Raw genomic sequence first — 123,020 nt, 5'->3', positions numbered from 1 at the left:
ATCCGATGTTTTCCTACTTTTACAATGGGGCAGAGAAAATAGCTCTTTCTTTTGAAATTCCCCAACCTCGAGCACTGGATGTAACCTACCATAACTGGGTTTTTAAAGAACAAACTGTTCCCACTTAAAGCCAAATTGCCAATGTGCATGCCTACCTTCTTGGCATTCTGTCATGACTTAATTTTGCAGGTGGGAGATCACAGTTCTATCTTCAAAAATAACATATACTGTAATGCAGTGTTCATTTAAAGCCCTTTGAGTCGTGCGTACTGAAATCTGTTGCTTGGATTTAACTGATAAACAGGGAAGACATTTTCTATTCTCTGTGGAATAAAAGAATTCAGAAAGGAAATGAATAGATGAAAATGTCCTAGTGATGACTTCCCTCTCTTAATAATACATATCATGCGGAGGTATTATCTACTGGTAAGTTTACCTAACTCCAGCCAAATAAGGAAGAACTAACCTATCACCTAGGGAGCCCAAGGCCAGTGGAGGCAAGAAGCTGGGTTCACACCCCAGCTCCCATAATTACCCATGTGTCTCTCCTCAAGACTCAGAAACTAGTGATGTGGGGAGATTATTAACCATCTAGTAGGCTGGTTGAAAGGATGATAGACTCCGATAGGTTCCATATGTAAAACTCCTACTGTACGATCTGGGCACAATACGTGATGGCTATTTTATAAGGAAATGATTCGTAGCCCTTGTATCACCTAGCAACATCTTGTAAAATAAATTCAGGAGGAACTGTCATCCTCATGGACTCCCATTGCTCCCACTAGAGGTAGGATGAGTAGCAATGAGCATTCAAGATACTCTAAGGGTTTTCATTTTGTCATCTGATCATCACAAGAACATTTGAGGCGTTTAAAATCTGGAGAAAGGAAGCATGGCCAGTTGACGAGTAACCCCCAATGACACAGGAGTGAGTAGACCACGTGGAGAGATCTAGATCCCAGCAACTTTCTGCTGTAATATTCTGATTCCTACGAGAACAGCAATATAAGGAATAAGCAATAAGATGAGAATATTTTAATGATCTTTTATCACTTTCTATGGAAAATAGTCTGCCTTTCTGTGAATTCTTTGTGATTGTCATTTGGAAAGTAAAGTTTGTGCTAATTACATGCCAAGAAAAATCGTGATGAACCCAATATAGATCAGAGCTTAAATTTTTAAATTCTTGCATCATTTTGGTGAATGGCACAGGGAGGGGCCTTGGCATGGGAAGGTGTGGGAGATGCCACCAGGAGGCGCTAGACTCTCTTTTAACCACCCATTCATGGATTGGCAAGTCACTTAATTTCCAGTTTCCTCTTGTGTAAAATGGGGTGAGTTGTACTTATCTCTCAGATGGTCATAAGAGTCAAAATGAAAATGAGCTGGTAAATATAAAAAAAAAAAATGTTGAGGTACAACGGACGTTCAAAGAGAGAAAGCAACATTTTATCTACTTGTGAACTTTCTCAAAAGCCAAAAGTTTTGGTGTGTGTTTTTGCAGGCCAAGCTCAATCCACACTTTTGCTGTGGTTTCAGCGTATTTTCCGATGTGTTGCTCCTGGGGCGTGAGGCTCTCAGAGACTCTTACCGCCCTTCTAAGCATTTATTCAATTAGCAATAAGTCAAGAATAGCCTTGACTCCACATCAAAGATCCCAAGTGGATTGTGCCCCACCCGTAATTTGTAGACTTTTAGTGTATGTGAAGCTCTTGTAAACATCCCAACACTTCACAGACCCCCCTGGGAATAGCTGTTGGGCTGGTCATCCACAGGGACACATGGACTCCTGGGCAACCAAGGCTCCAGGCTCTGATTCCTGCCAATCAGATTCCTACCCAAATGCCCATCGTTATTTCTCCTATTGTCACAAATAGTCTTCTTTTAAAAAAAAAAAGAAGTATGTTTTTCTTCTTTAATAAAAGCCATGAGAAAAATTTTCCCATAGGAAACTGTAAATAAATAGCGCTCCAGAAAAACCCAAAACGCCCATTTCGCCTGCGCTGTTGCTCTATGGCCACTGCGTGGGCGACAAGGGGAGCCCAGCTCATCCAGAAAAGTCCTGCGCAGCCTAGAGTCTCCACGGTGCCCGGGTGGCTGTGTTCCGGTTCCTTAGGGACCTTTATGTTCTCGTTCTGCAGAACGATGCGTGCGTCCATGCATCCACTGAAAACGCATCGAGCATCTGCATCTGCCAGACACTGGGGGCAAAACGGTGAGCAAAGCAGGCACAGCCCTGCCTTCGTGGGGAGACAGTTTCTCACGGAAGAACTCATTGCCGGAGAAAACAGCAGCCAAGCAGCCTAAACCCAACGGAAATAAGCAAATAAGCGCAGCCGGCAGTGCAATGGGCCTTGGGGCTGCTGCCCCCTAGCGCCCCCTGCCGCCTCCATCCTGCACGGCAGCGCCTCCCGTGCTGCTCCAACAACCAGCCTAACCCATCTTCCGGGCTGCTGGGAGACGCCCTGGCTCCAGGCGCCAGAAAGGACATGGAGCTGGAACGGGGCCACACACCGGAGGGGACAGTGTTTCCTCGGCGGGAAGGCGGTCTCCATGTCCAGGAGAACAGCAGGAGGTGGGGGACTGCGGGCCTGGCCCCAGGGGGCGGGGGAGGCAGGAAGGTGAAGAGGGCAGGCTGAACCGACCAGATGTTCATTGCTGCTCAGGGAGCAGGGAGTTTCCTGTGTCTTGCAGGGAGCCCTTTTCTCTGCTTTGGGGAGAATATGTCATTCTCTCTCATGGAAGGCTGCAGTTTCACAAAATCACTGTAAAACGCCGGGGCGCGCACACGTGTCCCTCCAGGGAAGGCCTCTGCTTAAGGGAGGAGAGGGAGCTAGCTCCTTTCCTAGAGCATCGGTTCCTGGGGGAAAGCGACCGGAATCTTCCGTCTGTTCTGGGCAACCCCTGGGCGTTGGGTGGACCTGGCTTATGCGAGACGGTGGAAAACCTCAGCATCAGGAGATGTCCGTTTTCCCCTGGCTCTGCCACGCGTGGGCTGTGTGACCCGGGCAAGTCCCTCTCCTTCTCTGGGCCTGTTTTCCCATTGGAAGGGCCCCTGTGGCTCCGGCATTCCATGCAGGCTTTGGGGGGTGGTGATGGGGGGCCCGCAGAGGGGGTGGTGAAGGGGGGCCAGCAGAGGGGGTGGTGAAGGGGGGCCAGCAGAGGGGGTGGTGAAGGGGGGCCAGCAGAGGGGGTGGTGATGGGGGGCCAGCAGAGGGGGTGGTGATGGGGGGCCAGCAGAGGGGGTGGTGATGGGGGGCCCGCAGAGGGGGTGGTGAAGGGGGGCCAGCAGAGGGGGTGGTGATGGGGGGCCAGCAGAGGGGGTGGTGAAGGGGGGCCAGCAGAGGGGGTGGTGAAGGGGGGCCAGCAGAGGGGGTGGTGATGGGGGGCCAGCAGAGGGGGTGGTGAAGGGGGGCCAGCACAGGAAGGCGGATGGGGCCTTGAGCAATCCTCATCACGTTGAGCCCCAGGGGAAGAAAGGATGGCGAACCACCACGACGGAGGAAAGCTCAATGAAGCCAACGGCCACATGTTCTTCTCCTAACCATGTATAGTGGCTTTTGCCAGGAACCATAAAGAACACACACACACACACACACACACACACACACACACAGTGGAGACTAATATTGACATTGGTCCCTGTGATGCAAGACTGGCATAAGAAAGTAGAAGAACAAAGAAGAAAGAAGAAGAAAGTTCTTCCAAAGCTCTGGCCGATAGAGTGTTGTCCCAATACACCAAGGTTGTGGGTGAGATCCCCAGTCAGGGCACATACAAGAATCAACCTATGAATGCTAAGTAAGTGGGACAACAAACAGATCTCTCTCTCTCTCTCTCTCTCTCTCTCTCTCTCTCTCTCTCTCCCTTCCCCCCTCTATCTCTAGAATCGATTAATAAAAATTTAAAAAGTTCTCCCAGAGACACCCCCACACTTGTTGTACAGCCAGGGACCAGGGAAGAATTCTGCCCCGCCCTCCCTGAAGCCTGGAGGCCCTCTGCCGTGTGCCTGGCTGGCTGTGGGCTCTGCCCCTGCCACTGGAAGAGGGACTGTGCTTCAGGCAGGTCTGAGTCCCCAGCTCCTAGCACAGTGCCTGACACAGAGCAGGTTCTCGACAAAGTCTGCAGCATAAATGGAAATAGGAGCTGGAAATACACCTTGTTGAAATCCACCCACAGTAGTCATGCTGGATGCAGTGGGCACGTGGGAGGGTGTGTGTGCAAATTGGTGGGGGAGGGGTAGAGGGATATTATGGGGACGTGTGATGCATAAAGTGGGACTTTTTTAAAAAAAGAAATTCAAAACAGACTTCTGGAAAGTCGTTTTCTAAGAGTCTTGCCGGCAGTGTGAAAACAACCCTCTTGTGCGTGGCCCCACCCGGGGCCACGTGGCCACCTCTGCCCCCTGCAGGGCTGGTTCCCGGTATATAGGACCCGGCAGGGCCACCCAGCCGGGCACCTCTCCTGCAGGGGAGCCTTCCAGAGGGAGCCTCGCCCAGCCTCTGCCCCGGGACCCCGTGCACAGCACTGCAGCCACAGGCCCAAGATGCCAGCTGTCCGGCTGCTGCTTCTGGCCTGTCTGCTGTGGGGTGTGGGGGCCAGGTCAGCCCAGCTCCGCAAGGCCAACGACCGGAGTGGCCGATGCCAGTACACCTTCAGCGTGGCCAGCCCCGCTGAGTCCAGCTGCCCCGAGCAGGGCCAGGCCATGTCAGCCATCCAGGACCTGCAGAGAGACAGCAGCAGCCAGCGCGCCGACCTGGAGAGCACCAAGGCCAGGCTCAGCTCCCTGGAGGGCCTCCTCCGCCAGCTGACCGGGGCCCCGGCGGCTGGGCCCTCGGAGGGGCCGCCGAGGGAGCTGGACGCCCTGATGAGGGAGCGAGAACAGCTGGAAAGCCAAGCCCGGGAGCTGGAAACGGCCTACGGCAACCTTCTCCGGGACAAGGAGGTGCTGGAGGAGGAGAAGAGGCGGCTGGGGGCAGAGAACGAGGATCTGGCCAGGCGGCTGGAGAGCAGCAGCCAGGAGATAGAGAGGCTCCGGAGGGGCGAGTGTCCCCAAGCCCGCAGCACCTCTCCGGATGTGCCCCCAGGCTCCAGGGAAGGTAAGAAGGTGGCCGCGTTCAGGGTGACCCGTCACAGGTGGCCCAGGTTCGCCCTTGCTGCCCTCCCCTTCCTCCCCGAAGCCACACATCAGCTCGAGGCAGACGGATGAAGGAGGGCAAAGCTATCGCGTTCACCTGTTCCGAGCAGTTTACCTCCCGATGGTTCCATCTAGGTTAGTGGTGCCCGATTGTGCCTGACCTTGACAAAGTCCTCACGGCCCACAGCAAAGGGAGAGCGGGAAGGACCAGGGGAGAGGCACCCGGGGGCAGGGGCAGGGGGTGATCCTTTTCAGAAAACGCTCCTGCTGTGAATCTTTGTTCAGAGCGGCCAGGTCCTACCTCCTGGGGTTAACGTGGCCTCCGTTGATGAAATGGCAAGAGATTTCTGAAATGATAACAGGTGACCCGTGTCCTTCCTTGGCAGCGTAGACGCAGCAGGAACCCTTTGTCAGTCCCCGGGGTGCTGTTTGGAAAGTTGTCCTCCGCTTGGCCCCATCTGAGACCCTCCGCACCAGGGCACCCGGCCACGCCTCGGGGAGGCTTCTGCTGAGTGAGATGCCCTGTGTCCCTCGCGGCCCTGCGGGTGGCGAGTCTGCGTGTGCACCGGGAGGGCGAGGGGCACGCTCTCCCCGGCAGAGAGGGAGACAGTATTGGCGGCACTTTTTGTGAAATTGTGCCCCCAGATGTTCACTGGTCAGTACATCGTCCCATCAGGAGGACACAAGCAAGCCCACCCAGGTGTGGGACAGTTGGTCAGTCTGGACTCTTCAGAGATGTTACTGTCAAGATTGGAGGGGACGGGAGAGACACGGTCACCAAAGGCAGGTTTGCCCCTGGATTGGCCCCTGCATCCAGGGGGAAGAGCTGCCCGGGGTGGCGGGGGGGGGGGTGGCAGGGGGAGCAGGGGGGACTGGTGAGGAAACGCGCAGGTGGACTGCTGCTGAGTGGGTTGTCCCGGATTCGTGTTAGGTTTCCTGGGTGAGATCTGGTGTCGTGGTCAGGAGGGGTCAGGAGGTCTGCAATGTACTTTCAAGGGATTCAGCCAAACGGTAACCACGGTGACTCGGCAGGGCAGCGGAGGCCGGGTCCCAGCAGCAGACACCTGCTCCAGGCAGGTTGCCACAGCAACGGCTGGGAAAGGTGGGCAGGATTCGCTGCGGGGACACCAGGTCCCCCACAGGCGCTGAGGTTTCGCCCCCTCGCCTACAGGCTGGAGCTAACAGCCCCCCTCGTGGGACGATCACCCAGATTAGAAACCGTGGGGGTGGGTCTCCAGCGTGGAGCAGCCCCCCAGGAAATGGACTGTCGCTACAAAGGGCCTCTTTTGCCTGAGCTCCACCAATGTCTTAAAAGGTCATTTAATGATCAAAATGTCAACATGCTCATAATGGTTCTATAACACACGCTGATTCCAGAGAACAGGCGTGTTGGGATAGCACCCAGCACCCAGCACCCAGCACCCAGCTAGTCTTCCCTTTCCTCGAGTACCTGTGACGACCTGCAATTATGTGGCACCCCAATTTTTCTCCATCCTCTCCATTTATGCAACACTGACCTAACTTTTCAGGCAAGGACAGAAAACAACTGTAAAAATCATTATAATGTCACTTGCCTATATATACTATACTCATGCAAATTAATAAATTCTGTTTCTGGGTTAATCTCCCTACGAGTCTATAAAGCAGAGATAAGGTAGATAGAGAAGAATATGCAGATTTTCAGAGTTTTGTAATCGACATGAACATTGCACCCTAGAAGGACTACATTTTAATAGAAGCCAAGCCCTAACCATGTTGAGGTGTCTGATATAATAAAGTCCTTAATATTTTCATAACCTCTTTTTGTTTTTCCCCATATTCAGAATGAGATATGATTTTGAAACTTCCTGAAAAATTTTTGTTTTGACACATCCTTAGGGAAGACCATGTTATTTATACTTTGAGCTAAGCATACTGAGGCTCAGAGAGGTTGAATAACTTGCCCAAAGTCACACAGCAGGCACCTGGCAATACTGAGCCAGGAAGCTAGGACTTCCAAGCCCAGTCCAGGCCCCTTCACACAACTGCTTCCCTGCCTTTAGGACTTTGGACCTGGAGCCTTGCATCCTCTCCCACAGGCTTCGGTCCTCACGCCAGGCAGCTCTGGTCTGGGAGTCTGCCTGTTGCCAGATGCTCTGGCTGACACAACCAAGAAGAAGCCAGCCAGCGGGCTTCTGTTCCAGCCAGCCCACCGGCCAACTGAGAGCTGGCCTCGCAGTCACCCTGGAAGCCATGCCCTGACATTATGTTTTATGGTGATTCTTGTTTACTTCTAAAGCACTTGAGGTGTGGCTCCCGCAGAGTGTGGCGGAAAAGGGGAGGGAGCGGAGGGAGAAAGGGAGACAGAGAAACATCGCTGAGGCTTTTGTAAACCCTCTGGTAACAAGCTGGTTAAGTCGGGGACATTCATATCAAGAGTCAGTGTTTCCTTAGATGACATTTGTTAAGGCTGGGACTGGAACCGGGAAGGGCGGTGGGTAGAAGAAGCCTGGCCGGGTGGCTTTGCTCTCTAGAGAGGTTACAGGAGAGACACTGACCAAGGCCGGCTGCCTTTGCTCACTGGGAAGTCAGAGAAAAGGGGGCCTTGGGGACAGGGTCAGGGGTACCCAGACGAGCTGCTGCTGCCCATGGCTCCCCTGGTTGCAAATCTCGCGGGGACCATTGAGGTTTAAGAGATGCACCCCTGTGGGGGAAGAAGGGGTAGGAAAGGTGTGGACTTGCTCCCAGGAGGGCGAGCTCTATAAAGAATGACTAACAACGATAAAGGAGTCACCGTGAGCTGTAAGTACACTCTCCATGGCACCCTCGGGCTTGAGGAAGGACACACTTAAAGGAGTTCGGACCTCAGGAGGAAGGTGGGGTTCAGCCCATCAGATGGTGGGGAAGGGGGCCGGAGCTGGTCCAGGGCTGCAAAGGCCACCTCCCGCGTGCAGGTGGAGCAGCCAGCAACCTGTGGCTGCGGGCCCAGGGGGATCAGGCACAGGCTGCAGGAGCCTGGCAGAGCCCGGGGCGGGGCGGGGGGGGCATGCAGGGACTCCGGGCTCCGTGATGCGAGGGCTGTGGAAAGGTCATGGCCAGGCCAAGGCTTCCAGGGCCCCACCCGGCGGGTTCACACTCAGGCTACCAACCAGCCTCCCCTGAGGACTGAAGATCTGCTCCCACCACGCCCCTCCAGCGCCCTCTACTGAGAAAGCTTAACACTTCCAAAGAGAAACGCTGCTTCTTACAGGAACGTTTGCCTATCTGTGGAAAGGGGGGGGAAACACCCAAATCATGCCGGGGGGCTGTTCATCGTCGAATCGCGGGCACCCCAGGAGAAGCTGAGGGCCTCCCCAATACCCCTGAATCCACACCCTGTTCCTATTCAGAAATCAGGCCTTCGAGTGGGAGTTATCTTAACGGAGCACAAGTTGCCGTTAGTTTATTTTAAATGTCCTACTCCTTGCTCGGCACATTGTTATGCAGTTTATTATTTGTGAGCTTTTTATCACGGAATTTTCCCAACATTCTCCAAAGCGGAGAGAACGATAGGAACCCCAGCTCCCAGCTCCGACAGTTGTCAGCAAAGTCCAATCCTATCCCCCGCCCCCCTCCCCCCATTTACTATCTTCAAACGCATCGCATCGTTGGAAGCTATTGAGATGCCATCCTCCGCCCAGTCACCGGGCCACTCTTCCTCACGTGGATATTGTCTCTTTCTTTGAATATAGTTTCTAGGTGGAGTCCGGAGAACGTGGACTTCCAGGAACTGAAGTCAGAGTTAACCGAGGTTCCTGCTTCCCGCATCTTGAAGCAGAGTCCGCCTGGCCACCCTGGGAGCGGCGGCGGGGACACTGGTATGAAGTTAAGTGTGTTCTCCTCCGTCCCCAAGTGGCCTTCATCTACGTCCAGTCCCGTGTGCTCCCTCTCCAGGGCAAATCCGACTTCCCCCGCCAAGGCCTGTGTCCTGTCACCCACACTGGGGATCGCGGGCCGGGCCAGGCTGGGTCAGGCTGGGTCAGGTTGGGCCGGGCCAGGCTGGGTCAGGCTGGGTCAGGTTGGGTTGGGCTGGGTTGGGCTGGGTTGGGCTGGGCTGCACCTGGGAAGATGGGAGATGTGTCTGTTTCACCCACGCGATTGTCACCTTGACTTGATTACTCATGAACAATGAAGTTTGTCAGTGGATTCTTCATATCTTATCTCAGGGCCAGACAGACACCATTGACCACACAGGCTGTCACTGAACTTTGGGTCCTTAGGAAGCGTACAGTGACCCCACTTGAAGGTGTCCCGAGAGCCTGCCGTTAAGACAAAGACTGCAGTTTTCAGAAACGGTGACTCTCCGCGTTCTTGACATTAATTGCTAGCACTGCAGGTCATGCCTGGGGATGGGGCACTTGGAAATATTCAAAATACGATTCCCTGAGATACGAGCACCTTCTCTAAGGAAACTGAAGGTTCCTCGTCAAGTACAGAAACTTAGGATTCTGCTAAATCTAAGTTTCTAACCACCTCTTCATTGCGTGTTTAAAATTATATTCAGATTTTATTGTATTAAAATGATGCCTGAAATATAGGGTCCATCAGTCAGGGCTTGTAAAACTCTAGCGATTGTTCTAATGACCTGATTTCTGTCTTTTTTTTTTTTTTAAATAACGAGATGAATCAGACATGAGAGTCATAAAGAATAATACAGTGCACACACATGCGACCCTGGCCAGGGCGAGTCAGATATGACAAACACAGCCCGGAGCCGCGGGGCAGCCTCTGTCAAGCTTCAGTTCTGACCACGTACAATCACAACCTGTCCTGGCCGTTTCCTCTAACCAAGCGCTGAACGTGCCTAACGACACTGGAGACTTCCAACAGCCCCTCTACCAGTGGTTCTCAACCTTCTGGCCCTTTCAATACCGTTGCTCATGTTGTGACCCAACCGTAAAATTATTTTCGTTGCTACTTCATCACTGTCATGTTGCTACTGTGATGAATCGTCATGTAAATATCTGATATGCAGGATGGTCTTCGGCGACCCCTGTGAAAGGGTCGTTCGACCGCCAAAGGGGTCGCGACCCACAGGTTGAGAACCGCTGCCCTCTACCCAAAGCACTATCGTTATCCCCTTGACCAATGAGAGGACAGAGGCCGAGTTGGCAAAGTAACCGACTGAGAGTCACACAGCCCGCAGGTGGCGGAGCCAGGATTTAAACCCGGGCGGTCAGTCTCTGGGCTCCTTCCTGGCTTGTGCCGGCTCCACAAGGTGGAGAGACGTCGGTGAGTCCATGTGTTTTGTGTTTTGTTTGTTTTTAATTCACCAGGATGCGGGGAGCTGGTTTGGGTGGGAGAGCCCGTGACTCTGAGAACAGCTGAGACCATCACGGGCAAGTACGGGGTGTGGATGAGAGACCCCAAGCCCGTCTACCCCTACACGGAGGAGACCACGTGGAGGATCGACACGGTGGGCACCGGCATCCGCCAGGTGTTTGAGTACAGCCTCCTCAGCCAGTTCTTGGAGGGCTACCCTTCCAAGGTGCACGTGCTGCCCCGGCCGCTGGAAAGCACGGGCGCCGTGGTCTACGGGGGGAGCCTCTACTTCCAGGGGGCCGAGTCCAGGACGGTGGTCAGGTACGAGCTGACCACGGAGACTGTGAAGGCCGAGAAGGACATCCCGGGAGCCGGCTACCACGGCCAGTTCCCGTATTCCTGGGGCGGCTACACGGACATGGACCTGGCCGTGGACGAGTCGGGCCTGTGGGTCATCTACAGCACGGAGGAGGCCAAAGGCGCCATCGTCCTGTCCAGGCTGAACCCCGAGAGTCTGGAGCGTGAGCAGACCTGGGAGACGAACATCCGGAAGCAGTCCGTGGCCAACGCCTTCGTCATCTGCGGCACCTTGTACACCGTCAGCAGCTACTCGTCGCCCGATGCCACTGTCAACTTCGCGTACGACACGGGCACGGGCAGCAGCAAGGCCCTGGCCATCCCGTTCAAGAACCGCTACAAGTACAGCAGCATGATCGACTACAACCCCCTGGGAAAGAAGCTCTTCGCCTGGGACAACTTCAACATGGTCACCTACGACGTCAGGCTCTCCGAGGCGTGAGCGGCAGGCAGGCTGGGTCAGGCAGGGCGGCGGGAGAGGACGTCCGGGGGTCCCCAGGGGCCGGCCAGCCAAAGCCCAGCAGCTGTCCTCTGCGCCCCCCGCTTTCCCGAATCCAGGAGAACGCGCCCCCTCGCCATCACTGCGGCTGACGGCGGGAATAGCCACCCGGGCCCTTACTTTCCTAATAGATACTAGTAGATACGCTTGTCTTTTGTCAGCTCTTAAAGGGGTGTTTAGCCAAAATCTTGGAGTTCCCTGGTGATTTGGGGCAAACGCTGTCACGTGCAGTCGTTTCTTCATGAAAACCACAAGGCTTTTTGTAAGTGGCCTCCCCTGGCTAACGAGGGTGTTTGGAGCAGAGTTTGGGGAAACGGGCTGGGATCCAGGTGGACGCCGGGGCCACCCCCCTGCGCTCACGTGCAGTGTGGTTAACACAGGCCACCATGAGAGCAGCCCTTGGGGGGTGGGGGCGCCAGGAAGCTCTGTGGCCAGCACTGAACTGGTGTAAGATGCACTGACTCTAGCTGCTTCTCATGCTTCAGATAGAGAGCAGGTGGGCATGACATACCCTTTGCCCGTGCAATAAAACGATCACACATACCATCCTCCTCGGATATTGTGGGATATTTTGCATAAGAGACGAGTATACAGATTCCAACCATCAGAGAATTCCTTTGGGTTGGCAGCTGGGATGGCAGGATGCTCAAGGTGTGTGTGTGTGTGTGTGTGTGTGTGTGTGTGTGTGTAACAGAGGTGTCACCCAGGATGACACCTGGCAAACACTGGAATGTACACCTTCCCAGCCCCATCTCCTGGCCCTCTTGGTCCTTCCAGAATCAACTTTTCATCTTTCCTCAGCTCACCCTCTCTTTACCCTAACTCCAATTCGGTTCTTATTTGCTGGCATGAGTTTCATAAACCACCACGTCAGGTAAGCAGACCGTACAGTGTTGTTTTTTAATAACTGAACTTAACGGGCAGAACACCTTCTCTTGGCAGTTCTGCTTGGACTGCGTTCCGTTAGCTTTTTCAGTCAAGTCAGGGGTTTCCTCTTCGCCATTCTCTTCAGGGTGGCCCTTGCGGTTGAGATAAGCGAGGGAGGGGGCCCCCAGCAGGAGGGGAGGCTCCAGGCAGAGTTAGTTACTCATCACACCTGGTCTTCGTCACCAGCACAGATCCCAGTGTTGGCTGCTGACACCGTGTCCATACCCAGTTCCAGCTCTGGCCTCCAGCCCATCGGCTCACTGTGTTTCTCTAGCCCGTCCTGTGTCCCACCGGGGACACCGGCACGTGTCCGAGCTCGCCTGTGTCGTCGGACACTCAGGGTGCTCGGGCCCTTCCCCCAGACAGAGCTCAGGTTCCCCTGGTTGTCCTGCTGGTGAAGAGTCACTTCTCCTGGAACTTTGCCACCAACACATGCTTTACCCAGAACAAGCAGACGTCGCTTCTGCTTTCTCATGCCCCAAACTATCTGGGACCCAAAGGCTTGTCAAGAACGCTCTAGAATTTAAGCTCCTTTTTCCTCTCTGGGGTTCCCTGGCTTCCCCTGCACTCGTCCCCGACACACACACACACACACACACACACACACACAGCCTCTCCTGTCAACGTCACCGTGGCCTTTTTCCTGCATTACTCTGAAGTGTGTGCTCCCGCCCCATGCGACCCAAGCTCCACTCAGCGGCCAGTGAGGCCCACTGAAACGCAAGCCACACTGTGCCTCTCCTTTCCTGAACACCCCCCCACTCCCCACCCCACGGCTTCCCATTTCACACAAAGTCACAAGCAGAGTCCTTGCCAAGCACACACACTCCCCCCGCGTGCCCCCCCCACCCCACCCGCCCCGCACTGGGACTGCATCTTCTAATGTCTCCTGATTCCTTTCACTCCAGCCAAGCCCTAGCACCTACTGTCCTTTGAACAACCAGGCACACGTGGGTCCCCAGGACTATGCGCTGGCCCTTCCCGCTGGCCCTGATGCCCACCCACCGAACTCCATCACTGTCCCCAAGTCCTTACTCATGTCACCTTCCTAGGGTGCCCTCCCCAGACCACCCTATCTAAGCTCGCGACTGCTGCCTCCTCTGCCACCTCTGATTTCCCTTACCGTGTCGTCCTATCTTAGACCGGTTCCCCGCATCATCCCCGACATGATACAGTCCACTGTTTACACTGTATATGCTTTTCCGCACTGAAGTGTGAACTCATGGGTGCAGGCCTGGGTCACTCTGTTCAACGATGTGTCCCTGGGGCCCTGCCCAGCTGGCACAGGACATCCTCAAATGAGCAGAAAGAAACCACCCTGAAACTTTACTCAGAAACAACGGGAAATAAAGCCACCCCAAGAGTTCGTCTGTTAGCCCTTCTCCCCGTCCCCCTCCTTGTGCCGAAGCTGCATTGACTGTGGCCGTGGACAGGCCCCTCGGCCTCTGGCCCAGACACCAGCACCATCCAGTGTGGTAGCCACCAGCCTCGAGTCACTACCGGGCTGTTGAAATATGGTTAGTGTGACTGAGGAAGTAAATTGTCTATTTTATTTAATTTTAATGAATTTAAATTTAAGCGGCCACATGTGGCTAGTGGCTACGCTATTGGACAGCGCAGGTCTGTTTCCTCCTGGGACTGAGATAGCGTCCTGTGTGGGAGACCCAGCAGGCAACGCCAGGTGCCCATGGTGCACCCCCATGCCCACGACGCCCGTTGCTGCAGCAACCACAGGTGAGGAACCTGACTTCACACCAACACCACAGCCACTGGCTATGCGGGTGGGGGAGGGGTGGGGGCGGGACCAGAGCACATGTTAAGGGCCAGCGTGGTGAGAGAACACCTACCAAGACTCTACGAAGAAGGGGATGATATGAAAGATGGCACCTAAGAACGTTTCTCACACGATCACGTTTGTGATGCTCTCGGGCTGTTGAGAGAGCCGTGGGAATCCTTCCTGGTGATTTGGGATCAGTGGGAGCCCCGAGTTTGGAGTCTGAGTAACACACTTCTCCCCAGTGAGGTCCCTGCTCTCAGCTGCTATTCAAGGTACAATCCTTCTGTTACCGAGCTTGAAATTCACTTAAATCTCCTAGGAGCAAACTTTAAAACCATTGCCCATACATGTGAAATGCCACCCGCCTCGCACCAGCGCCCGAGATGCGATGCAGCTCCCTTAGGCCACAGGCCATAAACTTGCCCTGTCTCAGGCTGAGTTTCGAAAATCCAAACACCTCAGGGTTCTCTGGAGCTCGGATCTGGAAAGTCTCAGAGGCCTGGGCTTGTCATCATCCAGATTTAGTAACAAACATTGAGGCCTGATTGCTTTTTTTTTTTATTGTTTTTTTAAATTCAAACAGCATGACTGAAATTAAAGATAAATATATACACATATCAGAGACGTGGCTTGAAGAACCAAAGATGACGCTATAGCATGTGTGAGGATAACAAAGGGCAACAGTGGGCGCGGAGAAGACGACAGGAAAGAGAACAAAGACCTTCCAAGACAGTCTTCCATGACAACCCCAGGCCTCCCCCAAACCGTCCTCTGGGTTTTATGTCCAAGTCCATTTCAAAACAACTGACGTATTGCATGCCTAGGAGACTTCGGGGTCCTCAGCTGGAGAGGGAGGTGGGGCTCGGGGGAATGGGGGGTCGGCCATGTCAGGGAAAGGGACTTGATCCAAACCCTTTGGCTTCCTCATCAGGGCTTCCTCACCTTCCTTGGTAAGCATCTCTTCTCTGGGAGGAAAGGCATCATGAATGGTATTTTAAACAAAGACAGGATTTTTTTAAGAGAAGAAAAAAACAACCCCTCAGTCCCCAGCCCCAAAAGACAGCCACTTCCTGACTCATCCACAGACGCCGATAGAGCTGCCACCTGGTGAAAACAAGCCGCACGCTAGTAGACTTTAACTGCGCGTCAGCTCGTCTCAGAGGGAACTCAGCTGTCTGCACGGGTCCCGTGGAACCCATGGCCCTGGGTCCACCCCTACCAGCCAGCTCTCCAGTTTCAGCCCAGGGCAGGCTCGACCTCAGGGTCTCATTGGCATCCCAGCTTTTCTCCGCCAGCTCAGTTCTAGGCTCACTTCCCTTCTCCTTTCTGCCTAACTTACCTCCACCCCCATCCCACCCAGGGCTGGGCAAACCCTGCCTTCAAGGAACTAGACTAGCCCATCAAGAGCTCAAAGACCCAGACTGAACTGTCCCCTGACCGCCTGCTTTGTTCCGGGGACTAGAAACGAACGAGATACGAAGGACATGCAGATTCTCAGCCCGGGAAGCTGAGACAGGCAGCGATTGACCCCTGTCCTGTGGCCCGTAAAAGGCAGGACCAGAATGCAGACTCAGACCTCCCGACCCCAAGTTCACTGCCGTATCTCTCAGAGCTGAAGCCCACTGCTGCTCAGGGGAGGTGGGGTGATGGAGAGGGTCATGTGTGGGCTAGGAAAGGCCCCAGAATTGAGTGGGGGAGGGGAGTCTATTCCTTCTTGCGTGGATGTCGGAGCACAGTGGCCACAGCCCCCAACCCAAGACGGTCTAAACCAGTGGTTGCCATGTACACCAATCACTAAAGGTTTCCAACACCCCACATCCCTGTGAACTAAGAAATCGCACCTAACTCACTACTACCTTATATTCCAATAAACTCTAAGGTCAACAAGCGTTGTGAACAATATTGGATAGAGGTCCAGATTTTAAATCAATATTTCAAAAACAGTTTTGGCTAACTTATCAGGTTTAATAAAGTCATCATTTTTAAACTGATACCCAACCTGACAACGCAGAAGGGTCCGCCCTGCCAATATTTGTTCTTTATTCCTCTTTCCTGTGTTAGAATTGCTTCAGTGCAGGCTTCTTCGCAGAACCTCGAGGGCCACATTCCTTAAGACTAGACAATATAACTCATCCATCCACATAACCGACACGAGTACCAAACAGGTGGGCATGGGCGGAGTGAAGAGTCCTACCGGCTCCCTCCAGTTCCTGTCCCTCCACCAGGACATTCGGCTTCTCCACCGAACCTCCCCACACACAGCAGGGGAGGCGTCTGGCCGCACCAGGGTTTGCCTAGAGCTCAGCTTTAGTAGAAATGAGAGTCCCCGTGTTCGGCAGGCACTTTTATCCACAGATGTCTTCAGACCCGAGAGAGGAGGGCCTCCCTCCCGCAGCGACCCCTGCAGGCTCGCCAGATTTAGCCCAGGAAAACACAGGGCCCCGTTCATCGGGCAATTCAAATAAACCACTGATTGTTCACTAGAAGCATATCACAAATATTGCACAGGTGTGCTTCGGCCAAAGAAACTTTTTGTTGTTTGTCTAAAATGCAAATGTAATTAGGAACCCAGTGTTTTACCTGCCCACCCTACCTCCAGCGGCAGGCACACGCTCTCCTTCAGGCGAGACAGCTGTGAGGGGTCTCCTTTCTAAGGGCACCATGAGCATGGTACTGGGCACCAGGCCGGTCTCGGGGAAGGAGACCGCGTCCCCACAGGAACTTACAGCCTTCGGAATAACGGCGAGCTTCCGGGGTTTGCTGTGCCCAAACTTTGCAAAGTCACGCATTTGTATACTAAGAGGGGACCTCATAACTTACCAAAGTGACCACCCCAAATTAAGAGCCACGGATCTGAAATTCATCCCAGCCCCCTTACCATCACCTCTGGAGGAGCCACGTGGGAAAGGTCTGTTCCCCCCCAAGTGGGTGACAAAGCAGTTTCTCATTCACAAACTGTCTCCTCCCTGCCATGGACGAACACATTTGAATACATTGACATTCGCCAGCGTCTCCCCTCCCCACCCCACTGCCCCCCAAGCTCTGCGTACCTGGTGGTCATGGTGAACCTGCGTCTGGCCACCTCGGACACCAAGTCCTTGTAGGGGAAGCTCACGCCGTTGCCCAGGAGGCTCTTCTGAGCCATGGCCTTGTGCTCAGAGGATTCGAGGGATTTAGATTCAGTTCACCTGTGAGTCTAAAACACAAGCACCAGCAACACAGGCATCAGGGTGAGAGGAAATCTGCCGGTTCCAGCCTGGCAAGGTTTGCAGAGGGCTTTCCCTGCCTCGGGGGTCCTTCCTGCAGCGGCCCCCAGCCCCAGCCCTGCCCCGAGGCAGGGACTTCCTCAAATACCTGCCCTGGGGGAGCGGGGAGGTCCTCTCGCCCCTGAGGTAGGACAGGCTTTCTTCCCCCATCTTGCAATATGGCAATGGAGGCCCAGAGAGGTGAACCTACGCTCCCCGGGTTGCACAGCTGGGCCCTGAATGGTGCTGCTTCCCCTCAAACGGGGGCCACTGGCACAGAGCCCACCTCTCACAGGCCTGTTGGGCATCGCTGACACCTGCCCAGCTTTCCTCCCGGGGCACTTACCTCCTAAAGAACGGGAAGGCGACACGGACAAAGCTGGGGCTCGGGCCCAGGCTACTCGCTCAGCTGTGCGTCTGTCAGACACCTGAGGCTCGATATTGCTAACAGAAATCATAGCGGCCACCCACTTAGTGCCCGCCCCTGAGGGGTGTCCTCTCACAGGACTTGATTTGATAACCACAGTACCTCTGCCAGGTCGGTGCTAAGGTCCCCATCAAACAAAGGGCGGGGGGGAAGGGGGCCCCGGGGGTGGTGAGGAGCGGAGAACTCCTGCAGCTCCCCCAGGGCCACAGGGCTGGAATCTGAACCTAGGTCCGCCTGGCTTCAGACGATGCTCTCTCCATGACAGGGCTGAGCAAACCTCATGTGGGCTCGGCCTTGGAGGAGCCAGGCCTGGTCTTCTGGCTGAAAAGTTTGTTCTTAAGAGGAAGCCCAGCTGACTTACCTTTGGATGCCAGATCAGCTCAGTCTAGAACCCCTTCCACACCTCAGCTCATGTCTCGTAAAGATATGCCCTTAGGGTAGACTCTTTGCCCACACTCCAGCTACTCCACCTCCAGGGAAGGAAAGACTGACCCGCCACACCCACTGCCTCACCTGTCTTTTATCCTCCTGAGGCCCTCTCTCCCAGGAACTTGAGTTAATGACAGTCATTTGCGCCCTTAGACATTAGGTAGCAGCTGATACAAATGATCCCTGCAGCAGTGGGGAGATCCCCAACCTGTGGCCTTGCGGCCGGAGAAGGTGGGTCTGAAGAGCAGAGCCTGGAAGGGCATTCTGCCACTGGGGCGAGGAGGAAGCACCAACGCAGAGGCTGGCCAACATGACAATAGCTACTGACTACAGTTTGAAGCTGAGTCATGGACACTTCCCCTCCCAGCACCATCAGCACCTTTGAGCCCACCCTTCTGGTGATTGACAGCACTCCTGCTGAGGTGGCAGGTGCTTTGGCTTTGAAAAGAATTGACTGATGGCAGGGCTCCCCACCTTTGAGCTGAGTGATCTTGGGCAAGTCATTTCACTTGGATGAGCCCGTTTTCTTACCTGTAAAGAGGAGTTATACTCTTTCTCCTAGGGCTGTTGTGAGGATTGAGAAAATATTTGCAAAATCCCCTAATTATATGTTTTTTTTTTTTTGCATTTTAAAATGTTTTTATATAAGCGTTTAGCCCAGAGAGGAAGATGAATATATGTGTATGCAAGAGTGTATGCAATTTCCAATTTCCTCACGAATCCCATTCTATACTTTTTGAAAGGAGGCGCCCAATGTTTTCCTCCCTCCTTCCCCAGGGCGCAGCAGTGTTGAGCGCCAGGTGGGAATCCAACAATCACTTAAGCTGAATCAGAACCTGCAGGTGCTGTGTTCCCAGCTGCTTCCTTCCGCCAGAGCATCACCGAAGTCTCCGAATTGTGGAAGGTTGTCAAAGTATAAACAGATTTCTGTGTGGGGCCTGACTGTATCAGAAGCAATTATTGGACGTCAACCTCAGGAGGAACACGGTGACGGTACCGATTTTTAAAAAAAAATAGATTTTATTGATTTTTTACAGAGAGAAAGGGAGAGGGACAGAGAGTCAGAAACATCAATGGATGAGAAACATCGATCAGCTGCTTCCTGCACATTCCCTACTGGGGATGTGCCCGCAACCAAGATACATGCCCTTGACCGGAATCGAACCTGGGACCCTTCAGTCCACAGGCTGACGCTCTATCCACTGAGCCAGACCGGTTAGGGCCATACTGATTTCTTAAAATGGTCTGTTTTATATCTTGTTACTGTGCTGGTGCAATGGTTTTGTGGAGAACTGGGCTTTATCTGGGAGTCTTGGAGAGTCTGTAGTCCAGATGCATCTGAAGTGATTATATGTAAGACTAGTTTAGCAGACATCTCAAAGAAATGCATAGGCTTCATTAAAAGATTGGGTGGGAAATAAATGTATACCTAAAACTTAGCAATTGAGCCCTGGCCAGGGTGTCTCAGCGAGTAGAGCGCCGGTCCTCACACGGAAGGGCCGCAGGCTTGATTCCCACCAAGGGTTAAGGGCACATACCTAGGTCGTAGTTCAATCGATGTGTGTCTCTCCCCTCTCTCCTCCCACTCTAAAAGTCAATGGAAAAAATACCCCAGGTGAGGCTTAACAAAAAATGAAAATAAAACCAAGCAATTGTGGCATCCATGATTTTTGATTCACCCAACGGGCCACTAGTCCAGAAATAGTCGAGGGCTTTTACTTAAGAATCCAAGTGACATTAATATCACATTCATCCCACAATGGAAATGAACTTCTACTTGTCGGATCCCCAGACAGGCTGAAACTCAACAGCACTCTGGGCTTGGATGCCAGTCTTCTGTGTACTTCAGAAAGCCACAGAGCCCCTGCTTTGTTGTTAATCCTCACCAAAGGCTATTTTTCCATCGATCTTTTAGAGTGGAAGTGAGAGGGAAAGACAGAAACATTGATATGAGGGAAACACATCGATTGGTTGCCTTCTGCACGCGTACTGACCAGGGCTTGGGCTGGAGAGGAGCCAGCAACCACGGTATGTGCCCTTGACAGGAATCGAACCCAAGACCCTTTGGTTTGCAGGCAGACGCTCTACCCATTGAGCCAAACCGGCTAAGGCAGAGCCCCTGCTTTGAGTGCCAACAGCAGACTCAGCCCTACACCTGAGGGTGAGTTAAGACCAGCAGATGGAGGAAGGAAAAGGGCCAAGCAATCATTTCTCTGGTGACATGCAAATGCTGAGATGGCTGGTGTAACATTCAGAGTCATCATCCTGTTCTTTTCCATTTCATTTCATGAGCAGAAACTGTGGCATGGACTTAATCAGATGATTGGATGAAAAATAAATGTCTTCCTAAAATGTAATCAAATTAAGGTGATTTTCACAAACAGGTGAGCTGTGGTTAACTGCACACTGCAAGGAAACTGGAAAGCGGATGTGAAAATACCAAAAGTGCTCAGAAGCTATGATACATGCTGCAGCCAAGCATGAAAAGCCTCGGTGACCTGTTACAAGACATGCCTACAATGTAGAAGTCCAGACAGTCTACTCTCCATCTTTTAAAATCCACGATGCATTCTGATTCTACCTCTACATCTTGCCTCTGGCTAAGAGTATGTTGAGCTTTACTTTCTCTAACTTGTATTGTGAAAATGCCAACAGGCCTTTTCAAAATATCCTCCCCATCCTCCAACCCTACACCCCCAATCTTTTCTTCCATCATAAAGCACAATTTGTCATAGCTAAGGACAAAAACATACCCTCCTTTTCAGCAGAAAAGTTCAAGGGGTAAAGAATGTCCAGAAGTTTGTCACCAAACCCACTGTCAACTAATAAATGCAACATCTTTTGAGGTATCATATGGCAGAGAAGCCAGAGATGAGATTTGTATGACCAAACAGAGAAGCCGTTATACAAATATCACTTGGGGTAAAATGTAAAAATATTACATTTTTTCCCATTGGAGACCCTAGCCAGCAAAGGGCCTAAGGCAGCGGTTCTCAACTTGTGGGTCGCAACCCCTTTGGGGGTGGAACAACCCTTTCACAGGGGTCGCCTAAGACCATTGGAAAACACATATATAATTACATATTGTTTTTGTGATTATCACTATGCTTACATTATGTTCAATTTGTAACAATGAAATTGGGGGTCACCACAACATGAGGAATTGTGTTAAAGGGTCATGGCATTAGGAAGGTTGAGAACCACTGGCCTAAGCTATTAGTGGTGTTTCAAGTTAATAATGATTAACTGAGCAAATTAAGATAATTTGGCTTGCAAATGAAGATAATGTAAGCTCTGAAAATTTAGGAGCACTGAACTTAAGGATCAGAATATGGAAACCAGTGGCAATGGGAGAGGGCAAATATGTTAGTGACTGAATTACCAGTTTTCCTAAAGCTGGGGCTGGAAGCCATGCTTTTGGGTATGGAATTTTAGGCAACAAGTTTAACTGACAAATCAATTCCTTGGGTAGGTGCTAATGACTGTGAGTGCAGAGACGTTCCTCCAAGTCAGAAACCAGTCCCTGCATAATGCTGTTCACTGGGCACAACAGACCTTGCTTCAGATTTCAGGAATGGATCAGAAGCTCCAAGACTCATTATTTAGAGAATACTTTATTAGTTTCTGTAATCAAACCCATGTAGATTAAGACCTTACATATTTAATACAGTGCGTTGCCCCTGTACAAATGGAAAAAATTATGTTGAACGTTTCTAGACCAATATGGCTGTTAATTTCTGTACAATGCCAACCCAACACAGTACGACTGGGATAGTTTTTCCAAAGTTGACAGCACAGCTAAAGTTTCCAAAAATTCAAATTATATATATATGTATATATATATATATATATATTTATTTATATAAAAAGACCAATAGCAGTATGTTATGCATCAATAGCAGCAACAGCTTTTCCAGGTTCTGCAGTCATCTGAACAAAATTATAGACATCCAGCACACTCCAATAAAAAAAAAAAAGTAAAAAACAAATCTCCAGAAAACAGCAAAGTTCTGTCACTGTTGTGATACCTGGCACCATTTTTTTTTTAAGCTTCTCCATCATCATCTGGAAAGAAAACAGTCTAGGATAACATCATTAAAAACAGCTCTGATAAAGCACGGTCACTACTACGTATCATAAAGCAGGTACAAGGTATTTTACATTCACAGAGGTATGATACATACTGCCCTACGTCTATAATACTAGAGATACAATTAAAAAGGCATTGTTTGAGACTTGATTCTGTTTTCCCAGCAGAGGCCCCAAGGGTGGGACGGCAGCTCTGGGAAGACGCACCTTCTCAGACAGGTTTTCCTCTCATTAGTGGCACAGTTCTAGGTACTGACTGCCCTTCATGAATATCACCTAAAAACCGTTTCAGAAAGACCAAAATGAACAAACAAAAACAATAATTCCCCCCCCCCCCCCCCAACACACACACCTCATTGGATTCATATAAAGATGACCAAGTGAGGCAGGCAAGACTCGCCCCAACCAGTATTCACCCGCTGTGTGACTATCGTGTGAGTGATCAGCAGGCCACAGGAGAAGCCCAGCAACACTTCACAGCTTGGGCCACGACCAAAGCAAAGCATCATTTCAAAAAGAAGCAGTAGCCGGGCACTGCCCACCCGGGCATGTTCAGGTGCTGACACCACTATTTCACCACCATTGCGTGCTCAGCCAGGAAGAAGGGAGATCAGTTACTATACTTTGTGTTCAACTCAATTACCATGTTATAAAAGCAGCAGGCTGCCCGGGGCAGACATAGGCTCCTCTGTGCAGCCCTAGTTCTTCAGCTCCTCACCACTGTGCCCACCAATGCCACCACCACATCCACAGGCTGGAAGGGAGAGTCACTGCTGTTACCAGCTGGGACCAGGTGCTATTTGGGCTGGGCTACTCCTCTGCAGTGTTACTTTCTTGATTTCTGGTGTCTTATTCTAACCATAAGGACTGAGTTCTAGGTGGTACACACTCTAAGAACATGTGCACATGTTTGTATGTAAATCCAGACTGAGATGCATGGCCATCAACAGGGTGTGTTGGGTAGTGGGTGTGAGCTGGCAAAGCCTCGTTGTACGGGTGCGGCCTGTGTCAGTGTGAATGGCTCCTATGTCCCCCGTGCACCTCCGAGCTCGGGATAGGATAGTGTCACAGACCATTTTACCCCTTCGGCTGCTGGCATGAGCTGTCTGCATCCTTCCTTCTTCCCCTCTCCCCTCCCCAGGCGCCTGCCATAAACCACAGCCTTTTAAGATTTTGTTTCTTCGGTTTTGATGGCCTGAGGTTTGATGGGTCCAGTCCGAACAGGTTTGGTGGCCATGGTGGGTGCAGGAGGAGGCTTTTCTTCTACTTTCTCCTGACAGACACCAGGAGCGTCAGTCAGTGCTTCAGGAGGTTTGCTGGAGTCGCCGTCCACCTTCGGGGCCTTGCCCCCTATCTGTTTGCTCTGTTGTTGTTCAGAGAAGAAGCGCTGCGTGGACTGAAGAACCTCTGCTCTCTGCTTTGCCTTAAAGAATGAGAAACAACAACTGAAGATGCTGCAGCATCACCAAAGCCTGTCAATCACTCTCAGTTTGAATTCTTTCACCAATCACCAATAGCTTTCCCACGCTGGTTTGGCCCAAACCAAAAGTACCTCATTGATTTTTCAGCATTTAATGGATAGAGTTCTTCCTAGCTCTGAAAACATTCAGTGATTTTTTCCTTTAATATTGAAAAAGACAGGACCACCTCCCACCACTTTTTCAGTTTGCCCTCTTATAAAGCAACAAAATAGAAATTGCTGTTACTTTGTATTTTTTCTGGGACAAACCTTACTGATACCATATGTTATCTAGGGAGCCTGCTTGTGAACTTGAAAACATTTATGTTACACTTAAAACTTCTAGTTATCAGCATGTGGTCTACAATAGAATGAAAAGGAAGCACTTATATTGTGGCATTACCAACACCTAGGACCAAATGTCTTGTGGCTGAGTCCTCTTCCCACAGCTCTCTTCTGCAGGGGAAGAGCATCAGAAATTAGTAACTAGGACTTCACTGCATCACTAAGTTCTGATAGCTCCTACCACACTCTGAGCTGGTAAAATAATTGCCTCATTTTAATGACTACATGCCCCAAGTTTATACTTACGTAGACCTATAAATTATACCACTGTAACACAGGTTTCTACACCTCTTGCATATAAAAAACCCCACATGTTCTGTACTATCCAAAAATCTGAAACAATTTTCAGGAAATCTGTGCCCTCCTCCACCCTATTATTAAGCTCCAATGCCATTCCCAATGTGGGAATTTACGAGAAATCAACTGCCGAGGAGCCGGGAACAAAACTGGAAACCAAGGCCAAACAGTGCCCGGAGATTTCTACAGAGACCAGTATCTGTCAGTTACGAGCAGAGGGAGACTCCGGGCGCACAGCCTCAGTAAAGGAGGGGACGTTAACCAGTTTCACTGCAGGGCAGTCTTTAAATGCGCTTACTCAGGATCAGAAACAAGGGCTATCAACGCGGAAAGAAACTCCAGCCAGTCAACCAAATTCTCTAGGATTTTCATAAACATGTTTCTAATCCCGAGTAAAACCCAACCACGGCCATTTCCCTGTTTGGAAGCAGTAAGCTTTTCTTTGTTCTAGTCTGACCGGATACAGATTGGTGACATAATAGGCAAAATTATGAAGATCTCTAAAGTCAAGACTAAGTAAACACAGACATAAACGACTCAGCTGGCTGTACAGGCAGACAGGTAAGGTTTATGCTACAAAACCGTCCCCACACAGGCTCCTCAAGGCACTTCTGCATCAGCACACCTCACGGTCACCAGTGCCTTGTATTGCGAAGGATCCCAAAGTGCTTTTGTGAGCTCTTCATCTACAACTACACGGCTACACAAACTGCTGTGGAACAAGCCACTGCAGGTGGCAGGCAAAGGAGTATGAAAACAGTTCAAGAAGAAAATTGGACTTGGGACTCAGGGAAGAAAAATCAAGCTAGACATCATGTCTTACCCATTCCAGAGTTTTCTCTGAAGCATGATTTATATCTTAACTTTGGGAAGGGGACATAGGGGGAGGAAAACAAAAAAAATAAACGAAAGAAAATGGGGAAGCCTATAATAGTCCATATTATTTTTTTTACTCTTCCAAAAAAATGTAGCAGCTAAACTCAGATCTCCCTCAAATATTTATTTTATAAGCAATTCATTTGGCCACAGAATTTAAAATATAAACTTGTTTGTTGACAATAGTTGCAAAAGAAAAAGAAAAAACAAAACAGGTGGGGGGAATAGGGAGAAAAATAAAATAAGTAATAATAATAATAATAATAATAAAAAAAAGGGAACAAATAAAAGCAATTAGCTTGGTGAAGTCTGCTGAGACAATGAATGCCTGGATATGCAGTTATGGGTCCAGAGCATCATAAGACATGGTTCAGAGACAGACGGTTGCTCTGGCGGCTGCCAACACTGTACTAACCTTCATGTCTTGTTCAGCCTTCAGTGCAGCCTGGGCCTGATTGCCTCTGACTCCAGACAGTGATCCACAAGGACCCCTGGCTACATGTGGCAAACGAGCATGGCTCATGAGGCCTGTGGTCAGCGGAGGAGGCATCTGACTGGCCAGTGCCATTGGCGGCCTCTGAACGGGCGCTGGGAAGGTGTTAGTATGTGGGGCTCTTACCAATGGAGGGACCAGGTTAGGCTGAGAGAGAATCTGAGTGAAAAAACAAAACATACAACATTAAACTGTTAAAAAATTTTATTTTGCCAACTAGACCAGGTTGGCTTATCCCAGAGTCAATGTGCACCAATTCCGCCATGACCGCCATGAAAGGGTGTACGGATCTGTGCGCTCTAGCACCGGGACAAGAACCGCAGGCCATGCTGGGAGAGTCTACGGGAAGACAGTGCAGCATGCCAGTGCCCAGCTACAGATTCTGAACGGGGGACAGGGAGGCTATTACTCGGGATACCTTTTTAAAAAGATATAATTGCAGAAAAGGCATACACCTACTCCACACATAATCTGAAGCTAAATAAAAAATAATGCTATTTGGCAAATATTTCAGGTGCCAATTCTAACTTGTGAGTGTTCTTATCAACTTTAGTCCTTCCATCTGATCAGCAAAGGGAAGAGAAGCCAACATTTTAATACATAGATTAGAATATCTTTTGGAAAATTTACCTTACCTATAGTTATCTTAAAAAAAGAAATGAACAACAACAACAAAACAAACCCCCAAAACAAACAAAAAACCCTAGGAAACTTTAAGCACTGGGACCCTTCTCTGAAAAGTCAACTTCTTCAACAAGATAAAAGGAACAGGACTGAAATAAAAGGATCAGAGCTGTGTGGGGAATCTTTTGACTATTTCTATTGTCTGCTTTCAAACTATATATCTACCTGTGTCTAGCTAAAACTCTTAGAGTCTATAATTGAATGCTATAGATTTACTGTTCAATAAGAAACTGCTTCTAATTAAAAACTGTGCTTCTGAACTGGTTATAATAGGGCAAGACTATAAAATCAGAGAATTCGCCAGGTTAGCAAGCATTTGCAAGTAAATCATACTCATTTCTCACTTGTATCTGCCCACCTGGGGTGCAAACTGTGTAGGAAAAGGCTGTGTCATTCTCACAGTGGCAGGGGCTGACGGGAACTGCTTCTGATAGACAATGCTGCTCATTTTGCTGGACTGGCTGTTCGGACTTGTGGAAGTGGCCCTTGGAAAGAAGTCGTCACTGGTCAGTATGGCAGTGCTGGGTTAATGATGCTATTCGATTTGTAGACAGTGTGCTTGGCAGACTCATCATACTTGGTAGTTGATGAGAATTACCAAGGTGAGTTACCAAACATCAGAGCAGTGGAAAGACATTGGAGGAGCAGAGGTGAGAAAGGATACTGGCTATATTTGCCCTGTATTACAAAGTTCTTCAATTACAGTATAACAAATATATTCTTAATATTTCAATAGCTTAATATTTCACATAAAACTATCAGAATGTCTGTGCTTACCACAGGACTGGCGACACTGTATGCATCTAACAAACAAAAGGTAACCAGTTATTGGGAATTCTATAGCAAATGCAAATGCCCACTTTACCGGAAGGGACTAGAGGTGGGTGTGGTGCTTCTTCCGCTGATTGGAGGTGTGCCTGGTTTTATATCAATGCCGCTTCCAAAGGCTTTTAGTTCCATTTCAGACATCTGAGAAAGAGCATAAAATAAACCTAACATTTCTGCAACCCCATAAGCTAACCTGCTGTGTTTAGTATTCTATATATGAAGACTTAATCTAGCAAAGGGCAAAGAACCTCAGTACCAAAATCCTATAGTTTTCAAGTACCATGGAATTAACAAGGCCAAATTTGTGGCTGAAAAGTCCAAAAGGCAGTATAAATCCAATTCTCCCACAACATTTGTGAATTCTTTGTTATGAGGTAAAACACAGAGGGGGCCAAACACATTAGATTCTCAAAGAAACTGTCCATTTCTCTTCACTTACTTTCCCTGTGGTTGGGATCATGCTGTGCTGGGTTCCAGCAGGGATTAATCCCCTGAAAGGCTGGCTGACTTGTGCAGGGCGACTCAAGCTCTGGGCCTGTGCTTGGGGGGCAGTGTGCTGTAACGGAGGCTGAAGAGTCTGAGGCAGAGCAATTAAAGGCTGCCCCGTGGATCCAAAGTTAGGCAAGGAAAGCTGGGATGCTGGTAAAGGTACTGTAACCTAGGACATAAGCAAACAGAAACTGTAGCAATTTGCTTATACAGAGCCTGTCCGTATATCCCTATAACTATAACACAACTCTTCACATTCTTTTGAGTAAGATTTTAAACAGAAAACATCAATATATTAAGCACATTTCACATATAAATCTTTTGCTTAGTAACTATCTCCATTCTTTTTTTAAAGATGCAACAGTATGCCCTGGCCGGGTGGCTCAGTTGGTTGGAGCATCATCCCATACACCAAAAAGTTGTGCGATCTGGAACATGCCAGATCGGGGCATGGACAAGATCTGCCTTCCTCTCTTTAAAAATCAATAAACACATAGTTGGTGAGGATTAAAAAAAAGAAAAGTGTAACAGTATAACAAATTAGCATCGGAGAAACTAACTGAAATAACTATCTTTTAATTAATCTACAGTACATGTCAAACAAACACAAAATACAATAAAACCACGGGATACAATGTAAGAAAGTAGTTACAACTTCCCAAATAGTAATTTATTTTGAATGTCAATAGGTAATATATAGGAATGAGTTATCACCCCTAAAATAGCCACCAAAAATAGTTATGAGAAGATGACTGAGGCTTGCTTCTCTCACCCAGCCCTCCACCAACTTTTAAAGAGTAAGCTGATTAATGAAATTGCCAGGAGAGTTTTAAAAATTTATACTTTTCACTGAAAATTATAATTACAATCATACATGTAAGGAATATGTTTGTCATGTACCTTCTGCTGCACTACCCTGGGTGTTACAGTGACCACTATGATGGTCTTTAATCTTCCTTCATCTCTAGCACGAAGTAAAGCACCTATCACTTACACGTAATTGCATATCCCTAACAATAGCCTTCAAATGTTTACATTCATGGACTCCTTTGTTAAAATAAACAAGTACATGGAAACCCATTAAAAAAAAACACACACAACGATAAAAAGTGGGTGAAAGACGGGTATTGTGGGACCAACCAGTGGACCCCCTGGAATTCCTAGGACACCAGAAAAAAGTCTGAAGACTATCACACATCTCCCTATCTTGGTTCTGTTGAAATTCCCAAACAACAGAAGCAGCAGCAGCAACAACAACAATAATAATGATAAAGAAAAGTGAGGAAATTTACCATGCCATAGTTTACCTGCTGGAGAGTACTCGGTGACTGGGCAGTGTTATAAAAATTTGTCTGACCAGGCTGTTGTACTTGTCCAGAATAAAGATTTGAAGCCTGGGTAAGATTTGCTCTAGCCTAGAAAAAATTTAATAAGAAAACAACCATAAGATTTTAAACATTTCCAATTCAGACACCAAGGTTGTGGCTTCAAAGAAATCTGGCAGAATTTTAGTCTCAGATCAAAGGGAAGACCTTAGTTTTCCATTGTCTTTTAACATTTTTTCTTTAAAAACTGCCCTTAAATCACCTGCCGCATAAGACAGCACGACAGACAGCGCCTGCTCTCGCTCATGCTGTAATTACCTGGAGAAGATGTGTATCGATCAGCTGGGAGCCTCCCAGTCCTGATGCCTGACCCAGCTGATGTTCATACAGTATAGGAATTGGCTGAGTACTGGAAGTTTGTTGAAACGCAAGACCCGACTGTGCCTTGGCAAGTTCCTGGTGCTGGACAGCTGGGAAATTGTGGATGGCAGTACCAGAAAGGACCACAGATGGCTGGGACAGGCTGCTCTGCATAAAGGCCGGCTGAGATCTACATCAGTATTGAAGAGAAAAGGATGTGCTAAAAGTTAATTCTACCTGGAATCTGGCAACCTTAAGACTCAGTAGCCTAAATGTCCAAGTACTCTACTTAGTGTAAGAAAGGAGGCAGTGACCACAGACCTTATCTAAGGTACCTGTTTCAAGCCTTAGGGCCCACTATATAAAAATTCTGGAAAAAAGCTTCTTCCCAGAAACCAGCAAGATTTTTTCCTTTTGAACAACGAGAATGATTCTCTTTTCATGTGTTTATTAGCAAGCTCAGAACCAAACCTACCTACCGTCTTCTCTTTGGTACTGACATTCCATTTAATTTACAGCACCAATAGCTCTGACTTGCATCATCTGTATTTCATTATTTCCCCTCTTATATTTCTTTTTTTTTTTTTAGATTCTTTTTTTTTTATTTTTTATTTTTTTTTTATTAGTTAAGGTATTACAAATGTGTCCTCATCCCCCCTCTTATATATTTCTTATAAGAGGCCTCAAGATCTCTATGGAATGAAGCAGAGTACTAGTTCACATTAGGATTATTCAGAAGTATTTTCTTTCTTTAAATTGAGGTGTAAGAGACATATATACCTATATAAAGATAATAATTTGGTATTTGCATATATTGCAAAATGATCAACATAGCAAGCCTAGTCAACATAGTTACAAATTTTTTGATGAGAACTTTTAAGATTTACTCTTTTAGCATCTTTAAAATATGCAACACCAATATTATGATCAAAGGGTGCAAATTTCTAGTTATAAAATAAGTTACTAGGCTGAAATGTACTCCATGGAAACTATTTGAAAATTAAAAACAAAACAACCCCCTCCCCGCCCAATGCTGAAATCTGACTCGGGGTGGTGAACACACAATATAGTGTACAGATGTGTTGTGGAAGTGTGCACCTGAAACTTGCATAATTTTGTTAACCAGTATCACCCCAATAAAAACATTAAGAATAAAAAATAAAATACAATGCTGAAATCTAACTTAAGACCTCTGGGATAGAGGCCTCCAATCTATACTTTACATAAGGCTAAGATAAAGAGCAAGTAACTAAAATCAAAGTAGTGGATTAAAGATAATATTATCAATTATTACATATCTATCTATATAAAAGCCTAAGTGACAGTTACAACCAGACGACCAGCCAGTAGCTATGATGTGCACGGACCACCAGGGGGAAGATGCTCAATGCAGGAGCTGTCCCCTGGTGGTTAGTGCTCTCCCACAGCCAACCTCCTGCAGTCCCTTCCCCTGGCCAGCCAACCCTGCCCAGACTGGGACTGGGCGCGAGGGCCCTGATTGGCTCCGATCACTGGCCAGGCTGAGGGACCCCACCAGTGCATGAATTTGTGCACTGGGCCTCTAGTATTATAATTTTGCTCTGTTAAACTGACATGTGGCAGGGACAAAAGCTACCGAGCAGGAGTGCTAGTCTAGAGTCCTAAGTAATCTTAAAGTCTACTGCACTGGCAGATATCAATTCAGGGATTCCTTATGAATAAACACAAGCTGATTAGGTTGAGAGCAAGAAGTAGCAGAATGGCCGAAGTCGGTTTGGCTCAGTGGATAGAGCGTCGGCCTGTGGACTGAAAGGTCCCAGGTTCGATTCCGGTCAGGGGCATGTACCTGGGTTGCGGGCATATCCCCAGTAGGAGATGTGCAGGAGGCAGCTGATCGATGTTTCTCTCTCATCCATGTTTCTGGCTCTCTATCTCTCTCTCTTCCTCTCTGTAAAAAAATCAATAAAATATATTTTGAAAAAAAAAAAAAAAAAAAAGAAGTAGCAGAATGATGTAGTAGAGATACAAACTACTTTCGAAGCCTAAACTTGTGTCTTCCAATACAGTAGCCATATACAGCTTACCCTATAGCCCTAGTAAACAGTCTGGTCTTCCCAGGCATTTGCCACAATGGGAAGTACAGATACAGAATGCCAGTGCACTGCTACTCCATCTCCCAGGCCATGGAAGACATTGTTAAGCAATCACTGAACTCTCTTGTCAGAGCTGAAAAGTAGCTGCAACTTTCTAACAATGTTTCAAGCAGTCAATAACAATTAAAAGGAGATTCGATTATGAGATTATTTGCTAGTTCTGAATTAGAAATTTAAAATTTTTAATCACAGATTCCAAGATAACCACAAATTTAATAGTACAAAAGAGATGGCCTGTAACTTCTACTTGGGGTAAATAGTTTTGCTTCTAATGGGAGAGAATTTCCTGGAATAACCAAACTAAATGATGGAGTAAATACCAGAAAATAAAACATCATATATAATTATACAGATATACTACCAAAGAATTCTACCAAAGAATCTTAAATCAAAAAACAAAAGTGAGCACAGCCAGTGTGGCTCAATCCTTGAGTGTCAACCTAGGAACCAGAAGGTCATGGTTTGATTCACAGTTAGCACATGTGCCTGGGTTGTGGGCTTGATCCCTAGTAGGGAGGCGTGCAGGAGGCAGTCAATGGATGATTCTCATTATGGATGTTTCTATCTCTCTCTCCCTTCCTCTCTGAAATCAATAAAAACATATTTAAGTAAATAAATAGATGGGAGAGCCACATTTTTCAAGTTTATTAATAATTATGCTCTGCTAAGGAAGTTTAATTAGCTGAAACTAGCTTTTTTAGGAATATAATTTATGTAATCTAAAAGAAATAAGCTATTACCAATTGATGTCAAGTCTAATCTATATATAGAGTATAAAAATTCTATCTGGACCACATCAAAACCCAATATATTTCTAAAAACTAATGCTTAATTTTGCAACCATTCTAAGCTGCCCTAAAGAAATATTTTACTTTTCTTTTTGCGGGTTTAGAGCCATCAAAAGAATATCGACCACAGCCATGCCACGATGATGACAGAGCTACGCCATGGGTTTTGCTCATGCCCCCACCCTTCCACTCTTATTAAGTTGGAGATGAGACCACTTGGGGTTGAATCAGGCTCTCACTGATTTGTAATGTAACCTTAAGTTAAACAAACCAACCAACCCCTTTTAAGTCCCAACTCAGCATGTCAAATGGGGATGACAATCCACCTTATATGGTTTTGTGAGGATTAAATTTTCTAAGTTACTGCATGTAAAAGGCTGAATAGTGATCATATATATCACCACTACTTCTCTTCCTTGTCCGACCCTCTACTCGTCTTTTATCACACTCTGCCCTGGCCTCAGCCCTTACACAGCAGACTTGGGTTTCCAATTGTTAGCACCAAGGTGCACTTAAACCTTTAGGGCCCTTAGCAGCTATTTTCTATGATTTCAAATTGTCATGGGACTGCTGTTACCTTCTTCTTCAAGAAATTTTGAGGCTTGACTTTGTTCGGTAAAGTCTGACTAAAATGACCACAGACTGAGGTTCATAATCAACACGATTAATAATTTAATGTAGTTTATAAGAGGGTCATCCTAGCTCATAAAGGGAAGAAGCAGTAGGAATATGGCAAGAAAGCTCAGCAATTACAATGTTTCCAACCCACAAATGTATTTTAAAGCGTTTTACCTATACGGTTGAAGGGAAGAACTGAATAATTCCTGGGCCTGGGAAACAGCGGGTCCAGCACCCAAACTCAACTGGGCTTGGTGCTGCCCCTGCAGTGGTGCGTAAATAGGAATCGGGATCTGCTGAACCGAAGTGGGCTGCCATGCAAGGAGAAAACGGTATGTGAGCACCATGTATACAACTCACGACATGTGGGAAAATAAACTTAGCTATGAAGAATAAATGATTAATACCACATACCAGTTTTCTTTAAAACCAAATGTAAACATTTTCCTTTCAATCCATTACTTGATTCTACATTGTTAACCATCAACAATGGGAAAGTTTTAACATTTTGCTTATACATCCTAGGTAATCATGGTTTGTCCTATATTGTTAAAAGGATTATAACTTCAAAGAGTCTATTATTTGTAGCCCAAGATAACTACTACACCATCAAAATGAAAAAACAGAAAAACAAAAAAACAACTGCACGATGGAAGAAGTATGTGATGTTTACCTGAGAAAGACCTGGTTGGAAGCCTTGCTGCTGAGCCAATGATGGTGGAGCCAATCGTGCATGCTGGGTATTGAATAAATGACTGGTGTCCATATAGAAAGTTGGGATTTGAGCTATAGACCATTAGAAAAAAAAACCAGTCTTAAGTATCTAAATTTCAGAATTTAGACAGGTATATGCAAATTAAAACAAGGAAACTCTAGTACTTGTGAAGGTATAGAAAAATATGACACTCTTATATACTGCCAATGGGGTATAAAATAGAAAAATTTTACATATTCTACTAAAACTGAAAATGAACCCACCTGTTTAATAGCAAGTCCACTCCAATTTTAAATCTACCAACTAGAATTTAGCAAAATATTTAAAAGAACTGACATTTAATAACTGAAAGAATTTGGCACGGATTTTAAAAAAAATATTTAAATTGATTTTTAGAGAAAGAGGGAGGGAGGGAAGGGGGGAGAGAGAGAGAGAGAGAGAGAGAGAGAGAGAGAGAGAGAGAGAGAGAGAGAGAGGTAAACATTGATGTGAGAGTCACACTGGCCAGGGCTGGTATAAATTTTTAACAGATTTCTTTTCTATGTATTATACACACTATTTTGTTATTTGCCATTTTTATGTTTTGAAGAACTTCAATATTATTTTTAATTTGCCATCATTATAAACAATACTATAATGAACACCCTCATACACGTATCTCTGATTAATAAGTTTATGTATATCTTATACAAATAAACTTAACTATAAAACGGTATGTTTTATAGTTACTACAGTATGTACACATAAAATGTCCTGAGATAACTTTCTGAAAGAATTATGTCAATTTATATATTCTCACCAGCAAGGTATTTTAAGAGCCTAATACAATACCCATGATCCTGGGTATTAAAGATGCTAGTTATCAATCTTTCTATTATTCCCATATGGAAAGGTAAGAAATAGCCTATTAATTTTGAATTTAAATCATCAGAGAGTTTGAATATTATCCAAATGTTTATTTACTACGTATTTTATTCAGATTAACATTGTGATATTTAGTAATACAAGTTACTCCCGTTCCCAATATACAAATTTTTCTTCTTTGCTATTCTTACGTTTCTTCTTCCCCATGAACTTTATTATCAATCTGTGAAGTTCCAGATAACAAAACTTTTATAATATGACTGGAATAATATCAAGTGCATAAGTTATTTTCCAAATTATTGGACACTAACTTGTCTAATATATTTGTAAGAAATAAATGCCAAGAGCCCTAGAATGCTTATCAAGGAGAGAGAGCAGTTAATTCTACCTGGAAATAAATTTGCAAAGCAGATAAAAGATATTTAAACTTGAAGTGTAACTAAAAAGAGAAAAAGCATTCAAAAGTCTTCGTTTTCTCAATTCCTTATATTCAAGTCTAAAAGCCTTACCTGCTGCGGACTGAGACACATAGACCTGTGGACTCTGTTGCTGCTGGGCGATGAGGGAAGGCATACAGCTTAACTGTGAAAAATGACTTGCGGAAGGCAGGCTGCTTGTCTGTAATTGTTGGGGCTTCACTTTACAAATATTAGGAGGGTCTGATGTGGTTGTAGATTTTGTACTCAGAGAAGAGGTAGTGTATGTACCAGCTCCTATATTTGGGAGAGAGATAAAATAAGGGAACAATGTAATATATTTTAAAGGGCCGCTGTTCATAGTAAAGGAACTCAAGTGCTAGCCAGAAACTAGAGAACTAATGTTTATGCCCACCATGTACTTAGATACTATATGTCCTCTGGGCCAAAGGGGGATATGAAATATATCACTACCATAATGATCTCTATCTATCTATAGCTCACCCTCTCTCTCCAGCACCGACCCCCTACATACCTTAAAAAAACACATACAACTATTAATAAATGTGGCATTATACAACTTGAAAGGTCAATTATTTCTGTTGATCAATGAGTTCCAATGATTGCAATACTAAAGCAAATGACAACACTGGTATTTGACTAAAGAGAGATATAATCATTTTTAGACATTTAATGATGTTCTATATGAGAGAGCATCAGATTAAACTACCTTAGCTGTTCAACTTGAGTCTCTACCAGTAATATGATAAGATGGCCCTCATGAAAAAATTTATGGAGAAACTATAGACCTGGAAAAAAGGAAGTAGCTGGGTTCCAAAGAAGTAGGAAGCTTTGCAGTCCCTTATTTCCTAAATCTTCCTACAGACTCTTCTCCAGTAGACTGGGGCCTAAGCAAGAGCCAGTAGCAGAATAAAGATGCCTTGCAAATGGGTGGTGAGGAATGTTTGCACAGAGAAAGAGATATAGTTGGAACACTCCCTTTGATTTGAATTTCTGGATTTGTCTTAATAAAGAACAATACATACTTCTGATTCTAGATCAGGGGTGGGGAACTTTTTTTCTCCCAAGGGCCATACAAAATTATCAACTTAAAAATTAGCCTGCTATATTTGATCAAACATTTAACTCACCCCTAATGCTTTGGCAGGGTTAGACCAAATGATTTCTGGGGCCTTATACGGCCCGTGGGCTGACGTCTCCCACCCCTCTAAACTGTAGCATAACCCAATGATCAGTTGTTTTAGTACTTACAACTAGCAGAGAATGTCAGAATATTGAAAAGCAGTACTACCATCAGTAAGTAAGAATGAAAGAAGGTAAATTCTTTGCCAGATATATTTTATAACTATTAGAAAGGAGTTTCTCGCTGCTTTGGAAATATGAGAATATCAGGAAGCTTGAAATAAAATTTGTTTTCAGTAAAAGAAACAGCCTTCTAATGGGGATGCTGCTGGACTCTCCTTAAAAACAAACAAAACCAAAACCAAAATACTAGTGGATATTATCCACTCAAAACACAACCTGGAAATTCTCTATCCCTACCCTTCATCAGAAAATGTCAACCCAATAGATTTAGGCCAATCGCTCCTTCAAATTAGATAGAGACAGCCAAAAATTTAAAAACTGTATGATTCTATGTTATTTCTGAGGTGGTTCAATTAGCTGTATGAGTTAAAAAATAAGTCAAAAGGTAAATTTCGTAGAAAAAAACATAATGCAAATTTTTTCACAAATTACTCATTAATAATTGTAACAAGGGATAGCAGGGGAGAGAGGAGGAAGAGAAGGTTCAGGAAAGTGTTTTAGTAAATGAATAAGCATTTGCTAAACTAAAACTAGGAGAGGGCAAAGAGAGGGGAGGATACGAATGGCATAATTTGATGTCTTTTATAAATAACTAGAGGCCCGATGCACGAAATCTGTGCAAGAGTAGGCCTTCCTTCCCTCGACACCGGCTTCCCTCCAGCCACGGCAGGCACCCGGGACCCGGGCTTCCCTGGCAGCTCCGGAAGGTTGTCCGAAAAGACATCATTATGGTTTTATTATTATAGATACTTTTTGGGGGATAGTTAACAGAAAGTGATCCTCAGAAATTTGAATTGAAGATACTGAAAGGAAAGGTACAAAGACTTCCACCTGACAGTGACGTTGTGGGGGTGACCGAGGCAACAGGGATCTGAGGCATGGACGCACTGGAGAAGGAGTTGTAATTAGCACTGCTCGGGCCACTGGCACTGCTGCTGACACCACTGGCAATTGGAGGAGCTGTGGAAGTTACTGGAGATCCCTTTTCACGCACATTTGGAGAATTCTCCCAAGCCTTCCGTGCAGACTCCATCTGCAATGAAATGGGAAAAAGATCACTATGCGAACATGGACTACACATATATACATAAATATACTCACGTGTGTACATATATAAATTCCAAATATCTTTCAGAAACCCTAAAGTAAAAAATGAAGACCCTAGAGTTTGTTTGTTTTTTTAAAGATAATTTTTAAATTCTCACACCTAATCAATTATTTTCAGGTTGGCCACCCCACTGGGCGATGCTACTATTTTTTTATTTTTATTGATTTCAGAAAGGAACGGAGGGAGGGATAGATAGAAACATCAATGATGAGAATCATTGACTGGCTGCCTCCTGCACGTCCCCTACTGGGGATTGAGCCCGCAACCTGGGCAGGTACCCTTGATCAGAATCGAACCCAGGACCTTCTGTCTGCAGGCCAACACTCTATCCACTGAGCCAAACCGGCTAGGGCGACCCTAGAGTTTTCAAACCTTTCATTTTCCCCTTTATCTTTGCTCTTTTACTTAACCCTTTGAGTGCCAACTAATATCCTAGGAACTATGCTAAAATTGCCAAGGCATTTTTGCTGATTTTACAGCAGTTTAGGAAAAAAATTATGAATCGCAAGTAAATGAAGTTACATATTCAATATCTTCCACAAAATCATCATTTTCACAGCAAGAATTGACATATTTAGCAATATCACCATCACTAATAAAAGCAGAGTTAGAACTAGATACTGCAGGAGGAGCGCGACCACTCTCCCTGGCACTCTATGGGTTAAATTGGGAGGCAGGGTACTTTAATAATGACTCCACAGAGAGCTGTGGATGGCTCTGGCAATCAGGCCAGTGAAATATAAAGTCACAGCTCCTGTATCATCTAGATCCGAGTCCTTACCCTGACCAGCAACTAAGGAAACAGAAATACCAGGCCCCTGCAGGAGTGCTTTAAGGCTCTGACTCTAGTAGGAAAGGCACCAAAACCCCCCATCAATACCCATTCCCTACACTCTGTTTTTAAGCCAACAGTTCTCAAATGGCAGATGACAGGCACTGTTTGTTTGGCTGTTTTATGCTCATAGTGTTTGACAAGTTAATGTAAGTAGACAGGTTTTAGGCTTGAGTGCATCAGAGACACTTGTTTCACATCAAAGCCTCCTTGGGCATTTCAGGTACTGACTGCCCCATTTGGCTTTGGGGCTATTGATTTTAGCAGTCGTCTCCTAGTTTCTTAAAAGGAAGAAACAGGTCTTATTTCAATCTATATTCAATCTCTCTAGAGTACTGCTGTTCAACAGACATATAAATGCAAGTCACATATATAATTTAAAGTTTAGTAGTTGTATTTTAAAAAATAAAGAGGTAATTCTAATTTTTTAAAAAATATATTTTATTGATTTTTTACATAGTGGAAGGGAGAAGGATAGAGAATTAGAAACATCGATGAGAGAGAAACATCGATCAGCTGCCTCCTGCACACCCCCCCCTACTGGGGATGTGCCCGCAACCTAGGTACATGCCCTTGACCGGAATCGAACCTGGGACCCTTCAGTCCACAGGCCGACGCTCTATCCACTGAACCAAACCGGTCAGGGGTGAGGTAATTCTAATTTTGATAACATTTATTCGACACAACATAAAAACGTATAATCACCATAAAAGTTGAGATGTTTTAATGTTTTAAAAAATATTAACCTGTCAGACCCAGTGTCTATTTTATTTTATACTGAAACACACACTGGACTTTAACTCGGATCAGCCACATCCAGTGCCCAGTGATTTTAACCACAGGGGCTGATGGCCACAGAGCTGGAGAGAACAGATGCAGATTCTCACTATCCTAAGGCTATTTGAACAGGGAGGAAACACATAGGTTTTGACATTTTTAGTTTTAGTAGTCGAGATACTGGGTGGGCCAAAAGGAAAACCCAAGATAATACATAAAATTCAGTTGCAATGATTCACATGAGAGGATTTTTTAAATAAGATTTTTATAGTACTGCTAAGAAGTTTGTAGTTCTTCAAGTACCACTTTTAAAACTGTAACCTTATTTTAATTGTGAGAATTTGAGAAGAATTACATGCCTCCCGCTTTTCTGTTAAAACACACACTATATGTAATTTAACCTTTTCTTAATGACTAATGTCATCTCCATAAATTTGAAATATAAGATAATTCATATTTGCTTGAGTTTTTTCACTATTACCTTGATGGTTTCACATGTGTTTTATTTTAAAACAAGAGTTGTTTTTTGTGTGTTTTCTTTTTTTGCGGGGAGGGTGGGTTTAAAAATAACTTATGAAGTTAAACATAATGCAATTTGCAATCTGAGATTTTTATGGTTTAGAGATTTTTTAATACAGAGCAATGTCTTTTATACCAGTTTTGTTGTGGTGAAAACACATTAAGTCATGTCTAATCAAACTTGCATAATATATGTAGGTCACATACATTTGGCTTTATTTAATTTCTTTTCTAAAAAATTGATTTCAGAGAGGAAGGGAGAGGGAGAGATAGAAACACCAATGATGAGAATCATTGATCGGTTGTCCCCCGCACACCCACTAATGGAGATCAAACCTGCAATCTGGGCATGTGCCCTGACCAGGAATCAAACCGTGACCTCCTGGTTCATGGGTCAGCACTCAACCACTGAGCCACACCAGCCAGGCTATTTCATTTCTTAAGCAGCAAGAAAATTCAGATTACAATTTTGGAAATTCAAGGAAATTCACCTTTCCCCTCGATAAATATACTGTGTATAATACCCACATAACAGAATTTTTCTATACCTTATATGTTACCCAGAAGGATGTCAGAAGTACAAATAAAGAGAAAATTTTAAGTTAATGAAATTTAAAGTAATTAAAATTATGCTATTTTTTCTTGGAGTGTTAAAAACATTGAGTGAAAGGCAATGTTGAAGGGTTTTTCTGAAGAATTAACAACGGCCTAAAGAATAATTAATGGTATTATATTTATTTATGTGGCATTAGACTACTTCCTTAAATAATATAAATACATAAGATGAAACAGACTGAAACAGTCATTCAAGTGGAATAGGATTTGGCAGTCATTAGTAAGAACTGGGTGAAGACGAATAGCACAAATTTTATAGTCTCAGCCGACACTCATTAAGCCTCTTACACACAAGTTGGGGGGCAAAGGGTCAAGTGGTCAGGAGGCTGGAGACTCAAACAGAAAGAGTCTAAACGTGAACACTGTCCACATTGTGAAACAATTTCGTTTCCCACTCCTGACGACCATCAGAAAGATTCATTGACAACCAGAGCCACATTAGGAGGTCCAGCTATTACACATAGAATACCTGCGTTTAAAAACCCCTCACTTAATTCTATATCTGCATTTTTTTAACCATTGACTAATCTTGAGGTGAACTCATTGAAAATGCTCTCAAACAACTCAAATATAACAAAGCATTAATAACATAGCTCAACATTATAAAGAGATTAAAAAACAAACAAAAGAAGCCTAAACTTCTTGACATCAAAAAGCACGTGTTGTCCAAAATCTTTTGCCCTCTTATTGAAAAATTATCCAACAATCAATTCTAAATCACTTGCATAATTACTGCTTCATAAAATGTTCTAACTGCTATAATGCTTTCATTCAATTCACATGAGACTTACTCTCCTGTAATTTTAGGACCAAATTCACAAGCATGATAGGCCTTACTTTAGAGAGGATAGCAAGTCGCTGCTAAGGGTATTAGAAGTTAATAAAAGTTTAAGGTGTAATTTGATATCACATCATTTCCTCGGCTTAGCATTGTTGCTTACCACACAAAACTAGTAAAAAACCCAAGAGAATAGTATTAGCGTATGTCCCCCTTGCATGCAACAATCATGGACCTTTAGAGATGGATATGGTACATACCTTGAAGGTGAGGCTGAAAGTAGTGGGAGGAACTGAAGTTAGGCTGGAGCTCTGTTGTATAGTCTCCCTCTTAGGGAGGGGAAGGGTGTTGGGCAGGGGCACCTGAAAAGGCAGGCAACACATATCACAATCTAACTAACTGGGTCTGCTACCAAAGCCCAGTTAATGCTATCATACTCTAAGGGTGTTCTATTTTTCATCAGAGCCAACATGAATATTCGATTACTTAAGACTGTGTTTATAGTAATTGGTAATTTTGGACATCTTAGATAAAACTTCTGAAGAGAAATATTTTCTGCCGTTTTATGCATGAATTGAAAGAGCCTGTCCCAAATATAAGGCATACCCTTGATGGCAGTGCTTCTCATATTTTAATGTAGATACAAATCATCTGAGGATGTTGTTAAAATGCAGATCCTGATTCAGCTGGTCTGGAGCAAGGCCTGAAATTTTGCATTTCAAACAAGTTCCCAGGTGATGCTACGGCTGCTGGTCCCTGGACGATACACTATGCAGCAAAGCTTTAAGGGGATACCATTTCCCCCATTTATGGGATTTACAGGTTCTATCAGAATCATTCAACATGATAAATATAATACATTGAAGAAATAAATCTGAAATAGTCAAACTTTCTGTCAACTATATTCAAGAACAAAAGGAATATTGGAAAGAAAATATGGAATATTGCTTCCCCCATTACACTAAACAAATTGCTTTGTTATATAGTAAATAGTAATGACACAATTACGGCAAATATTGTTAAATGCCTGAAGATATTAGAAACTCACTACCCATATCTTTTTTCCCCCCCCTCTAAATCCCAGGGTCTTGAGATTTTTTATGATGTACTATTTATTGCATGATTGATTTTGATGGTTCCCTCAGTTGTTCAGGAACAATGACTGAGATATGAGGGTGCCAGATAATCACTTTGTGACACTATGGAGATTCTGATACCACAGACTAGTTACTGGAGATGAGCTGTGCTATAATAATCAAAATCATCACCAGCATTTATATCTTCAAGACATTCAAAACAACTGTATTATTAGGTAACACTAACCAATAAATATCAACTAAGATCCTAAAAAAGTATATTAAGCTTCAATAAGAGAAATAAGCCTCTTTTAAGTATAATTTTTAAAAAGACAGAAATCCTACCATAAAATAGAACAACCAAACAGACTAATGAAGAAAACAAAAACATTTCAAAAGGAACTAAACTTTGGACATTATTTTAAACACTATATTAACTAAATTCAAAATCACCACCATACTTGGCACAAATAAGCAATGCTATGGAATGATTCCAAACTGGTGACCACTTATGATGCTCCGTGACCCAACCTGATCTTCCTGTTTCCAAACGTACTCTTGATAAATTGCTAAAATCAAACGCAGATTATTCACTGATACACAAGGTCGGGTCTCTTCCCCTCAGTTGTTTCTGTGCACAACTCACCATGTTCATTAGCCTAGCAAACCACATGGAAACCAATAAAATGCTCATATGAATATTTTCAGTCATTTTTAGAGGGTCTGATAGAAAAGCATTATATACTTTCTTGAAAAAGTAACATTTAAGAAATACTCTATGTTTTTTAAACTGAGAAGACACCACAATTAAAGTACAATTAACTTTACTGATACGTTACTGATTATTTGATAATCTACATAGTGAGCAATTTGCCAGGAAGTCTTTTTGTCCTTCCCAAGTTTTCCATTACTTCCTACAGGAAGTTAAGTAGATTTCAACCTTTGTCCAAAAGGTCAGGGGAAAGGTTTGGCCTATGAAATGAAGTTTTGTAAGATCTAAATTTGGACAAATTACATTAACCAGCCCCTAAAGTGCACTCCTATCACAAAGAGAAAACGTGTGACTCACTCAGCTACATAGCAAGAGCCTTCAGTTGGACCACAAAGTTGGATTAAATGGTCTCTAACGCATGTCACCTCTCTGACTCTAGCTTGATGCTAGAGGGAACAGAAAGCGTAAGAAAAACTTTGTACCAAAACATAATCAAGATTTTTATTCTCAAAATGATAGAGTTAAAGCCCTGTGTGAGCGACTTTTAAATATATCTATAAAGGGTATTTTTTGAAAAGAATATGCCTTTGCTTATTATACGGGACGACATTTAAAGCAGCTGACCAAATTTCCACCATCTGTGCCCTCCAAAACAAGGGCCTCACATGTAACTCCTAAAATGCTCTCTACCACAGCAGGTCACCTAACTTTGTTGGGCTCGCCGTTCAATTTTTCAGTCAGTGAACTAGTCAAAATGATGGACTATGATGACTTGTAACACAATCTTGAATTATAACATGGTTGCTCTGAGAAACCAGAGCCAAATTTACATGACTTGTTATCACCTTTTAATGAAGCATTTAAGAGTTGTTGAAGCACATATACATTATAGCCCAGTCTTCACAACAGGAATGTTGCTATTAAGGCCTAGTATAATTTTTTTCAAATTCAAAAAGGAAATACCCGAATCTCTGGTAACATTGTGTTTTTACTGAGTGAGCTTTCATGGATCATAAAATGGTTTCATTTAAGAACAAAATTACCAACAAAAATAAAACACTGAAGTATGTGATAGCTAAGAACCAAACTTCTTATCAAAACCAGGGTAATTGGGTTAGTCCTGATGACACTAAGCCGAAGCAGCAAAGGCCTGGATCCTAAATGGAAAGTGGACAACTTTTAGGAGGAAAAACAAAAACTCTACTTTGATTATTTTTGCTAATTACATTACAGTGCTCCTAAATACAAATTTGCTATTAACTTGTCCCCTGAGAAAAGTTAAATATTGGCCATATAGTACGTATAATAGCCAGGTTTCTATCCAAACTTGCCACACCACAAGTTGTTTACTTACATTATTAACCAAAGTATCCTCCATCTTTGCATTATTAGTAGCCACAGTGTTAGGCAGAGAAGAAGAAGGTGTAGTGTAGTCTGTTACAGACTCCTGTGGAGTAGTAATAGAGAAAAATAGATTTTAAACTGAATTAATGAGTCACTTTCTAATTACAGCCTAACAGTTGTAAAGTTGTTTCGGAAGAAAGCACGAGGAGAACAAACCTTAAGACTGAATTCTCCCAAATCTTAACTTAAAAATCAACAGTGGGATAAAACAGAGAACCACTGCTGAAATAATAACATTTCCACTTCTGTTTGGATCCTGTGCATTTTTAAAAATGCACTGCATAGTACTAGGAGGTTGTCATCAGTAATAAAGATTTAATTTCTGTGGATTCCTAAAAGAATTCTTTGTGTGGTTCTCACAATCTATAGATTACTTGCAACTTCTGACCTTTATTCTCTTCAAAATAAAACAAAGTAAGTAAATGAATGTCAAGATCTTAGCTGTCGCAATTCACTAGGTTTTAGGATAAACTGTTGCTTATTATCATGAAACTCTTCCTTAAATGTGGTAGAACTAAATCACACGAGCTTTTAAGAGAAAAATACTCAAATTAATATGAAAGATTCCATCTCTCTTTCTTCTCAATAAATACACATCCTGGAATGGCAAACATAAATTTGCTATTCTCACAAGTGTTAGCTCCTTTAAGTTACTCAGTGGAATTTGCCTTAATGAGTTTTCAAAATATACATCTTTAACTCAATGTGGTCCCTAAGCACACGTCAACTACTTCCTCTGGGGCTCAATCAATGCAATAGTGATTGTTCCAAGCCTGGAAAAAAATTGGCTATACTGGGGTTACTAAACTTTGCCTTATTTCCTGACTTCAAAATCTCATGAGTGAGCAAAATAAAGCTCCACTGTTAACTCCACTAACAAAAGTAATGGAGAGAAACTTTTTCAAAGTCTACAAACCCAAATAAAAAGCATCTTAATCTTGTGTAGGCATTTTTCACTTTAAACAACCGAATGGTACAGAATTAAGAGTAAATTTCCATAAAAAAAGGAAATAATTTATTGCAAGGAATTTCTTTAGATCACACATGCACACCATGAAATAAAATCTCTAGTAATAGTAACCCATAGTCTATAGTGCTGTATGTCTCAAGCAAAAAACAAACAAACAAAAGTGTAAGGTTGTTGTTTTAGACATGATTTGCATCAGCTGAACTGGGGATCTCTGCAAGCTGCTCACCTTCACATTAGTGGCATATTCTGTGGATGACACTGAGATCATGGTTCCTATTTCAGTAGACATTTCTGAAGCGGCTTTGGTTTCCTTTGCTGTCCCAGGGTCTACACTTCTGACTGCAGCAGGGCTTGATTTCTCTTGTCCTTCTGGCTCCACCTGTTGGGCATCTTTTACTTTTCTATTTTTTAATGAGCGTTCCTTTCCAATAGGACCAGGTTTATGTTCTTTGTTTTCTACTGGACTCAAATCTGGAAGCTAAAGGCAATGTTTATAAACAAAAAAGGATCATGATCAAAAGCATTCATTGAATACAAAACTTAAAACTGTTATTTGCTCTCATAAATGTTAGTGGCTTTTACACAATTACACCTGGAATATGAATTGTGTTTACCTTCTGGGCTTTGATGGGGCCTGCCCGTGGCTGCTTCTGCCGTTGCTCTTTAGGTTCAGGAATTTTGTCAGTTTTTTCCGAAAGCACAGGAACAATTTCATTTTCGTTCCCATTTGAAGCTGGAGCACCAAACTGAATTGTGTCAATTCCAATTTCAACTCCACTTTCTTGACCATTCTTTGTTCCCTAGTAATAGAATATTTAAAAACTTGCTATCAAACAGAGTTCAGATTTGACTGCATGATTTATGTAGCCCCACATATTTTAAATAGAAGGAAGTTTGAAGTAACCCACATATTAACTGACATTAACTGCCATTGATTGTTTTAAGAGAACCTTCCCTTACACACAATGATTTGTATGTATTAGAAAACAACTAATAAAATGAAAACTAGGACAAGACTTAAGTTTTTTGTTTTTCATTTATTTCAGAGAGGTTGAGAGAGAGAGAGAAACATCAATGATGAATCATTGACTGGCTGCCTCCTGCATGCCCACCCCCTACTGGGGATCGAGCCCACAACCTGGGCATGTGCTCTTGACTAAAATCAAATCCAGGACCCTTTGGTCCCCAGGCTGACACTAGCCACTAAGCCAAACCAGCTAGGGCAGTGATGGCGAACCTATGACACGTGTGTCAGAGGTGACAAGCGAACTCATTTTTTTGGTTGATTTTTCTTTGTTAAATGGCATTTAAATATATAAAATAAATGTCAAAAATATAAATCTTTGTTTTACTATGGTTGCAAATATCAAAAAATTTCTTTCTATATGTGACACGGCACCAGTTAAGTTAGGGTTTTTCAAAATGCTGACACGCCGAGCTCAAAAGGTTCACCACCATCACTGAGCTAGGGCAAGACTTAAGTTTTTAAAGTCCTGATTTTTGTGTCATGAGTGTAACCATAGGCCATCACAGCCTCAAGTTCTTTCATCACTTAAAACAAATGTAAAAGCAACAAACACAGAAAGACACTACCAGCAAGAAATAAACAGTCGAATGAATGGGGGAAAGAAGATAGCAATACCAGTGTTGCCTACTTGTAAGTGTGCTGTGAAAATAAAACAATATACTCATTTTTGTTGCACTTTCTGTGTGCTAGGCAGTGATGCAGAGACACAACAATCTAACTCGCAGACCTTGCATTATAATGGATAGAGAAAATAGACAACTGAAAAGTCAGATAAGCAATACACAAAAATTAAAATATGGTTAAGCCATTTTAGATTGGTGGATGGAGAAAGACCCCAGGAGGTCATACTGAAAGTGTTTCTGGCAGAGCAAACACCTAGTAGAAGGTCAAGAATAAAAAAGGCTAGAACAGCTGGAACACAGCAAGTTAAGAACAGTGACAGAAGATGAATAAGCAGAAAGCTAGACGACACAGAATTCTGATGCATGCTGAAATCTGAGAAACTGTTTTAAGGAAACTCTGCCCCAGTAACCCCACCAAGACCATTAGCAAGTCTATTCCTACCTCTGATGAAGTAGCTGATCCAAACGATGTTAGAGGCTTATTCCAGGCACTGACGGAAGGTGGCTGTGGCGGACTAATGGGCCCTACTGAAGAGAAGAAGCCACAGGAAATGTGAACACCAAAGTTAAGAGGCTAATAATCCAATCTTTATAACACTTTATTTAACAGTAACTAAACAATAAAACAATTACTTTTCACACCACACTCAGAGATTCTTGCATACCAAAATAAATATAAGTCCCCAAACATTGTGTATTGCTTTTATCAACATATAAAATATGACTATTAAAAATGTAACACCTTTGATTTAGAACCAAAGGTTTTAAGAAAGGAAGTTAAGATTACTTTAACTGCTTCCTACTAAAGAAAAGGCTAAAAAAAACCCATACTGAATATATAAACAAAAGTAAAAACAAACCCCAATATTCCCAAGCCCTCACTTCTGTTGCGCACTTACATTTCTTAGAGATGTCATTCAGCACAGTTGGTGGAGCCACCTTGTTATCCCATAGTTCAGTTGTAAGAGTGCCATGTGACTGTGAGGTCTGGATGGATTTTCCTGTGGCTGCATAATCTGTGCCATTAGGTGTTTGAGCTGAAGGTAGTCTAATTGAAGGTGGTGGCTGTTTTGAAGACTGTGCTGTAGTCTGCAGGGGACTCTGGACTGGTTTGTGAGTCTGTCCCTGAGTTTGGGCTGGGGCAGTGGGGCCTGGGATTGTGACTGTGACAAGGGCTGGGGTTGGGAGTGAGACTGGGGTTGGGACTGGGGCCGAACTGGCTGGGGCAGTTGGGGCTGAACTGGCTGGTACTGTTGGGGCTGAGCTAGCTGGAGGTGTTGCTGAAGTTGGTGGTAGGGCTGAAGCAAGAATGGGAATTGAGGCTGAGGCAAGAATGGGGACAGCGGCTGGGTTTGAAGCTGAGGCAAGGATTGGGGTTGGAGCTGGAACTGAAGAAGAGGTTGGAGCTGAGGTGGAGGCTGGAGTAGGAGCTGACGCTGGAGTTGGGAGTGGAGTGGAAGTTGAAGTTAGGACCGGAGCTGCGGATACAGCTGTGGCCGAGGGTGAGGCTAAAACTGGACCTGAAGGCAAGGTTGAAGTTGGACCTGGGGCTGGGGCTGGAGCTGGAGACTGGGCTTGCTGGGTCCCAGTAGACTGTTTTTTGGCAAATCTTGGAGGAAGCTTAGAAGTCTGACTTCTTCCTTTCTCACTGGCATTCTTTTTGTTCCAGACCTTAAAAAATTGGTAAAAATAAATTATGTCATTAACAGCTAAAAGTAACAGTTCATAAATATGATTTCTAACAAAGCTACCTACTGCTAATTTAGCTCCATTAACTATTCAAAATAGATACATGTCTGGGTCCCCCAGAGTCTGGCCCGGCACTGGAGCTCAGAGCAAGCAGGAGCTAGTATCTCCCTCCCAATTAAAAAAGCGGCACACCCAGGTGCCGGCGTGTTCTGCGCCTCTGTACCTTGTACCAATTTCAATGTGGTTTCTTCTTTACCTCTCTAGTTGTAGTACTTCCACTAAGCCAGCTTTCCCGCAGTTCTGGATGATAGTTGTTCTGTATTTTAGTTGTTGTTGGGGCACTATGCTACACAGGATATATGCACTATTAATTCCACCATCCCAAAGATAATAACTAACAAATGACTTCTGAAATTATCTAGTTGTAAAGGTCATGTCCAATTGAACTCAGTATTACTATCTACATATAATTTTTATAGTGTCTCAATTTTAAGCTCTCATCTGCTAGAGGTCTTTATCACTATAATTCAGGTGTTCAACTTATTTTTATCTGTGTCAGCATTTATCAAAAGGGGTATTTGGGTTGATTTAAATAGAATAACTTATTCATTCTGTGTGTTAGTAAGTGAACTAATTTAGATTACAACTCAAACTTTCTAAGTCAAGTACCTGCAATTTTAGATCATGACAGTTGCGTTTACTAGGTTTCCAAGATAATTTAATGTTAATGCTGACAAGATGAGGCAAACAAGACAACTAGTACTGGAACATAAAATATGTTACTAAAGTAAAGGTCTACACCAGCGGTTCTCAACCTGTGGGTCGCGACCCCTTTGGGGGTCAAACGACCCTTACACAGGGGTCGCCTAAGACCATCGGAAAACACATATATAATTACATATTGTTTTTATGATTAATCACTATGCTTTAATTATGTTCACTTTGTAACAATGAAATTGGGGGTCACCACAACTTGAGGAACTGTATTAAAGGGCCGCGGCATTAGGAAGGTTGAGAACCACTGGTATACACTAAGCTTAACAGTGATTATATTTTATTTATAATTTATCTCAATACTGGTTAAAACAGTTTAAAGTTGTGAAAATCCAGTCACTCTCAACATTGAGTAATAAATCCAGCCTTGACTTTCCAGGCAGACAGAAACCTTGATTATTTGCTAACATGTTTTGAGCAGCAACCTAAACAACTAGCAAAAAGCTGGAACACTGAACCTGTATGATCTGTTCTTCCTTCTTCCGGCGTTCCTCATCCTGTAAACGTTTTTGTTGTTTTTTGGATACCACTTCAGTAAAACCATCATCATTCAAATTTGACTGTGGGTCTTCAACTACCGTTACTTCCGGATGGTCATCAATTATAACAACACCTGTGGGTATGGGAGAAGATTTAAAATATTTTTCCCCCCAATAGAAAAGATACATAGAAATGTTCATCCAGTAGTGATTAAAAAAGAAAGACAAGGCAAAGGTCTAGTTCTTCCTGTAACTCACAGTGTAATCCATTTCCCACGCCATAAGATGTCCATTCATTAGTAAGACTTGAAAAGATTTCATAAACAAGGTTAAAAATAAAAGTCCTGCCCAGACGCTGTGGCTTAGTACTTGAGCGTGGACCTATGAACCAGGACATCACGGTTTGCTCCCTGGTCAGGACACAAGCCCAAGCTGTGGGCTTGAGCCCCAGGAGGGGCCATGAGGGAGTCAGCCCATCACTGATTGTGTATCATCACTGATGTTCCTCTTTCCCCTTCTCCCTTCCTCTCTGGAGGGAAAAAAAAAAGTTCTACAATTATCTGCTTTGAATGATGTAGTTTTTTCTTAAGCAATATAGTGGTAATGTGTTTTTTAAAAATAAATATTACCCTATTATCCAGTCAAATCACTTTAATCTCTACCTCTCCCAGCCTGAGATTTGTATTATGCTGTAAAAATCTATATAGCACTTTACCTCATTTGCATCTAGCCTTTCTTAAGAGGTGGGTATTGCTGTTTCTCTTTTTCAGAGGATACAGTAAGCTCTGAGATGCCCATTTGCTAGGTGAAGTTGACTAGCCAACCTGATCTTATGACTCTTAATGCCTCTATTTTACATAGACCATTGTCCACAATGTGTACTTGTTAAAAACAAGTGGCATGGATGCACACATATCATAACCCATCACATGAATGACTCCACTCACTGTCCTATTAACAATTATTCTAGCTGTCTTATTAAAATTATCATATATCCCAGTGAGTATAAGACATCTAGATTCATTAAGCAATATTAAAAAAATTAAAATAGATCAGGTCTTAACCTAGCAAATCTCTCCATTTTATTCAGTTTTTCCAGTCTAAGTTTCATCTGAATGAATGACAAATAGCTCATTTTCACCTAAGTGTCTAATTCCTTAACTCCCTCATCAAACATGTTCTTATTGTCATCCTTTGCATCCAATATTCTTTCACTCCATAGCTTTCTGAAAGTATCCATAGCAACACAGTCTCCCATACTATCATTTATTCTCTAGTTACCATATCTTAGATACCTATTTCATTAAGGTCACAACTCAATGAGGTTTAGCATTTCTTTCATTTAGGACAGCATATGTATTCAGTTATTATTTTAGTTCACGTTAAATCAGTTAGTGCTTCATATTCAGCTTCTATTGTTTAGGTCAACTCTTTCCTTCTTTGATAACTTTTTTATGTATAGCATCCAACTCAATGCAGCAAATAGACAGATAGATAAATAAATAAAATAAGTAAATAGAACCTAAGACATACTTGCGTAATTGTTGAGATCAAATTGTGACAGTGCATCTACTTTCTCTTTGGGTTTCTTAGGGCCTGGTTTTGGGTCTTCTCTTTTTTTTCCTGCAGAATCTTTGGAGTTCTTTTGTCCTGTTCCATTAGGTGTTCCTTCCTGGTGGTGTGCAGAGCTGCCATTGACAGGATCAACACCAGTTGTGCCTGCAGACTGGTCATCAAATGGCCTACAAAATAATAATTTGAGATATTACCACTGCCACACTCGGGTAGGGAATCCTTCACTGGCAATTTGTAAAGTTTAGTCTAAGAAGAAATAACAGTGGTTTAAAAGACCTTAGCTCAAAACCAACAAGCCTTAGTGGCTTTAGTTGAGAACAACTTCACTAAAACTGAGCTTCCCAGTAAAGGAGATGGACTAGGGTAGTTCTTCCTAGCAATTAAATTAGAGAATCTTGCTGAAGCCGGTTTGGCTCAGTGGATAGAGCATCGGCCTGCGGACTGAAGGGTCCCGGGTTCGATTCCGGTCAAGGGCATGTACCTGGGTTGCGGGCATATCCCCAGTGGGAGATGTGCAGGAGGCAGCTGATCGATGTTTCTAACTCTCTGTCTCTCTCCCTTCCTCTCTGTAAAAAATCAATAAAATATATTTTAAAAAATAAATAAATAAATAAATTAGAGAATCTTGAAGGTTCTTACGTATCTGTTTATCATTTTATAAATAAATGAGCTAAGCAACACTTTATAGCAGAAAATCTGTAACCCAAGCTAGTACAAAGTATTCACTACTGGATCTTTTCTTTTTTTTTCTTTTTTTAAAATATATTTTTATTGATTTCAGAGAGGAGGGAGAGATAGAAACATCACTGATGAGAGAGAATCATCAATCAGCTGCCTCCTGCACGCCCCCTACTGGGGATCGAGCCTGCAACTCGAGCATGTGTCCTTGACTGAAATCGAACCTGGAACCCTTCAGTCCACAGGTTGATGCTCTAACCCAGCTGTGGGCAAACTACAGCCCGCGGGCCGGATCCGGCCCGTCTGAAATGAATAAAACTAAAAAAAAAAAAGACCATACCCTTTTATGTAATGATGTTTACTTTGAATTTATATTAGTTCACACAAACATTCCATCCATGCTTTTGTTCCGGCCCTCCGGTCCAGTTTGAGAACCCATTGTGGCCCTCGAGTCAAAAAGTTTGCCCACCCTGCTCTAACCACTGAACAACCAGCTAGGGCACTACATCTCTTTTCCACAAGAGGGCAGCCTATGAAAAAAAATTTAGAAAAGCTTTCTATGTTTATACCATGTTTTTTTTTAAAGTTTAATCATATTTATACATTAATGTAAACATGTTAAAAAACACTTTTATATGGAAACAATTCACTTCATAAAACAAATGTATTTCTAAAGTTTTTGTTTCCCAACAGATAAATTTTATTCTTGGTTCATTTTATAAATATTTTATGAAAACAGGCTAGGGAAGATGGGCTTAAAATTCAATTTTCATCATAGCCTATAGCAATGATGGTGAACCTATGACACGCATTTTTTTGGTTGATTTTTCTTTGTTAAATGGCATTTAAACATATAAAATAAATATCAAAAATATAAGTCTTTGTTTTACTATGGTTGCAAATATCAAAAAATTTCTATATGTGACACGGCACCAGAGTTAAGTTAGGGTTAGTGCCTAACACAAGCATGACCTCCAACATCTGAAAAATAGGCACTTGTCTTCTTAAACGGGACTCTTACACCATTCATTTTAACTACAAGGTGCAACTGCTGTTTCTGCAGGTTCAGCATTGTTAGCATTTACATGGCACTAAAGTCTTGCTAAGTAGTTGAAATCTACATTGCTCAAAAATCCACAAGAATGTCTTAAGTATTACTCAAACTTCTAATAGTTAAGATATAGTCAATAACTACAACGTTATTGTAATATATGTTATCCTTTTCTTTTGGACCTTACAAAAGGATGTTCAAATTTTTGTTAAGCAGATTCCCAAGAAACACAACTAGTCGGATTATCTCCCTGGAACTTTTTCTAAATTATTAGAAAGCAAAAATGTTCATTGATGGATGAAATGCTAAGTATATGCAACTTGCCAGGCCTAGATTTAAAACTAGATTTATTTTTTTTCTAATACTAAAGAAATCAATAACTAAACAACATTTTAATATTTAAAAGAATAGATTAAGTTTAGCACAGTTTAGAAAAATTCTTTTAAAAAAATCCAATAACCTGGTATTTATGTTAGTGGTGGCCTTGGTGGTTGGGCAGGACTTTGCTTTCTGGGTTTCTCTCTAGCTACATCATTTATTGTAGGCTTGCAGCTAGAGGGGGAATATAATTTATCCTTAAGCTCAACATTCACTATCTATAAACCAGTACAGAGTGATATAGTCTATAGTTATTATAACATATTAATTTAAGTCCAGAGGCCACTTGTGAGCACCACAGTGAATGAGAAACAAAGAAAAAGGAGGGCTACTCATCATCAGTAAGAGGACTTACTAAATGGAGAACATTGTACAGATGCAGCCCCAGGTGCATAAATTTTCCCAAAGCTACAAATTCCTAGAAGGCCCCTACTGGACACCAGGCAGGCAGAGACTCCTGAGGGACATTAACTCTCTCCTTCAAGCACCCATTACACTTGGAGAACAGAAAAGATAATTTGGGGAGAACAATGTGTGGTCCTCTACCTAGACTGGCTCCTTTGCACAGTTCAGCCAAGAAGTCTACCTTGTGTCTCTTTAAAGGCGCAAAAGTAATTATATGTGAAACAAAGGACTCACCCTCGCTTCCCACTTTTGGATGGTGGGCCACTTCTCCTTTCATTCCTAGGACCTGAGAAATTCCTCCCAGATTTGGGTGGACCTCCGTTGCCACGCCGATTCTGGCGGTCCACGCCAGGTCTTTGACTAGAAAAACTTCTCTTTGCTATTTCTCTTTTGGGGGCTGAAACAGTCTCTCCCGCCTTCACAGTAGCTTGTGCATTCAAATCAGCGTGTTTTTTTTCATCCCTCTCCCGCCTCTCATTGAAATCACTGCTTTCTGAGGCTGTTTCCCATTCTTCGTTTGCCTGATCTGAAGAGTTCTGGTTAGACAAGTCTGGAGTCTTATTCCCAGAAACATCCCCAGCAGTACTCACTGGTTCTTGAACCACGTTACTCACTGTGCCATTTGTGGGCACTGCCACCTCATTGGTTTTTGAGACTGCCTCCCTCTCTCTGAGCCGTCTAAATCGAGGAGGCTTATCTTGCCTGGGTGGTCGGGTAGGACGCTGCCTTCGAGGCCTCTCTCTAGTTGGGTCAAATTTTCGCTCAAATTTTGGAGGTCGCTTATCAGCTGGTATAGGAATAAACTGGTCATGTCTTCTTGGTGGCTCTCCATCCTCTGGTTTAGGAGCTTCTGCCTGCCTTGGGTTCCACTGATTTTCCCGATAGGCAGGTCTTCGTAAGGTGGAAGGGCGCGAGGGGCGTCCTCCAGGGTCCCTCCCACCGCGTCTGAACGTCCCCCCTCTGCCTCGCCTGGTGGGCTCTCCTTTAGGAAGGAAGCCTGGTTTAGATTTGTCATCATCCCTTATGTACGGTTTGTCTAGGAGTCTATTATCTATTCGGACATGATTTTCAGGCTTGAAAGAAGATTGAGGCTTTACAGGTTTTTTGTTTTCAGACCGGTCTTCTCTTTTGGGAAGCTTTCCTTTGCTTGAACTGTCCTTGTCACTTGCACTTTCATGAATTTCACTGTCGGTGTCAGTCTCGGAACCTCGCTGTCGTCTTCTTTTGGGAACAACTTCAAAATCGGAGCTCTCACTGCGAGTTTCACTTTCCTCTCGCTGTCTGAGAGGTCCTGAGGGCACATGCTCTGTGCGAGGCTTAGTGTCCCTGTACTGAGGATACTCTCGAGTGTGCCCTCTGCCACCACGGCCCCGCCCTCCGTAAGAGCCTCTGTAGCTTCGGCCTCTGGAGTAATATTCTCCTCGGCCTCGACCTCTGTATCCTTGATCTGGAAACCAATCTCTATCTCTCGCTTCTTTCCAATAGGTCCTAGGAGGTTGAGTGGATTCTTTTTTAATTACTGGCCTTAAATCTGATCGAGGCCTCTCTGTAACAAGGTCTTTGCTGACAACTTTCTCAGGCTGTTTTTCTTCTTTGACTGTTGGTGCTGTTACAGTTTGATTTACAGTTTTAGTTGCAGGCTCCACCTCAGCACTACTTACAGGTTCCAAAGGCTTCTCAGTGTCTGGAGGTGGCTTTTGCACCAAAGTTGGAGTTTCTGTTGAAGGAAATTTCTCTGGTTCTGGTTGAGGTGGTGGTGGAACGGCCTGTGGCTGAATAGGTGCTGCAGGTAGTGGCGGTGGAGGAAGAGGATCTTTCTTTTCAGTTTTTTCCGGTTTTACAACTTTCTCAGTGACCTTTTCTCCTTCTTTCTCCTTCCTCTGCTCTCGTTCCTCTTTCATATCTCTAAGGATAGGTTTTTTAATGGGACCTGACCTTCTCACAGGCCTGTCATTACCTTCTTCTCTCCTGCTGGAGCTTGGCCTCGGGCCCCAACGAGTTTCCGATTTAGATTTATACAGTTTTTCTGGTTTTGGTCCTTCAGAAGATCGTAGAAAGCCATCTTTTTTTGGTTTTTCCTCTGACCTTTCTGCTGGTTCTTTTGAATCAATGCCCCTGCTGGTTACTTTAGGAATGCTTGCAGATGTCTCGTTTCTTTGCTCCTCTGATTTTTGAGTATGGTTAGATCCATGGGATACACTTCTTTTTCGGGCAGGCTGATTTTCTCCCGATGAAATCCGCTCTTCTTGAGGAGTGGATATAGTCTTCTGATCAGGAACATCAAAGCAAGCAGACTGACTGACTGTGTCAGAGTGGGGAGGTTTAATGTCTTCCACAGACCTGTTTAAAACCTTCTGTACTTCGGCCTCACCTGATTCTCTAACAAAGTCTGTCTTTGGATGGGCCTCTAACTGACTATGTTCTACAGGATAAGCAGCAGTGATTGGTTCCTGATCCAGCGTGGCTTCAGACCTAGCATAAAGAGAATTCAAAAGCATAACCATCAAGACAAAATCTTTCACACATGTAAGTGCATAGAAAAATAAACCCTCTAATTTTAAAGCAAACAATGGATCCTAATCATAAACAGCATCTTCATGTCCCTATAAAGTTTAGTGCAATGCCATTCAAAAATAGCCAAGAGGTAGAAACACCTTAAATGTCCCTGACAGATGACTGAGTTAAGAAAATACAGTATCCTATATAAATAAAAGGGTAATATGCAAATTGACCCTAACAGTGGAACAACTGGTTGCTATGATGTACTCTGACCACCAGGGGGCAGATGCTCAATGCAGGAGCTGCCCCCTGGTGGTCAGTGTGCTCCCACAGGAGAAGCTCCGCTCAGCCACAAGCTGGGCTGATGGCTGCGAGTGCAGAGGTGGTGAGTGGGAGCCTCTCCTGCCTCCTTAGGCCCCCGATCCCCCGGGGAACGGGCCTTAGCTGGCAGGTGGACATCCCCTGAGAGGTCCCAGAGTGCAGGCAGAGCTGAGAGACACCCTCCCCCCCCCCCCCGCCCCGCTGAGCGCATGAATTTTCATGCACTGGGCCTCTAATAGATGAGGACATTGTGTTAAGTGAAAGAGTTAGTCACAATAAGGACAAATATGTAATGATCCCACTTACATGAAGTATATAATGCAATCAAACTCATCGAAGCAGAAAGCAGAATGGTAAATGCCAGGGACTCAAAGGGAGGAGGAATGAGGAGTTGCTACTAAATGGGTGTACACTGCAGTTGGGCAAGAAGAGTTAAGTTCTGCTATACATCACTGTACAACGTTGTACTGTATACCTAAAATTTTGTTATGTGTTTTCCCCACAATTAAAAACATTAAAGTTCATTCCTTTAGACTGTGCTGATAGGACTTTTTAACACATCAAGACTGATAATTTCCACCTATTACTACCTTGAGTAGGTCTATCTTTCCCAAAGAATCAGAATTATAAAAATCATAATATACAAAGGGCAGAAATACTAACTTTATGGGTATAAGTTTATATAGACCACCGACTGTCTGCTACTTCAAAGTTTCTTTGAATTAGATTGTGTCTTATGTTGATCTTAGAAAACATCCATAAGATATTGATAATTAAATGTCTGCCATTTCTCAACATCAACACTTTAGTGAGACTGTATGTCAAGTACCTTATCACTGGTAGAAACATGCCAATTTTAACATGTACTGAACTTCAGCATTTAATTCAGTGTACGGAACTAGTTTACAAAGAGCCCTAATCAATACAGAAATGCCAGGAAAAAGAAAATATGTCCAAAAATGAAATGACACACAAAATGGGAGGCTATCAGGTTTGTGGCTCAGTCCTGAATCAGAATGACCTTCAGGGATGCTAAACAGTATTGGTTTCACCACAATATTCTATTGGGTTTATGAACAGTTTTCATAATTACCTTACACCTTCAGGTTCTTCTGCTGTCTTAGGAGCAGTGGCCTGCTGAGGCTCCGTATGAGGATAGGTCTCTGACCCCCACATCATACGAGGCTCAGAGAGGGAAACCGCATGATCTCTTGCAGATCGAGCTATATGTTCAAATGACTCAGAACTGTTGGCTGAACCTTCCATCTGGTCTCTTCTCATCAAAGGCTTAGGAGGAATCATTCCTGCACAAAAGGTCAGAAAAAGATGGGGGTCGCGGGTGGGAGGAAGAGAAATAAAATAAACAAAAACATTAGAGACAGAGAATGTAGGTTATTAATTGCTATTTGGTATTCTTGATATACTCAAGCTAAACACTTTTTGCCATAAAATTAATGAACTCAACAAACGATTACTGGCAATTATGTTTTTCCATGAGTGAGGTTTTCATAGCTGCTATTAAATAAACATATTTAAGAACTGAGGAAACAAAGCAAGCAAAAACACAACAGCAGCCTATTTTACCTTATAGGAAAGAAATATAATCAGACGACAAGCATTATAATTCTATGCATGTTAATACAAACATAAGGAGAATCACACCAATAGTAAAAACTTCAGACAAGATATATCCTATAGAAACATTAATCTAGTTTAATTAGCTGATCAATATGCTATTAATTGTTCCTTTTAAAATTTCAATATCACAATGGGATTTCTTGATCATGTTCTTATCACTTATAAATTTTCCTCAATATTTTGATAATGGGCTGTCTGGATTTATTTCAACAGATTCCGTGAAAGGCTGCTAATTTTTTTGTTTTTAACTGAACTACAATGAAACAAATGTTAGGCTGATAAATGTTAGAAAAACTAAGATGGAATATATAATATATGGAAAAATTCAAAGCTATAACGAAAGAATGAAACAATGTATCAAATAGGTATTGTTAACGAAACAGTAATTTTGCATCTTAAAAACTTTAAATAACATTTACAAAACAGGAAATAGCTATAGGAATTTGGTCTTACTAGTGTCTGGCATTTAACTACTCTCTGCTAAAAGCAAGTTATCTAATTTTATGATTAAAAATCTAGCAGTCCTTTAAAGTTCTTAGAGGAATTAAGACTAAAAATGGAAGTAAAAAATGAAAAACTTTGAACCTGCATAACTACAAGTGAGCCATGCAACAATGGGGATTTGAACTCACCAGGATGAATGGGAGGAATATCCATAGCAGGTCTACCTGACATCATTCGAGGATCCATGTACGACTGCATCATGAGCCACCTCGGATCAAAGCCCATGGAAGCCAAGTGCTGAGGGTGGGGTTGCATGGGCTGGTACAGAGGTCGGTGTGGCGGAGGAGGGACAGCAGCCCCAGATGGCTGTGAAGGGACCGCCTGGGGAAGGACACCTTGCTGCTGCTGCTGCTGCCACTGCTGCTGTTTCATCTGTTCCTGAAATAGCAGAGCCCCTCAGCTTGAGATTCTAGTTCCATGTGAAACATTAATATGACCAATCAAATGGAAAAAATAGAACATTTGGAATAATTCTAGGAAAAGAATTAAGAGCCATTTAACAGCAAAAGATGGCAAAACAAAGGAACAAAGGACAAGTTATGGGATCATGACTTAAGCAACTAATCACTCATTAATTATATCGCAGAAACCATTCCCTAGAAAGGGAGGTGGTGTCTATAAAGGAGGCAGATGAAAAAGGAATGACAGAAGTTCAAGGTAAAATCCCTATTAACAAACTATTCTTAAAATGGGCAAGAATTTTAGGAAAACCAGTGTGCTTTATGTATCATAGGTTTTATGTCAAATTATTTCTCAGACTATTGAACAATAAACTTTTTCAATTGTACATGATAATGTTTTTATTGTTACCTGCTGCCGCTGGAATCGTGGTGGTAAAGACTTCTGAAACTGTTTAAAATAACCAGATAAAACAGCAGGCCGGGGTTGAGACCCTGATTCTGGTTCTGTTTCATGTGCCACTTGTGTGGTCTCTTTTTCACTGCGATTGCTGTCTTGTCTAGTGAAAACCGGGTCATCCTCTGCCCAAAGAAAAGATAAAAGATAATGATAATTTATCTATAACACTTACCAAATACATGTTTGTGCTAAAGTGAAATTACTAGCTATATTTAAAAAGACAACGAAGACAAAATCATCCCCAATACTCGAAAACACTGCTTTGCATTCTAATATTGATAGCCATCAATGAGGTAACATTAGATTAATAAAACCTTTGATTTCCTCAAAGATGGATTCTTATTAATACTGAGATCAGAGGTCCAAATGCTTCACTATATAAAAATCTGTATGATTTTCTGTGATAGTAAAACATTTCAAACACCTCTTATCTTCCATGGTTTAATAAATATTAATGTTACTATCAACATTTACTTATCGTTCCCAAGAAATTACGTGGAAACACAGACAGCCTATAAATACTTAAAATAAAACGCATTGGATATTTTTTTAATCAAGGGACTATTATTTATAAAGAAAAAGAATGAATTTAAGTCTGATGATAACATAGTGATCACTGACTATCTTCAAACATAAATCATTATTCTATGTAAAGGGTGTCAAGTATGATTACACAAAAGGAGAACCATACACATACCAAAAAGAAAAATTTTCATCCCAAAGAAAACCATAGTCATATTCGTTCTAGAAAACGGGTATAAACTCAAAAGAAATAAAAGCAGGGTCTCAAAGAGATTTCTGTACACTCACATTCACAGCAGCATTATTCAAAATAGGTACATAAAATGGAAACAATCCAAGTGCTCACCAGCAGATGAGTAGATAAGAAAAATGTGGCATATACTAAGCCTTAAAAAAAGGGAAATTCTTATAATACGCTACAATATGGATTAAACTTGAGGTTGGTATGCCAAGTGAAATAAGCCAGTCACAAAGACAAATGCTGTATGGCTCCACTTATAGGAGGTACTTAGAATAGTCAATATCAGAGAGACAGAAAGTAGAATGGTTGCCACGGGCTGTGGAGAGAGGGAAAGAGGGAGCTATTGTTTACTGGATACAGAGCTTTGGTTTTGCAAGATGAAGAGTTCGGGAGACGGATGGTGATGATGGCTGCACAGCATTATGAATGTATTAATAGCACTAAACTGTGCAACTAAAAATGGTTAAGATGCTACCTTTTATGTCACATAATCTTATTTAACCACAAGAAAAAAATTAGGGAAACAATATATTAAAGCATCTAATGAAAGTTAATTTCTCTCCCCCACAAAAAACCCCCAAACCCCACAACCTTTGTTTTTTAGATTACACGATTTTAGATTTCTAAAATCAGATTACACACTTTAAAATATACAGATATCAACACTTTGAGTAACGTGAAGCATTTTGTAAAGCGTATAAGAATAAATAAGGCTATTATACCTTTATTACAGTTCTCATTTTCTGTTTTTTCTACCACAGGTTCTAAAGCAGGTTCTTTATGTTCGATTTTTTCCTCTACTTTCTCCCTTTCTTTCTTCTCCAACTCCCATTCCTTTTCCTGCTCTTTCGGCTTCTGCAGTTCTAGTTCTCTTTCCTTTTCCTGCTGCCGTTCTAGTTCTTTCTCTTTTTCTTGCCTTTTTTCCTTCTCCATTTCTCTTTGTTTTTCCTGCTCTCTCTCCAGTTCTCTCTCCTTCTCCTGTTGCCTTTCCCTTTCCTTCTCCCGCTCCCGTTCTTGTTCTTTTTCAAGTTCTTTCTCCCGCTCCCGTTCTTTTTCTCGCTCCCTTTCTCTAATTTCCTCTGGAGATGGCTGCTTGTCCACAATGCCCAGCTTCTCATTTAATCGTTTCAGTTTCTCGGCACAAGCTGCCTTCCTCTGTTCTTCCATCCTCCGCTCTTCCTCTTCACGCCGTTTACGAGCGCGCTCCACAGCTGCAGAGAGTTCTGACTGCTGCCTTCTTCTTTGCTTCCATATTTCATCTTCGTCCGGTACTTGCTGCTTCGGGGGGAAAGGGCCTGGTCTTCCAGGTACTGCCTGTCGGTCCGGAGGAGGATGCTGAAACATTCAGAGAAATTATCCGATGAGATTAAACAAATCTATTTCTGACAAATGGGGGATATAAATAGGCATGGAGAGGGAAGAAAAAAACTCCACAAAATGTCAGAAATTTTCCTGATACACATACACATTAAAATGCAAACACACTGAATCTAGATTAATTGCCCAAACTAACAGCAGAATAATTAATTCAACCATCTAATATTTACTGAGCACGTGCCTATGTATTGTCTGGACATGAGGCTCACTCAGTATTTGTTGAATAAAGTTAGAAGCTGTCACAACATGACTTTCAGAATCTAAATTTAGAGACAAAGGAAATTTAGAATGTGTATTTTAACAGCAACTGCAGAAGATGGAAGCCTAAAGAGGGAGGAAAAAGTCCAGAAAGATGCATGATGTGAGCCCTGAGAATATGGCAGTGGCTATAGGGAAGGGCAGACAGCTGAAGACACTGCCACTCCACAGAAGGGAGTCCCTAGAAATTGGCCCCAGAAGGAGTGGAAAGAGTGCCAGCTCCAAACTGAGAAATCCAGAAAGGCCCACCTAGAGTCCAAATGGACCAAGGAAGGATCACCTGGCAGACTGAGTTTTAATGATTCAATTTTCAGTTAATGTGTTCTAAAATAAGTACTGTAAGGTCTAAAATCACCGCCAGCGACTATGTAGACTAGCAAAATAAAAAGGGCTGAAACATTAAGGAATTTAAAAAATTTTTGTTTTAAAAATACTGATTTTAATAAGCTACTAGGGTGAAGAAACCTAAAAAGCCATATATCTACTCAGAATCCTAAAAAATAATGGTCCGGTGAAAACACTGGGCTGAATATGAAAAAACAAAACAAAACTCCAGGAAGATAGACTACAAATTACTAACAGTGCTGTATTAGGCAAACCACTTACATTCTATAGCTCAAAGGCAAGCTGCATAAACAACGCAATTATATAGAAGTGCCTAATGTAACAGTAAACTCAGAACAAGCAATTTTTTTAAAAAAAAGCAACTTCGTTAAAGTATTAATTTACATAAAATGTGATGCACACGCCTGAATACTATTGCCCTGATCAAGACATGGAGCCTTCCCACCACTCCTCTGCCCACATCCTGCCCCCAGCCAGCCTCTGATCCACGCTGGCAAGAAAGGGTAGTTTTGCCTTTCCTAGGATTTCAAGTCATATTATCTTTTGTGCCTGGCTTCTTAAGCTCAGGGTAACTGGCTGAGATCACTGTGTGCATCAAGTTTGCTCTATTCCACTGCTGGGTAGTATTCCTTCTCAGGCACACGGCTTTATCTGTGCATGGACATGTGCATTACTTCTAGTTTTTTTAAACTATGAATAAAACAGCCATCAGAATTTATGCCTATGTCTTTGTGTAACTGTATGTTTTCATTTCTCTGGGATAAATATCTAGGGATGGAACTGCTGAGTCATATGGTATGTATATGTTTCACTTCATAAGAAACGCCAAAAATCACTTATCATCCAAAGTGATGATAAGGTTTCACAGCCCCACCAGTAATGTATGAGGGCACCAGCTGCTCTAATCCTCACCAACATTTGGTGTCATCAGCCTTTTTAATTTGGGATGTGTTGTGGTTTTAATTTGCATTTCCTTGGCGACTAAAGATACCGAGCATCTTTTTATGTGCTTGTTGGCCACCTGTACACCTTATTTTGTGAAGTGAATGTTCAAATCACATTCTTGGGTCTTACTAAGTTGTAATATATTTTTAAATTGTTGACAGTATTACCAGATGTCTAAAAGGGAGTGAGAACACAGCCCTGAGCCCTCCATCTCTCAAAGACCAGTACAGGAGGCCCAGAAAGAATACAAATTGAAAAAAGGGAAGAAGATAATATAATGCCTCAAAAGCAAGCAAAAAAAGAGATTTAAGAAGGACGGAGAGATTAACTATGTCAACTGCTGCTGAGATTAAGTAAAATGAAGATAAGAGAATTGGATTTGGCAAGATGGAAGTCATTACTGACCTTGATAATAATAGTTTCAAAGGTATAGTAGGAGATATTAATGAGAAAGTGAAGACAAGTATGAATAGCTCACTGAAATGATTTTGCCATGAAGGAGAGCAGAGAAATAGAGTAGAAACTCACAGGGGATGGAGGGTGGGTGAGAGTGAAAGGAGCCTGGTTTAAAAGATGTTTGAGAGATAATATTACTGGCAAGTGATAGAAGACGGGATCCAGGGAACATGGAAAAGAGGTAAGGGCAACAGGAAGGCAGTCAGAACAGGAAGGGCACAAAAATGGGAAAAGTGGTTGCTTCTTGTTTTCCTAGTGAAATGAGGAGTTTGCTCATCAGCTAAGAACAAAGAGGGAAGGTTTGAAGAGGTAGACATGTAGGAGCTATGAGGTAAAGAAAGTTGGTAATAGTTATAAATAAAACACATATGTAGAATCTTTCCTGAAAACAAAGTCAAACACATAGAGATCATAAACCAGCATGTAGTTAAAATTTACCTGCTGTGCAAGCAACTTGGGGGGTGGTGGCAGGTGAGAAGATGGTCCACGTTCCTATGGATTGTTACAAAATAATTAGAGAAAAATATCTACTGGAAATATTTCTAACTGTATATTTTTTTTTTCAGTGAAACCACAAGATTACAAAAAGCAAACAATCATTATTCTTTCTTCGTTTTCAATAAAACTGCAAAGATAACTTTACGTTCTATAGAATTACTCTGTGATTTCTATAAGGTTAGGATCTCAAAAGAACTTGGCAAAAAAGTAAAATTTTAGTGTATAAAGTCTGGAATTCTAGCTCAGGTAAGTTGGCTGCTTAGAAATATGCCTCTAATTTTGAATTTTTATTTATGTAAGCCCAATACTTTCTCTGGATTTCCTCTCTAACATCAAACTAAAACTGAGATTTACCTAAAGAAAAAAACAACATACATCTAAAACATGTTGGAACCAGATACAATATATGGATATTCACTTGGTAATATATACATCAGTGTCACAAACACAGAAAAAATTTAGATATCAAAATATGGCTATAAAATATTTCTCGGCAGCAAAATATCAGATATTTGTCATAGCAATATCTTTATTGATACAGCTCCTAGGGCGATGGAAATTAAGGAGAAAATAAACAAATGGGACTACATCAAAATAAAAAGCTTCTGCACAGCAAAAGAAACCATCAACAAAACACTAAGAAAGCCCACTGCATGGAAGAACATATCTGCCAGTTATCACTGATAAGGGTTTAATCTCCAACATCTAGGGAACTCATATAACTTAACAAAAGGAAGATAAATAATCCAATCAATAAATGGGCAAAGGACCTAAATAGACACTTCTCGAAAGAGGACATGCAGAAGGCTGAGAGACATATGAAAACATGCTCAAAGTCACTAATCATCCGAGAGATGCAAATCAAAACGACAATGAGGTATCATCTCATATCTGTCAGAAAGGCTATCATCAACAAATCAACAAATGATAAGTGCTGGCGAGGATGTGGAGAAAAAGGAACTCTCCTGCACTGCTGGTGGGAATGCAGACTGGTGCAGCCACTGTGGAAGACAGTATGGAGTTTCCTCAAAAAACTAAAAATGGAACTCCCATTCGACCCTGTTATCCCACTTCTAGGAATATATCCCAAGAAACCAGAAACACCAATCAGAAAGGATATATGCACCCTATGTTCATAGCAGCACAATTTACAATAGCTGAGATTTGGAAACAGCCTAAGTGCCCATCAGCAGATGAGTGGAGTAGAAAACTGTGGTACATCTACACAATGGAATACTATGCTGCTATAAAAAAGAAAGAACTTTTACCATTTGCAACAGCATGGATGGAACTGGAGAGCATTATGCTAATCAAAATAAGCTGGTCAGAGAAAGATAAATATCATATGATATCACTCATGTGGAATATAATGATCAACATAAACTAATGAACAAAAACAGATCCAAAGACAAGGGGCAGGGGAGGGAGGGGGGTTTAGAGATCAATCAAAGGACTTGTATGCATGCCTATTACCATAACCAATGGACACGGACACTGGGGTAGTGGGGGTTTGCCCCAGGGATGGGAGTGGACAGGGGAGGGGGTCAATCAGGGAAAAAGGAGACATATATAATACTTTAAACAATAAAAAATATCCTATATAATAAAAGCCTACTATGCTAAGTGTCCGGTTGTCCATTCAACCAATCAAAGCTTAATATGCTAATGATATGCTAAGGCCACTCAACCGCTCACTATGATGTGCACTGACCACCAGGGGGCAGACAGTCGACCAGTTGCTATTCTGTGCACTAACCACCAGGGGCAGATGTTCTGACCAGTAGATTAGCTTGCTGCTGGGGTTCAGCTGATCGAGACTGAGTGAGACAGGCCGGACACCCCCTGGAGACCTCCCGCATCTCTCCCCGTCCCTGATCGCATGCTGGTGGGGTTCCTTAGCCTGGCCTGCGCCCTCTCACAATCCAGAACCCCTTGGGTGATGTCAGAGAGCTGGTTTTGGCTTAATCCTGCAGGCCATGCCAAGGGACCCCAATGGTGCACGAATTCGTGCACCAGGCCCCTAGTGTGTGTGTGTGTGTGTGTGTGTGTGTATATATATACATACACATACATATATATTTCTCTCTTCTTTCACAAAGGAATTATCATTTCCCATTATGCCAGTAGGTTAAAACTGACACAAATGATGAAATTTAGAATGAAGAATACTTGAAAAAATCCCTTTTCAAAGTTTCCAAATTTATTCTCCAATGGCTAACCAATGCTTTAAGAACAAAATTTAAACCTCCTTTTATAGCATACAAAACTAACGACTGGTTTTTACATAGCACTTACTCTTGCTCTCACTGCTAGGAATTGCTCTCCTGTGTTTACTGGCTAATTCTTGCTTCAAGTACCAAGTCTTTTGTAAAGGCTTTTCCATAGTATTCTCCAAGAATTTCCTATGTGCATTCTCTCTTGCAGCACTTTATCACAGTGTGCTGTAACTGAAAGTCTGTTGACTTTCTTTTGCTTTCATAGAGACTGCTAGCTACTCACTTTTACACCCTGAAGGGACGGGTTCCTCCATCTATTTGCGTGACTTCAACTAATACGTGGAGTTAAGTGGACTCTCTGGAAGGTAGCTCTTTTTTATCCCCAGTTCTCAATGAAGCTCTTGCTACTTTCAAGTAGGATCAAGTGTATTTGTTGCCCACATACTTACTTCCCTTCTTTAATACTGTTCTTCAAAATGGCTCACAGTTAATAGATGTTTCTAGTCCCTATGTGTGACCTCCCTACTCAGGGTACAATTTCAGATGACTACTGACTAGGATGTATAAAGTATTCAGTGAACCATAAAGCCCTTCAGCAATGGTAGCCTGGCAAAACAATTTATTCCTCTACTTCGATATGACAGAATTATTATACCAAAAAAAGGGTAAAAGTTCAGTTTCTACATAATAATTTTAGTTACTGTATTACAGTTCCTATTATATGCAATAAAATTATGATTTAGATCTAGAGCTATTCAAGAAAAAAATATACCATTTCCGTTTGCTAAGTCTTTGTCCAACTCTGATTAAGAAGGTTAATTCATCCATAGTATCTGCAGGGACAAAGATCTCCTGGAGCCCAACAAACCTGGTTAAATGGCAGTCCTTTCCCATAAGGAGCTTTTGCTACTGGTGGCTGGGTAGGTATCTGAGATGATGATTTAGTGCTGCACCCCTCATCTGCTTCTTTTCGAATCTCAGTATTTTCAGAGGCTTTGGAACTTTGATCCTCACTGAAGAATAAAAAAACCAAGTGAAATAAAAAAGTGAGGTGGACAGACTCTACCTTAAGTAAATGAATTTTCTTTACGTAAAAAGGATATTTCCAGATGGTTTCAAGGGAAAAAAATCTATCAAGGAATGAAAGAGATGGTTTTGTGATGCAGTGGTGCTAATTTGTTTATTCAATATATAAACAAATTAGCACCACTATATATACCTATACTGTAGTGGGGACTGGGCTTGGCCAAGTTATCACCACAAAATATAAAGTACAGTACCGTCAAAAATAGATGTTCACAGCCCTAGCTGGGGTGACTCAGTGGATAGAGCATCAGCCTGCAGACCAAATGGTCCTGTGTTCGATTCTTGTCAGGGGCACACATCTTGAATGCAGGCTCCTCCCTGGCCTGGGCCCAGACCCTAGTCGGGGCTCATGCAGAAGGCAACCAATTTATGTTTTTTTCACATTGATGCTTCTCTCTGTCTTTCCCTCTCTCTAAAAATCAATGGAAAAATATCCTCAAGTGAGGATTAAAAAATAATAATAAAAAAATATATATATTCACACCCAACACAACCTGGCAAATGGCCTGTCATTTTCCATCACCCTCACCCAAAGTCCCAAGTGAATGCAACTTAATAATATTACAGATACTTAATAACTGTATTGTAATTTATTTTACCTTAATGAAAAAGATAAATCAAATTACAGTATTAAAAAAAACACCCACAACAAATCACAGCATCTCACAATTGATCGCGAAACAGCAGAGTATTACAATGCCATGGCTGAAAAACGACACCAATGTGTGCATGTAAGCAAGCTCCTGTGTATTTTAAAAGCCTAATTGCTATGCCACAAAACCTATATATTCTTGATGCTGGGGCCCCTATATTCCATAAGAAAGAAAAAATAAAGTTCCCATTTTCCAAGACGCTGCTTGTTAAGCTTAAAAAATCAAAGACTTGATGTAGTTTGTCTTGATGTAGTAACCCAAGTAACATTTCTCCAATTTTGTAAATTATAGATCAGGTCAAGCAAGTAATAAGTTCTAAATGGTCCTTAATGTTGTCTCTCAAAATATCTCCAATTAGCCCTAGATGAATTGCTCAGTTGGTCGGAATGTCGTCCTATACACCAAAAGGTTGTGGGTTCGATCCCCAGTTGGGGTGTGTATAGGAGGCAAGCAATTGCTGTTTCTCCCTCCTTCTCAAAACAATACACATATCCTTGGGTGAGGATTAAAAAAGATCTGCTGATCAATGTTTCTTTCTCATCGATGTTTCTAACTCCCTATCCCTCTCCCTTACTCTCTATAAAAAAAAAAAAAAAATCAATAAAATATATACATATATTTTTAAAAAAAGATCTCCAATTAGATGGCAGTTATCTAAACATCTTTGTTAAAATATCCACTTTCTTTAGAAACAAAAAACTTTAATTTACTGATTAACTGTACTTTTTAAATTGGCTCATTAATCACATCCACACTCAATAAAAGTCCTTAGAATGGAATGTAGAAATTCTATAAAGAACAAATGCCTATTAATAATGAGGCCTCTCAGATTTAATGCCAATAAACTCACACTATTAATCATAAAAGACATCACAACTTACCTGCTGTTTTCTTTAGGACTATTACTTCCTTGCTCATCATCATCACTGAAATTCAGCTGTTCTGTATAATCTACTTCCATCTGGGCACCTATTAAAATAAGGAAAACTCAGAAGGATTGCTTAGAAGCATCAAAAAATTTTAGACGCTTCATTAATTTTGCCTCTTACCTGCCCAACCTTCATCTGCTTCAGCATCTAAATTATCAAATTTATCAAGCTCCTTCAGTTCTGATGCACTAAGGATGGAGGGGCGTTCAGGCTCAGAGGCCCATGAAGGAGGTGGGCCTCTTCCTCGAAGGCCTCTAATGAATGAGAGGTTTTAAGGAGAAAGAATACAAAGGTTTAATAATTCTAAATTAAAAGATTAGAATTTAGTTCATTTCAATTCAACAATGTTTTATATACAACAGACAAAACATAATGCATTTATATGAAGAAATTATAATATTAAAATATAAATTTAGGGCGATACGTAATTCTTATGCAAGTGTTTAATAGCAGACAAGGTTTTTTAATTGTCAAAGGTTTAAAATAAAATAAATATATGTTAAAGGAAAATATGGCTAATACTAATCTCAAAATACAGAACTTTAACAAAAACCATCATAACAAAAACCATCAATTCAGGAGGATGCTGAGCATTAAGCAAAAAGAGAATGGGGAGTCCTTAACATTACAGAAGGGCTAATAAACAAGTGCCATTGATTTTTAGTGCCCTAATTGTCAGTTTTCAGAATTTTATGTAAGATAATTTTGTTGTATAAAAGCTAGCCAAGTATACAATTGTACTCTGAGAACAGAAAAATAAATCAGTCACCACAATCCACTCAACCGCCAGAAAATCTTAATGAACATAATATGTGTTTCATGTGGACTTTAATCATTTAGTAGTCTTACTTGTTTGTTTCAGATAAAGAAGGTGGAAACCTCATGGGACCATGAAGAGGAGGATATGCCATCCTCGGATACTGTTGAAACATCTGAATGTGGAAAACAAACACTGATAAATACCATTTGTAAGATCACCGCCCCCACCAAGTGTTTACAAATGATAACAACCAGCACACATCACAGGAAGAACTTGTTATCCCGTTAACAAAATTACATAAAGGTGATTGTGAACTGACATGAAAAACTAAAAAAGATATGCATGCACCCCAGAAAACAGCAAAGCCTTAACCCCGTGGTCGGCAAACCGCGGCTTGCAAGCCACATGCGGCTCTTTGGCCCCTTGAGTGTGGCTCTTCCACAAAATACCACGTGCGGGCATGCACGTACAGTGTGATTGAAACTTCATGGCCCATGCGCAGAAGTCGGTATTTTGTGGGAGAGCCACACTCAAGAGGCCAAAGAGCCGCATGTGGCTCGCGAGCCGTGGTTTGCTGAGCGGCAGTTTGCCGACCATTGCCTTAACCAAATTCTAATACCTGAAAGGAAATAATGTGAGACTTGATCCTAATGCAGGGGCAGGTTAACTGAAGGCAGATTTGCTGATAAAGAGAAACTAAGTTCAGGTAAAAATAAGGGAGAGTTTATACCCCAAGGGGGGTGGACGGGGAGTGGCTTGGAGATTGCCTATGGGTAGGCACAGGTGGATTCTGAGTCAAGTTACTATGCAGACAGTAATTATAAACTGAGACATCTGGGATTTGCTTTAATAATCCAAGATGGTAGGAAACAGGAGATAAGAGTGACCACAAATTAACTGTTAAATATGGATGGTAGATATGGGAAGAGAGAGGTTCACTGTCCTATTATTTCTATTTTTACATACGTCTAAAATATTCCATAATGAAAAGCTAAAAAAGATATACTAACAAAGACTTTAGAACTAAAGCAGTATTAACCCTTTCTGTGCCATACATGACTCCTTTGGCAGTCTGATAAATTCTATAGACTTTTAAAATAAAAATGTCTTAAAATGCACAATCTATAGATGTGAAATATGACAATTATACTAAAATTCTGTCACCACAATATTTAAAAAAACAAATGTCAAATAGTAGTGTATGTACTTCTTTATTAGGTCATTAAATAACAAGTGGGTCTCTCCATGGGCCTAATAAATATTATGAAGTAATGTTGAGTATAAACAACATTTTGAAATATCTAAAACGATGTAATGTGATATGAAAATATAAATGACCCCTATTAATAATAAAAACACAGGTACTGTGATTTGTTTCCTAATTCATTATCAAAAAAAATGCTAATTGTTATTAGTTGTTAATAAAAAATAAAAACCTAAACTTTTCCCCATTCCAAGTCTCTTTTTGGAACCCCAATCAAACACCTCTAATTTAAGCACTTGCTATTTAGCAATACTCACATAAGGAGGCATCATAGCTCGGTACTGGGAAGCCAGGGCAGGCTGCTGTCCATTCAGTTTAGCTTGTGGAGGACCACAAGCTATCCTCTTTTCTACTACTTTGAGGATGTCATTTTGCTCTGATGACCCAGCTGTGCTTTCATCCTGGCCAGGAAGCTTTTCATCTTGGTCAGATGTTGAGGGTGAGCCAGCAGACTTACCACCGTCTCTCCAACAAGCAACATCTGGTACAGAGGGAGATAAGAAAGGAATTAAGGAAAAATCTGAAAATGTAACAGAGTGAAAATCTAATCTAGGCCCTACTAAAGCTTCAGGTAGTCAAGAACAGTGGCAGAGAAGATGTACCTCAGAAGGTGTCACCAAAACAAAATATGTGGTAGGGGAAGAAAACATTAGTAGTTCTCTATTAAGCTTTACCAATATCTGATATTGAGTCTAAAATAGTTATGCCTGAAGTTCCTTAGGGTAGGGAGTAAGAGTTCTACAACCCAGAAAGTTTGACAATAATGCTCATTCATGTTTTCAATCTACTATTGCTAGTTATATGTGACCAAGTGAGCAGATTTAGTGACTATATTATCTGGTTCAACTACACTTAACCAAGTAAGACTGGTAAGTGGTTTTACATGGAATCCTTGTTTGGTAGGTAGCCTCAAAGGGTCTTTTATCACCTGGTATTCACACCCTGTCTACCACCCACTCACAGTGTACCAGGACTGATCTGTGTAACCTGCAGAATAGAACAGAAGGGATGGCAGGTCAACATGAGTGAGCTGGAAACAGCCGCCCTAGTAAAGTCAGCGTCAGATGACAGCTTTACTTCAACTGCGAAGCGAGTTCCTGAGCCAGAACCTCTAGCTAAGCTGCTTCCACATTCCTTGACTCTCAGGTACTGTGTGAAACCATCAGTCCATTCAGTTTCTTGTTTTGTTTTTGTTTTTTAAAAATATATATATTTTATTGATTTTTTACAGAGAGGAAGGGAGAGGAATAGAGAGTTAGAAACATCGATGAGAGAGAAACATCGATCAGCTGCCTCCTGCACACCTCCTACTGGGGATGTGCCCACAACCAAGGTACATGCCCTTGACCGGAATCGAACCTGGGACCTTTCAGTCCGCAGGCCAACGCTCCATCCACTGAGCCAAACTGGTCAGGGCTGTTTCTTTCTTTCTTCTTTTTTTTTTAAAAATATTTTTATTGATTTTTTTTACACAGAGGAAGGGAGAGGGATAGAGAGTCACAAACATCAATGAGAGAGAAACATCGATCAGCCACCTCCTGCACACCCCCCACTGGGGACATGCCCACAACCAAGGCACATGCTCCCGACCAGAATCGAACCCAGGACCCCTCAGTTCGCAGGCCGATGCTCCATCCACTGAACCAAACCGGTCAGGGCAGGGCTCAGTTTCTTGCTTAAAGTTGCCAAATTGGTTTTGCAGTAACAGATATGTGATGAAAATCAAAGGAAAATAGCAGAGCTGACACTCTATTCCTAATATAAATTCCTGAACATCACGGCACTTAAAAAAAAAAAAAAAAGATGCCCTGATTGGGTGGCTCGGTTAGTTAGAATGTCGTCCCATCCACCAAAGGGCCATGGATTCAATTCCTGGTCAGGGCACATACCTACGTTGAGGGTTTGTTCCCCACTTGGGACGAGTATAGGAGGCAACCCATCTGTGTTTCTCTTCCTCTCCCTTCCTATTTCTTAAAAAAACATATCCTCAGGTGAGGATTAAATAAATAAATAAAATAAGATGATTTACCCAGACCTGACAAGAAATGAGCCCCAAAATACAAAATATATCAGGATATCAGAAATATGAATTTGTAACCATTACTGTAAAGAGGAACTTCCCCAGGAATACAGGTCCTTTGAGATATTTGGTAATGACAATATGAAACTAATACAAATAATAAGCCTTAAAGAAATCTCAAAGACTTTATATTTCTATTTCAAATTTTTGCTTTGTAATATACATAATGCAAGTATCTCTCACTATCCAAACTTACTTAGTTCCTGGGTTTGAGTTCAAAAGCAAGGGATCCCTAAATATTAATGGAGTAGCAAAAGAATAATTTATAAATACGTAAGTATATGCATATTGGAGGTTTGCCTTAAATATTTTACTATTGTAAAAACAACCAAATATTAGTGTGCAAATAAGTCACCTAGGCATCTTGTTAAGATGTATACTTCCAACAAGTTCTCAAGTTGAACTGATACTGTTAATGTAGAAACCACACTTGAATGGCGAACAACTAGTTACTGTCTGCCTTTTAAAAGTAGGCGAGTCATACATACAACACTAGCAGGCAGGAAGTTACATCACAAGATAAAACACAAATGTTACCTCATTCTAGGTTTTTATTAAACAGAAAGTACTCTTACTTGGTGGGCGTAAACTGGGTCCAGGTCCATAGTTGTCATCATTTGCTTCTTTTTCTTTTTTTTCCTGATCCCCAGCTGCCTGCAAGCTGGGAAATTCTTGCTGAAAATGACTATTCACCTGGATTCCTATAGATTTTTTTTTTTTTTTTTAAAAAAACAAAACAGTGAATGTAACCTTCATACCAAAGAATATTCAAAACCCTCCCAGGATAGAGCTCTCTGCCTTCTTCTGGTAAATTATTGCATATTTCAATGATGATTATTCGTATCCACAAAACTTTTTAATTATTTAGATTTAGAATCCCTTGGAAAGTTAATGAACAGCCATGAGGAGATAAAGATCTAAGGAGCATCCCAGACACTGTCACAGAGGACTCACTAAGATGAAGCAAGTGAAGAGTTTCACTTTTTTTTCTCTCTCATTTATTTCAGTATAAGTAAATTCCTTAATACCTCTAAGAATCAGTTCAAATTATATCACTGAAAAAGATTTTTTCTGGTTAATCCTTCCTCAAGGATATATTTTCCACTGATTTTAGAGAGAGTAAAAGGGAGGGGGAGAGACGGAGAAGAACATCCATGTCAGAGAGACACTTGATTGGTTGCCTCCCACACGCACCTCGACCAGTGCTAGGGATCAAGCCTGCAACCGCGGTTCATACATGTCCTTGACCAGAATCAAACCTGTGACCCTTTAGTCTGTGGGCTGACGTTCTATCCATTGAACCAAACCAGCTAGGGCTGAAATAGATTTTAATGAATACTTCAAGTACCATGGTGAGGCTAAAATGCCTTCATCTCATTGCCTACTTTCATTTAATTTACTGTTGAGCTACTAGTTGACCCTCACTCTTCACCTACCTACCCTATCTGCCTGCGTATTTATGTTATACTTGTATATATTAAAAGAGCTGATTTTATTAGCTTCAGGGCTTAGATGAATTTTTCCGTACAGTATTTTACAGACATTTCCTGGTGTTTTTTTTGTTTGTTTTTTTAAATATATATTTTATTGATTTTTTACAGAGAGGAAGGGAGAGAGAGAGTTAGAAACATCGATGAGAGAGAAACATCGATCAGCTGCCTCCTGCACATCTCCCACTGGGGATATGCCCGCAACCCAGGTACATGCCCTTGACCGGAATCGAACCTGGGACCTTTCAGTCCGCAGGCCGACGCTCTATCCACTGAGCCAAACCGGTTTCGGCGACATTTCCTGTTTTTAAGTGGAAAAATTTTTGCTAGGGTGTCCACAATTCCCTGTGGGGAGAGAAGTATTCTAACTATTATGTTTCGGGTTACTCTCTAGTTCTACTCTACCATGGAAATCATGAGCAGTATGTTTGAAACAGAGAGGTTAGGGTACATAGATGAAGATGAATATAGTTTCTAGCAATCTACATGTATTTGTCTCAAACAGTTGAAAGTACAAGCTTTATCTGGCCATGTAGGATAAAGATAAAATAATATGGGACAGCGTGTATCCTAAAGACTCCTTCTTAAATCTTACTCATTATCATTAGGGCATACATAGCTCTTGACCTAGAATCTTAATTAGCCCAAGAGATTTTTAAAAGACACCTAATAGGGCCTGAGTATATCCTTTGACAATGTTCTCCGCCCTGCCAGCACACTAATCCACCCTGTATCTCCTGCATGGCTGTTCAGTAACTATCAAGCCTGACCATGTGCCCCAGCTAATGTCCACTTACCATCTCCTTGCCCACCTTGCTTGTTACTGGCCCATGATTTTGGAGCAGGTGCTACTTCTGGGGGAGCTGCAACCCCAGGTTTTGGCTGTGCTGGTGGAACTTCTGGTGTTCTTAAAAAAAATATGAATCCATTATTTCAGATATTTTATGTTTAAATAAAATAAACTGAATGTTGTATTTAAGATGAATTTCTGTACAATTATTCTGGCTACATATTTACTCACAGATGCAGCCTCCACAAAAGCTTTCCCTCTGCAACATCCCTTTAAATGAAGTATAGCTGTTTTTGTCCCCCTTCATTTCTACCTTTGGATAAATACCCCAAGAAGACAGCTCTGCTTACTTCCATTTTGTAAAAAAAAGAAACACTCATTATTGAACATAGCTCCCCAAAACCTATTCTGAAGAAGTGAACATTTATAATTAGAATTAACAGTTTAGACATACATACGGTCTGGAGTGATGGAATTAGCCAGGGGATAAGGCTAATAAAGCAAGCTCTCCATCTGGCAGTAAACAGGTTCAACACTGTACTTATTTCTGTATTCAAAGGTAACAGCAATCTGCCTAATGCACCCCAAGTAAAAGGTGTTTTTAAAAGGGTTTACAATTTTATTCAATCCTTGTAATGAGTTAATGCTTACATATGGAAAAAGGTGGTTAAGAGACTTAAGAAATACAATATATTTCTGGTATACTCGGACCTCTGACTTACTACTGCAAAATAATTCTACAACTAAGAAGCAGAGGACAGTCCATCTTTGACAAGCTTTACTCCAGTAGTCAAATCTACTATAGAGAGCTCCCCAAACAAGAGCACAGAAATTTGATGATATAGGCAAAAAGCATTAAGTACCCAGATACTTGCCTTATTTTTTTTAAATTACTGCTACTTAAACTGATCATTCAACAAATTAAGAGCCCCGCATAATCCTTGACATACAGAATGTTAAATATTTGTTGAATGAATGATGATTAACAGGGACACTATTTCTATTCCAGCTTTCCTGCTAGGTCTTTATTCAGTGAAATAATACCACTTGAGCACCTACAATGTGCACCAGGCATAGTTTCAGGGAACCAGGCAGACAGAAATTCTTTGTGCCATGGAATTATTCAATATAATCCACTTCCAATCACACTAGAAAGAGAAAGCCTGATTTGGTAGGAGTGGGGGAGGAGGGAACCTGACAGAGGGTTTTAAGAAAAGCTGTTATTATCAACTGTCATTGTTCTGTCTTAACGTATGGAATTATTGCCACTAAACCCACTTACAGGGAAAATCAATCAAAAGTTTGACTTGATGAACTTTAAAGGGCATGACATATATCATATACCCAGCACAACACCTAGCTAATAGAAGGAACTTAAACATAAGTTCCCTACCAAGAAAGGGGGCTGGTTTCACTCTTTACTAGACGTTGACTTACTTTTCTTCTTCATGCTGCTCTTGTTTTGATGCCCATCCCGTGCCATCTTTAGGTACAATGTTCACGTTAGGATCATTGCCTTTGTTTTCTGCTTTGAGACTTGGGAGGTTAGCGGGTGGAGGCATGCGCCGTGAAATACCAACTTTTCCAAGACTCTGTAATCCATGTCGAGCTGCAACTAAAGGTCAATAACATCAACTTTCTTAGAACATCTATTTTATTACCCACTTTATTCTTAAAACAATATAGAAATAGAAATTAATGAAATCTGGAACTATTATTTCCTAATATTTTAAGGTCAGAATCTTTAAGCTACACATCTGCAACAAAATCCAATGCAGAGATTATATTTAAAATAAACTATCAAGGAAGTGCCCGGCTAGCTCAGTCGGTAGAGCATGAGACTCTTAAAATAAACTATCAAGCCACTAACCAGATGCTGTAAAAATTCTAACAATAAATCCTATACACAATGAAAAGGTGAACACTGACAATGCCAGTTTTGTAATTTTTTTGGAGAATCTATTTCAAACTCAAAAACTTAGTATGTTAAAGAATAAATATGCTGATCTTATGTGCATAACGAACACTGCTAATGTAATATATGTGGTCCAGCTTTCACTTTTTATTGTAAACACTGGGTTTAAGGTATCAAAAAACCTTAATAGATATCAAATAGGTATCAAAAAACCCAATAGATTTTAATTGTAAGATATATAACTTACATCCCCTGAAAAGTGTTGCGTACATAAAAAGCTCACTGTAAATAGGGTGTGTGGACATGGGTTTGTCCCGCTTCTTAGCAGCAAAAGCTCCAGTGCACCACTTACTGGTATAGTAACAAAAGCAAAAAAGCCATAAAAATATAAATGCCATTTAATTTTACTCACCTGTGGTTTTCTGAGTTTCTAATGATTTACCCTTGTAAGTATTAAATAAACTGAGTGTCGCATACTTTTTCCCATCCTTTGCTTTTGTACTCTGGCCTGACTTCTCCGACATTTCGGTGGAAACTCATCGAGTCCAAAACCGCCGGCCACACCCCTTAAAACCAGTCTTAGAGATGCACATGAAAAAATAAAAAGAAAAAGAGAAAATTTTATAATTTATTAGCCTTCTAAAAACTCCTAAAATTCAAATGTTCACAGAAATTCTGAAAACAAAAAAACAAAAAAAAAACACACAAAAAAACAAAAAAAACAAAACACAGAGAAATGAAATCAATCTTCAATTAACTCACATCAATAAGAATTCACAAATTAGCTCTCATACTATTGCCCTTCAGTTTAAGAAATGCCCTGGGAGCAAACCTACAAAGCCCATCTGTATCTATATACCCATCTTTCCCAAGGGCTTCCCTTCCTCCACCTATCGTTATAGTGGTTCTCAGCATCACCTAGAAACTTGTTAGAAATGCAAATTCTCAGGCCCATCCCAGACCTACTGAATCAAACACTGAGGATGGGCCCAGTACTCCGCATTTTACTTAGCAAGTCCTCCAGATAATTCTGTGACATACAAAAGTTTAGGGCTCACTGACTTATTATAAGCAGATATATTCTAAAGAGTGGTTCTTAATTCTCTCTGCACATTAAAATCAACAGGGGATTTCAAATACATGAGAATCTGGGGTGCTGGGGTGGGGCCTGCACATCAACCATTATTTTGAAAAGCTTCTCTAGTGATTCTAATAGGAGAGCAGTCTTCACACTCACTGCTACAAAGGAAGTGTGCAGCTTTCCTCCCATTCCACCTGAGGCCAGACCTTCCTCCCATGACATCCTTCCAGTCCTCATCTTCTTTCTCATTCTAAATTCTTCTCTGTAGGGAATCTTCCACTCCCATGGTTTCAACTACCAACTGGTCACCCCAAAATCTGAATCTCTAGCCCAGAACTCTGTGCTCCTAAAGAACATATCCCACTGGCTATTTACATATCTTTGTTTTGAATAAAGTTTCAACTTTACCTCAAACACAGGCATCTATTTTATATTAAGGATTTCAGAAATAAGATGACCAAATTATTCTACATAGCACAATGGAAAATGGTAGTTAAAAAATTAAAATGACAGTCAACAGTCAACCTATTTCAACATTTGACAAAATGTGAAAGCTATAAAATAGAACTCAACAAACTGAAGAAAACAAAAAAAATCTACTCTATGGACAATTCACTAGAGAAATACCAATAAGCAAATGTATCAAAATGTTCAATTTTATAAGTAAACAAAAATTAAAATAACAAGGTAGGGGGTTCAGCTTGTCCTTGGCTTACACAGGGAAAACAATATAACATTACACAACTGAACCACAGGGTGACGGAATATTATTTAATTCAATTCTAGCCATCAAAAAACATTAGGGCTTGGAAAGAATCATAAAATGAACCTAATTTCTCTATTTAATAGCAAAACCAAACCAAAAATTATAAGAAGTTTCCAAATACAGCCCTGGCCGATGTGACTCAGTGGCTAGAGCAGGGGTCCTCAAACTTTTTAAACAGGGGGCCAGTTTACTGTCCCTCAGACCGTTGGAGGGCCAGACTATAGCTTAAAAAAAAACTATGAACAGCCCCAGCCGGTTTGGCTGAGTGGATAGAGCATCAGCCTGCGGACTCAAGGGTCCCAGGTTCGATTCCGGTCAAGGGCATGTACCTTGGTTGCGGGCACATCCCCAGTAGGGGGTGTGCAAGAGGCAGCTGATCGATGTTTCTCTCTCATCGATGTTTCTAACTCTCTATCCCTCTCCCTTCCTCTCTGTAAAAAAACAATAAAATATATTTAAAAAAAACAAAAACAACTATGAACAAATTCCTATGCACACTGCACATATCTTATTTTGAAGTAAAAAAACAAAACGGGAACAAATACACTATTTGTATTTGCATGTGGCCCGCGGGCTGTAGTTTGAGGACGCTTGGGTTAGAGTGTCAGGTCTTGTGTTTGATTTCCGGTCAAGGGCCCTTGCGGGAGGCAACCAATTGATGTGTGTCTCTCTCATATAAATGTCCCCACGCCTCCTCCCTCCCTCCAATCCACTGCCTAAAAAAAAAAAGAAAAAGAAAAAAAATGTAAATCAATAGGGGAAAAAAATTGCCTAATACAAAAAATAAGCAACTGAGTCCAAAAGCCACAATATGATTTATATTAGGTCAAAGTAAAAGTGACTGCAAATATATTAAATTAATATTTGAGTAGTTCTTTTTAAGGTTCAAAATTCTATAAAGTTTCTCCTCCCACTATTAAACTACTGTCTATAATATGCTCTTCAGTGTTTTCATATGCTTATGAGTTTTTATGTTTTAAAGCACTTACTATACCAGAAAAAGCAGACCACAAATACATATGATTGAAGTTAGAGTAAATGAAATGAAAAATAATCAAAAATCAATCGAGACACATCGATATGTGTGAGAGATACCCATTGCTATAAACGAACATGTATTACTGAAGGCTAAGAATTTGTAGCCATAAATTATAAGACTGAATAAACAAGAAAGTCCAATTCCACTATAATGGTTTGCCCATTAAATGTGGGCACTTTTAGTTTAAAGCCAAAGTTTAATTTAGCCTACTACTTTTTTTGGTGTTTTGCTTCTGAAAGGCTTGAGAGACACTCTGAAACTCTCAATTAGATCAAAACTTCATCAACATATACTTGAGAGAAAAATCAGTGACTAGTTTAAAAATATTACTTAACTACATTAAATAAAATAATGTATATATATTTTAAAAAGATTCCTTTTAGGACAAAGTGTCAAAATAATCTAACCAATCCAGAATAAGCACCATCAAGACTTAGCTTCACCTTGTATAATTTATTTAAAAATACTTTAAAAAATTTAAGTCCTGTTTGGATGACTAAAATGAATTGAAGAATCACGGACCCAGAGCAAGGAAGAACAGTGATAACTTACAGATGGAAAACAAATAAAGTGAGCCCTATGGTTTCCTGAACTTATTGCCTGGAGACTTCCCAGGTCATGGCACTAAGAAGGAGTTCAAGTGGAGGCTGGTAGATTCCCTAAGTTGAAAAAAACGAGTCTGATACCACAGGGTGACCAAAGTAACTAGGATATAATATTGGAAAGAAGAGAGCTATCCAGATAGAAAAATGCTACAGATCTGAAGAGGACCCCCTCGTATATTCAGCAGAATACTACTGTGCACACATGTGTGAGGAAATGTCCCTAAGCTAGGAAAGAACCACTTATAATAATTAGAGGAATAGTGTCTGTTGCTCACTAAGGGCTGAGAAGAGTTACTATTCTCACCAGCTAAGACATTTTTTAAAACCTCATAATTCACTGGGCATTGGCAGAGTATTCAGAAATGTCTTATCTGATTGGTGGTAAAAAAGTACCCCTAGAGCAGTGGTCAGAAAACTCATTAGTCAACAAAGCCAAATATCAACAGTACAACGACTGAAATTTCTTTTGAGAGCCAAATTTTTTAAACTTAAACTATATAGGTAGGTACATTGTTATTAACTTAATTAGGGTACTCCTAAGGCTTAGGAAGAGCCACACTCAAGGGGCCAAAAAGCCGCATGTGGCTCGCAAGCCGCAGTTTGCCGACCACAGCCCTAGAGTAAATACTGCTCTGGTCTTGCCTAACAAATCTTAAAGCAACACTCAAAATGATGAAAGTGTTTCCAGGAAACTAAGTCCCAAACAAATTTAAAGTATCTATATATATAAAAGCCTAAGCGACAGAATGACTGGTTGCTATAACGCACACTGACCACCAGGGGGCAGACACTCAATGCAGGAGCTGCTCCCTGGTGGTCAGTGTGCTCCCAAAGCTGGAGCGCTGCTCAGCTGTCCGCCAGGTGCCAGACGCCGGGCTCATGGCTGGTGAACACAGCTCCGCGGGGGCACGAGCCTCTCCTGCCACAGGTGCAGTGGGGCTGGGATGAATGGGAGCCACGTGGCGCCCTCTCCGACCACCTGCCGCTTCGAGGGGTCCTGGATTGCGAGAGGGCACAGGCTGAGGGACCCCACCGGTGCACAAATCCATGCACCGGGCCTCTAGTATTTATATAAAATGAAAGTATTCAGCACCCAAGAAGGTAATATCCACACTGTAGCATCCAATTAAAAATTATTATTCAGCCCTGACCGGTTTGGCTCAGTGGATAGAGTGTTGGCCTGCGGACTGAAGGGTCCTGGGCTTGATTCCAGTCAAGGGCATGTACATTGGTTGCGGGCACATCCCCAGTGGGGGGTGTGCAGGAGGCAGCTGATCGATGTTTCTCTCTCATCGATGTTTCTAACTCTCTATCCCTCTCCCTTCCTCTCTGTAAAAAACCAATAAAATATACTAAAAAAAATTATTATGCAGCCTGGCTAATGTGGCTCAGTAGCTGAACGTTGATCCTGGAACCAAGAGGCCATCGGTTAGATTCCTGGTCAGGGCACATGCTCGGGGTTTCAGGCTCCAAACCCATTGTGGGGGCGTGCAGGAGGCAGCCGAAACCTGGTGTTTCTCTCTCTCTCCCTTCCTCTGTCTCAAGAAATCAATAAAAACATATTAAAAAAATTATTATGTAGGCAAAGAAACAAGAAAATATGAACCAATTAAGGAGAATAATCAATCAACTAAAACCAACCCAACTGACCCAGATGTTAGAATTACTGTACAAGAATATGAAATGTTCTTTATTAAAACTGCATTCTATACATTCAACAAGTAGCAATAAACAATAAGAACTTGAAACTAAAGTACAACGTATGATAGCAATTAAAAATATGAAATACTTAGTAACATAGCTGCTGACGAAAATGTGTAAGATTTGTATACTGAAAACTGTAAAACATTAAAGACTTAGATAAATGGAGATATGCTGTGTTCATGGGTTAAAGGACCCCAAATTAAGATGTTAATTCTAGCCAAATTGATCTATAGATTTAAAGAAATCCCAACCAAAATCTCAGGAAAAAAATTGAGGATGGAGGGTTGAATTTATCAACATGATTCCAAAATCCATAAGGAAATGGACAGGATCTAGAAAAACCAAAAAACACTTTGTAAAGAGGAAAAATGATGGAGGGCCAATGTTACCTGATTTCAAGACATGTAAAACACAATGAAGATGTGATACTGGTGTAAAAATAGAAAAGTGAATGGAACAGAATAGAGTCTATGTGACCTGATGGAGGTGTCACCTAAGATTACAGCAGTGTGCCATCAAACCAACACATTGTATAATTCAAATTTACACATGCTAAATCTATATCAATTTTTTAAAAAAGAACTATAGACAATATGTAAAACCTTAAACTACAAAACTGCCAAGCCTGGATTAGATAAAGACTTCTTAGTACACACAAAAAAATAATCCATAAAAGATGAAATTTATAAGTTGGCTTTTTGCTTTTTGAAAGATGATCTACCACTGCATCAGAGATCTACAAACGACAAGCAAACACATGAATAGATGTTCAGCATTTCAGCATTAGTATTTGGGAAATGCAATTTAAATCCAAATGAGATATTTCATACATCTACTCTATTGACTAAAATTATACATAGTTATACCAAGTATTGATAAGGATGTACAAGAAGTGGAACTCTCACAGCCCGCTCATGGAAATGTAAAATGCTGTGACCACTTGGTAAAACAGTATGGCAATTTCTTTCTTAGAAAGGAAAAAATCCATCAATCCCCCACCCCCTCCCCCTCATCCCACTTATTTATACAAAAAAAATAAAATAAAAACATATGTCCATATGAAGACTTGTACTCTGGTTTTATCTGTAATAGACAAAAAATGGAAAACTGTCCACCAACAGGTGACTGGATAACCAAATTATAGTATATTCATAAAAGCCTCTTACTTTCCAATTCTGTCCTGCTTGGTTATATTCACAGCATTTTTTGCCATCTAAAATGATCTTGTTTAGCTAGTATTTGAATCACCAGATTACACAGTGAGGACCAGGAGCGCATATTTTGGCTCTTGTATCTCCAGTCCATAAAATACAAGACAGAGCAGGTGCTCAATGTTTTAAAGTATGGATCACTTAATGAGCGACATGTTATAAATTTTATCATATACCATATTACAGTCAATATCCTCGTATATGTATTTTACACACTTACGTTACTCTTTCTTTAGATAGATTCTTACACGTTAAGTTATACTGCTGGATTCTAAACCATTCTTAGCTCCCAGGCCAGGGGTGGGCAAACTTTTTGACTCGAGGGCCACAATGGGTTCTTAAACTGGACCGGAGGGCCGGAACAAAAGCATGGATGGAGTGTTTGTGTGAACTAATATAAATTTAAAGTAAACATCATTCCATAAAAGGGTACCGTCTTTTTTTTCCAATAGTTTTATTCATTTCAAACGGCCGGATCCCGCGGGCCGTAGTTTGCCCACGGCTGTCCCAGGCCATACAAAAGAGGCCACAGCCCAGATTTTAGTTGCCAAGCCCTGTCTTTAGTTCACTGTAAATACAATGAGAAATGTCTATTACAATGACACTACAATTTCCCTGTGAAACTGCCTGAGCCAGACATTTTTGGGGGTGGCCAGCTTTTGAGTAAGTTGTTTTTTTGTTTTGAGCCAAATTTGGTAATTCCTAGAAAACCCTTACCTCTCAATCCTTCTCTTCATGTGTGTTTATACTATTTTTCTCATTCTTAGTTTTAACTTAGAGTGATTCAGCTAACATATTTTATCCAAAAGAGCTAGCTCGTAGATTTATCGATTTTTATTTTTGTTTTAATTTGATTTTTCTTTCCTGCTTTTTGGGGTAACTTTTTAAACATTTTTTTTTTTTTTGGGTCTGGTAATGAAAGTTCTTAAGAGCATTCCTTTTTTAACGTTAAGAGGTGTTTTCTGTGTTAGTTTTGCAATTTTGATTTTGAGGTCCTCCTTTTTCCAAGACAGGCTTGTTTTTAATTTCCAATTGATTCACTTCTATATTCTAGTTTTGTCTATTGGTTAACTTTGTAGCCACAAGAATCTTAAAGTGTTTTCCTATCAACAACACTATTTGTTGATTCCTTGCTTATTCTGACATTTTCTGCTTCAATATTAGCTCTATTATTACACTGTTTTTCATGATTCCTTATCAGGGCTGCTGATTTCTGAATCCAGTCTTACCAACCTTCACACCTCCCTCCCCGCTGTATAAAGAAGAAAATCATTGCCATCTGTCACCATACTCGATATGCTACTTCACTTCTGACACTGCTGGTCACCATGGGTGGGGGATGGGAGTTCCCCCACACCCAGCAATTCTTAAGATTCTCCAACCAACCAGCTAGGTGTCCTACAACTGAACTCAATTCTGACACAATCTACCTGGAGACAGCATGAAATCTCATAGGTCTCAGAGCCTCAAGAGTATAGTATCTTCACCACCATCACCACCACCACTTCAGATGCCACTGGAAAAGTCCAGGTTGTTAACTGGGCTTTGACTGGCTGGCTATAAACCAGAGATTTGATTAATTTAGTAGAGCACGTCATAGAACTCAGGGAAACAATTTATTTATACTAGATTACCTCTTTATGACAAAAATATTTAAAGACACAGCCAGATGAAGAGGCACACAAGGGGAGGCCCAGAGGGTCCTGAGCACAGGAGTTTGTGGTGCTCCACCTCTTGGAAGCTCCCCCAACCAATGCAGTTCAGGGATTTTTAGGCACGAATGATTAAGTCACTGGCTATGGGTAATGAACTTGACCTCCAGTTCCTCTCCCCTCCTAGGAGGAGAGGAGGTTGGGGCCTCTCTGAGGGAAAGGCTTCTAATATGGATCTCATGAAGAAGGAGCCAGCTTCAAGGCTGAGGAAAAAGAAATATAAAGGCCCTGATATGCTAATCATGTTCAAAACATAAAAGCTAGTAAGAAAGGGAGAATTGAAATACAAAGAGAAGACTGAATAAGGTAGGCCTATTAGGATTTTAAATTTCACCTTTGAAGCAAAGGGAAGCCATTAGATTCTGAGCAGAAGTATGTCTGTTATTTTAGAAATATCTTACGGAGGCCAAGGGTGGAATGTAGGGATCTCACAGACTGCAACAGCCTAGGCACCAGATGATGTGGCTGTGGCTGAAAAATGGAGACTAGATACAGGATTGTCATGAGTCTTCCTCATAGCTCCAAAGTTGCTTGCAAGTATGGTGATGCCTCTTCATTTTGAGCACTGGCCAAGAGAACCTAACCCACATCTATATCACTGTTTCTAGGGGATTACAAATCTCTCTAGTGTGCTCTTGTCCTAGGATACTGAAGCCTTATTGAAAACAATGCCCTCTTAAAGCCTGCTGGAGCAATTAGTATATTCTCTGAAATACAATTCAGTAAAGCAATCTTTTACAGATTACACAGAAGCAATGAAGTACCTCCCTATTGCTTCAGAGACAATATTCATTCAACAGCATTTATACAACAAATTGTGTTGAGAACTAACAAACTGTCAATTGTTGTTTTCAATTAATAAGTAAACAAAAATATGGAAGTGAAAAAAAAGCAACTGGGTAAATAGGTTGGGAAAGGTCCAGAAGACCTCCCTGGAAAAGTGACGTGAGCTACAATGATCAGTCAGTGGTTCTCAACCCAGGCTGCATAGTTATCCAGAAAAACTTTAAAAGATGCTATTGCCCAGGCCTCATGCCAGAACAATTAAATCAGAATTTCTGGGTTGGGGCTGGCAACAGTCACAGTTGAGAACCACCGAAAAAACAAACCAATTTTGGTCAGGAGAAGGAGGTTCCATTGTAAAGGTCATGCCTGCCAGGGAGAGGCTGAGGGGAAGTCAGAGAGGGGAAGCTGGAGGAGGCAGAAGTCAGATTTTGGGGAGGCTAGTAGTATTGCCTGAGTTTATTCTGAATGTCATGAAGAGCTACTAGAGGGAAAACTAACAAAAAAAATTTCAATCGCTTGGCTGCATTCAGCAGACTCACACTTAAGAAAATGGTACAATTAGTAATTCAAAAACCCTTGAAACAGTAAATTCAATAGGAACATTTCTTTTCTACTAGCTTCTGATTTCAAAACAGGGATCAGCACAGTTATGAGACCAAAGAAATTATATCCTCTACTTGTACCACTTTTAACTTTGGAAGTTTTTTGTTGTTGTTTGTACAGTGTTAAGAATATTTTTAATGTTACTACCCTGCTTGCTATGTATCTAAAAATCAAAATCATTAAGGATCAGTTCTGAAAAGCCAAAGCCTTTAGAATAACACACCACTCATTCTTTGTTTATGGGAAGAGAAAGTAATCTTATTTCTAAATTCAAGGTTCTATGACTCTGAGCAATTCTGGTAAAAAACTAACATTTTTCCATTGAAGTTAGATGTACCAAAACATGTGCATCTGCATTTTCCAGATTTTGAACAATTAATTACTTTGTAAACAGATACTTGGGACAAAAAATGTTAAGATGAAAATGAGACACGCTAGTAAGACAGGACAGCAGAATAGGGAAAATTGGAGACAGTTAAAAGCCAAGCAGTTTATAGCCATCTAACAATTCCTATCTTTTGTAACAAAATACCACATGCGGGCGCACATTCGTGGCCCATGCGCAGAAGTCGGTATTTTGTAGAAGAGCCACGCTCAAGGGGCCAAAGAGCTGCATGTGGCTCATGAGCCGCCGTTTGCCGACCACTGGTTTCTACCAAGCATGTCAAACTCAAAGGCTGAAACAGGCCAAATAAACAAGGTTTATGTGGACCGCAAAAAAACCCCAAAAGCTTCAATTTTCATAGAAACAGGTTTATTTCGATAGAGACATGCTGAACACACAGGTCTAAACTAAATGAGTAATCGTGAATATAACATTTTAATAAAAATTAGTATTTTTTCTTGAACATTAACTTACCAGACACTGAGTAACTGTACAAATAAGCATAATGCAAATAAATCTATTTTTCTTGTTCTCCGAAAGTGAAATATTTCTTGTTGCACACACCAAACAAGTCAGTACAAGATTAATGACATGGCAATCGGCTGCTAAAATATCCACTGCTAGTATTAGTGGAGAGAAAGGGTGCGCCTGCGTGTAAGGCACGTAAGGGAAATGAATGCAACCCAATTACAGTAACCAGTCATTAGCGAACATTGTAGTTCATTGTTAATAACTAGAGGCCCGGTGCACAAAATTTGTGCGGGGGGGGGGGGGGGGCGGTGTCCCTCAGCCCAGCCTGCACCATCTCCAATCTGGGACCCCCCAAGGGACATCCCTCTCACAATCCAAGACTGCTGACTCCCAACTGCTCACCTGCCTGCCTGCTCAACACCTAACTCAGCCGTGGGCAAACTACGGCCCGCTTGAAATGAATAAAACTAAAACTAAAAAAAAAAAACAAAAAAAAACCGCACCCTTTTATGTAATGATGTTTACTTTGAATTTATATTAGTTCACACAAACACTACATCCATGCTTTTGTTCCGGCCCTCTGGTCCAGTTTAAGAACCCATTGTGGCCCTCGAGTCAAAAAGTTCGCTCACCCCTGACCTAACTGCTCCTCTGCCAGCCCGACTACCCCTAACTGTTCTCCCCTGCAGGCCTGGTCGCCCCAAACTGCCCTCCCCTGCTGGCCCGGTCACCCCTAACTTCCCTCCCTTGCCAGCCTGGTCGCCCCTAACTTCCCTCCTTTGCCAGCCTGGTCGTCCCCAACTGCCCTCCCCTGCAGGCCTGGTCACCCCCAACTGCCCTTCCCTGCAGGCCTGGTTGCCCCTAACTGGCCTCCCCTGCAGGCCTGATCGCCCCCAACTGCCCTCCGTTGCAGGCCTGGTCCCTCCCAACTGCCCTCCCCTGTTGGCCATCTTGTGTCCACATGGGGGCAGCCATCTTGTGTGTTGGAGTGATGGTCAGTTTGCATATTACTGCTTTATTAGATAGGATTATGTATACCAGGATATTGTAAAAATTAAGTTACAAAATTTTTATTAAAATGTTTCTTACATACTGTTATATTGGCTGGGCTGCAAAAATATTCACTGTGAGCCACATGTGGCCGGTGGGCTGCGAGTTTGACATGCTTGGTTTACACCTCTCCCCAACTAGAGGGTAAATAGCTTAAATCACCCTACTCAGGAATCCAATTAGTGCCATTTGCCAACCACACCCAAGGACAAATGAAGTTAAGGGAATAAATCCCATTTTGGCATATCAGCATAAAACTGATGAATATTCTGTAGAGATCCTTCCCTAAACTCCCAGCCCTTAAAAAACCCTCAAAACAAGTCCCAGTGCTTGAGGAGCATACCTGGGCCTTGCCCTTCCCACTCTTCTCCCACAGGTGTGCATCCCCTAAACTCTAAGGCTTGCAACCAGGGAGCAATGGGCAGCAGCAGCTCATGCCAGGCTAACCCCCTGGACCCTGTCCCCAAGGCCCTCTTTTCTCTGACTTCTTCATTTCCTCACCTCATCCCTCTCCTGTTGCTCTTTCCACCCTAGGCCCTTCCCTGTTTCATTGTCCCCAGCTTTAATAAACATCCTCTAAAAATTACCTGAAATCTGCCAAGACCGGTTTGGCTCAGTGGATAGAGCATCGGCCTGTGGACTGAAAGGTCCCAGGTTCGATTCCAGTCAAGGGCATGTACCTTGGTTGCGGGCACATCCCCAGTGGGGAATGTGCAGGAGGCAGCTGGTCGATGTTTCTCTCTCATTGATGTTTCTAACTCTCTATCTCTCTCCTTTCCTCTCTGTGGAAAATCAATAAAATATATATTTAAAAAAAATAATAAAATAAAATAAAATAAAAATTACCTGAAATCTTTCCTGCATAAAGTCAAGAACCCACACATACCAGTTGGCCCTAGGCAGAGCCACTAGGGGCAGGTCTCCTTTACAGTAACAAAAGAAAGGAAAAGAAGAAGAAAATAGAGCCAGTATTTTTAAAGCAAACAGATTATTGATTAAACTATGATCTCTAAAATTCCTTCAGTGCAAAAATAACAAAGGTTACTCATGTACCAATCACAAAAGGACGTAAAATTATTCAATGCTGAAAATATTTTTTTAAGTGATATTTAAAATCTAGTATGTGTGCGGTGAAGGCCTGGGGGTGAGGTATGGTGAAGGGGGTCAATGGGGGAAAAGGGGGACATCTGTAATACTTTCAACAATAAAGATAAATTATTTTCAAAATCTGTGTATGTAGACGAAAAGGGACCACATGCTAACCAAACTAGCTCAGAAAAGACCTGCATGGTGGCTTTGCAAACCCAGAGACCTAAAGTAACCACAAAGGGTGGTCTGAAATTAAAACTTTTTAACTAAAAGCAGTTTATGGTGGATAACTATGTCCTGGGCCAGTATCGTCCCTGACAAAGGTCAATCTTTACCTTAACTGAGACTATTGTCTTTTTGCATCTATGATAATATATCTTTGGAATGTCGAAGTAATTTTCCTTTCCGGACCCCTCAAAGCACAGGTCACAAATCCTCTCATTGTCATTGAGTTAACTGTTGACTGCTAACTATCCTATACCCAACTATGTAAAAGAAGTATGTGTCTATCTTTTTTTTTTTAACAAAGAGGAAGGGAGAGGGATAGAGAGTTAGAAACACCAATGAGAGACATCGATTAGCTGCCTCCTGCACACCCCCCACTGGGGATGTGCCCGCAACCAAGGTACATGCCCTTGACCAGAATCGAACCTGGGACACTACAGTCCACAGGCTGACGCTCTATCCACTGAGCCAAACCGGTCAGGGCTGTGTCTATCATTTTATCCAATCCCAGAGGCTTCCCCCTGCCCCTCCCCAATCTATAATCAATGGATTTCATGTAACCCACAAATGTCTCCTCTTTTGATTTTAATGTAAAAAATAAGGTGCAAAGCCATCATTTTCCAGAGCATTATCTCAATCTCTTTAGATTTTGCTTCCTGGCAACTGTCGATAGTTTGGCTCAAATAAACTCACAAAAATTCTTCACAGGTTTGAATTTTTTTATATCGACATATATTTTACAAAAAAACTCACAGATAGCCAATTTTCCAAATTCAATTAAATGACAATTACATTTCTGGCCATGATGGACTTCTAGATATCCACCCAGGCTGTATTTATATCCTTTTTCCTCATTCTTTGGCTGAGAGTTTAGGTCCTATGGGAAAGACAGTGCAGATACAGTACAATGTCCCCCTGATTTAAAATTTTTTTTTTTAAAATACATTTTATTGATTTTTTAGGGAGAGAAATAGAGAGTTAGAAACATCGATGAGAGAGAAACATCGATCAGCTGCCTCCTGCACATCTCCCACTGGGGATGTGCCCGCAACCCAGGTACATGCCCTTGACCGGAATCGAACCTGGGACCTTTCAGTCCGCAGGCCGACGCTCTATCCACTGAGCCAAACCGGTTTTGGCCCCTGATTTAAAAATTTAACATTAAAAAGCGCAACCCATTTCCAGATGAGAAGAATACTGTACACACTTCACAAATGTCTTACTGAAAAAGTAAAGGAAGTATGTCTACTAAGTAATAATAGTTATCATGTACAAATATAAAGTAAATAGCTTCTTTGTAAACCATTTTCTTTGGCTTCTGGGACTCTGACATCTTGCGGTCTCCTTTTTTTCTACCCTTCTATACAAATGCTGTTGCCACCACCACCACCCCCTCCCCCCCCCCCCCCGCCCCGTCTCTCTCTCCTTTCCCCTTTGGCCATCTATCTCATCTACTGTTCATTCTTCAGTAAGGATAATTTCCAAAACTTTCTTCCAAGCTACAATTTTAAGACATTTATTTTTAATTGTCTATATAATAAAATATCTTGACTTAAAGTTTTTGATAGAACTACACACTCAAAATGCTGAATTCCCATTCACTCAAACAAACATTGCCCACTGCCTACTATATTATATTATCAGACACTACTAGAAACAAATGAAAGAGGCATGCTGTCCTCATCAACAGAGTGGAGGTAACAGTTTGGGAATATGAGAAGGCTGAAAAAGGTTTGCAAAGAACTGGGAGGAAATCCCACTAGCAATTCCAGGTATTGAACAAGCAGTACTAAAATCCCAGCAGAAGCTGGAGGCAGGGTATTCAATATTCTGCAGTCTGTGTGGTTGGAAAACTCCTCCATGTCCGGTGGGAAGTGGTGGGAAGCACAGGGCAGCTGGACTGCATAAGGACAGCTGTACCAGACAGGTGTGAAGAAAAGCAAGGGAGATGAGAACACTGCCAGGAGATTGGTCAGAGGAACATTCCCAGGAAGTCTAAGCCAGAGAGTGAAGAGAAAAGTTGGAAGAGAATAAAGAGGAGAGCAGAAAGGACGGGCAATTCAATGAGGATGAATAAAAGTTCTAACAATAGTAATTACTGAATGTTTATTAGAGTCAAGCTTGTAGGGATTGCATTATTCAATTCCTATGTATAATAGGAGAAAATGGACTATGTGAGTGAGAAAAGTGGAGGCATGGGAACTTGGATTTGAATTTAAGGTTCCAGGTGATGACAGGGCTTACACATATATATGTGACTAAGTACACATGCATATGGCCTATGTACATGTACAAAGAGAATATGGTAAACTACCAAAAATCAGAGATTATGGATGAAGGAATATGGGAATTCTTTACACGAGTTTTACAATTTTTCTGTAAGATTAAAATTATTCAAAAAGAAAAAGTTTCTTTTTAAAATATATTTTTTTATTGATTTCAGAGAGGAAGGGAGAGGGAGAGAAACATCAATGATGAGAGAGAATCATCGATTGGCTGCCTCCTGCACGCCCCCCACTGGGGATCAAGCTGGCAACCCAGGCATGTGCCCTTGACTGGCATCGAACCCGGGACCCCTCGGTCTTCAGGCCGATGCTCTATCCACTGAGTCAAACCAGCAAGGGCAAGTTTCTTTTTAAAAAAGTTCATCTGCTCTCCCAAACGTTACTTGACCCAACTTCACAGAACCATTTTCCCTGACCTTGAGTACTCTTTGCTATTTCTTTTCCCCACTTCTAACATAGAGAGAAATCCAAGTTTTTTATACATCCTAGTTTAGTAATAACTCTTGAAGCCAATTAAGAAAAAAACAAAACTAAGCTCTAGAGGTGTAGCATAATATACAAATATTGGATTGGTAATAAGAGCTCAAAGCCCAAGTCGCTGAAACTTACCAAGAAACAACCTTAGAGAAGTAAAATCACTTGTCTCAAACTAATATAGCTAGGAAGTGATGGAGCCAAGATTAAATCCAGGCTCGAAACCAAAACCAGTACCCTAGATAAAAACCTTATGAAAATCAGAATTCAATTTTCAATACAGAAGGAATAAGTATCAAACTTACAATGCTCCAGCCAAGTGAACCACCTAGCCAGGGCAAACATCAAAGCTTTAAAATATGTAATAATAAATATCATGAGGTTAAGAGACTCTGAAATATTCAAGTTTTTTTTAAATCTTTATTGTTGAAAACAAGTTTTAATTATCAAAATCTGTGCTACAATACAGTAAAATATTAAGGATAAAAATTATAGCAACGAACAGTAATATCTCTTTTAACAAAAGTATTTCATCTGTTGCAGAAATATCACCCTATATAATAAAAGCCTAATATGCAAACTGACCAAACAGCAGAACGATTAGTCACTATGGTGTGCACTAACCATCAGGGGGCGGGCAGACGCTCAACGCAGGAGCTGCCCCCTGGTGGTCAGAGCGCAGTGGTGGTGGCCATCAGTCAGACATCCCCTGAAGACTCCCAGACTGCGAAAGGGCGCAGGCTGGGCTGACGGATCCCCTGCCCCCAGTGCACGAATGTTGTGCACCAGGCCTCTAGTTTTCAAGATAATTCTTGCTTTGGGTAAGAGGTTGAACTGGTTAACACATTGCTTGCAGGTAGTTTTTATCGTGCGCTAACAGGTGGCGCGGGCCATTTTTGCTAATTTTTTGCGCAAATGGCAACGTTCAGTAAAATTACAATAACTTTAGTTTACGTATTTATACGTTACCCGCATTCTACCGCTAGTCTATAAAAAACGTATTAATATGTGTCCTGCGCTCTACTACACTGGTAGAATGTATAAATACGTAAAACGTGTAAACACGTTTCCTGCATACAATGTGTTAACTTCTAAGGTCACTTCCACTTCTAACTGTTATAATCAATCACTTAGTAATTCTGAAGTTAGCAACATCACCTATTTTTAAGATCACATTTTCCCAGCTGGTGTGGTTCAGTTGGTTGAGCATAATCCCTCATTCCTAAAGGTTGCTGGGTTCAATTCCCAGTTAGGGCACATGCCCAGGTTGCAGGCTCTCAATCCCCAGTGGGGGTCATGCAGGAGGCAGCTGATCAATGATTCTCTCTTTCTCTCCCTCTCCCTTCCTCCATGAAATTCAAAAGCTATACGGAAACACATATTCAATACACCTAAAAATCAAAAGGTCTCACTACTTAGCCCTCCTTGCTTACTTAACCTTTCATCCTCATTTGACCTAAATTCTTTTAGGGTCACCAAGGATTTCTAAGACAAATCCAAAGGCTACTTCTCATACATTATTCTGAACTCTGCTACATTTGGCTAATAATCCCATTTTTTGAGATTATTCTCTTCCATCCTTATTTCTCCACTGACTTCCTTCTTATCCTCCTCTTCTTGCCATAGATTGTCTTAAGCATTCTATTACATTTGTCTAAATCAAACCACTCCACTTTGCAGCTCATCATGGAAATGTTTGCCCCAGTTATGCAGTTAAGGCTCTAATTTATATCTGTATTCCCGTAATACTGCCATTTCCTGTTTGACGAATCTATTTCATTCTAGGCTTAATCACTTCTGGCCTTATCAATTCCAACTGTTGCTTGAGCCTATCCAGCCAGCACTCACTTCTCAGCAGTTACATCGTCCCAAAGGGTGGAATACAAGACTACTGATGGTATATTATAACGATTTTAAGTGGTCCACAGAGGAATATTCAAAATTATATTTTAAAACATGCTGGGGGAAAACTGTAAAACCAAATAATCATGTACATTTTTCTTTTAATTAAAAGACAATTAATTGAATTAAAGAAAGATATTGACATATGATTTGAAGATAAAGCAAAAATTGTGAATGACTTGGTTGAGAAATACTCGCCACTGGGAAATCCATGTAGCACAGAAGTTAAGCACTTGGACTCTGGATCAATGATTTGAATACCACTTACTAGCTAAGTAATTTTGAACAAATTATTTAAATCTCTTTAAATCCCACATATATAGTGGGAATAAAATAATCCACCTCCTGGGCTTACTATATGGATTGAAAGAGATAATGTACAAAATGTTCTTAGCTCAGTGCATGGCATGGTAAGTGCTCAACAAATATTAACATTTACAATTATTCTTGATCTCTTCTGGCCATCATGCCTTCACTTGTAATCAACTGGGCAGCCAATGTATACTATAGGCAATTTTCCATATATGGATTTTCTGCCCCAAATTTCCCTTACCTGTTTGTATAAGCCTTATTTTTATCTTCTGGTATGAATAATAATAAAACAAAGTATCACACAATAACTTCTATTATTCATAACCCTTAAGACTGTGGATACCTTGGCAGTGGGACCCAAAAGCCATTTTCCTCTGATTCACTGGGTCTTATAAAATTAAAAGAATCTCTGATGCAAAAATGAAAAGAAACCTCACGATGCATAGTACATAAGCTATTTGAAAGCTCTGCTACTATTCTCATGGGTACATAAAGCGGGGAAAATGACAGGGTATTCTTCTGCTCCACTAAAACATTCATCAGCTGAACCTGAGTTGTGGGTCTATTGTACTGTTTCCTAACCTCATTCATTCAATGAACCATAATAAACTCTAGGTATATGCCAACCACTATACAATGTGATGGGGTCACAGAAACAGTGTAGAAAAGGAAAACAGATCAGTACTGGTGAAAACAAACAAGTAAACAGAAAATTACCCGATAAAATGCTATATAAATAATATCCATCAGTGCTTTCAATACTAGCTATGCTCCATAAACGCTGATTAGACTCCATCCTTCTTTAATGCAGAGCACCAGCAGCACCATAGAGGTGAGTACATTACATTACATTAACAGTAATTGTATTGTTATTTTGTGTTCAGACTCTAGGTATCTGCTAACCATATCAAAGTTTCTGTCTCCCAACTAGACAAGTGTTGAAACTCAGTAACAGCCCTGGTTTAATCTGATTTGTGAACAAATATGTGCACACACAAGCCTGAAACCATGACTGGCATTTGGTCAAAATAACTACTAGAAATAAAACTACTAAAAGATCAGTATATATTTAGCCTTTCTGGAGGTCGGTAAAAAAACACACAATAGAAAATTTACTGAAGTTAACGTCTCTAGAGAATACTTTTACCCACAAAGATGTCCTGGCTGATGCATCAATTGCAATACTGAGAAATTTAAAATGTCAAGACTTCTAAGCAACAGTTAACAGACTAAGATAAGCTTTCTTTGTGTTACCCTATTTATAAGGTGACAAGTCTCAATTTACTGAAAGTGTATTAGGTATAACTCAAGTCAGACGATTTCTAGATCTTGTTCACTGGAAGAATAGGGTTCTGTACCAATTTGTGTAACCAATGTCAATGATCAGTTCTTACACAAATATGGTATAAGTATTTGTACAAGTGACTTATAAATTGAAGTAGTGTTTGGGGTGTGGGAGGAAACCACTCAGAGGGAGAGAGGGACATAACAGTATAATCTTCAAAGACATTTTACCACTAAGAAAGGTGACATGGAGTGGAGATAGGCAGAGACAGGGGCAGGAATAAGCCAGGACTTCTGTATTTCAGCTATGGGTAATATACTGATTCCAGGGTTACCGATTGTACAGCATGAAGAAGAAATCTTTAAGAAACATAATTCAGTATAAAAGCGTGAACAGCCTTAAAAAATAAAAAGAGGACATGAAATCTATTTCTTCAACTTTCCAAAGAATATTTACTCCATTCTGAGAAAATGCAGGTTACTTACTGCTTGGGAGAGAGTATCTTCTATCAATATTCTGCCACTAGCCCTCCAGTACTATTGACCTTTTACTAGGTACTGAGCACAGTCATAAACCCTCTACATACATTATCTTTGTCAATCCTACAGCAAGCCCCTCCAGGGAGGTACTGTTATTATCACCATCTCCATTTTAAAGATGAGGAAATATTTTATCAGTAAGAGTCCAGAAACCTAAAAAATTACAACTGATACTGTAGTTTTACTCGACTGTCCTTGAAATAAAAAAAGGTACAAAAATTAGCTTGTATCCCATCCCTAAAGTAGCTATAATCCATTTTTTGCACCTTCACATACAATGTTTCTATACTGAAGTCAAACAGAAGGAACTAGGTTAATAATGCTGTATTTTATTTAACTTCCATAGTTCATAAAATTACAAGGCAGGGTGGCAGTTTGATGGTTTAGGATCCCCTTAGGTTCAGACAGTCTGGATCTGAATCTATACAGCATCACCAACAACTACTGTATGACCTTGGTCGAACTGTTTTCATCTCTTAGATTTCATTTTCTCACCTTTAAAATGGGGATGATGATAATAACAGCACCGCCCGGAAAGGCTTGCTGTCAGATTTAAGAAGGTAATGTGTACGAAGAGCTGATTACTGTGCTCAGTACACAGAAAAAGGTCAACTAACGGTGGAAGGCAGCGCAGCCACACATATTATTAGCTCACCAGACCAAAACAGAAAAGGTAAAAAGCCCGTGTTCTGAAAATCCTCTATAGAAAAGGAGAGGCTGACTATGTGACGATATGCTTCAGCTATAACGCAAACTAACGTACGCCCAATGGTTTTTAGTAGATCAATGCATTTGAGTTGGGTCAGAAAAGATGCTGCAGTGCATCGGAGACACACACCTAAAAATGGCTCCAGTCCGAGCAGCATCTTAATTACCAATAGAGAAGCTTAAAGCTACTCTGAACCAATGCCGGAGGAAGGCTTGGCGGGCGCTGACCTATCACCCTATCCTTCCTATTAGCAGGAAAATAAGCGATCGAGCACTGAATCACGGATCCTGATGCTTCCAGTGCATTCCAAGTGAAATCTTTCAGCAGGGCAGCCTTGGGACAATATTCAAGGACCCTAGCCTAGCGGGGTCAGAATCTCTGAGCCTACGCTCCTCCATCAGCCAATGCGGACATCCGGGTCGCTCCAGAAGCCAGCACACAAGCATGCAGGGCATGTCCAAAAAATATCTCAAATCAAGTCAAAACAAATGCACATCCCTTTACAGGAATCTGACGCATTCCTCTCGCGCAGAGAAGAAATGCTCAGTGTTCCTATTGGCTCTCCTGCCCCTTTCTTCCAGGCCCATCATGGGGGCCGTGATCGTCACGCCGATAACTCGGACGGTATCTCCAAGCGGGGAGCTGCAAAGTGGGACTGACCCCGCAGGTCAGCGGATGGAGGCCTAGGGGGCGAGAGCCCAGCGAACCCGCCGCGGGAGTCGGGGCAGCGCGTCCCCAGCGAAAGGAGGGTCGGTTCCGGTTCCCCAGCGCGCCGCTCCCGGAGTCGGGACTGGAACCCGGGCTCCCGCACCCCGCTCCTTGCAATTCCACCCGCACTGCACACGCACCGGAGGCGGCCAGGAAAGGCCCCGGAGGAGCCTGGGGCTATTGGGGGGGGGGCGCACGACCCACGCAGGAGAGATCGCGACCCTCGCCCATCCCGCTGGATGGAAACCCCCTTCGCCTGCCGGCCGCGCGCGCCGTTCCCCCGCCGGGCCGACCCGGGGCGGGTGGGAGAGGCCGACGGGTCCGGAACTCCCGCTGCAGACCACATGGGGCGGGACTGACTCCGTTTTCTCGCTCCCGATCAGGAGGCCGCGACTTCCCGGGGCACGGAGAGGGTGGTCGCCGCAGAGGAGGGAGGGGATGCCCGGAACCCAGGCCCTCTCCACGCGGCTCCCCAGTGTCGGGGCGCTCCCACGCCCGCCCGCCCCGATGGGGCCCGCGTTGATCTCGGCTCCTCCGCCCGCGCGGCTTTCCTTACCGGCCAGGGTGTCGAGCCGAGCGTGTGTGTGCACTTCGAGGGTCTCCGCGAGCTCTGATCCCAGGAAGCAGGTGGCTGAAGGGCCACCCGACTGGCAGAGACGCAGTTGCGGATGGACAAACCGCCAAAGCACTTTCGCTGCCGCCCGAGAGGGAGAGAGCGAGCGAGAAAAAGAAGCAAGATGGCGGCTAGCCAGCCCCTACGTATGACGTCATGCCGCGGCGTACGTAAGGCAATCGCCGCAGGACCGCCCTCGGCGCACAGACGGGCCGGACCACGTGAAGCCTCCGTGGCGGCGCAACCCCGGCGGAAGGCGACGTCGCCACCTGCTGGACGGAGGGACTTTTAAAGAGACCATGGCTATGCCTCACGGAAGAGAGCACTCTGGCAGGTTTGGCAGGATGTTTCAAGATTAAACTAGGAATCATCTTTAATCTTGATATTTGACAATATCTTGATATTTTTTTCAGAAAGGTACATATTCAGTATTCATAATACCAAAACCTGCCGTTGATACAGACATACATAAATGCATTATAAAACATCCATATTATGTAATACTTTTGAAGCCATTAAACTCAGAATAATATTGAATGACCAGAAAAATGCTCCTGACGCCATCATATGCCTGAGCAGTATAGAGGGAGTGGAGATAGAGAGAAGTAGACAGGTTTGGGATATATTTCGGAGCTAGAATATACTTTTCTTGTATGAGCTGATCGCTTCTAAATGGGCAGTGGGGAGTGTGAATTGAAGAGTCCATGACAAACGTGTAGATTAATGGCTAGAACAGCTGAGTGGATGACTGACATTTATAGAGACTATGGAGATGGGAAAGGAAAACAATGTGGTTGGTAGAGCAAGAAAAATTAAATATTAAAAAAGGAAGAATTAAAATGTGGACATGTTAAATCTGAGGTGTTCATGCAATGTCCAACTGTAGGTTAAGTATGTCAGTGACATTCATGTCTAGAGCTCAGAGGGGAGTTGGTATTGGAGACAGCGATTTCGTGTGTTTAAAAATGGTGGGAAATGATAAATTCTCAGAGACAGAGTGCGGGAGGAAAGAAAAAAGGGCAGACCCAAGGAACAACAACATTGAGGGGTTAGGTACAGGTGGAGCGCTTAGCAACTAACATGAAGGAGAAACCAGAGAACTGGAAACCCCAAAGAGGATGATGTCACAAAAGCAGGTAGAGGAGAGATTTACAAGAAGGTGTGAGCAATCAGCTCTGTTAAATGCTGCTGAGAGGTCAAGTCCCGTGAAGAAGGAGCCACAGGTGCCCATTGTGTTTGGCAATGTGGAGGTAGGTCACTGGTATCTTTTGCAAGAAATTTTGGTGGAGCAGTGAGGTCAGAAAGCCACAGGGTAGTGAGCAAAATAGACGTTGAGAAACTGAAGACTCGATCAACAAGTCTTTCCAGATTGGAAGTTGTTCTAAACAAAGTAGTGCCTGGAGGGAATGTGGACTAAAGAGGGGGCATTCTAAAGTATTGGAGAGAGTAGGTCATCCAAAAGGAGGAGGTGGGCAGCAATCACGCAGCAGAGAGATGGAACCTAAAGGAGGCAAAGCCATGGGAAGGTGGGAGGGTGAAAACAGAGCTGATCCAGGATTCAGCTTTGAAGGAGAAATAGGTGAAACTCTAGGGACCTTTGGTGATAGTTGACGGTGGGGACACTGATGGCTTCTCTTTTCTCAGTGAAATAGGGGACACGGTATTCTCCAGGGAGGGCTGAGTGTGTGTGCGGAGGAGGGGATCCAAAAGTTAGCTCAGTGAGTGAAAAAGTGAACCTGGTGTGAGGAGTCCTGTAGGACTGGCACGCTCTGCAGAGAGCGCGTTGGAAGCCTCTGATTGTGGATGTAAACTGTGCGGTTCAGCTTATTTATATGATTTCTCCAGCAGTGGTCAGCTCTTTGGTACAGCTATAGAGAAGACAGATAGTAAGATTCCTCCGTGCTGGGTTTTTCCAGGCAAGCTTAATGTGAAGAGGTGAGGACATCTATAACGGAGAGACAATAATTATAATATTGTGTTTGAACATGGGGTGAATGTGTAGGAAATGGTAACCGTGTCTATTTTATGAATTATCTATGGTATATCTTTTTTCTATTACCATTTATCCCCTCTTCCACCTTCTCTGCCCCCACCCCGGAATCACCACACTGTTGTCCATGTTCTGTGGTATATTTTAAATCCAAGGACTTCCTGCCACTTCTTTTGGTTGGAACTGTCTTCCCCATCAATATGGTGGTAGAATTGTCACTGTAGCAATGTTAGAATAAATAAAGTAATAAACAGAGGTAAATCACAGGCACTCCTCCCCCTCCCCACCCCCATATCAATGGCCTTTTGAAATGGCAAAGCTTGGCTGCTATAGGGTCATGGCCAGGGGGATGCCTGCTGACTGTCGCCAAGAGCACAGGGAAGCATTACTTTGGTAAATTTCCCGCAACCTTCCAGGATCCAGTCCAGGTTGTCTTAGTCTCAGAAATATCTTCCTTTAGCAATGCCGAGCAGCTCCAGCATTCAGATGAGCGTACATTAATCAAGGTCATGAAACAATGCATGTTAATACAACCAGAATATTCATGGATTGATTTCCAAGAGCTATCATTTATATACCTGAATACTAAAGACTGAAAAGCCAGTGCATTTTCTATATAGACTTCCAGGAAACCAAAGGCATTAATCAGAAGCTTGCTTGATGAGCACGGATTTGGATGGAGTAGAGATCTGTGGTATAGCTTGTTCCTGATTCATCTAGCTCTATGACAGGATGAGTTTGTCCCAAAGATAGAAATACTCAACATTCCACATTGATCTCCAATACAATAGGGACATCGTGCTGTGCTGTTGATTGGGGCTCCCTCTCTCCTTGATAGCACTGGTCCATGGTGCCCCTGTGTGCTCCTTTCTCTGTTTCCATGGCTACCCAAACCTCTTACTAATATTCTTTCAATAAAAATCAACTTACAGTCAAGCCAGGCCAGTTTGTGTGTGAAAGATGACTTTGCTTGCTTGTGCTCTTATCCATTGCATGTGATCTTAAAGTTTAGCGCTCAGAGAGCAGTCTTATTTCCCTTATTTCCAATATCTTGAGGAAAATCTATAGGTATCGGTACAATTTCCAAAGCCAAATAATATTCTTCTTTTATTTTTTTAAAATATATTTTATTGATTTCTTACAGAGAGGAAGGGAGAGGGATAGAGAGCTAGAAACATCAATCAGCTGCCTCCTGCACACTCCCTATTGGGGATGTGCCTGCAACCAAGGTACATGCCCTTGACCGGAATCGAACCTGGGACCCTTGAGTCCCCAGGCCGATGCTCTATCCATTGAGCCAGACCAGTTAGGGCTAATATTCTTCTTTTAAAATTTACTTCGTTTTGGCTTATTCACTCCTAATACTTCTTCAGTGTAAATACATTTGTCATAACAAAATATTTTCATTACATATTGAATGAAAACTTGTCATGTAATTTCCAGCTCTGCTTTTTAAACAATAATTTTAGGGTAACATTATCAAATTGCCAATTGGGGATATAAAATCAGGCAAACTAGTTTCTTATTGAAAACCAGTGGATTCTCCAAATAGCATGACCTATTTCCTTTGTCATTGCCCAGCCTTATTAAGCTAATGGTTTTATTGAATTTCTACCCTTCTCATTGGGATTGATTCTATAAACCTGTAGGCACTGAAGACTTATGGGATATAGGTTTCCCCAGTAGCCGAAATTAGAGTGTTTCTGTGAAACTTTTCATAAGCCCAAATGGTGCAAAGCAAGAAAGCAATTACCATTCATTTACATGGAAAAATCTTTGAGTGTTCCCCCAAAATATCCCGCTAAATCAAATATCCTTAATTATGTCCAGTTTTACATTAAGCTAACACCCTTACCAGCTCTCTTGCACTTTCCTGATACCTTAGGACTCACCTTCCTAATGGATGCACAGAATCAACCGAGATAAAGCAGAGGTGCTCACAGACATGGTCAGAGCCCTGGTGGCTTTGAACTGAGATGCTGAGTGTGGCTCCTGAAAAGGAGCTCGGCAGGGCCACTCTCACTGCTCAGGTGTGCACTGCCCCTGTACGCCTCACTGGCAAACGTTGGGCAGAACACTATTTTCACTTTGCCCTTTTACATGAAAGTGAAAATCCTCTTCAGATTTCTTTGGGTCAGCAAAAAGAGGTACTAATGGAGGTCGTTCATGAAGGCAAAGTGGTGTAATGTGAATTTTAAACAAGCAGGGGAGACCTGTATTAGGTGAAAAATAAAAGGAACGATGAAGGCATCATGTGTTACTAGTTGCAGTGTTTCTTAAACATTTAGGCGCACATGACAGTTTTGGTTTCTTTTCACCAGTGGTCCAGCAAATCATACTTAATAAAATTGAAACATTATAAGCCTGATGTAATGAATGCTGTAATACCCAAATACTGTATGAAAATGTAATCTTATTTGTGAATGTCAACAGATATTATAACTTTGCTAATAAAGATAACGAAAATATTGCCAGTGCTTTGAAAAATTACCTTGGCCAAATATTACATTACTGGTATAAATTACCTTGGCCAACTTTAGAAGGTTATATATTAAATGAACTATATATTCTATGTGTTATATATAAAATATTACATTACTGGTATAAACTATTTCTGTAATTTATCACTCTATTATTAGTTAGCTCAATAAACCCTTTTTTATAATGAAGTAAAAGGTACATTTTGGCGAAATGTTATTTATTTTTCACAAGTCATATGTTAATACGACCCCAAATTTCACTAGAATTTTCTTAGCTGTGAGGAGAAACCAAGTTCTTGGAACAATGGCTCCAAGTCAAGAGGGTGTGGCATTGTTAATGAGCAAAATTTGGGAGCCCTGGGAAGAAGGCAGGGAAAGAGGGAGGAGATGGAAGAAAACAGACTTGCAGACTCAGCTCTGCCTGAGGCTGGAAGTTCACCTGAGACAGGAAGTGAGTAATGAAAATGGTCAAGAGACCAAAGGGTAAGTGGGTGGGTCTAGGGAATGCAGAGCAGAAAAGGTGACAAAGGAAATTAGCCAAGTGGTAACTGAAGATACAAAATAGGTGATTTCTTAACTTTTCGGGTCAGAAAACAGAAACTGGAGATATTACTAATAGATATAAATACTACCCAATAATTATCTCTAAAATTGTAACTTTGGCTGCTGTCTGTAGCATTAAATTTTAAGACACTTTATTTTTTTGCTGCACAACCAACTGTATATGCCATGTGTAAATGAAGCCATCCAGTTTCAAATTTTTTATTGCTCCATAGTAATTAAGAGAGGTAAGGCTGAAAGTCCTTTTTTTTTTTTTTTTTTTTTTTATGGGAGTGGGAGAGGGTATTTTGAATAACTCTGACCGAAAAGAGAATTTCATATATTACAGAGAATCAGTAGTCTCTGTCTGGTTCAGATTTTGTTTCTTTAGAGTAGTCTCCATTCTTATTTCTGCTGGGGTTAATTAAAAGTCACTTCAGATATATTTCTTTGCGTCTCAGTGATATAATTACTTCGAATGGGAATTAGTAGTATAATACTCTAAGGATGGGACCATTGGTAACTTCGTAGGGCACAGTCTTGATCAGAAGAGAGAAGAGGAATAGTGACTGAAAGAGAATTAAGGAAACCTTCTTAAAGTACTTAACAGCCTGGGTAAATTGCAGTGAAATGAAACTCTCATTTCAATACCCAGTATTACCTATAGGAAACTTGTAATTGCAAAGTCTTAATCATAAAAGGTTACTACAATAGTGCCACCATGCCCAGCCAGCATGGCTCAATGGTTGAGTGTCGACCTATATGACCCAGGAGGTCACGGTTTGATTCCTGGTCAGGCATATGCCGGGTTGTGGGCTCGATCCCCAGTGTAGGATGTGTAGGAGGCAGCCAGTCAATGATTCTCTCTCATCATTGATGTTTCTATCTCTCTCTCCCTCTCCTTTCCTCTCTGAAATCAATAAAAATATATTTTAAGAAAATAGTGCCACCTGTTAGGCTCCATGTGACCAGGCCAACTGCTCAATCTTGAGAAGATGCTGGTAGGGCAATGAGACCATCATGACTTTGATGCCTCCTATGACTCAGGAACTTTCTTAGGGCATAATGGGACAGTTGGTCACCCTGTGCTGGCCACAGTGAAGTGGAGACATGGATCTTAGTTTCAAGCTTCTTCCACTTTAAGTTTCCTTTTGATCTCTGCTATCTGCCTGTCAAGATGCCCTTGATGAGACTGCTAATAGGAAGCGTTCTTTGTCTCATACTACAGAAGGTCCTCTTAATCTTGAGGAGCTAGAAAACTGGGAATCTGGGCCCGAGGAGCCCCTGGCAGCAGTTGGACACGTTGGTGTGGTTCCCACCTGGCTGTTATTGCTGCATTAACTCCTTCCACCCCTTTATAGCTTCGGGTTAGCAAATGCCCACTGGGGCCAGCACTGCGCTAGGTCCTCTGCACATGTCATTTTGCACGGCAAACTGCAATACAGATACTAAAACTGAGGCTCAAAGAGGACAAGTGAGTTGCTTTGAACTCACAATGCATTTTGGTGATTGAGCTGGTGTTCGAGCGGAGGTCTAATTTCAAACCCAGCTGATGCCCTCATCTCACTGCTGCATCTGTGAGTATCTGTGCAGGCAGAGAGAGGGAGAGAGAAAATGCTAATTTCATTTCCAGGCTGACTGTACCTACAGAAAATCTCCATTTGGCTCTGCTTTCAAGAATGCCCAGCTGTGAGTACGTTACTTACCTCGACTCTTAGCTTGTCGGGAACAATACGGGACCCGCGTCTACTCCTGTTTCCTGCGCTTGCAAACCCGCAGCCATGCGTGAGTGCATCTCCATCCATGTTGGCCAGGCTGGTGTCCAGATCGGCAATGCCTGCTGGGAGCTGTACTGCCTGGAACACGGCATCCGGCCCAATGGCCAGATGCCAAGTGACAAGACCATTGGCGGGGGAGATGACTCCTTCAACACCTTCTTCAGCGAGACAGGCGCTGGCAAGTATGTGCCCAGGGCCGTGTTTGTAGACCTGGAACCCACAGTCATTGACGAAATTCGCACTGGTACCTACCGCCAGCTCTTCCACCCCGAGCAGCTGATCACAGGCAAGGAAGATGCTGCCAATAACTATGCCCGTGGGCATTACACCATTGGCAAGGAGATCATTGACCTCGTCCTGGACCGAATTCGGAAACTGACTGACCAGTGCACAGGCCTTCAGGGCTTCTTGCTTTTCCACAGCTTTGGCGGGGGAACTGGTTCTGGGTTCACCTCCCTGCTGATGGAACATCTCTCCGTCGATTATGGCAAGAAGTCCAAGCTGCAGTTCTCCATCTACCCAGCCCCCCAGGTCTCCACAGCTGTGGTTGAGCCCTACAACTCCATCCTCACCACCCACGCCACTTTGGAGCACTCTGATTGTGCCTTCATCGTTGACAACGAGGCCATCTATGACATCTGTTGTAGAAACCTCGATATTGAGCGCCCAACCTACACTAACCTTAACCGCCTTATTAGCCAGGTTGTGTCCTCCATCACTGCATCCCTCAGGTTTGATGGAGCCCTGAATGTTGATCTGACTGAATTTCAGACCAACCTGGTGCCCTATCCCCGCATCCACTTCCCTCTGGCCACATATGCCCCTGTCATCTCTGCTGAGAAAGCCTACCATGAGCAGCTTTCTGTAGCAGAAATCACCAATGCGTGCTTTGAGCCAGCCAACCAGATGGTGAAATGTGACCCTCGCCGTGGTAAATACATGGCTTGCTGCCTGTTGTACCGTGGTGACGTGGTCCCCAAAGATGTCAATGCTGCCATTGCCAGCATCAAGACCAAGCGCAGCATCCAGTTTGTGGACTGGTGCCCCACTGGCTTCAAAGTTGGCATTAACTACCAGCCTCCCACGGTGGTCCCTGGTGGAGACCTGGCCAAAGTACAGCGAGCTGTGTGCATGCTGAGCAACACCACAGCTATTGCTGAGGCCTGGGCTCGCCTGGACCGCAAGTTTGACCTGATGTACGCCAAGCGTGCCTTTGTCCACTGGTACGTGGGAGAGGGCATGGAGGAAGGAGAGTTTTCTGAGGCCCGTGAGGACATGGCTGCCCTTGAGAAGGATTATGAGGAAGTTGGTATGGATTCTGTTGAAGGAGAGGGTGAGGAATACTAATTCCTTTCAGCCGTGCAACATGTCATACTCAGAACTTCAGGTTCAACAACTGACAAGCATTAAAGCTTTCTAGTTAGATTTTCTTCGCTTTTACTTGCGATCATGTCTGCCCTTTTTTTTTTTCATGTATACCTGTATGATTTCCCCTTCATGTTTAAAAGTAAAGGCATGGAGAAAGAAAAAACAAAAAAAAGAATGCCCAGCTGTGCTCAGCATTTCCCCCGTGCACCTGCTGATCCTCATATTTTGGACAATGTGGTAACCCAATCTGTGTCAGAATAACTGCTCATTCTTGGTTTTAACATCATAATTTAAAAGCTTGTAAAGGCTTCTAAGAGTTACCAGCTGGTCTAAATCTTACCTTGTGTACATGTCTTAGATTTGCACCAAAGGAATACTGTGAGTACCTCGAGGGAGAACCTTGAAGACATAAGCAAACTGTAGTCATGGGAACATCTTGGAGGCAGTTTGTTAGTGAACTGCTGTCCCAGCGACATAAGGCAATGCTATAGCGACTCTGGTAGAAGCAGTTTGGGGATTTGATGGCCACCAGAGAGATTCTCAGGGGGCTTTCTAGAGGGAACAAAAAACATTTGGCTAGCTGCTGGCACATTTGTATTCATTCCACAAATATTTATTGAGCACCCATTATTATACTGTAGGTACAGTAGAGAAAGCAGAAGAAAAGATAAAAGATTTTTAAAAAGTCCCTGAAGCCCTGGCTGGTTTGGCTCGGTGGATAGAGTGCCAGCTTGTGGACTCAAGGGTCCCAGGTTCGATTCCGGTCAAGGGCATGTACCTTGGTTGCGGGCACATCCCCAGTAGGGAGTGTGCAGGAGGCAGCTGATCCATGTTTCTCTCTCATCGATGTTTCTGACTCTCTATCCCTCTCCTTTCCTCTCTATAAAAATTCAATAAAATATATTTTTAAAAAGCCCCTGAAGTTACTGAGCTTTCATTCTGGTGTGGGAGATAGATAATAAAACAAGTACAAAGGTATTTTCAGACAGCAGAGTACAAAGCACCAAGTACTTCTAATTAAATCTTTAATTGTGATCGATTAAATTTATTGCAAGAACCCTTTAGGTTGATAGGTCCAATGGTTTATTTCACAATAAATGTGAAGATTTCTTTGTGAAAAGAACTAACAGTATGATTAAGTGCAAAACTGGCTAGTACTGATTCTAAGAGCCATGACATTTCAGATAAAACCAATGTTTTCCATGGTTGACAGTTTAGAAGCATCCTCAGACAGGTTTCAAATGTCACCCACAATTTCTTAAATCGGCTTACCACTTGTTCACTTTCTTTGGTGTCTCATGCCTTAGAAGGGAGTGGGAGGTGAGAGGAGGAGGGTGATGTTATTATGTGCTGTTCCCTGTGGGCTGCTTGTATATAAAACTGGCATGCTAAAATCGTTAGAATGGTGCTTGTTGTGTCTAACTGGGATGGCAGTGGTATTTTGTTTTATTTTGGAAAACATAGAAAGGAAGATCCCCAGATATTAGTGCCTTGATTGTCCAAACCATTTAATGGAAACCATGATACTGCTCTGAGAGATGAAAAAACCCTTACAGGAGTGAAACATTTGTCACTCTAGCTCAATTAGAGCAGGGTAAGGGCCTGAACGTAACTCACTTTCTTTTGATAATTTTGTACAGATAACTTTTCTGAAATATGTAAATTGAAAGAATGATTACAGAAAAGGAATGCTGCCTAAAATGTTAGAAAGGGACTCAACTCTTCAGAGTTAAGGAGATTAACCTGGTGTTTAAGAGTACTTGGTGGAAGTAAAATCATTCTTTTAGGTGAGATGTCACCAGCATTGAGTAGAAACTGTTCATATACAGATGATTTTCTTTCTCTAGATCAGGGGTGGGGAATGTCTGGCCTGAAGATCGTATAAGGCCCGCCAAATAATTTGGTCTGGCTCTGCCAAGGAATTAGGGGTGAGTTAATTAAATATTTGACCAAATACAGCAGGCTGATTTTTAAGTTGATAATTTTGTATGGCCCTCAAATGATGTTATAAATATCCAAATGGCCCTTGGCAGAAAAAAAGGTTCACCATCCCTGCTCTAGGTGGGAGTCCTCTGTTAATCAAATCTGCATTTTGATATTTTAATTGTTTTTGTATGTGTGCCACCTGCAAAAGCTTCTCCCTTTCTAATCATCTTGGGGGGGCAAATAATTTTGCCAGTCAAATGATAATTTATTTGAAAAGGCATGAAGAAAAATTTAGAAAATAGAAAGCTAGATACCAATTTTACACAATTAGCAAATTGATTTTTATGATGTTCAAATTGATGTCAGACAAAAAGAATTTCCTTTTCCTTATGAAAGAATTTACAAATCAGAGAAAACATACCATTCAGTCAAGTATGGTCTGGTGAGTGTATCATTATCTTTTATATAATAAACTCCCAAAGGCATATGGGAAATAACTTCACACACATTTTCTATTCCTACTGGGCTGAAGCAATTAACCTGGAAATTTTGTTGTTGTTGTTGTTTTTAAGGATTGGCTTTCAAACAGTTGCCACTTCACAGACTGGTTTATAGGTTGTTTTTTTCTTTTAAATATTTTTATTGATTTCAGAGAGGAAGGCAGAGAGAGAGAGGGAGAAAGAGAGAGAGAGACAGAGAGAGAGAAACATCAACGATGAGAGAGAATCACTGATCGGCTGCCTCCTGCATGAGATCAAGCCCATAACCCAGGAATGTGCCCTGAGCAGGAATTGAACCATGACCTCCTGGTTCATAGGTCGACACTCAGCCACTGAGCCACGCTGGCCAAACCCAAGGATACTTTTAAAAAATTGATTTTAGAGAGAGAGGAAGGGAGAAGGAAAGAGAGAGAGAGAGAGAGAGAGAGAGAGAGAGAAACATTGATATGAGAGAGAAACATTGATAAATTGCCTTCCACAAGTGCCCCCACCAGGGATTGAACCCACAGCCTGGCTATGTGCCCTGACCAGGAATTGAACCCTCTACCTTTTGGTGCACAGGACAATGCACTAACCAACTGAACCACACCTGCCAGGGCTATGTTATTTTTGGAAGAATCTACAGATTTCTACTGGTGAGCTATTACACATCAACATGCTATTCTATCTTTTCTGGGCTTCTTTTATGTTTTTAGGATTTGTAAGACTATTTTTAGGACTCTCAAGTTTGAAAACCATTAAAGATGTATTTAAAGATACATTTACAAGAGTATAGTGAAGATTTGGAAACCATCCACATGTCCAATAACAGAGGAATAATTAAATAAATTGAAAATAGTTTGGTGTATGCATTAATAGAAAGTTGTATCAATAAAATTATACTTTTAAAGAATCTTCAATGACATAAGAAAATCTTATTATCATATTACAGAATTAACAAGAGATTACAGGGATTTAAGCTGTCTTTATTATATATATTTTGGGTATGTTCCAAATTTTCTAAAATGAACATGTTTTATTTTTATAACTGTTTTTTTTTTTTTTTCCTTTTAAGAATTTGTTGGAAGCAAGTAAGTTAAGCATTTGCCATCTGACTGTACAGGAACATCGGGAAACCAGTTTCTGACTCAGCGGATGAGCTCATCAAACAAGAAACAGTAATTCAGATGTAAATTTCCTAGCTAAACGCTGCCTGAACCATCTGCTGGGACTCCTCACAGTTTTTCAGGCCACCTGACTCACTAAGCATGAGTAAATGTAATTTCACATGTTCGCTTTTTCATGTCACAAATATTTAATGTTTAATCTGCCTCTATACAGAGCACTCTATTAGAACCGTTAAAGATAAAGGGATGAGTCAAATAGTCTTGGCCCTGAGAGGACTTAGCATGGCATGGCAAGGATTTGCCTGACTTTCAGGCCCACTCTCTGTGCCAAGTTTTAGTTCTCCTGTGCTCCAGTCACCCGAGACAATTTTTAAAAAAATATATTTTTATTGATTTCAGAGAGGAAGAGCGATAGAAACATCAATGATGAGAGAGAATCATTGATTGGCTGCCTCCTGCCTGCCCCCCACTGGGGATCAAGCCCGCAACCCAGGCATGTGCCCTTGACTGGAATTGAACCCAGGGCCCTTCAGTCTACAGGGTGATGCTCTATCCACTGAGCCAAACCAGCCAGGGCACCTGAGACTATTTTCATTTTTACCATAGCTAATAGAATAATGTGAAGTTTGTGCTCATTGTCCTATATGGGGGAAGGGAGAAAGGAGGTTACAATTTTAGCTTCTAGAATTAAGGTTTTATGACTAATAACAGCCAACATTTATTGAGCAGCGGCTATGTGCCAGACATCACATTTCATTATTGCAACAACTCTCAAGCAGGTACTCTTATCATCCTTTTGCGCACGAGACACTGGGCTTCAGAAAGATTTACTGACACCTTCAAAGTGTCCAGACTCCAACCCTGACCATGGGTCTCAGAAGACCATGCTCCCAACCACCAAGCGATATTGCATCCCCAGTGCTGGCACCGGAAGGGATCACTTCTGTACCCTCCTGTTCACCGGGCAGCTGTGAGTCATGAATGAGCTGTGACTCAGGAGCCAGGTTTCCACTGGCTTCTTGAGGTGGGAAAGGGGAGGGACTGGGGCTGGCTGAACTGAGGTTCTGGCTTTGTCCTGAGGGGATCAGTTTCTCTGGGGATGAGATATGGGCAAGGAGGAGAAAATGTGAGGGTTTTGTGAGGAAATAATGAGCAAATCCCAGGTTGTAACTTGTGAGATGGGTCCTCCCCACAAGTCCCATCTATCTCTAGGGACTCCTTGTCTTCATCCTGTTTGACTCCCTCCCCCAACACGCTCATTGCAAAATATTGATCGAGAGCATTGTGTGGAATGGGAAGGTGTGGAAGGGTTTTAAGCAGCAGACTTTAAATGTTTCCATTTAAACACAATCCCTCTGGCAGGCTGGGAGGAAGGTGGCTCAAGATTTCTGATAACCAACTCCTTTTCCATCCTCTGTGATTCAGGGGTGAGGTGAGAGAGAAAGCGTTTAATACTTCCTCCTGTCTACTGACCCATTTGTCCAAGTTCCAAGATTTCCCAGAATGCTTCTCTCCCTGCTCACTTCAGCAGCTCATCTGACTCATTCTGGAATCCCAGCCAACTTTTCCTTTATTGTGCCCCATGAAGGCCCCTTAGGACCTTGACAGAGGGATCAGTACAAAGGTAAGCCATGCATTTGTAGTGATGTGTCACGGGGAATATCCTGTATCCGTTCTAATAATGCACGGGAGCATTTTGGTGCATAGCTCTTCAATGGAGGCAAGGGTGGGTGGTTTACCCATTGGCTAACCATGGAGACATTTTTTTTTCTTTCTTTTGGAAGATGTTTCTCTATCTTATTGGTGACTCCTCAGCATAAACACAGCAATAACGAGAAAAGTTAACGAACACGTGTTAACTTTCCTCATGCCCTTCACCATTTCAAGCACTTGAGTCATATAATTCTCATTTTCTTCTTCTGAAGTAGGTGTTATTATTGCTCCATTTTACAGAGAAAGAAATGGAGGCCCAGAGAGGTTAAATAACTTGCCCAAAGACCACTTGATCATTATGTCATGTGAAGAATATGTCAATGTCAGGTAAATTTAAAAATAAATAAATAAATAAATAAATAAACATATGTAGTGGTAAGAATAGTTAACATGTGATCTCCCTCCTAACAGATTTTTACTGCACAGTACGTATTGTTATCTATGTTGAATTTATTCATCTTGCATAACTAACATTTTATACTTATTGCCTAGCAACTTCCCACTTCCCCTGCCCTCTTCAGCCCCTGGCAATCACAATTTTATTTTTTGCTTCCAGGAGTATGATATTTGAGCTTCCTCATATAGTGGATTCATGCAACCCACGTTGTTGCATATTACAGGATTTCCTTCCTTTTTTAAGGCTGAATAATATTCCATTGTATGTATGTGTCACATTTTAATAATCCACTCATTTGTTGATGGACATTTAAATTGTTTCCAGGGTTGGTTACTATAAATGGTGCTGCAGTAAACGTATCAGTGCTACTATCTCTGTAAGATCCTGATTTGACCAACAGACATGAAAAGATGCTCAACATCACGAATCATCATATAAATGCAAATCAAACCACAGTGAAATGTCACCTCCCACCTATTAGATTGGCTATTATCAAACAAAAACAGAAACAAACAAAAAAAAATTCCAAAAGACAAGTGTAGGAGAGGCTATGGAGAAACTGGAACCATCATGCACTGTTGGTGGGAACACAAAATGATGCAGCCACTGTGGAAAACAGTATGGAGGTTCCTCAAAAAATAAAGAAGAGGACTACCATATGACCCAGTAATCCCACTTCTGGCTGTTTGTTCCAGCAGGCTATTTTAAGGTGTGTTTAATTCTGTACAACTCTAGATTGCTTTAACCATCTGGGTGGAGTTATTTCAGATTTTCTCACCCCATTTCCTTTTATGAAAAACAGCATATACAAAACAGAGGACTCAGAAGGTCTTTAGTTACAGAATAAGAACGAACCATGCCGAAGTTAAATTTAAATGTTGTGTTAAAATGCCGGATGACCCTGGAAATTATGCAGCAGTTTTAGGAGGAATTAATGTTCTGGAAAGACGCTGGCTTGTTTCCAGACACAGCCTTATCACCTAGGGTGTGTCTCTGGCCCCTATTTCCACCATTATTTTCTGTTTCTCTTTCACTCTCACTCACCTGAGCTGAGTCACTCAGACAATCCAGAAATTTGCTGCCAAAAGATTCCAGTCAGGAGATAAGCAGTGCTAAGTGCTAAAGACATGGGTGACACCAGTGGCCACAGTTTAAAAGTTGAAACCAGCCCTAACCAGTTTGGCTCAGTGGATAGAGCGTCAGCCTGCGGACTCAAGGGTCCCAGGTTCGATTCTGGTCAAGGGCATGTACCTTGGTTGCGGGCACATCCTCAGTAGGAGGTGTGTAGGAGGCAGCTGATTGATGTTTCTCTCTCATCGATGTTTCTAACTCTCTATCCCTCTTCCTTCCTCTCTGTAAGAAATCAATAAAATACATTTAAAAAATAAATAAATAAAAGTTGAAACCAGTCAGCACTATTGTGTGTTAATGCAACCATGTCAACTGCCTGGGTGCAGGTGCTAGGTGGATGGAGATTTGTTCACTCCCTGCCTTGGGGGGGCGCATGTGGGAGGCAACCAGTTGATGTGCCTCTCTCACTTCAAAGTTTCTCTCTCTCTCCCCTTCCCTTTCACTCTCCAAAAAATATCCTCAGGTGAGGATTAAAAAATAAAATAAAATGAAGAGGTAGTTGACACTAGAGCTCAAGGCCATATTCTTTTTTTTTTTTTTTTAATATATTTCATTGATTCTCTACAGAGAGGAAGGGAGAGAGACAGAGAACTAGAAACATCGATGAGAGAGAAACATCGATCAGCTGCCCCCAGCACACTCCCCACTGGGGATGTGCCCGCAACCCAGGCACATGCCCTTGACCGGAATCGAACCCGGGACCCTCCAGTCCGCAGGCCGACGCTCTATCCACTGAGCCAAACCGATTTCGGCTATATTCTTTAAAGAGTTGAATTTTTGTGGGATCAGGGAGGGGAATTGGTTTTTAGGTGGGATTGAGGAACAAGGATACTTATATCATCTCCAGCGTTGTGATATGTTGGATGTGGACAAAATATCATTCACTTGAGGAGGATCCAGGTGAAACCGTGAGAAGCACAGAGAGGAGGAAACACTCTGAAGTGTTTGAGGGTAGAGGGGTTCTGCTGATGAGATCTGTGAGTTCCATAGGACATGGTAGAAAAGTTTGGATGATTCCAGAATGGTGGAAGGTTGGGCCAGCCAGGTGTGTACAGTGTCCTAGGCAGAGAAGAGTCTGTTGCTGATGGGTGACCTGGAAGCTTGGACTTGGGCGGGTGACTAAGGAAAATAGGGAGTTGAGACATGCTGACATTAGTTCTGATGGTCTCTTAGGAGAAGATGGGTAATCCATTTATTCATAGTTTCTTGCTCTGGTTCGGACTCCTAGGCCATTTCTGATGGCAAGTCTGTGGGAAGAACAAGCTTATAGAGCTCCAAACCAATATTCCCTAACCCTCCCACCCGTCCTGATGTTCGTTATGGCACACAAAGTCCCGATGCCTCACCAGCCTGATCACGTTCTGCTGGTTAACATTCTATTGTATCAGCGTCATTGTTAGAGTGTGTTTCTTAGAACAGAATATGCTCTGAATGTGGGCTGGGAAAAACACAGTGACCTTCGCCTGTCAGCTCCTTTGATTTAAATGCTATTCTTAACATGCATCTACCTGTTTGTGCTTCTCAGGTCATGGTGAATAATTCTGGGACATTTTCTCCCCCCTCAGAAACTGTTTATTGTGCCAAATTCTTCCTACAATCCTATTCTTGTAGAATCATATAGTTCTTCAGCAAGATGGGCTCAAGATCTGATTTAATAGAAAGCATTTTGTAGGTGGGAAACAGTTTCCATTAGAATAGATGATGAGTATGATTTGATATTCTGGGTCAAATAGTTAGCTGGTTTAGAAAAACAAAGTACGAATGGACTCACTTGCTACTAGTTTAAGTTTCCGGGTGCCAATCTAAACCTCTTCCTCCTGGACAAGTTTGGGCTATTTTTCAGGACATTGTCCTGTTGGTGGAGGAATTTGCTGTTGCATAGTGGGATTTACCTAGAGCTTTGGCAACTCAGGTATCTGACCTGGAATCAGGGCAGCTGGTCCAGCCACTTTATGGGAGCTGACCTGCTTTGGCATTTTAGTTTATTTCCTCTACTCTCTTAGCATTTTTATCTGAAAGTTAACAGTTAGTCCTGAATTTCATGCTGTCTTTTAAAAATTGCCCTGCTCAGCAAAGTCCTCTTTTTTTCCACCTAATGTGATTTCTAGTTTATATTTTTATCAGATACCCTGAGTATTTCCTCTACCCCCTAATCTGACCCATACAATCTGACCTGGTCTATTCATCAGATTTGGTTAAAGCTATTGCTCATAATTGCTGCTTATCTGATCACAAAACCAAATGACACACTATACTATTGATGTCACCTATCTTTAATAACATTAAATAAGAAAACATGCTTAAAGTGAGCTTAATTTAGTTCGTGCCAACATCAAATGATACACATTAAAAAATAACATTTTACGAAACGGCCCTGGTGAGGTTGAAACGGCCCCAGTGAGGTCAGGATGGCCCTGGTGAGGTTGGGACAGCCCTGGTGAGGTTGAAATGGCCCTGGTGAGGTTGGGACGGCCCCAGTGAGGTTGAAACAGCCCTGGCAAGGTCGAGACGGCCTCGGTGAGGTCAGGACAGCCCTGGTGAGGTTGAAACGGCCCCGGTGAGATAGGGATAGCCCCGGTGAGGTAGGAATGGCCCCGGTGAGGTAGGGACAGCCCTGATGAGGTCGGGACTGCCCTGGTGAGGACGAAATGGCCCCGGTGAGGTTGAGACGGCTCCAGTGAGGTTGGGATAGCCCTGGTGAGGTTGAAACAGATAATGGGGACCAGTATAGACTGATTAACAGGGGTAGATGCAGAGGCAGAGCAGCATTGAACAGACTGTCAAACTACAGTGGGAAACCTGGGGAGGGTTTGGGGGGGTGGGTAAAGAGACCAACCGAAGGACTTATATGCATGTATATAAGAATAACCAATGGACACAAGCAAGATCCTAGGGCAGCCGTGGGCAAACTATGGCCTGCGGGGCCGTATCCGGCCCGTTTGAAATGAATAAAACTAAAAAAAAAAAAAAAAGACCGTACCCTTTTATGTAATGATGTTTACTTTGAATTTATATTAGTTCACACAAACACTCCATCCATGCTTTTGTTCCAGCCCTCCGGTCCAGTTTAAGAACCCATTGTGGCCCTCGAGTCAAAAAGTTTGCCCACCCCTGCCCTAGGGGTAGGGGAGGCGGGGGAATGTCAAGGGGGGGGGGGGAAGGAGACATATGTAATACTCTTTGTAATACTTCAAGAAATAAAAATTATTAAAAAAAAGTAACATTTTAAAAATTATAGTTTGAAATTAAATTGACACATTTGATTGTGGTAGGAAGATGAAAATTTTGACCAAACATTGTCAATTTAGGATGGATTTAGTGAGTCTGCCCTTTGTCGAACAAGACAAACAGCAGCAACAACAACAAATTCCACAAATCATCTAAATTACTAAGCATCAGCTTCTTAAATTAAGGCCCACAGCTGTGGGATCATTTATGTATCTGGGTTTATGAAAAAGAAACCTTACTTCCTCTCATTTCCCTCCAGAGGAATTCAGATAAAATCTCTTTTGTAATAATTTCTTTGCTAGACAAGGATAACAACTTTCTTATCTCGCACCCATTACCCTAGCCCTCCCATCCATTCCTGACTTTGAGCTGGTGTGGTATACTGGTGAAGTGTACCACACCGGCTCTGGGATTAGCCACACCTAGATGTAATTCATGGCCATGCCATACACTAGTTTGATGTTACTTAAATTCCTTGAGCCTCAGTTTCTCATCTGTAAAAAGGGGATGGGGTGATACTTGTAGTAGCTATTTTGATATTATCGATTTTGAGAAGAAGGTATTTAGTAAATTGCTTTGGTTTTAATAAGAACATTGAAAGAACGGACTCAATTCAAAACCCTCGCTCTTATTTTCTTAGGAATATAACAATAGAAGAAAATCAAATAAGGAAATCAACCCTAAGCCTTTTTCTGGCTGAGAATAGTCTCACATAGCATAGCCTCAAATAAACAGTGTCTGGTGGGAATCTCCTGCCTCTAGGATAGTCAAGGCTTGTGGTAGGATGGTTTCTAATTTGTAGCCCTTGCTTGGATTTTAACCCCGTTAGAATGTTCCCATCTGGCAGGACTTAGAGTCTGGTTTGTTCCTTTTTGTAAAGGCCAATGCTCTATTGCCCACATATGACAGGCCTTTCATTCACTAGTTGTTAAATCTAAAATGCTTGCCAGTAAGTTTCCCCCTGAACACATTCCAGTCAGGTTTTGTAGGTACCTAGTTTGCAGGACGAGCAGGAGAGAATTAGGTACTGCTCCTCCATTACTGACCGTCATCTTACTCATCATCACCTTGTGACAACATCGCTTTTCTAAGCATGAAATTATTTGCAGCTTTTATTGATCTTTCCTTGGTCTTTGCCTCTGTGGTCAGGACTCTATTCTGAACATAGCTGTTTAGTTTTATATGGTCCCCAGCGCTGCCAAAGTTAAAGTAGAAGCTGTACTTTAGCAGCCTCATGAAAACTTGGGTCAATAGATATTTAATTCAGTTGGAAGTAAAATCTAATGTGATGTAGCCTACACCTTCCTTTCAAAGCAGCTCGTCTGTAATGGCTTGACATCATATCTCTTTGAGGTGGGTGCCTGACCCCTTGCTAAGGAGATAAGTACACGGATTTTCTGGTACCATGATTTTATTATCAGGAATTACTGTAATCTCTTACTATAAAATGAATGCCTTCGATAAACTTTAGAGACTCCAGTAACACTTGCCTATGTACTTAAGAAAATTCAGTATTAAAGGTGGCATTTCAAATCAAAGGGGTGATGGAGTATTTGACACATACTACCGAGAAAATTGGTTATTATTGAGAAAAAGAAAAAAGCTTATTCTTATCTCACAGCAGGCTATGAACTGAATTTCAAATTGTTTAGAGGATGAAGCATAATAAATGCTTAATGCGCTAAAATAATACAAAGATTATCTTAGTCTTTTTTGAGAGAGGAAGACACAAGCAAGACACCAAACCTAGAAGTCACTCCCCTGTGTCCTCCTGACCCCAGATATACAGAGAACTTAGGTAAAATTAAAAGTGTTTTTATGGTGAAAATTACCGTAAACAAAATAAAAGATAAGAGACAGACAGACTGGAAGAAAATATGTGCAACATTTGTTAACACACAAAGGGTTAATGCTTGTAAAACAAACAGAACCTTCATGATCATTAACAATAAAAAGCCAAACAATAGGAATTGTGAAATCACAAAGGAAGAAATATAAATGGCCCATTCACTTAAAAAATTAATAAAGATTCTACACCCAATTATAATACAGGGTGTCCCAAAAAATGTAGACACACACGTTTTTTGAAAGCTCAATTGATGTTTTCAGATTTAATCCATTGGAATGAATAATTATTCAAAGTGTGTCTACATTTTATTGTAAACACTGTATGTAGGACCAATTCCAATGTGTGAGTAAATTTATTGAAACTCATCAAACTGCAGGCTTACAATGGGTAAATTGGGTGGTAGGTCAATTATATCTCAATAAGGCTGTTAAAAAATTCCTTCGCAGTACTTTTTGTTTACAACATTTTCCTTAGGGAAATGCACACATATTTCCCATGGCCTATAAGGTCTTGATTTATTCAGTTTGTTTGGCTTTGTTCCTTCCGAGTTCTCCCCCACCAATCTCCTTTCTCACCAATTGCCAGCAGCCCTATGCCCAGCAAAGCACTGTACTCTCTTTTGCCTCAGGGCCTTCCTACCTAAGGTTCTTTGCCTGAAATACCCTTAATCCTTCACTTTTTATGTATTTATTTATTTTACTAATCCTTTACATCTCAGTTTAAATGTTACTTCCTGAGAGAGCTTCCTTAACACATCCCTTCACAGTTTAAATCAGGTTATTCTGTCATTCTCTCTCCCAGGCCTGTCCCTTTAGTTTAAAGCATTTGTCACAATCTGTAATTACATATTTATTTTGTGACGACTTGTTTAATTCCTATCTTTCCACTGGAAGGTAAGCTCTAAGAGTGTAGAGAGCACACCTATCTATAGACTCATTTTCAGGGGGTATCCGCCAACATTTTATCTTAACAGGTCAATTAATTTAATTACCCAGGATTACGTTTTGCAGTCAGAATACCTTGAGGGGTTCACAACAATGTGCGCTGCTAAAATGAAATGAAGACACTTCATTGGAATTTTTTCTTCTTTTTACCAGTTAGGCGAATGATAACATGAGCTCAGAGAAATTTTCAGGCTCAAGTAATTGCAGGCAAGCTCTACGGTATAGAAGTCTGAGTTCTCATTGTTGTCCAAATGCTTCTATACACATTGGCAGAATTGATGGTCAAAATGCAGACACTCCCTTAATTGATCACATATTTTCAGAGAGCTGCACTCTTGCCAAAAGCATTCAGGGAAGATTTCTAAAGGGTATGTAATCCTTTTAGAACATCAGGTTCCTGCTTACTTGTATTGGGCTCTTTGGTCCCTCTGAAAATTGCTTTAAAAAAGGTTTATTTATTTATTTTTATTTAAATATATTTTTATTGATCTCAGAGAGGAAGGAAGAGGGAGAGAGAGATAGAAACATCAATGATGAGAGAGAGGCATTGATAGGCTGCCTCATGCATGCCCCCTACTGAGGAGCAAGCACCCAAGCTGGGCATGTACCCTGACTGGGAATTGAACCAGTGACTTCTTGGTATCTGGGTCGAAGCTCAACCACTGAGGCACACTGGCCAGGCTAGAATTGCTTTTAGTGACTTCTGCTGTCAGTGACTACCTAGAACATTATAAGAAAGAATGTACTTCTGCTGAATTTGTTGCAGAAATTCAGTGTTCTGCATCACCCAGTGGTCTCTTTGAGAGAACCCCATAGCCTTTCAGGAGTTCAGACTTGAATATCCAGCTATACCCATTGGGCATCTCCATTATACGCAGAACCAGGGACGAGAGTTAGTGAGATGATGGAGTTGAACATTAATACATAGAATCCTTTTCTATTAAGAGTAGGAATGAGTGGCTTCCAAATATTTAGTAGGGTGTCATTTTCTCTAATAAAATTAAGTGGGTACTCCAATTTGTAAAACAGATAAAAGAGCTGGCTCTGGCTGGGTAGCTCAGTTGATTAGAACATTGTCCCAGTATGCCAATGTTTTGGGTTTGATCCCAGGTCAGGGTACATACAAGAATCAACCAGTGAATGCATAAGTAAATGGAACAACAAATCAATTTTTTTCTCTTTCTCTCCCTCTCTGTCTGTCTCTCTCGAAAAAAGAAAAAAAAAAAAACAAGAAAGAAAAAAATGGTAAGAAAGCTGGCGTGTGAGTTGGATTGCAGGGAAGGCATGCTTTAGTTTTTTCTCCTCTCATTTAAGTATCTTTGGTCCCCTGAAGTAGGTAGCAAGGGAGTTACAAGTCACTGATCTAGTCCAATCCACCCATTTGGAACCCTTGTGTCCCCCGCTGAGAAACAGAAGCACACAACTCATTTCATAAAATGGAGAAAGCCATGGGGTGGGGGGTGGGGGGTTTATTTCTATTAACATAGGATTAATTAACACACACTCTGAGCTAGACCAGTCAATGTTCAATTAGTATAAGAAGTCACTAAGGGTTATTTTTTTTTAAAAAAGCTTCCTAAAATCTGGGTCAGCAGGGGGAGCCATTTGCTAATGTTTCTGCATTTCCTGTGTTATCTCTCAAACTTGCTGCAGAACTAGTAATGTATTAATATTACTCAAGCCTGTGCAGCCCTGAGCAGTGAGCAAAGCATTTCTGTGAGAGTTGAGAGAGAAGTAGCACATGGAAGCAAAGCCTCCACATGGTCCAGCTTCTTTGAATTCTTCTGATTTATCTCAAAAAATAATGCAAATGCCGACTCTCCCATAAATTTCCATAAATTGTCCATATTTACTTTGTTTTAGTATTATTTTTGTTCCAATACCCCCTTTCCCTCCCCTTTGGTAACCATCAGCTTGTTCTTTATAACTATGGGTCTGTTTCTCATTTGTTCATTCATTTTTGTTTTTTAGATTGCACATAGAAGTGATATACAGTATTTGTCTTTGTCTGACTTAAGTGATGCCGCCCAAGCAGGTGCCATTTGGGGGAGGGAGAAGCGTCACCATTATATGTAGTTGCAAGTTTTGATGCTTGCACAAGATGGGACATTTTAGTTATGAAAATGAAAATTTTTTGGTCAGAGCACCATTTATTTTTAAATTGTGTATAGCTAATTATTGAGATACACATTTTTCCCCTACGGAGAATAAGGGGGATGGTATCAGGGAGTGAGTAGGGGGACTGTTGGGGATGATAATGAGGTTAATTTTGTACATATTGCATTTGAGAAGCCCATGACATCTACTGTTGGAAATGTCCAATGAGGAGCTAGGCCTATGGCTCAGAAAAAAATAAAACAAGCACTAAAATGTGCATCCCGCCGAGGCAGCGGTTCTCAACCTGTGGGTCGCGACCCCTTTGGCAGTCGAACGACCCTTTCACAGGGGTCGCCTAAGACCATCCTGCATATCAGATATTTACATGACGATTCATAACAGTAGCAACATTACAGTTATGAAGTAGCAACAAAAATAATTTTATGGTTGGGTCATAACATGAGGAAGTGTATTTAAAGGGCCAGAAGGTTGAGAACCACTGTGCTGAGGTTAACATTGTAAAGATAGCTATCAGTAAACACTTACCAGGACTTAGGTTAAGCATTGTGTGTAGATCACACCATTTAATCCTTACAATACCCTTGTGACATAAGATGTATTATAACTCCTCTGTTATAGCAAGGAAAACAGAAGTTTAGGAAAAGTCAATGATTTACTCAAGCTCACACAGCTAATTAAGTATTATACCTTTGATACTGGGCTCAGTTCTCTAAGTATCCCCCACTACCTCCCAGTGGGACACGTTGAAAGATGCAGAGCATTGAAATGTAAAAAGATAGATATTTCACATAAAACTGGCTCAGCAAAGGGTACTATTTGTATACACTAAAAAGAATTTCTGAAAATGTCAAATTACTCTGGGAGATGAAATGTCTCAGAAGCCCTGACTTAAAGGGTATGTGCAAAAATCAGTGTTTCTTATGTGCAAAAATATGTGTTTAATATGCTTCCTCTTTTGCTAGATTTCTGGGATCTAACGAAATGAATGATTATTTTTTTTTGAAAAGGAACAAAACCAAATACTGTTTCCCAGTATGGCTTATAGAATGCTTTCAAAATGAGGAGTGAGAACCCTTTCTTTCTATTGAATCTGTTCTACAC

General features: G+C 42.2%; 3 protein-coding genes across 3 annotated transcripts; 2 read left to right on the top strand and 1 right to left on the bottom strand.

The window, feature by feature from the left end:
- The first annotated feature begins 4,531 nt into the window (after positions 1–4,531).
- MYOC (myocilin) lies at positions 4,532–11,815 on the top strand. The gene is made up of 3 exons (XM_081112957.1): positions 4,532–5,099; positions 8,848–8,973; positions 10,432–11,815. Exons 1-3 carry the CDS (start codon positions 4,547–4,549, stop codon positions 11,214–11,216), a joined length of 1,464 nt encoding a protein of 487 aa, XP_080969083.1. The 5' UTR covers positions 4,532–4,546; the 3' UTR covers positions 11,217–11,815.
- A 10,310-nt stretch (positions 11,816–22,125) lies between these two features.
- PRRC2C (proline rich coiled-coil 2C) lies at positions 22,126–99,007 on the bottom strand. The gene is made up of 35 exons (XM_081113199.1): positions 98,795–99,007; positions 77,710–77,875; positions 76,820–76,997; positions 75,390–75,499; positions 73,678–73,803; positions 71,280–71,503; positions 69,848–69,930; positions 69,119–69,252; positions 68,951–69,038; positions 67,199–67,343; positions 64,055–64,108; positions 60,958–61,570; positions 59,425–59,594; positions 58,743–58,992; positions 57,566–57,776; positions 53,887–56,124; positions 51,099–51,307; positions 49,545–49,699; positions 47,523–48,294; positions 47,066–47,151; positions 45,588–45,773; positions 45,200–45,451; positions 43,954–44,046; positions 41,072–41,173; positions 37,014–37,215; positions 34,950–35,153; positions 33,535–33,647; positions 33,036–33,172; positions 29,282–29,513; positions 28,946–29,053; positions 27,589–27,807; positions 27,187–27,290; positions 26,680–26,806; positions 25,560–25,796; positions 22,126–23,590 (listed from the first exon to the last, which is right to left on the bottom strand). The coding sequence occupies exons 2-35, from the start codon at positions 77,819–77,821 to the stop codon at positions 23,333–23,335; spliced, it is 8,532 nt and encodes a 2,843-aa protein (XP_080969325.1). The 5' UTR covers positions 77,822–77,875; positions 98,795–99,007; the 3' UTR covers positions 22,126–23,332.
- A 6,635-nt stretch (positions 99,008–105,642) lies between these two features.
- On the top strand, positions 105,643–106,986 carry LOC308534506 (tubulin alpha-1B chain-like; the record flags this gene model as incomplete). The annotated part of the gene is made up of 1 exon (XM_081113023.1): positions 105,643–106,986. The coding sequence occupies one exon, from the start codon at positions 105,643–105,645 to the stop codon at positions 106,984–106,986; it is 1,344 nt and encodes a 447-aa protein (XP_080969149.1).
- Between the last annotated feature and the right edge of the window lie 16,034 nt (positions 106,987–123,020).

This window comes from Myotis nattereri (genome assembly GCF_964212035.1).
Source record: "Myotis nattereri genome assembly, chromosome: 18".
NCBI lineage: Eukaryota > Metazoa > Chordata > Mammalia > Chiroptera > Vespertilionidae > Myotis > Myotis nattereri.
The sequence above is the reverse complement of the archived record's forward strand: the minus strand, read 5'-3'. Positions and strand labels throughout refer to the sequence as shown.

Excerpts from the sequence above, each read along its gene's own strand:
- PRRC2C (XM_081113199.1), bottom strand. The coding sequence starts at position 77,821 with ATGTCGGAGAAGTCAGGCCAGAGTACAAAAGCAAAGGATGGGAAAAAG. Across the intron at positions 58,993-59,424 it reads CACGATTCCAGCGGCAGCAG|GAACAGATGAAACAGCAGCA; the intron begins GTAACAATAAAA and ends CTGCTATTTCAG. Across the intron at positions 57,777-58,742 it reads TATTCCTCCCATTCATCCTG|GAATGATTCCTCCTAAGCCT; the intron begins GTGAGTTCAAAT and ends CCTTTTGTGCAG.
- MYOC (XM_081112957.1), top strand. The coding sequence starts at position 4,547 with ATGCCAGCTGTCCGGCTGCTGCTTCTGGCCTGTCTGCTGTGGGGTGTG. Across the intron at positions 5,100-8,847 it reads GCCCCCAGGCTCCAGGGAAG|TTTCTAGGTGGAGTCCGGAG; the intron begins GTAAGAAGGTGG and ends CTTTGAATATAG. Across the intron at positions 8,974-10,431 it reads GAGCGGCGGCGGGGACACTG|GATGCGGGGAGCTGGTTTGG; the intron begins GTATGAAGTTAA and ends TTAATTCACCAG.